The sequence below is a fragment of the Dasypus novemcinctus genome, chromosome X, assembly GCF_030445035.2.
Source record: "Dasypus novemcinctus isolate mDasNov1 chromosome X, mDasNov1.1.hap2, whole genome shotgun sequence".
Classification (NCBI taxonomy): Eukaryota; Metazoa; Chordata; class Mammalia; order Cingulata; family Dasypodidae; genus Dasypus; species Dasypus novemcinctus.
The window spans coordinates 23,835,434-23,957,329 of record NC_080704.1 but is presented as its reverse complement, the minus strand read 5'-3'; the positions used below and the strand labels follow the sequence as shown (position 1 = coordinate 23,957,329).

At 37.6% G+C, this 121,896-nt stretch overlaps 1 pseudogene; it reads right to left on the bottom strand.

Annotated features, from left to right (window-relative positions):
• Nucleotides 1–4,315: 4,315 nt before the first annotated feature.
• LOC101414302 (large ribosomal subunit protein eL15-like) lies at nt 4,316–104,793 on the bottom strand (annotated as a pseudogene).
• Between the last annotated feature and the right edge of the window lie 17,103 nt (nt 104,794–121,896).

The following is a 121,896-nucleotide window of genomic DNA, read 5'->3' as shown; positions in this document are numbered from 1 at the left end:
TCAGGGTGAGGCCAGGATGATATAAAATATTTTATTACTTAGTTTTCTGTTGTTGTTGTTGTTGCTGCTGCTGCTGTTGTTACAATACTAGTATATAAGACTAACAAAAATCTACTGGTAAAGTCCCAGAACTTAGGAATCCATCAAATTTCTTTATTATTTAACCATCAAACCTAGAACTAAACAATTTAATAATTTTTCTTTCAAAATAAATAAAACAAGCTTAATTCATATAAAAAGAACACGTGTATTAGGATCTCAGAGACATGAAAATAACTTGTGCTCTGTTGCTGACTTTGTTAATCATTTCAATTTTCTAGGCTTTAGTCTCTTCTTTCTTTATATATATATATATGTTCACTATGGTATCTTCCATTTTAATATTTTGTGATTTTATAATATGGATCAAGTACTAATATGTGGACCATGATCTTTACTTTTAAACATTTCTTCCTTGAAACTGAATTTTGGAATGAGACATTATGATGTCAGAATGCAGAATGGAGCTGAGTATTTATTTTAAAATGTAGAGATCATATTGCATGCATATTCTTCATAATGCTTGGCACCAATTATTTGGATGCTATAAATGAATCAGACCCAAGTTATGGCTTATTTAACTATATTGGATAAATAGATTACCCCCCACCACACATTTATAATATGTAACTAAAATCAGGTCATAACATTTCATTTATTGGAATGAGAACTAAATGGCCACTGGAGATGGCTGGGTTTGATCCTTGGGGAGAAGGTTTTTTTCTTTCTTCCTTTGCTATTCAAAAGGAGGTGTCTCATTTTAGTACTGGTTTTGTCACTACCTACATTTATATCACTAAAATATAATCAAATGTTATTTCCTACTTTGAACACAGCAAGCATTTTCATTCACATTCACCTGCTACATACCATGTGTCACAGAGAAATCAACCAGCATGTGAGAAATGAGTCATAGATACAAAGAAAATGCTGCCTGCTAAGACCCATTCTTTTTAAAAATATATGCTTTATTAAATTAGCTGTGAATTTACAAAATGATCATGTACATGTATGGATTCCCATTCAACACCCCTCCACTAACAAACTACATTGTTGTGGAACATTTGTTATGATTATGAGATAATATTCTCGGACTATTATCACTAACTATGAAGATCCATTTTTTTTTTAACTTAATTCATCTTAGCCTGAAAGTTCAACTATAGTGATTGGTGGGATGTTTTACTCAGGCAATATATGCAGCTGAATCTTATTTTTAATCCCCTATATAATTAATAGTCATTTTAATCAAGAAGTACCACAAGAATCCTATGGGTGGGTGAAGGTTGCAATTAATAGTATAAGAATGTGCTTCCTTTACAAAGTGTTAAGTACGTGTTGATACATGGGAACATTACAGCTAATATAACTTGTGGATGATAGTTAACAGTAATATTGTAATATTTTTGCAACAATGGCAAATTTAATTAATAATGCCTACAAAACATCAGTATTCCAGTTTTAAAAATCTTAATATGTTTAACTTCATTAATATAAAAATGTACAAAAATTTTGCCATATCCATGAACCAGCATCATCTCATGATAAAAAAATAAGCAAAGGTTTAGGCTTAACTAAGTATTTATGGTGGCTAAAATAATTCATTTTTCAGTATTCTGATTTCTAATTGTTCCTACAAATGAATTTTGACAGAACATGAAAAAAATTGCCAACCAAGAATACTGTATCAGGTGGTAGACTTGGCCCAGTGGTTAGGGCGTCCGTCTACCACATGGGAGGTCCGCGGTTCAAACCCCGGGCCTCCTTGACCCGTGTGAAGCTGGCCCATGCGCAGTGCTGATGCGCGCAAGGAGTGCTGTGCCACACAGGGGTGTCCCCTGCATATGGGAGCCCCACGTGCAAGAAGTGCACCCCGTAAGGAGAGCTGCCCAGAGCGAAAGAAAGTGCAGCCTGCCCAAGAATGGTGCCGCACACACGGAGAACTGACACAACAAGATGACGCAACAAAAAGAAACACAGATTCCCGTGCTGCTGACAACAACAGAAGCGGACAAAGAAGATGCAGCAAATAGACCCAGAGAACAAGACAATGGGGGGGGGGGTGGGCGGGGGAAGGGGAGAGAAATTAAAAAAAAGAATACTGAATCAGGAAAAACTGATATAATATCTTCTTTGCCATTGCTGCAAAAATATTACAATAGTATTGTTAGCTATCATGCATAAGTTATATTAGTTGTAATTTCCCCATGTATCATCATATATTCTTAACACTTTGTGAAAGAAGAACATTCATAATTTTTACTGTTAACCAAAATCTTGATCCACCACTGAAATCACTATATTATACATGCCCTAGATTATTCTCTAGCTTCCTTTCAATTGACATTTACATCAATGGCAAAGAAGATATTATATCAATTATAAGGGATAAAAATAGGGAGTTTTAAGACAGTATGGGTTTTTTTTGTGTGTGTTTTTTTTAAAGACTAAATTTTACACATTTTATTTTTCCTCAAATTATATCAACTGTTTTTGCCATCAAGATTTGACACCTTTTTGGAAGTTATGGTACTTGGTTTGCTTTACATTAGCACTAGAAGATGCCAAGAAACAAACCCTATTTGTCTTAGCTTTATTCCTTCAGTTGAACCCACACACACATCAGAACGTGGTTTATTGAAAAAACATTTTCTTAGTAATAAAGAGTTTAGGACTCAATGTTTTATTTATGAAGCCTGCTAAGCAATGCTTTCTGGAAATCATTTAAGATTTTCGGGACCTCAGAAGTACAAAAATTGGCTCCAGGAAACCAGCAACCAGACTAAAATCAAACTATCCATTCTTAATTCAGCAACTTCAGAATTTTGAAGAACTGGGGCGATTCCTCCTCAGTATTTCTTAAAAACACTCAAATACACCCTAGGAAAGAGGCCTGGCCTAGTGTTAGACATGATGTGAACCAGGGCAACAGAATGTGGCGGTGTGCTCGAGTGAGTACAGTTGATGGCCCATGTTTGCAAACTATTTTGAAGGTAGGTTGACAAGAGATGAGTAAACACTTCAGCCAAGACTGGAAACCGTGAACCTACACCAAGAACATTTCTCAGCAGCCTTATAGAAATGGGTAACTTGCGGGTATTGGTTCTTCTGAGGGCTACAGAGACCCACAGGTTCTATGGTCATGGCAGATGGAGTTCAGTGCCATGTCAGTTGGCCCTTTTTTGGAGTTTGTGTTTCTGTGTGATGGAGCTGGACTCAGATGTGATCTTTTTTCACAAGCCTTTCCTGTTACTTTTACCAGAACTGTAGTTGATGCTGGGGTTTAAAATATACCCAGGGGATCTGAATCTCTGGACTGACCATATGATAGCCAGGCCCTGAGCCTCAACAGACTTCAGCTCCTACACTCTGGTTTATTGGACTTACCTCACTCAGCTAACATGGAGTTGAAGAAGGTCAACCACACACCATGGAGTCAAGAGTGCCTACAACTGAAAGCAGGAGGATTGCATCCAGCATCCATGTGGAATCTAAGCCCCCTCTGGATATAGATGTGGAGTGGGCACAACCATTCCAAGGTCTACAGGATGCAGGAATAGAATATGGATTAGAATGGCCTTACTGATATTCTATTCATGAACTATTGTGATTAGTAATCTAAGAAAATGTGACATTGGTGTGGAGAAAGTGGCCATGGTGGCTGCTGGGTGTGGGGATTGGGAGGAAGAGATGAGATGTGTAGGCATTTTCAGGACTTGGAGTTGTTCTGGGTGATGCTTCAGGGACAGTTACCAGACATTGTATGTCCTCCCATGGCCTACTGAATGGGAAGTGGTTGAGTGTGGGCTATGATGTGGACCTTTGACCATGAGGTGCAGTAGTGCTCAGAGATGTATTCACCAAATGCAATGAATGTCTCATGATGATGGAGGAGATTGCTCCTATGGGGGGATGGAGTGGGCTGAGGGAGTGGGGGGTATACGGGGACCTCATATTTTTTTAATGTAACATTAAAAAAATAAAGACAAAAAAATAAACCATTGCTGTATGATTAAAAAAAAAAAGAAATGGGTAACTTGGGTTGATATAAGATCATCTGTAAGGTTGGACTGTAACAAGCAATGATATACTTTTATAACCAATTCTTTTTCCCTTAGTAAGGCTAGAGGCCTCTTAATAGTCACAAGTTACTAATACAGATAAAGCAAAATCTTGATCATAACACCTTTTAATTTTCTCTCCTCACAAATTTGAAAGGTACTATCTAATGGCCACTGGCTTCCCCAAACTACCATTTATTACTAGCTTACAAACCTTAAGGTTAATAATTCACTTGTCTCATTTATTAATGCTCAATTACCATCAGTTCCAATATATACCAGTATCAATACCACTGACTAGTGAAAATTTTTTCCTAATTTTTCCTTCTAGTCAAACTTCAAAAAAAAAAAAACAGCCACTGAACAGTAAACCAGGAGAGCACTGCATCACCCCAATAAGGATGCAGGTTTTTCATGCACCAAACAAATCTACATAAAAAAGCTAGTTTCAGTGCTCCTCTTAAAGTATTTATTTTACACCTATTATACCACATAGCATGGCATTTTTAAGCATGACATAGAACTCCCTAATAAGATAAAGCAAAAACAAAATTGTTTATCTTATTAGAAACACGATACATGATCACTTTATATTCTTCAAACAATATTGTACTTTAACTTTCATAATTTGATAATATATCCATGAAACAATCTGCAGACAACTACTGTTTTAACAAAGAACACTTTTAAGTAGACAGGACTGTCCTAAATTGTTTATTAGGTATGAATTTTACAAACGTTACTTACAGATTAGCGGTAACGGTGGAGCTGGAGAGTATTGCGCCTTCTCCAGACTGCACGCCGAGAACCACCAATAGTGTGGTGGAACTTGTGGCCCTTTCCAAGGCCGCGACTCTTGCGGCCTGCAGATGTCAGCCCACGCATCTCCCTGTGCTTGTGAACTGGCTTGGTGATCCACTGGGTGTCAAGATTTCTTCTGATAGCTTTATGGAATGGATCAATGAGAATAACCTCAAAGAATTTGTATGTGGAATCTTCTCCAACCCAGTAAGAATTCAGGACTCTCAGCGCCACACAGTGCCGTCCAGCTTGCTCCTCAGCAACAGACTGAAGGCTTCAAGCAAACTTCAGCTGGTTAACACCATGATGCACAGGCTTGCCATAGGTTGCACCCTTGGGAATGGGGCGTTTGCGGCCACCTCGGCGCACTTGAATCCTGTAGATGACATAACCTTGCTTAGCCTTGTATCCCAGTCGGTGCGCTTTATCGGGCCTGGTGGGACGGGGGGGCCCTGTGGAGCGCAGAGAGCTGGCGGTACTGCCAGCAGCGGACTCTCAAAAGAAAGCGCATCACGTCGGACTGCTTCTTCCTCCACAGCTCCTGGATGTATTTGGAGGCACCTATCTTGGCTCACCCTGATGGCTGCCGCCAGACGGAAAGGAAAGTCGACAGTATGGGTTTTTTCCTTTAAGAGTAATGGAAACATTCTAAAATTGACTAAGATGATGACAGGCACAACTCTGGGATGAAAATGAGAGCCACTGATTGTACATTTTGAATAGATTGTACAAGGGATGGAACAGTGTAACAGGGAATTCTGTAGTGGAAGAGGGACTGTGGTTAACAGAATAAATATGGGAATGTTCTTTCATGAACTATAACAAATATATAATATTAATAAAAGGGTGTTAATAATCAAGTAGTTTGGGAAAAAATACACCAAATGTAAGATATGGGTTATAGTTAGTACTAATATTTTGATAATGCTCTTTCATAGTCTGTAACAAATGTTTCACAACAATGCAAGGTGTTGGTGTTGGGCTGATATATGGGAGCCCTGTATGATATGTATGTTTGTTTTGTAGGTTCATAACAATTGCTATACACTTATTGTTTATATTTGTTCATGTTTGGATGGTATATTTCAATAAAATAAAAGACTTTCATGGGCCTTGGGCACTTTTGCCTTTGTGGACCCCTTACACATTAAAAATATTCTTCAACAACACTGACGTAAAGACAAATAATAAAAAAAGAATTAATAAGAATGAATATTCATTCAATTTCTACTTTCATTTATTAATTTAATCAATAATGCCTACAAGAAATCAGTATTCCAATTTAAAAAATCTTAATATGTTTGCCTTCATTAATATAAAAAATGCAGACAAATTTTGCCTTATCTATTAACCAGCATCATCTCATGATAAAAAATAAGAAAAGATTTTTTGCATCAATAACATTTATGTTGGCTAAAATAATTCATTTTTCAGTATTTTGATTTCTAATTGTTCCTACAAATAAATTTTGGCCAAATGTGAAAAAAATTTCCAACCAAGAATACTATGTCAGGCAAAGCTCTCTTCCGACATTGAGGGAGAGGCTAAGACATTCCTAGATAAACAAAGGTTGAAGGAGTTCATTACCACTAGACCAGACCAACAAGAATGCTAAAGGGAGTTCTTTGGGTTGAAAAGAAAGGACATTAGACATTTGCATGAAGAATTAAAGATCTTCTGAGGGTAATGACATGGGTAAGTATAAAAGCCAGTACTATTTTATTTTTTATTTGTGTCTCCATGTTACCTCCTATGGGATCTAAAATGTGAATGAATAAAAAGTAATGATAAATCAATGGTTTTGTACGTATAATGTATAAATATGTAATTAGTGACAAGAACTCCATAAAGGTGGGGGTATGGAAGTATATGCAAATATAGTGTATGTATGCTATTGAAGTTATGTTGGTATCAAGCCAAAGGAGATTGTTATAAATTTGTGATGTTAAATTTAAGCCCCATGGTATCCCCAAACAAAATATTGGAAAAATATGTGCAGAAAGAAATGAGAAGGGATTCAAAAGGATTCACTACAAAACTCAGCAAAGGACTTGGATAGATATTTCTTCAAAGAAGACATACAAATGGCCAATAAGCACATGATAAGATGCTCAATGTCATTAGCTATTATGGGAATGCAAATCAAAACCACAATGAGATAATTAGATACCACCTCATACCCACCAGAATGGCTATTATTTTAAAAAATGAAAAGGAACAAATGCTGGTGAAGATGCAGAGAAATGGGAACCTTAGCACATTGTTGGTGGGAATGTAAAATGGTGCAGCTGCTGTGGAACACAGTTTGGAAGTTCCTAAAAAAGTTAAACATAGAATCACCCAATGACCCAGCAATTTCACTTTCAGGTATATATCTAAAAGAATGAAAGCAGGGCATCAGACATATATTTGTACACTAATGTTCGTAATACCACTATTCACAGTTCCTAAAAGGTAAAAACAACTCAGTGGTCCATCAGCAGATGAACAGATAGACAAAATGTGATATATGCATATAATGGAATATTTATTAAGCCCTAAAACGTAGTGAAGTTCTGATACATGCTATTACATGGATGAACCTTGAAGACATCATATAAGTATGATTCCACTTATATGAAATAGTTAGAATATGGAAATTCATAGAGACAGAGAGTACACGTTACTGGGGTGGGAGAGGAAGGAAAACTAGGATTAATGCATAATAAGGACAGATTTTCTGTTTGGGATGATGGGGAAGTTCTGGTAATGGATGGTGGTGAAATTAGCACAACATTGTAAGTTTGAGTAATTACACTAAATTGCATGCTTGGGAGTGGTTGAGATGGGAAAGTTAAGGTATACACGTTTCCACAAATAAAGGTAAAAGAGAGAGTGACATCATTAGTATCATTAAATGAGACACGCCTTGGAAAAGTCTCCCCAAGGAATCAACAAATGAAAGGAAAAGTCCCACTTGCTTTGAACTCGGGAGGATGATAGAAAATGAAGAAGTATTCTACAAATGCTGAGTCAAAGAAAAAGAAAAATAATCACCCAAATCAGGTAGGAGACTTTCTTTCTGGACCCTCTAGGCTAGACTCCAGTCCCTCAATCCATCCTGTGCAATTTAGGAGTTGTATAGAGGGAGCATGGCCTGATACCTCCTGCCACAGATGCAGATTGTAAAGCCATTCACAGTAGTGAGTTAGAAACCCACACATATCCAGGCACAGGGAAACAAGTCTGCAGAGATGCAGGGGTTAACACAAACAACTGAAGAGTGCCACATATGAAAGTGCCCCAAGGGACAGGGGAAAGAGAGACTATAGCAGAACTTTTGGAAAGAGTTGAGCACAATCAAACCAGGTTCTGTTTCCTACACCACATAAGTGCAAAATGGGCCTTTCTGGATAGACCCACCATTCCAGATTGACCTCATCTTGGTCCCCAGGGTGGGATACATAATGGGAAAGAAACTGGAGGCAGAAAAGCCTCACAGAAAAAAAGGGGAGGAGAGAACTGAACTACTGTAAGCCAGGATGGGTCCTAGAACTGAAAAGTATAAGGAAAAGGGGTTACTGAGTGAGGATGAGAATTTAAAGAAATCATAGGAGCTGGGGAGAAAAAATTCTGCACAAACAAACAAAACAGTTCAAGATTCCTGGAAGGTGAAACAATTGCCCCCCAAAAAGTGCAATTTTATGAATTGTAACACATATCCAAAGCAAGAAACAGATGAAGATCTGAGAAAATATGAACAAACATGAGCTACTCTAACAATACAGACCAAGTTGGATCAAGCATCAAAGAAGAGTCTTAATACAAGACAATAAAAAAATAAAACCTTAGACAAGAGGGAGAAAGTGACCTTCAGAGTTATCATGTCAATATAATCAGATGCCCAGACATCAGCAAAAAATTACAAGCCATACTAAGAAACAGGATGATATGACTTAGTTAAGTAAACAAATTAAAAGCCAAACTCAGCATGTAAATGCATTACATTCCCCCAAGTGTGGGACATGACTCCTGGAGATGAGCCTTCCTGGCACCAAGGGATTACTACCAAGCACCAGCTGATGATGTAACTAGAAAAAGACCTTGAATAAAAGGGTCAACACAGACCAGCAGAATATCTCAGCCTACATGAAATATCAGGTGTTAAAAATAGCTTTTTTACCTTGAATAAAAGGGGGAAATGGAATGGACAAATGAGTTTATATGGCTATGAGTCTCCAAAAAAGAGTCGGGAGGTCATCAGAGGGGTCATGCTTATGCATGCCTGAACAGGGTCCCAGAGACAGCCAAAGTAGATACAAGCCCAGACTGGTTCTCCTGAGGGCTACAGAGACCCACAGGTTCTATGGTCATGGTGGATGGCTCTGGAGTTCAGTGCCATGTCAATTGGCCCTCTTTGGAATTTGTGTTCCTGAGTGTGATGGAGTTGGACTCAGATGTGACCTTTTTACACATACCTCTTCTGTCACTTTCACTGGACCTGTGGTTGGCACTGGGGTTGGTATATACTCAGGAAACCTGAATCTCTGGACTGTCCATGTAACAGCTAGGCCCTGAGCCTCAGCAGACTTGCAATTCCTACCCTCTGGTTTATTGGACTTACCCCAGCCAGCTAACAGGGAGGTGAAGTAGGTCAACCACCACATCAAGGAGCCAAGAGTGCCTACAACTACAAGTAGGAGAATTGCATCCATCACCCATGTGGGATCTAAGCCCTCTCTTGATATAGAGGTGGAGTGGACATAAACATCCCAGGGTTCACAGGGTGGAGGAATAGAGTATGGATTAGAGTGGACTTACTGATATTCTACTATGGAACTATTGTGATTAGTACTGGAAGAAATTGTAGCATTGATATGGAGAGAGTGGCCATGGTTCCTGCTGAGGGTAAGGAGAGGGAAGAAGAGATATGATGGGGGGGTATTTTCAGGACTTGGAGTTGTCCTGGGTGGTACTGTAGGGACAGATGCTGGACATTGTATGTCCTTCCATGGCCCACTGGGGGAGAGTGTAAACTACAACGTAGACCACTGTCCTTGTGGTGCCGCAGTGCTCCAAAATGTAGTCACCAAATGCAATGAATGTCCCATGATGATGAAAGAGTTTGTTGATGTGGGAGGAGTGGGGTGAGGGGTATGAAGGGTATATGGGGACCTCTTATATTTTTTTAATATAACATTTTTAAAAAATTAAAGAGAGAAAAAATAAAATAAAGCTTCAGAGGAGACAAAGGATTTGGAACAACTAATCAAAGAATTCAAACAAGTCTATATCAATTTAAGGAGATGAAGGGATATATGGATATATAGCTATAAGGTATTAAGAAGACAATGTGTGAACATAAAGAAAAATTTGAAAGTTTTAAAAGAAACAACAGAAATTATGTGGATGAAAGGGCACAATAATGGAGATTTAAAATATGCTTGAGACATATTACAACAGATTGAACAGGCAGAAGAAAGAATCAGCAAACTAGAAGATAGGAAGATAGGACAATCAAAATCATACTGTCAGAAGAATGGATTCAGAAAAGAATAGAAAAATTAGAGCCATGTCTTGGGGATTTGAGTGACAGGATGAAGCATGCAATCGTACTCATCATGGGTGTCCCAGAAGAAGAAGAGAAGGGAAAAGGGGCAAAAAGAATATTCGAGGAAATAATGGTTGAAAAATTCCCAACTCTTATAAAGGACATAAATATACATATACGTGTACATAAATATACAAAAAGTACAACATACTCCAAACACTATAAACACTAATAGGCCTACTCTGATACACATACTAATCAGAATGTCAAATGCTAAAAATATTCTATCTTGATAAAAATAGAATTCTAAAAGCAGCTAAAGAACCGTGATTCATCACATACAAGGGATCCTCAATAAGACCTAAGTTCCAATTTCTCATCAGGTGAGAAGGCAGTGGTATATTCAAGGCACTCAAAGAGAAAAACTTCCCAGCAAAAATTCTTTATCCAGCAAAACTATCCCTCAGAAATGTGGAAGAGTTTAAAATATTCACAGATAAACAGAAACTGAGAGGGTTCATCAAAAAAAGACCTGCCTTATGGAATTACTAAAGGGAGATCTACCAGAAATGTGGAAGAGTTTAAAATATTCACAGATAAACAGAAACTGAGAGGGTTCATCAAAAAAAGACCTGCCTTATGGAATTACTAAAGGGAGATCTACCAGTTGAAAGGGAAGGACAGGAGAGAATGCTTGGAGTAGTGTGAGGAAATGAAGATCTTCAATAAAGGTAATTAAAAGGGAAAATACAAAACCCAATAGTACTGTATCCTCAATATACAACTCTCCTCTTTAATTCCTCAAAGAGTCAAAATACAATTGAACAAATAAAGGGCATATTTCCTGATAATGAAGATGCAAAATATAAAGAGGTCATGTGGGGCAAAAACAACATAAAGAGGGGAAACGGAAGGATATGGACCAGAGGATGTGTATGCTGTTGCAGCTAAGTTGGTGTTTTAGTTTGCCAAAGGGCTGCCAATGCAAAGTACCAGAAATGGTCTGGCTTTTATACAGGGGATTTATTTGGGGTAAAAGCTTACTGTCCCGAGGCTCTGAGAAGCCCAACTCAAGGCACCATAAGAGGTGCTTTTTCACCAAAGTCAGCTGCCACATATGGAAACAAGATGGTCACCAAGCTCTGCCAAGGTTTCTGTCTTTCTACAGCTGTAGGCAAGCCTGGCATAGGGTTTGTCTCTTACCAGTCCTCCTCTCTCGGTCTCAGCAGCTCTGCTTTCTCCCCAAGTTCAGCTGTAAGCTATCAGGGATATGGTTCATTTCTCCCTGGGCCTCAGCTCTTTGAGCCTTGCATGGGCTTCTCTCCTTGCAGCTCAGCTGTGGGCAAAACTGGACGGTCTTTCTCTCACACAGCATGATCAAATATGGTGGCTTCCATTATTTGTGTCTGTGTCTCCTGTGTGTCTCTTTTTATATCAGACCCAGCCAGGGGGCAAAGACCTAAGCTGGCTCAAGCCTCACTGATGTAATCCAATCAAAAGCCCTAAAACAATTTTATCAAGTAATATGATCAAAAGACCCTTAATCAAATTTAATGCTATCAAAGGGCATCACACCCATAAGAATAGATTAGTTTATAAACATAACCTTTATCTTTTTGAAATTCACCAAATTCAAACTGTCACAGATGGTATCTTTCCAAATTAGTAGGTTATAAATGTAGGTTGTGTAATACAAACCCCAGGGTAACCACAAAGAAATGTTTTAAAAATATACAGAAACAGAAATGAGAAACGGATCAGTCAGATACACTACAATAGATCAACTATACAGAAAAGAGATTGCAATACAGGTAAACAGAGAAAAAAAGGACATATACAAACCAAAGGACAAATTGTCTTAAGTAAGTGCTGCCTTTACAATGATAACACTGACTGTTACTGTATTAAACTCCCCAGTCAAAAGATACAGCTTGGCAGAATGGATAAAAAAATATGATCCAACTATATATTATTTATAAGAGACTCACCTTAGATCCAAAGACACAAATAGGTTGAAACTGTAAGGATGGAAAAAAATATTCCATGCAAATAGTAACCAAAAAAGATCTGGGGTAGCTATACTAACATAGGACAAAAAAGACTTTAAGTCAAAAGCTGTTACAAAAGACAAAGAAGGACACTATATATTAATAAAAGGATCAACCATTAAGAAGAAATAATATCATAAATATTTATACACGTAACCTTGGTGCCCCAAAATACAGATGCAACCACTGGCAAAATAGAAAGAAGACATAGACACCTCCACACTAAGAGTTGGAAACTTCAATACAATACTCTCACCAATAGATAGAACATCAAGACAGAAGATTAAGAAACGGAGAATTTGAATATTATGATAAGTGAACTAGACCTAGCAGACATATACACAACATTGCACCACAAAACAGCAGGATATAATTCTTCTCAAGTGCACATGGATTGTTCTCCAGGATAGACCACATGTTAGGCCACCAAACAAGACTTAATATATTAAAAAAGATTGAAATTATACACAGCTTCTTCTCTGGCCATAATTGAATGCAGTTGGAAATCAATGCCAGGTGGAGAACTGGAAAATTCACAAATATATGAAAGTTAACCAACACGCTCTTCAACAATCAGTGGGTCACAGAAGATATTGCAAGAGAAATAAGTAAATATCTCAAAAAGAATGAAAACAGAAACACAACATATCAAAATATATGGGATGCAGTAAATGCTGTGCTGAGAGGGAAATTTGCATCCCCAAATGCTTACATTAAAAAAGAAGAAAGAGCTAAAATCCAAGACTTAACTGAACACCTGGAGTGACAAGAAAAAAAAATCAAACTAATCCCAAAACAAGCAGAAGGAAAAAAAATAACAAATATTAGAGAAGAAATAAATGAAATTGAGAATAAAATAAAACAGAATTAACGAAACCAAAAGTTGGTTCTTTGAGAAAACCAATAAAATTGACAAACCCTTAGCTAGAATGACAAAGAAAAAATAGAGACAATGCAAATAAATAATATCAGAAATGGGAAGGGGTACATTACTACTGACCTTAAAGAAATGAAAAGGATCATATGAGAATACTAAGAACAACTGTACGGCAACAAATTAGACAACTTGGTTGAAATGGACAAATTCGTAGAAACACATGAATAACCTACACTACTCTAGAAGAAATAGAAGTCCTTAACAGACCAATTACAAAAGATTGAATCAGTCATCAAAAACCTCCCAACAAGGAAAAACCCCAGACCAGAGAGCTTCATAGGTGAATTCTATCAATCATTCCCAGAAGAATAAATACCAAATCCTGCTCAAACTCTTCCAAAGAGAGAACAGGAGGGAACATTACCTATCTCATTCAGTGAGGTCAAATCACTTTAATTTCAAAGCCAGATTAAGATACTACAAGAAAAAAAAATTATAGACGAAGGTCTCTTATGAATATAGATGCCAAAAACTTCAACAAAATACTAGCAAATCTAATCCAACAACACATAAAAGAATTATACACCCTGATCAAGTTGGTTCAGTTAATGTGAACATTAACAAAACAATGGGAAAAATATATGATCATCTCAATTGATGTAGACTAGGCATTTGACAAAATCCAGCATCCTTTCTTGATAAATACACTTAGAAAAGTAAGAATAGAAGGAAACTTCCTCAAAATGCTAACGGGCATATATATAAAATCCACGGGAAACGGACTTGGCCCAGTGGTTAGGGCGTCCATCTACCACATGGGAGGTCCGCGGTTCAAACCCTGGGCCTCCTTGACCCGTGTGGAGCTGGTCCATGCACAGTGCTGATGTGCGCAAGGAGTCGTGCCACGCAGAGGTGTCCCCCGCATAGGGGAGCCCCACGCGCAAGGAATGCACTCTGTAAGGAGAGCCGCCCAGTGCGAACGTAAGTGCAGCCTCCCCAAGAATGGTGCCGCACACACGGAGAGCTGACACAACAAGATGATGCAACAAAAAGAGACACGGATTCCCATGCCGCTGACAACAACAGAAGCGGACAAAGAAGAAGACATAGCAAATAGACACAGAGAACAGACAACCATTTGGGGGCAGGGGGAGGGGAGATAAATAAATAAATAAATAAATAAATAAATAAATCTTTTTAAAAATCCATAGCTAATATCATAGTCAATGGTGAAGGACTGAAAGTGTTCCCTCTAACATCTGGAACAAGATAACAGTGCCCACTGTCACCACTGTTATTCAAAATTTTACTGGAAGTTTTAGCCAGAGCAGGTAGGTGAGAAAAAGAAATAAAAGACATTCAAATGGAAGCAGCTGTGGCTCGATCAATTTGGCTCCTGTCTACCATATGGGAGGCCCTGGGTTCACATCCTAGGGCCTCCTTGTGAAGACAAACTGGCCAGTGTGCCACAGAGAGCTGATGGCCCGCATGCCATGGAGAGCTGATGCAGCAAGATAATGCTAAAAAAGGAGACAAGCAGACACAGAAGAAAAAAAAAAAAGCACAGTGAATGGACACAGAGAACAGACAGCAAAAAACAAAAAAAATTTAAAAAAACAAGTCACAAAGTGGAGGGGGGGATAAATAAAGTAAAACTTTCACGATTTGCAGATGACACGTTTCTATAAGGAGAAAGTCCTGAAAAATCTACAATAAAGCTGCTAGAGCTAATAAAATTCAGCAAATTGGCAGGTACAAAATCAATATGCAAAAATAGTAGTGTTTCTATACACTAATAAAAAGCAATCCGAGGAGAAAATCAAGGGGAAAAATCCATTTACAAAGCAACTAAAAGAATCAAATGTCTAGGAATAAATTTAACCAATGATGTAAAGGACTTATACATGGAAAACTACAAAGCCTTCCTAAAAGAAACCAGAGACGATCTAAATAAATGGAGGGTCTTCACATGTTCATGGAATGGAAGATGTAAATTCAACCCAAAATTATGCACAGATTCAATGCAATCCCAATGAATATTCCAACAGCCTACTTTGCAGAAATGGAAAAGCCAATTATCAAATTTAATCTGAAAAGCAATACCATTTTGAAAAAGAACGAAGTTGGAGTACTAACACTCCTCACTTGAAAGCTCGTTGCAAAGCTTCAGTGGTCAAAACAACATGATATTTGCACAATGATAGATATATAGACGAATGGAATAGAATTGAGTGTTCAGAATAGAACCTCACATCTATGACCCACTGGTTTTTGACCAGATTGTCAAATTCACTCAACTGACAATGAATAATCTCTTCAACAAATGATGCTAAGCAAAACTGGATATACATATGCATAAGAATGAAGGACAACCCTATCTTACACCATATACAAAGATTAATTTAAAATGGATCAAAGACCTAAATATAATAACCAGGACTATAAATATCCTAGAAGAAAATGTAGGGAAGCATCTTTAGGATCTTGTGTTAGGAAATGATTTCTTATACTACACTGAAAGCACAAGCAACAAATGAAAAAGAGATAAATCAGACCTCACCAAAATAAAAATCTTTTTTGCATCAAGGGAGCTTATTACAAAAGTGAAAAGGCAAGCTACCTTATGGGAGAAAAATATTTGAAAGTTGCATATCCAATAGGGGTTTAATATCCAGAATATTTAAGAAATGCTTTAACTCAACAATAAAATTACAACAAAATTTAAAAATGGTCAGAAGACTTGAATAGACATTTCTCCAAAGAGAATGTACAAATGGTTAAAAAGCACGTGAAAAGATGTTCAACATCATTAGCTACAAGGCAAATACAATGGTGGCAGCTGGGTTTGGGGAATGGGAGGAAGAGATGAGATGTGGAGGCATTTTCGGGACGAGGAGATGTCCTGGGTGGTGCTTCACGGACAATTACGGGACATTGTAGATCCCCCCAGGGCCCACTGGATGGAACATGGGAAAGTGTGGGCTATGATGTGGACCATTGACTAGGGGTGCAGTGATGCTCAGAGATGTACTTACCAGGTGCAATGGATGTGTCACAATGATGGGAGAGAGTGTTGCTGTGGGGGGAGTGGGGGGTGGGGGCGGGGGGGTTGAATGGGACCTCATATTATTTTAATGTAACTTTAAAAAAATAAATAAATAATTTAAATTTTTTAAAAAACCCACAATACAATAGCATTTCATGCCACTAGAATGGCTACTGTTAACAGAAGAGGAACACTCGTTCATTATTGGTGAGAATGTAAAATGATGTAGCCACTGTGGAAGAGAGTCTGGCAGTTCCTCACAAAGTATAGAATTGCTGTATGACCTGGCAATCCCTTTACTAGGTATGTAACAAAAAGAATTGAAAGCAGGTAATCAAACAGATATTTCCACAGATGGTCATAGCGGCGTTATTCCCAATTGCCAAAAGATAGAAGGAACACAAATGTCAATCAAATGATGAATGGATAAATAAAATGTTGTATATATATACAATGGCATATTATTCAGCATTAAAAAGGAATGAAGTTCTGTATCATGCAACAACATAAATGAATCTTGAAGACATTATGCTGAGTGAAATGACAGGCACAAAGGACAATTATTGTATGATCTCACTGACATGAAATAATTAGAATAAGCAAATTCATACAGTTAGAATCTAGAATCTAGGTTACCAGATGCTGGGTTGGGAATATGGAATGGGAAGTTAATGTTTAAATTGTACAGAATTCCTATTTCGGTTGATTGTTAAGTTTTGGAATGGGTCGTGGTGACGGTATCACAATATCATGAATGGGGGAAATGGACTTTGGCCCAGTGGTTAGGGCGTCCGTCTACCACATGGGAGGTCCGCGGTTCAAGCCCCGGGCCTCCTTGACCCGTGTGGAGCTGGCCCATGCGCAGTGCTGATGCGCGCAAGGAGTGCCGTGCCACGCAGGGGTGTCCCCCGCGTAGGGGAGCCCCACGCGCAAGGAGTGCACCCATAAGGAGAGCCGCCCAGCGAGAAGGAGGGAGCAGCCTGCCGAGGAATGGCGCCGCCCACGCTTCCCGTGCCGCTGATGACAACAGAAGCGGACAAAAGAAAACAAGACGCAACAAAAAGACACAGAAAACAGACAACCAGGGGAGGGGAGGGGAATTAAATAAATAAAAATAAATCTTTAAAAACAAACAAACAAACAAAAAAACAATATCATGAATGTAATTAACAGCACTGAATTATATATGTGTAATTGGTTAAAAGGGGATATTTTAGGTCATATATATGTTACTAGAATAAAAATCAAAAGATAAAACAGGACTATACAACACAGTGAACACTATTTTAAGTGATGGACTATAGTTAATAGTAAAATTATAGAAATGTTCTTTTATGAATTATAACAAAAGCACCACACTACTAATGCAAGGTTTGAATTATAGGATGGCATATGGGAAAAATACTCTCTAATGTAAACTATGGACTATAGCTAATAGCACAATTATAATATTTTCCCCTCAATTGTAACAAAGGTATCACACTAATGTAAAGTGTTGATAATGGGATGAGGTATATGGGAACACTGTGTTTTCTACATGATTTTTTTCTGTAAACCCACAATTTCTCTAAAAAATTTTTAAAAAGAGAAAAAGATTGAACAACTTAAGGCAATATATGATCCTGGACTGGACTTAATAATGGAGGAGAATATTTCTGAAACTACGTTAATGGTATATATGAAAAAATTGTAGTATACACTGTAAACTTCACATCAATGCTAAATTTCTTGAACTTGATAACTGTACTTAAGGTGGTTACATAAGTGAATATCTTTATTCTTAGGAAATATACATGGAAGTATTAAGTGTTCAGATATAATGATGTATACAATCTACTCTCAAATGTTTATAAAATAGCTAGCTAGCTAGATTGACAGAAAGAATCATACAGCAAATATGGCAAAATTTTCTAAATTGTAGAACTCGATATCTGAGTGGGAAGTATGTTGGAGTTCTCTGCATGGGGTTTTTATTATATTTTGCTACTGTCCTGTAAGTTTGCCATTATTTCAAAGGAAAATATTTATTTTAAAAGAACATTGCAAATTTTGAATTCCTTTGTGTTATGCCTGAGTTGGACATCATATTCACCACTTGCTTATTCACAGTATGGAGAACCATGCCAGGGTAGCCTTTTGAAGACAGAGGTTAAAAAATAATCCCTAAACTACAAAGAGGAAGCAATTGCTAGAGAAGAGACTCCAAATGAGCCCCATAATTAAAGCAGTCCTAAGGGTATAGATATATTTATATATCTATATATATGACATTTATACAGTGATTTGCACATTTTAAAGTTATTTCAGATTCATTCTGTCATTTGAATTTCATGAGTTGGTGAGCTAGCAGAGCAGAGCAGGCATTGTGATTATTTTTTAGGGATGAAACAAATGTCTTGGTTTCCATAGACTCTCGATAAGTATATAGTAAAAGTAAGGGCACACGTCCCTTGGGCATTTGCTGACATATAATTAAAAAGATCTTCACTAATGTATTTTCTGTATGCCTGCGTGGAAGGATGCTCACCACAAACAAATACATTTTGACACTGACTGAATTGCTAGGACTTTGAATATAAGACTGCTCTTTTGGTATTCGATTGACAATACATAATGTTAGAAGTTTTGAGTTGGCTGTACAAAATGCTTTATTGTAAGAATGCAAGATAGCCTCATGAATGTTGTCTAATATTATATTTTATTGTTTTTCAAGTTTTGATTTGACACATATCCATTCATCTTGACTTAAAAGTTTACATTTTATTTTGTTTTCAACTCATACCCAATTACATTTAAAATGAATGCAAGCATATTATGGGGAATATGTTAGTTAAAAGCAAACTATACGTCCGTGGAGTGATGGTCGTGGGATTTGTGGCAACTGTCAGTTCAGTGAGATGGTGCCCTCATATTATCTTTGAAATTGTTCCATTTTTGTAAGTTCACACTTCCATTTTCCATACCTATTCCAGTGTACTAGCTGCTATTCTCTTCCACAATAAAGAGCACAATTTTCAACTTCCTCTTCTTTCAGCTGCCACACTTTCTTGGAAGAGAATTTATGAACAAATATGATCAATACCTATTAGTGTAGTGAAATCAATTCTCTGATTTCTTTGTATAAAGTTAATTGGGGCCAATTCTTTATAATCTGATAATTAAAACTCACTTTTTTTCATTCAAGAGAGATGTTAACACATTCCTTTTATCAACCTTTAGCAGATTTCTGGCATAATAATTATATTTTAAATTGAATGAAACTCTCATAGGGTAATAAAACACTTAGATTTGTTATAATTTCTTATATTTTAATGAAACAGTGACAATGACAGTCTTCCACATTTCTTTATTCAAAGAATAAATTCATTATGTCGCTTTGACCTTACAGTGTATAAAGAAATAATTATCATCAAAACATCTCAACATAAAAAGCATTCTAATTCAAATTTAATCAAACCAATATTGAGGAGAATGTTAAGGGAATGTAATGTATCCCTTTTGTGACAACATTAAAAACTTCTTTGCTGTGGCCAGGAATGATCCATCCAGATATGGTCCAAGAGATTCAAGAGAAGACTCAAGAAAACATATGATCTTAGCAGTTTAATGAAAGAGCAGAACCTTTACTTAAGGAACTATAATTACATAGACCTATAATCATTCTGCTAAATCAGGATGGGGAATTTTCAGCACTTCACAGCAATTATCTGAGGGTATGAAAGAACCAAAAACACCTGGAGACTCGGAGAAGGTACATGACCTGAAGCAGGGTCAGTTTCATGGACATCCTGTCTTTGTAGTTGTACAGGCCCTCAGGCTCAGAAGTGTTCTATGCTTGGTTTAATGCTCTGGAGTCACTTTTTTGAAATTCTTAATAATTTTTTTGACAAGGGACCCTACTAATATGTAGCCAGTACTGAGTGTAGGTCACCTGAGAGAGAAGTGCTTTGATAAGGTAGTTTGTTAGTGAGAAAGACCCACACTGGCAGCTTTGCTGGTACAATAAACTACAGAGCAAACTACAAAGCAGAAATTAGTGCAGACTGGGCCCTTCAAGGAGGGGCATATTGATTTGGAGAATAATGAATATTCCCAGAAGACTTAATGTGAGGAAGAAAGGGAACTGATGGAGAAAGACTTTGGACTATGATCACTAAAGTTAAGTAGTCTTGACTGTCCATCATTATTGGTACTTCTTCCCTTTTTATACTTTGTGTCCTACATTATTTTAAATGGGTTTCCCAAATGATTTTCTGGGTCACTCTTCTCAAAATAGTTTTAATTGCCCACTCCTATCAAAATATGTAATCACATATCCTCTCAATACAGATTTGTTTGTTTATTGCAGTAGAACTGTATTATATATTAGCATTATCCAATAGAAATATAGTGCGAGCCACAAACAAGAGCCACATATATAATTTTAAATTTTCTAATAGTCAAATTAGAAAAACTATAAAGAAACAAGTAGAATTAATTTAATGCTTTATTTAAACCAATATATTAAAAATATTATCATTGCAACATGACATCAAGATAAAAATTATTAAGGAGATATTTTATACATTTTATACTAATTTTTTGAAGTTCAGTGTGTATTTAAACTCTCAGTATCTTGTTCAGACTAACCACATTTCAAAGGCTCAATAGCCATGTGTAGCTAGTAGCTACCATATTCTACAGCACAGTTCCATGTATTTTAAAACATATGAAGTATAAATTAAAGATGTATGAAAATTAAAACCAAATATAAAAGGAAGTTCCAAATTTTAACATTTTCTGTCCTATATGCTGGAGGATGACCTTGAAGATCCCCTGGGGTGGGTGAATCCCACATTGAAAACTAGTGGTGGAGAACCATGACTGGATTTACCAAATTTCTAGGTATGATAGTTCTCAGTTTTTTATGCCATGGTTTGTCAGCTTCACATATAAGAAGAGTGTGTGGGATGGGATATATTTTGGTGACCATCTTAGGAAAACACAGTCTGCCATAATTACTTAACCACTGTGTAAAGTGGAAGTCCTAGGAAACTGCACTATACTAATCTCTTTGGCACATTGCTCCATACCATTGGGCACATGCATATTCCTATCTGGGAAGCACAGAAAGATATGTGAGAAACTGGAGAGAGAGCTAGGATCCATCATGTTATGGAGGACTTTTTGTAACACCCCAAGGAACTTGAACATTATCTCACTGGTGATTTTTCATCAGAGGGACAGTATAGTCTGAATTGTGTTCCTCTGATTGCAGTGGGAAGATGAATTTAAGAGGCCAAGACAGGGCCTAGAGCAAGTAGAAAGCAAACTAGTGTATTACAGCAGTGGTCTCAGCTTGCTCACCAAATCTCATCAGATACATGTCCTTGTTTAAGATGTTCTGTGTGGAGTAGTTGTTAAGTGAAGTTCCAAAAATAGAAAAAATTAAAAAGAAGCAATTAAAAGGCTTATAACAAAAATGTGTTTGACTCATAATGACTTTGAGCCTGTTTAACAGTGTCCACTTCTATTTCCTTCTCCACACTGCCTGTCTGTTTCCCCACAAATCCAAATACAATTCAATTTATCTTAGACTGAAGAGAAATTGTAAGTGAAAATACCTCTAGCTATCTCTATGAGATTCACGAACCCCAAAGAAGTCAAAAGCCTTGTGAGTAGGTATGGGATGGTTGATATCAGATCTATATTAGAACAATGGACCTGATACTGCTCAAAAATATCAGTATTATGAAAGACAAAGAAAGATCAAGAAATTGTTCTATATTAAAGTAGATAAAAAAGATATGATAATGAAATACAGTTCTGAATTGGATCCTGGATAGAAAAACATGCTATAAAGAGCATCATTAAGACCATTGGAAAAACTTAAATGTGGGTTATTTATTAGCCAGTAGTATTGCATCAATGTTAAATTTCCTGAATTTGATCATGTAATATGGTTATGTGAAGAATATCTGTCTTCATTTCCCAGCTTCTATGATAAATACCACACAATGGATTCACTTAAAAGTAGGAATTTACTGGCTCATAGTTTCAGGGACTAGAAGGCTTGCTTCCTCCGGGGGTCAGTAGCATTCTGACTGGCTGGCAATTTTTGAGTTTCTTGGCTTTCCCATGACAAGATGATGTCCTCTTTCCTTTCTTTTCTGCGTTTGTTGACTTCCAGCTTCCCACTACTCCCCTGGCTTTCTATTTTTGTAAGACCTCTGGTAGTTGGATTAAGACCCATCTTGATTCAGATGGCCACACCTTAACTAAAAATAACATCTTTAAAAGGTCCCGTTTAAAATGGATTCACACCCATGGGCATGGAGTTAAGTTCAAAACCATGTTTGCTTGTTTTTCCTTAGGGAACACAATTCACCGTACCACAATATCCTTATTCTTAAGTGCTACCTTCTAGAATATTTCAGGGTGAAAGGATATGATATCTGCAACCTAAACTTACTCTTACATGATTCAGCAAAAAAAATTGGAATATACCTGCATTTACATTTACATGTAAAAGATATATGGAAAAAGATAAATTGAATATGGCAAAAATGTTAGCAGTGGGTAATTATGGGAAAGAAGGACAGGTATACATTGTACTATTGTCAAAAATTTTCTGAAGATTTGAATTTTTCAAAAAACTTTTTTAGAGATACACAACTAAATAGTTACAAATGATACAATGTCTGATATTTGCTTCAAAACAATGGTGGATAGAGAGTGAAAGTGGGTAGAAATATAGATGAAACAATTATCAAGAGTTATACGGTAGTTGAAACTGGGCAATGGGTGCATGGCAGTTCATTATACTGTTCTCTCTACTTTGGTATCTGCTTGAAAAATTTATATAGCAAAATATTAAAAATTAAGACAACAATTAGAGGCCCTAAACAATGAAAGGAGTATGGAGCGCCACCCTTATAAGTAGTTAAAACAAGAAAAAGAAACAATGTTAATATCAAAGGAAGGAATTCCATCAAAACTGTAACTTTGTCAATTCTACTTTACTGCTTTGGGGAACTGGATCTCAAATATCACACTCTTTTAGAAACAGGTTTTGGATGCCACTGTTTGGATGACAACAGGTATTTGTATCTGAGCATATACTTAATTTCCCTATTGGGCAATCAAGCATTGGTTGAGGTAGGAGAGGAATTGAAAAGAAATGTGGGGAATTGCATAAATAAACTTATTTTGGTTGACAAATTACATTATAAAAAGAGAAATTCGCAGGAGGAACTCCTTATTTTCAGACCCTTGATTGTACAAGTGTTGATCTGTAAGACTATAAAGTGCATTGCTGAAAGTCTAAATACTTCTATGTTTTACCAGTGGTTTAGAGACTTAAGAGTTTTCTAGCACAGATGTTTTTTCTTTCATGACCTCTCTTAGCCCACACATAAATTTTCATCTTCCAAACATTTGTTAGAAACAGTTCATATAAAACTCAAATTCTTGATGAGATGCAAGCCCTCATTTCACACTTGTGCTGTTTTTCAAAATTCCTTAGGAGATACATCCCCAAAACACAGGTCTACAGAAAAATGGAAATAAATTTGCCCAAATACAAGTTATGAGGTCCTTTGTACAGTACACAAAACCACAGAATACTTTATGTTACCTTATGCATTATAAAGGGATTAACACTGGACAAAGACTTTAGTAGGAGTGAAATGTGAGTGAAGAGGTAAGTCTCTTGTTCATTCTGTTGCTTAAGCGAAGATTTACACCCACTTTCAAAAGTGAAGTACCTACCCAGAATTACACATTCTCTATAATTACAAATCCTGAACACTGTGGAGACTGTTGGTATTAGAATAAGATACTTTTAGGCCATGCGGCTTAGGCCTTACCTATAATACACAAAACATCCACTAAGTTCAAGGATGATTTGGAAAAGACTTGTTTTCAGCAATAAGTAGTTAAGGAACTAAATATATAAAGTATACATAAACTCAGCTTAATCTTTACAAGATGTTATTTTACAGATATTCTTTCAATAATTTTAATATTGGAGTGTTAACATCATTAATGGAAATTAAAATCTCCTCAGAAATACAGAACGTGGATTTTTAATCTCATCAGACATCTAAACCCACATTCATAACCATCAGGTAGTATATTTTCACCATACAGATGATATTATGCATTATGAAATTTCTTTCATTATTCAAGCATAAACTTAGAATTCGTTAAATTTTCCATTGTCATTGTTAATTATGAATACAGAGGTACTTGTAAAAAATATAGGGAAATATATAAGCTGTTTTATGTTTCTTAAGAAAGGGGAAATTTCATAAGCATATTGATATAAATACCATTTTTAGATAGAGTTGAATTAATAGATTAGAAGGCATTATACTATTTCACTAAACCTATACAATTATAATAAATATCCATCTAATATAGTAATTCAAGTGAATATGTAACATTTTATTAAAATAATTATGATGTGACCTATATATATCGAAAGAAAGCAGTTGTAAACAACGAAAATAAACAATTCCAGATACTTTGTTATTTCTAATGAAGATTCTTTCAAATTAATCTATTCTTTTTTTTAAAAATCACTTTAGCAAACTCTTGTTTTAGAGAGTTTTCTTTTTAGCAAACTCTTGTTTTAGAGAGATTTCTTTTTCCCCTTTCTTTTGTATTCCACATACCAAAGATATGATGGCTTAATCAATGTATAGCTAAAATATAATGATATATTGATTGGCAAAATGAAAATATCCCAAACGTTCTCAACTGAAGTGTCAGCTGTTCTCAGCTATAACTTCAACCATTTGGGCTCCCCCCCACCACCCAGCACTGCCTCAGCAAAGTGGATTCTTTATAATAAAATGGGGGGAGGGGGGAGAATCCCAGTAAGTTGATGTGGAACAAGTTGCTACAACAATGCATCATGGGCACACAGGTTCAGGGCACAACAAAAACTTTCAGCAAATGATACTGTTATTATTTGCACAGGATAGAGTCCAGAAAGGGCAAATAATCTTCTTGCTACTTATACTGCACAAAGAGTCAAAAGAGTGGGGGAAGAAGATCTATCACAGCATTCTACTGCAGTGGCCAAAAACTGTTCTGGTGTGGGATGAATATATGGCAGCTCTGTACACCCCACTTTGAGTTGAAGAGAGACACATCTATCCTGAATGAGTGGTTCTTATCTACCTCAGAGGGAGAAGGCCCTGCCACTGAGAATTCCTGTTCTGATAAGCATCTGGGACTCCTTATTCCAGATTTTAGTTTTGGGTTTAAGGTATGGCCAGGCCTTTTTATTTGACTCAACATCTCCCCCAGGTTGTGGAATGGCACACAATAGAAAAGGAGGTGGGGGTAGTAGAAAATCAGAGAATGGCCACTTAGTCCGTGCTTATGAATTCCCCAGAGAAGAAAGTGAGATTATGTCTGGTGATGGCCACGTAACAGGTGTCAGTGATTTCCCTAACAGTTGAAGGCTTTTAAAAAATTTTCCCTACTGCATTTCCCATTGTGCATTATTATATGCAACAATATTCTAGGATTTGGGGTATATTTCAATATATAAATAAAATTACACATGCTTACAGTATGAGTTTTGGTAAATTGTTTTTGATCAATCAAAGCAGCATTTGTGACTATACATAAATACAAATTTTAGAACTGTATAGGACCTTGGAATTTGTGAAAAGTACAAATCCTCATTTTGCAGTTGAAGAAAATGAAGCCGGGAAACGGACTTGGCCCAGTGGTTAGGGCGTCCGCCTACCACATGGGAGGTCCGCGGTTCAAACCCTGGGCCTCCTTGACCCGTGTGGAGCTGGCCCACGTGCAGTGCTGATGCGCGCAAGGAGTGCCCTGCCACACGCAAGGAGTGCGCCTATAAGGAGAGCCGCCCAGCGCGAAAGAAAGAGCAGCCTGCCCAGGAATGGCGCCGCCCACACTTCCCGTGCCGCTGACGACAACAGAAGCGGACAAAGAAACAAGACGCAGCAAATAGACACAGAGAACAGACAACGGGGGGTGGGGGATTAAATAAATAAACATATCTTTAAAAAAATAAAAAATAAAAAAAAAAGAAAATGAAGCCTCCAGAAGGACTTGGAGATGCAAATCTGAGGTACATTCTACATGACCCCTGGTAGGGTCCCCACTGGATCAAGTTCTAGTTATCTACAATAGTAACTAGTTCAATAAGGTGCTCTTTTTTAATGCATAAAATACAGGATTCCCATATGCCACCTAATTATTAACACCTTGCATTGGTGTGGAACATTTGTTACATTTGATGAAAGCACATTTTTATAACTATTATAAACCATAGTCCAATGGTTTAACTTTGGTTTCACTGTTTGTGTTGTACAGTCAGTAAGGCACTCTTCCTTTCCCTCCTTCCATATTCCAGTCTTTCCATAGTTGCCAATCCTATCTCTATGTAAGCCCTTGTCTTAGACTACTCTTTTGTGTAATCCAAGCCAAACTAAGGCATATGTGGCAGTTTGAGATGATTTCATGAATAAAAAAAGATTTTATTTTTAAACTAATCTATTCCTCTGGATGTGATACCCTTCGATTTCATTAAATTCAGTTGAGGGCCTTTGATTAGATTACCTGTTAAGATTGCTTTAGGGCTTTTGATTTGACTATATCAGTAAGGTGCAACTCAGGTTGAGTCCCTACTGCCTTGCTGGGTGTGACACAGGAAGAGAGAGCTCTGTCATTTTTGATCCTGCCAAGTTGAGGCAGGCTAGTTTAGGGAATGAGAAGACGAATCTAAAAGGTTTTTTTTAAAGATTTATTTATTTATTTATTTCTCTCCCCTCCCCCCCACCCCCACCCCGGTTGTCTGTTCTCTGTGTCTGTTTGCTGCGTCTTGTTTCTTTGTCCGCTTCTGTTGTTGTGAGCGGCACAGAACTCTGTGTCTCTTTTTGTTGCGTCATCTTGTTGTGTCAGCTCTCCGTGTGGGTGGCGCCATTCTTAGGCAGGCTGCACTTTCTTTCACGCTGGGCGGTTCTCCTTACGGGGCGCACTCCTTGTGCATGGGGCTCCCCTATGCGGGGGACACCCCTGCGTGGCATGGCACTCCTTGCGTGCATCAGCACTGCGCATGGGCCAGCTCCACACGGGTCAAGGAGGCCTGGGGTTTGAACTGCGGACCTCCCATGTGGTAGAAGGATGCCCTAACCACTGGGCCAAGTCCGTTTCCCAAGAATCTAAAACTTGGCAGAAAAACATGGCCATGAAACACATGGCTATGGAATTCTACCTGGAACATCCCTGATGGAAAGACCCTATAAGAAGGCTGTTGGAAGAACCCCACGAGAATCCTCCATTTGGAATGAGATTTCGTCCAAGATCAAGGAAAAGTCCCAGATATTCTCAAGGGGCCTTATTATTGCTAACCCCCCTGGGGGGTGGGAATGGAAGGGTGGGGTAATCAATCAAAACAGAAAACAACTGGGGCCCCTCCCCTGAACATTAGCAAGGGGGGGGGGGATTATTAATGGTTTAAAATGTAACCACACAAGCAGAAATCTCTCTGTCCTTTATCTGACTGGACCAGCCTGCAAGTACACCTGGCAACCCATAATCTGTTAATTTTTCCCCCATTTCTATTCTCTCATTTCCTTAATAAACTACCCACCTAAATAAACCAGCATGTTCTTAAATTCTTTTATGTAATATAGCCAAGAACCTAGAGGAAATCTGGCAACAATGTGACAGAAAGGAGACTGCTCAAACAGCTGAGGCTCTGGGGAGAGATGAGCCATTTGCCTGATAGCTTACTGCTGACCTTGGGAAGAGAGCCAAGACAGACATAGGAAGCCTTAAGAGACAAGCCCTATGCCAGCTTGCAGCTGAAATTGGGAAGAAACAGGAGCCGCTGAGCATGAGAGAGGAATCCCTGTAGGGAAGGAGAAACCTGGGCAGAGATCAGTAGCCATCTTACTTCACCACTTGGCAACTCGCCAGGATCTACAGCTGCTGATTTTAGTAAGAAAGTGTTACAGTAAGCATGGCTATTTCAAATAGAAAGGCCCCCTCGATTTGGCATTACAAAGGGGAAACATGTCTCTTGGTGAGAAGGTGACTTATTGCAAGTACACAAGCCAGGAACTGGGGGAATCCCTAAAATAAGTTCAAAGTGAGAATGGGAGCTAGGGTTTTTATAGGCTATGGAGAGGGGTAGGGGTAGAGAAGGGTAAGTACAATTTCTCAGTTCCATGTTGTCCCAAGCACATGAAATATGCCTTGATTTCAACAGCTAATTAACCCCAGTTTAACAAGGTTTTCATGACTCCTTTCTCAGCTAACCGCTCAAGGATATCAAGTTCTTTGTCTCTGAGAAAAGATACAGATTTACTGGGTCATAAGAAGCTCCTGACACCATTCTGTCTGATTTTGCTTTGAGATGTTACCTTATTCCTGTAAGCAAAACTGAGAATGTCTGGTTAATATCCTTCAGGGGACTAAATGCAAAGAGTAAACTTCTAAAATTAGATTACTAGAAAACTAGTTCAATTAGTGTATTAGAATTTTCAGAGCTCCTTGAGTGAAGAATTTTTTAGTAAGCACATTTTCTAGCTAGAAAACTAGTTCAATTAGTGTATTAGAATTTTCAGAGCTGCTTAAATGAAGAATTTTATAGTAAGCACATATTCTAGCTATCAAAAGCATCTCTGATGGTGCCTCAGTTTTGACTTTTAATGACCTTGAAACTGTAAACTTTACCCCAAATAAATCTCCTTCATAAAAGCTAACAGATTTCTGATACTTTGCATTGGCATCACTTTAGCAATGAATGCAGCATATATCATCACTATTGAAAAATTTCAAAGTATCACTAATATAAATAAAGTTTGGGATATAATATTATACAAAATGAATTTGAAAAGGAAAATACCTCCTAAATTTTTAAAAAGAGATTGCATTTATTTAACTGAACCTTATTTCCTATGAAAAGAAACAATGAAGAATCCAAGGGAAGCGATTCTCTATTCTGTCCTTTGGAGTTTCCTTCTCTGGAAAAACTTCTGAGACCATGTGTATGTAACACCAAATAATTGTAAATTGTCATGCCACTAATTTGGAGTTATGTTGATAAGAAAACAATACCAACTAGGAGTTTTCTGCCTATAAGTAGCAGAAAAACCCAACTCAAACTGCCTTAAACAATTAGGACATTCATTACCCCACATAATCAGAAGTGTGGAGATGAGATCTTTTCTGGGACAGTTAAATTCAGTGACTCTATGATTTCACGTTTCTGGCGTGGTTTCCCTGAGATTTTCTTGGCCTTCCTTCCATGAAGGTAGGATGGTTGATGCAGTTTTTTTGATCAGTCTGATTTCATGTACATAATCATGTATATACATTATAGTATTTACAGTGTATATAATGCATATATAGGTACAGTATACAATCTTTCATGGACAGCTTTGCAGTTAGTCAATATATGTAGCCATACCTCACTCTTTTAATGGTGGCACAATGTTCTATCATATACGTGATTCATAAATTATTTACCCCTTCCTATTAATGGACATTTAGGTTCTTTATAATTTATCACTATTACAACAATACTCCAATATGTATTAAATACATATTTTTGTGCACTTGCATGGGTTCTATAGAATAAATTTCTGAAAGTGAAATTACTGGATCATAAGCTATATATATTTTACAGTTTAATTGAAAATTCTGAATTACCATCCAAATGCTTGTTCCAATTTAAACTTCTAACAGTGTCTGAGAGTGCCCAGTTTTCCACACCCTTATTATCACTGGGTATTATTATACATCTTAATCATGGTTATTCTGGAATATGAAAGCAAACTCTCATTTTAATTTAGTTTGTTCTTTTATTATTAATGAGGTTTTATCGACCACATTAGATTTTTCTCTGGTGAGTTACTTGTTCATTTCTTTCATGCAATTTATTATTGGCTATCATTCCTGTTTTCTTATTTGTTTACTGAAGCTCTTTGTGTTTGTTTTATTTTGTTTATTTGTTTATTTCTCCTCACCCCCTTGTTGTTTGCACTTGCTGTGTCTGTTCACCTTGTTTCCTTAGGAGGTACTGGGAACCGAACCTGGGACCTCCCATGTAGGAGAGAGGTGCTTAATTGCTTGAGCCACAACAACTCCGTGCTTTTCTGTGTCGCTCATGTTTTTCTTTTTGTGTCTCTTGTTGCATCATCTTGTTGCATCAGCTCCCCATCTCACCAATTTGCTGTCTTCTTTAGGAGGCTCTGGGAACTGAACCAGGAACCTCCCATGTGATAGGTGAGAACCCAATCACTTGAGCCACATTCTCTTCCCTCTTTGAGTTTTTATATATTACAAATATTTTTCTCCATTTCTTGTTTCTCTTGTAAACCTGTAGTCACACTTTAATGTAGTTACATATCAATGTTTTTAATTGCTTCTGGCTCTTAAGCCATGCTAGCAGCTCCCCAAGATTAGAAAACTCTTCTACATTTTCTTCTAGTATTTTTATATTTTATATTTTATATCTAAATATTTTATCCATGTTGAATTTAATTCAATGTAGCTATTTTTAACATGTATTCTTTTCTATTTGGCTAGCAAGTTCCAATTCCATTTATTGAACAAGTTATGTTTTCCTCATAGACATCAAATTCTACCCTTGCTTGGGTGGAATGTACTATATTCTAATAAATGTTAAGTCAAATTGCTTTATTCGTTTTATTCCTTGGTCTATTCCAAAGTCATTAAAATGCTATTTTTATTTTTATAAAATTCATTGCTATTTTCACAAGTTTATTTTTATAAAAATAGTTTATATTTTTAATGTAATATGTAAGTACATTATAATTATTTGGGAATTTGGATTGGTTAAGTGGCTAAATTTACATGGCCAGAATTAATATCTTTTAATTATTGAGCCTCCCTACCCAGGAAAAAAATGCAACTCTCCAATTATTGATTCTTTTCATGTCTCTCTATAGTTTCATAGTTTTGTTATGTAGGTCCAATTCTTTATCAAATTTATTTCTAAATAACTCAGGAGATTTTTAAAAACATACTTTTATTAGGGAGAGGGAAGTAGAGATGTGATGTGGGGCATTTTGGGGACTTTGAGTTGTTCTAAATGATATTTCAGGGTCAGATGCTGAACTTTATATATCCTGCCATAACCCACTGAATGTACTGGGGGAGAGTGTGAACTACAGGTAAACTATTATCTATGTGTGCAGCAGTGCCCCAAAATGTGTTCACCAAGTGTGATGAGTGTGCCACAATGATGGGGGAGGTTGTTGGTGTGGGAGGAGTGGGGTAGAGAGGTGGGGGATATACGGGAACCTCTTATATTTTTTAATGTAACTTTTTAAATGATGTATATATCTTCAAAAAAATACAATTTACAAAAATGATGAGGTGGGGGGTGGGGAGTGGGTTATATGGGAACCTCTTATGTTTTTTGTGTTTTTTTATGTTTTTTAATGTAACATTCCTTGTGCTCTATTAACTTTAATTAAAAATAACATAGAAAATAAAAACCTATTCTAATAAAGAATTCATACAATGTATATATAACTTCTAAAGGATTACAGTAAAAATAGTAAAAAGATTACCAGTGTACTGACCTCCCAACTTAAGAAACATCATTACTATTATTTTGAAGCCATCTCTGTGCCCTTCTCTGAACACAATGCTCATTCTTCCCACCACCCACACTAGAGGTAACTACCATCAGGAATTTTGAGTTTATAACTAAATCCTCTACTTTTCTTTATAGTTTTACCACATGTATATGAACCTATGAATAATATATTTTTAGTTTGACTGGTTTTAGGACTGTGAATGAATAATAACTTACTTCATGTGTCCTTTTGCATCTTGCTTTTCTTCAGTTTTTTTTAGATTCACCATGTTTATGTGGTAGTCATTCATTGAACTATAGTTTTTTTTAATAGCATTCCATTGTATAAATATACCACAATCTGTTCTTCATTTTACTGTAAAAATGTTTGGATTTTCTATCACAAACAATGTTGTTAAGAATTTTGTTATACATATTTCCTCACACAAATTTATAAGAATTAAATATACCTAGGAGTGGAATTGTTGGGTTAAGGAGCATATGTACCTTCCACTTTACCAGATAAAGTCAATTTATCTTTCAAAGTGATTACACTAATTTGTATTTCAACTTGTAGAGTATAAACAACACTGTCTTTCTACCATATAACTTGGCAATCACACTTCTAAGTATATTCCTGAAATAATTAAAATAAGGGGCTTGAACAGATATTTTACATCAGTGTTTATAGCAGCATTATTCACAATAACCAAGAAGTGGAAATAACCTAGTGTCCAACGATAGATGAATGGATGTGGTATAGCCATACAATGGAATACTATTCAGGCGTAAAAAGGAACAAAGTTTTGATACATGCAACAACACGTATAAATCTTGATGGCATCATGCCGATTGAAATAAGCCAAATACAAAATGACAAATATTGTATGATTTCACTTATATGAAATACTTAGTATGAGAAAATTCATAGAGACAGAAAGTAGATTACAGAGAACCAGGGACTGGGAGTGGGGGGATGGAAAGTTATTGCAGACTTCCTGTTTGAGGTGATGAGGAAATTTGGGTAATCGATGTAAGGGATGGTAGCACAGTATTGTGGATACAATTAATGCCACTGAATTGTACACTTGAAAGTGGTTTAAATGAGACATTTTGGGTTGTACAGATGTTACTACAATACAAAGTTAACCCTTTCCCTCCAAAAAACTGTCTTTTCTCAATTTTTCTTACTAACATTGTTATTGCCAGACATTTTAATATTTGCCAATCTGTTGGATATGAAATAGTATCCTTGTGGCTTATATTTGTATTTCCCTGAGGAGGAGCTGTTTTTCATATTTATTCTTCTGGTGAAACGTTTCTTTACAACTTTTGCCTATTTTCTGTTGGGTTATTGATTATTTTCTTACTCATATTTAAGGATTATTTTTATATTCTTTACATTAATACTTTGTCAGTTATATAAGTTGCAATTATCTTTTTTCAGTTTGTATTTTGAGTTTCAATTTCACTATATTAATATTTTTATTAGAAATATTTTCATGTAATAAAATTTATCAATTTTTACTTTATGGTTTATTATTTTTCCTTAGTTGTTTAACAAATTCTTCCTCAACACAAGATTGTATAATAACAGTATGCCTCCATATTTCTAATTAAAATTTAAACATTTTTCTTTCCCATTTAAATATGCACTCTGCCTGGAATTGTTTTTTGAGTATTAGAAATCTAACCTCATTTTTAAGAATATGAGTAACTAATTACTTCAACATCATTAACTGAGGAACCCCTTCCTTTTCCCAACAATCTGTTATTAATCTAATATCAGGTTTCTGTGTAGGTGAGAGTCTGTTTTATTCCATTCGTCTATTTATCTGTCTCTGAACCAAAGTCACAATATTTAAATTAGTGTAGCATCATAAGAGTATTGATGATATTTGGTAGGGAAAATCTCCAAACTTGTCCTTTTTCAGGAGCTTTTTGCTTGATTGTTTTAGGGATGTTGTTAGACTTTTCCTCTTTCATATAAAATTTAGAATAAACTTGTCATGTTCTCCAAAAAACAACCACATTATTTTTATGGACTTTTATTGGTCATCAATTTAAAGAGAAGTAACATTTTTATTTTGAGTTATCTGATCCATGAGCATTGATTGTATGTCTCAATTTAGTCTCATTATAATTTTTGTTAAAATCTTCCACAATGTTTATATTTACTCCTAGATACCTTGTATACATGTTTCATTGCTTTTACTTTTTATTTGTTGATCTTATAGGCATTATCTCATTTACTAATTCCTATAATTTATAGATCATTTTTTTGTTTTTCTAAAATATGCCATTTGCAAATATTATTAGTTCTTTTCCAGTACTTATGATATTTATTTTCCTTGTTTCCTGTGCTGACTATGCTCTCTAGTACAATGCAAAATAGAAGCAACAATAGCAGGCGTCTTTGTCTTGTTCTTGATATTATAGGAAGTGACATACTATTTTACCATTTATTATGATGTTGGCTATAGTGTTTTATTTTAAAATCACATTAAATTCCCTTCTAGTTTAGGATTCTTAACCCTTGGCTTAGAGATTTCACCCTGAATGTATATTGAATGTTAATATGCACATTTTCTACAGCTATATATATATGTATATCTATTGAGATGTAAATATATATTTTTAAATCACTCAATCACTTAATTGGTATTGTAATATTAAGCCAATCTTGCATTCCTGGGATAAATTCATTTATCCATGATTTATTAACTTTCTGTAGAGTGTTGATTTGTATTAATAATATGGTTATCATTATCTAATGGTTCTAGTTTTATTTTCAATTTCTTTCCTTAACACTACCAACTTTGTGGTGGTTAGAAGCTATGTACCCCAGAAAGAACATGCTCTTAAATCTAATCTATTCCTGTGGGTAAAAATCATTGTAAGTAGGATCTTTTGATGAGGCTACTTCAGTTAAAGTGTGTCCCACCTCATTCAGGATGGGACTTAATCCTATCATGGGGTCCTTAATAAATGGCATGAACAGAGAGAGAGAAAGCCATGGAAGCAAGACACTGAAAGCGATAAAACCCAGAAGAGAAGGGAGGGACCAGGAGACACCACCATGTGCCTTGCCATGTGGCAGAGGAGCCAAGGATCGCCAGCGGCCTGTCTTCAGGAAGAAATCATCGTTTTGATGATGTCCTGATTTGGACATTTTCTCAGCCTCAAACTATAAGCTAATAAATTCCCATTGTTTAAGCCAACACATTTCATGGTATCTGATTTAAGCAGCCTAGGAAAGTAAAACAGGTTGTGGTACCAGGAGAGTGGTGTGCTGCTAATTGCAAATACCAAAAATGTGGAATGGCTTTGGAATTGGGTATCATGTAGAGGATGGAAGAATTATTAAGTGTTTGATAGAAAAGGTCTAGATTGCTTTGAAGAGAATGTTCATAGAAATATGGATGATAAAAGTGCTTCCAATGCGGTCTCAGACAGAAATGATGAATGTGTCTTTGGAAACTCGAAGAAAGATGATTATTACTTTAAAGTTATAAAGAACCTGGCAAAATTGAGTTTTGATGTCAGATGGAAGGCAGAATTTGAATTGATTAGCTTGGATATTTAGCTGAGGAGTTTTCCAAGCTAAGTATCTAAAAAGCAGCCTGGTTTCTCCTTGCAGCCTATAGTAAAATGTGAGAGGAAAGGGATAAGCTGATTACTGAACTCCTAGTTACAAAGAAACAAGACATTGATGGTTTGGAAAATTCCAAGCTTCTGGAAAGCAAGTCCCCAAATCATAGTGCTCCGTATGAGGGTTTAACTGAACATGGATACAGTCAGCCAATTCAGTGAAAGTGAGGAATAGAAATGCAGTTATCTAGAAAGAATCTGTGGAAAGTTCTTTTAGTTCTTTTGTCTGATGATTTGGACCCCTGTATACTACATGCAAATCCAACAAGATTTTTGCAAGAGCTTTATGAATGGAATCACTGCCAGCCTGGACTAAAAGGGAGAGAAAAGGGACATATTGAAGGAAAAATCACTTCAGGGGCAGAACCATGGAAGCTGAGGTCTGGAATGAAGACATTATCACAGGCTAAGAGAGCAGGCCCACCCATGTATGTGAAAAAGCTGAGCCTTGGTACTTGGAGAGGGTGGGCCTTCTACCCTGTTGTTCAGGAAGAGTGCTGCTGCCCCACTCTTCAGAGAAGGTGGAGCATATTCCTTGGGGATTGTGAAATGTCTGGCACCCACCTGGATACTTGAATTGGATGGAACCTTTACCTTCAGTGTTCAGGGAGAGCATAGCTGCTGCACAAGCACTTGGAAAGGATGGGGCTGCAGCTCCCTCAGGCCCTGTAACAGTTTGATATAGTTATGAATTCCAAAAATAGATATTGGATTATGTTTGCAAACTGGTCTATGACCTGGGCATGATTAAATTATGATTAGGGTTTTGATCAGGCCACATCAGGAGGATATTGAGTCCCCTATCCTTGGTGGGTGGGGACTCACAGATAAAAGACATGGGAAAGGATAGAGTTGAGGGTTTTTAATATTGGAGTTTGATGCTGAAGTCTTAAGCTGGAGCCCCGGGAAGTAAGCACACAGAGGAAAGAGAAGCAAGACCTGGGAAGAGAGGAACCCAGGAAGCCTGAACCATCAGCAGCCATCTTGCTCCAACACGTGGAAATAGACTTTGGTGAGGGAAGTAACTTATGCTTTATGGCCTGGTATCTGTAAGCTCCCACCCCAAATATATACCCTTTATAAAAGCCAACAGGCTTCTGGTATTTTGCATCAGCACCCTTTTGGCTGACTAATACAGAGTTTGGTACCGAGGAGTGGGGAAGTGCTTTTGCAATTACCAAAATGCTGGAATGATTTTATAAATTAGTAAGGGGTATTTTTTGGAAGAATTGTGAAATGCTTAATGGAAGAGACCTAGATCACTTTGAAAAGACTGTTGGTAGCAATGTGGAAGCTAAAGAGAGTTTTTATGATGTCTTAGAAGTAAATGATGAAACTATTATTAGAAAATGGAGGAAAGGCAATCTGTGTTTTAAAGTTGCAGAGAACTTAGCAAGATTAACAAGATTAACTCTCGATGTTTTATGGAAGCAAAAATTTGAAAATGGTGAGCCTGGCCATTTAGCTGAAGAACTTTCCAAGGTAAACCTGGAGAACGTGGCTTGACTTCTTACAACTTATCATAAAATGCTAGATGAGAGAAATACACTGAGGACTGAACTGTTGGCACAAAGAAAAAAGAAACTGATTCTGGAAATTCCAAGCCTCTGGAAATCAAGTCGTTAGAAGAAAGTGCTGCACTTGAGGACTTAACTAAATTTGGAACTTGTAAATCAGGAGTGAAGAGGCAGTTATGTTGGAAAGACTTGTGGGAAATCTTACCCTCTGTTGGCTTGGATCCCCGCTTCTTGCATTCTAAACCAACAAAGTTTTTGAGAGAGCTGTATGAACAAAACCACTATCAGCTTGGACTAAAAGGGACATGGAAAGGAGAGATTGAAGGAGAAAGAACTTTAAATTGAAAACCATGGAAGTTGAGATCTGGAATTAAGACATTGCCTTGGGCCAAGAGAAGAACCTCACCCATGTGTACAGAGAGGGTGATTTTGCACTAGCAGTTGAAGAGAGTAGATGTTCCCACCCAATGTTCAGGGAGAGTTTTGCCACCCCAGGGTACAGAGAAAGTGGAGCACATTCCCCAAGGATTAGGGCAGTTAATGTCAGCACCCCTTAGGTCTGAGAGGGGTGCGCCTGTCCCCCATGGATTAGGGAAGGCCAGGTGGTCCACCTCATTGCTCTGAAAGAGTTGAAGCTGTATGCCAAATGTTAGGGTGGATGTTGCCTTCTCACTGTACTAGGGGGGTTAAGTCTCTAATCCAAAGATTGGGTAAGGTGTGGCAATCACCCCAATGCTCTTTGAGAGTGAGGTCTGGAACTTGGTTGACACCCAGATGCTTGATGAGGGTGGAACCAAGGAAATGGCTCTTGGGCAAGCCGATGGAAAGGGTGGGTTCCCATAAGGCTCCAAGGAGAAGATACCATCATCTTAAGAATGACTCTCAGACTTTGAAATTGAATTGAGGATGCCCTACAGGTTTACTGAACAGTAGAGTACCCATGACTCATGTTTCCCTTCCAGTTTCTCCTTATTGTAATGAAAATATTTATCCTTTTTCTGTCCATTTGTGTATTGAAAGGAGATGAATTGTTTTGTAAGTTTCAGAGGTCTATAGCAGACAGGACTTTGCCCCAAGACAAACTATTTCTTTAAATTGATTGTGATATGATTTAGTACTTGCATTGTTACTGATTTAAGTTTTTTAAAAATACCATAATGTCTTTTTGGAATTCAGAGGGTGAAGTGTAATGGTTTGATATAGTTATGAATTCCAAAAATAGATATTGGATTATGTTTTTAAACTTGTCTGTGCCTGGGCTTGGTTAAATTATGATTAGGGCTTTAACTGGGCCACATCAGTAGGGTGTTAAGTCCCCACCCACCAAGGGATAAAAGACATGGCAAAGGACAGAGCTGAGGGTGTTTAATGTTGGAGTTTTGATGTTGGAGTTTGATGCTGAAGTCTTAAGCTGGAGCCCTGGGAAGTAAGCACACAGAGGAAAGAGAAGTAAGTCCCAGGAAGAGAGGAATCTTGAGCCTCGAAAGAAGGAAGCCCTGGAAGGAGAGGTACCCAGGAAACCTGAACCCTGGCAGACATCAGCAGCCATCTTGCTCTAACATATGGAAATAGACTTTGGTGAGGGAAGTAACCTTTGCTTTTTGTCCTGGTATCTGTAAGCTCCTACCCCAAATAAATACCCTGTATAAAATCCAGCAGGGTTTTGGTATTTTGCATCAGCACCCCTTTGGCTGACTAATACAGGCCCAGAGGACAAAACATCATTCCATAGATGACTCTCAAACCTTGAAATCTAATGGAGTATGCTCTGCAGGGTTTCCAAATTGTTTAGGTTCTATGACTCTTGTTTTCCTTCTAATTTCTTCCTATGGGAATGGGTATGTTTATCCTATGCCTGCCCTCCTTTGTATATTGGAAGCAGATAACTTGTTCTCTAGGTTTCACAGGTCCACAGACAGAGGAGAATTATGCCCCAGGACAGACCACACCTATAACAAGTTTTGAGGAGACATTGCACTAAGAATTTTTTCTGAAATGATTTAAGGCTTCTGGGATATTGTGATGGAATGAATGTATTTGAATATGGAAATAATATGTCTTTTTAGGGTCCAAAGAATAGAATGTACTGGTTTGAAGGTGTATGTACCCCAACAAAATAGGTTCTTTAATCCATTCCTCTGTGTGTAATCCCATTGTAAGTGTGATATTTTAATGAGGCTATTCAGTTAACATGTGACTCAACTTATTCAGGATGGGACTTAATCCTATTACTGCAGTTCTTAATAAGTGGAAGGAACACAGAGGAATAAATACATGGAAGCAAGAAGCTGAAAGCAATGAAACCTGGGAGAGAGGTGAGGGACCATCAGATGCTGCTATGTGCTTTGCCATGTGGCAGAGGAGCCAAGGATCACTGGCAGCCAGTTTTTGGGAAGAAAGCATCATCTTGAAGATGTCTCGATTTGACATTTTCTCAGTCTCAACCTGTAAGCTAATAAATCCCCATTGTTTGGGGAGCAGATGTGGCTTAAACTGTTGAGCGCCTGCTTCCCACATGGGAGGTCCTGGGTTTGGTTCCTTGTTCCTCCCTAAAAACAAAAACAAACAATAAGCAAACAAATGAGAAAAACAACCCAAGAGAGCCAATGTGGCTCAGTGGTTGAGAACTGACATGCAAGTTCCTGGGCTCAATCCTGGCCACAGTACCTCAAAAAAGAAAACAATAAATAAATTCCCATTTTAAAAAACAAACCATTCATGGTGTAGCAGTTTGATATAATTGATGAATTTCAAAAAGAAATATTGGATTATGTTTGTAATCTGACCTGGGCATGATTGAGTTATCATTAGGGTGTGGAGTCCTCACCCAGTCCCCACCCGTTGGTGGGTGGAGACTCACAGATAAAAGGCATGGCAAAGGACAGAGTTGGATGCAGTTTTGATGCAGGGATTTCTGATGTTAGAGTCTGAAGACCTGGGAAGTCAGCACCAGGAAGGAAGGAACCTTGAACCCAAAGAAAAGCAAGCCCCAGGAACATAGGAAACCAGGAAGCCTGAACCCCCCTAGATGTTGGCAGCCATCTTGCTCCAAATAGACTTTGGTGAGGAAAGTAAGTTATGCTTTATGGCCTGGTATCTGTAAACTCCTACCCCAAATAAATACCCTTTATAACGCCCAGCAGATTTCTGGTATTTTGCATCAGCACCCCTTTGGCTGACAAATACACATGGCTGCTTTAAGCAGCCTAGGAAACTAAAACAAGCTTATTATAAAAATCTACTTCATTGTCTTAATATATTAATTATTGAATTCTTTTTATGGATTACTTCCCTCAGAGAATTCATTTTTAAAATTTCCATAACTGTGAAAACTAGTTTTGTCTATTTTTTCTGTAGCCTTGATTAATTCTTACAGTAATAGGTGTAAAGGTGTCCTTTGTAGTATTTTTGCAAACGTTTTGCAGAATTGGAATTAAGTCTTCTTGGAATGTTGGTAGAATTTCCCTGTGAAGCCATCTGGTCCTGGGTTTTTCTTATTTTGGAGGTTTTTGATTACTGATTCAATATCTTTACTAGTAATTGGTTAGGTGAGATCTTCTATTTCTTCTTGAGTCAATGTAGGTAGTTTGTGTGCTTCTAATTTATTGGCATAGAGTTTTTCATAATATCCTCCTTAGGCCTTTTTATTTCAGCAGTATGGCTAGTAATGTTCCCCTTTTTATTTCTGATTTTATTTATTTGTATCCTTTATTTTTTCTTTGTGACCTAGCTAAAAGTTTGTCAATTTTATTGAACTTTAAAAAAAAAACATCTTTTGGTTTTGTTGATCCTATTGTTATTTTTTTGTTTTCTATTTCATTTATCTCCATTTTAATCTTTATTATTTCCTTCCTTCTGCTCACTTGGGTTTAGTTTGCTCTTTTGTTCCCTAGGTTTTACAGTTTTGAGGTTGATGCTTTTCTTATTTTTTAATGTAATTATTTAGAGCTATAAAATTCCCTCTCAGCACTGCCTTTGCTGCATCCCATAAGTTGTTTTTTGTATTAATAAACGTTATTTTTAGGGAAGTTTTAGATTTACAGAAAAATTACACCAAAAGTTTAGGGAATGCCCATATAATGCCCCCCCCACACGCATACATAGTCCCCCCTATTATTAGCATGTAAATTATTGTGGTACATTTTTTACAATTGATGAACTGATATTGAAGCATTGATACTAACCAAAGTCTATAGTTTACATTGTTGTTTGCACTGTGCTATACAGTTTTACAGGCTTTGACAAATGTATAATGTCATGTGTCTGTCATTGTAGTATCATATCAAACAATTTCACTGTCTAAAAATGCCCTGTGTTCCACCTATTTTTAGCTACCCCATCCTTCTGAATGCCTAGTAACCACTATCTTTATATCAATGTTACAGGTTCTTCTGTTAACACAGTATAATAGCTACAATATCAATAAATCTACTTTGGTTCATAGTTATACTCCCCCACTTAGGTTTGTTCATTCCTAAATTGAGGGATTTGGGATGATATCCTCTCTGATTGCTTCAGGCAGAGAGGGGACTTAGATATTATGGGGAAGATAGAAGGAATTATTTTGCTTGCAGTTGTACATACTCCTTGGTTTTTGGGATAGAACTTTCCCATCATCATCATTTTGCTGGCTGTCCAGTTAAAGCCTGAGGAAGTGTAGAGTAGGAGTTGGCCACAGCTCTTCAGGGATTCAGGGTTCAGCTTTTATATGAACAATCCAAAGATTTAAGTTTCTGAAACATATATTTAATGGGTATATTGAGAATTATGGGTTGAAATAAAAGGAATAGAAGAATGATGAATAGGGGAATTATAAATGACAATAGCTATGTTATATTGGGGAAACAGATTATCATATATTCCCAAATAGGACCCTACTAGGGGTGTTGATTTCAAGAGGCTATGTGCCTTTTCTCTGGTGTCCAGACAGCCCTAGAGACCCTCAGGAGTACTTTTGTTTGAGGTTTTGTTTACTGTGTCATTTAGTGACATCTGCCTGAGACCTGCATAAGTGCAGTCTGTGGAATGACCTCCTGACTCATTTTGAAATATCTTAGACATAAAAACTCTTTTTTATTTAATGCTTCCCCCTTTTGGTCTAGGTTTTTTTCCCAAATGCATTGCTGGTTAATGCTTGATAATAATCCTTCAGTACCAGGGAGGCTCATCCCCAGGAGTCTTGTCCCATTGGGAGGAAAATAATGAGTTCATTTGCTGAGTTTGGCTAAGAGAGAGGCCACATTTGACTAACAAGGAGGTTTATAGGAGATAACTCTTATGCATTAATTATAATTAGGCTAGGTTTCATTTTTGCAGGGATAAGGTTCGTAAGTACAAGCATTAAGATCAAGGGCTTGACATATTGGCCTGTTTTTTTTTGTTAGGCATTGTTTATATAATGTTTGTCATTTTATTTGAGAAAGTAGCAAGTCTTCCCCAGGATAGAAGTTTAATATTTTATTACCTACTGTGGGGGCCCCTATCTATCAAGAAAACATACCTATGACAACATGAATACATTCATATCCCATAGAAGTATACTTTAGGCACATATTTCTCATATATCATCCCACTATCAACACCCTGTACTAGTTACATATCTTTTTATATATCCTGAAAGAACATTCTTTTATTTGTATTCTTAACCACAATCCTCAGCCACCCCAGAGTTCACTGAGTTATATGGTCACCTCTTTTATCCTCCAACTTTCATTCTAGCATCATGGATGGCCCAAAACCTCCCCTTTGAACTAGGTTCACACTTACACTTGGGCACTGTTAATTACACTCATACTGCTGTGCCACCATCACCTCCATCAATTTCCAAAGCATTGCAATCAATGTAATTATAAATTCTGCACAGATTAAACATTGGCTCACCAATCTCTACTCCCCTTCTATTGCATAGAAACCTATCTTGCATACTCTACCTCCATAAATCTGCTCATTATCCTTAGTTCATATCAGTGAGATGTGATATCTGTCCTTTTATGTCTGGCTTATTTCACTCAACATAAGGTTCTTGAGGTTCCTCAATGTTGTCTCATGTGTCAATACTTCATTTCTTTTCACACCTGAATAATATTCCACCCTATATTTATATCTATATCAATATCATCTATATCTATATCTATATCATCTATGTCTATATCTGTATCTATATATCAGTATCACATCTTGTTTATCCGTTCACCTGGGTTTCTTCTATCTTTGGCCATTGTGAATAATGCTGCTATGAACATTGGTGTACATATATCTCTGAGCCTGCTTTCAATTCTTCTGGGTATATACCTAGTAGTAGGATTGCCAGATCATATGGAAATTCTATACTTAGCTTCCTGAAGAATCTCCAAACAGTTCTCCACAGTGGCTGCACCATTCTGCATTCCAACCAGCAGTGAATGAGTGTTCCTATTTCTCCACATCCTCTCCAACACTTGAAACTTTCTATTTTTAAAACAGATTTATTTATTTATTTCTCTCCCTTTCTCCCCCCACCTTGATGGTCTGTTCTCTGTGTCTATTTGCTGCATCTTCTTCTTTGTCCGCTTCTGTGTTGTCAGCATCTTGGGAATCTGTGTCTCTTTTTGTTGCATCATCTTGTTGTGTCAGCTCTCCGTGTGTGCAGTGCCATTCCTGGGCAGGCTGAACTTTCTTTCGTGCTGGGTGGCTCTCCTTACGGGGCGCACTCCTTGCACATGGGGCTCCCCTACGTGGGGGACAACCCTGCATGGCAGGGCACTCCTTGCGCGCATCAGCACTGCACATGGGCCAGCTCCACATGGGTCAAGGAGGTCCGAGGTTTGAACCGCGGACCTCCCATGTGGTAGACAGACGCCCTAACCCCTGGGCCAAGTCCGCCGCCTCTATTTTTTTTAATAGCAGTCAGTCTAGTAGGTGTGAAATGATATCTCATAGTAGTTTTGATTTGTATTTCTCTAATAGCTATTGATTTTGAGCATCTTTTCATGTGCTTTTTAGCTTTCCATATTTCCTCTTTGGAAAAATGTCTGTTCAAGTCTCTTCCCATTTTTAAAATGAGTTGTCTTGTTATTATTGAGCTGTAGGATTTCTTTATATATGCTAGATATTAGACCCTTATCAGATATGTGGTTTCCAAATAATTTCTCCCATTGAGTGGGCTGCCTTTTCACTTTCTTGACAAACTCCTTTGAAGCACAAGTTTCTAATTTTGAGGAAGTTCCATTTATCTACTTTTTCTTTTGTTGCCCACACTTTGGGTGTAAAGTTCATGAAACCATTGCTAACCACAAGGTCATGTAGATGCTACCCTACATTATCTTCTGTAGGACTTGGCTCATGTATTTAGGTCTTTGAATCATCTTGAGTTAATGCTTTCATAGGGCATGATACAGGGGTCCTCTTTCATTCTTTTGGATATGGATATCCAGTTCTCCTATGACCATTTGGTAAAGAGACTGTTCTGTTCCAGTTGAGAGGACTTGGTAGCCTTGTTGAACATCAGTAGGATGGAGATGTTTGGGTCTATTTCTGAACTCTCAATTCAGTTCCATTGGTCAGTATGTCTATTCTTGTGCCAATACCATGCAGTTTTGACCACTGTAGCTTTGTTGTATACTTTAAGGCATGTAGTATTTGAATACTCCAAATTTATTCTTATTTTTCTGGGCTACTTACACTTCCATATAAATTTGATAATTGACTTTTCCATTTCTGTAAAAATGATGCTGGAATTTTTATTGGGATTGTGTGGAATCTGTAAATCAATTTAGGTAGAGTTGAAATCTTAATAGTGTTTAGTCTTCCAGTCCATGAACAGGAATATCCTTCCATTTATTTAGGTCTTCTTTGATTAATGTGTAGTTTTCTGTGTACAAGTCCTTTACTTCCTTAGTTAAATTTATTATTAGATATTCCATTCTTTTTTAAAAAATATATTTTTATTTATTTTTAAAAGATACATAGATCATACAAAATGTTGTATTAAAAATTATAGAAAGTTCCCATGTGCCCCACTCCCTATACCCCCACTTTTCCCACATTAACAACTTCTTTCATTAGTGTGTTACATTCATTGCAATTGATGAATACATTCTGGAGCACTGCTACACAGCATGGATTATAGTTTGCATTGTAGGTTGTACTCTCTCCAAGTCCATTCCTTGGGTTATAGCAGGATATATAATGTCCTGCATCTGTGCCTGCAATATCATTCAGGACAACTCCAAGTCCCAAAAATACCCCCATATCACACCTGCTTTTTCCTCTCCCTGCCTTCAGCAACTCCCATGGCCACTGTCTCCACATCAATGATATAATTTCTCCATTGCTAGAGTCACAATAATTCTATAGTAGAATACCAGTAAGTTGATACTTGATTCTTTTAGTTGCTATTGTAAACAGAATTTTTTCCTTGATTTCCTCCTCAGATTGCTCATTTTTTAGTGTGAAGAAACACTACTACTGAGTTTTGCTTATGTTCTTATATCCCACCACTTTACTGAACTCTTTTATCAACTCTACTAGCTTTGTTCTAGATTTGTCAGGACTTTCTATATATAGGATCATATCATCTGCAAATCATGAAATTTTGCTTCTTCATTTCCAACTTGGATGCCTTTCACTTCTTTTTCTCCCCTAAGTGCTCTAGCAAGAACTTCTAACACAATGTTGAATAAGAGTCATGACAGTGGGCATCCTGTCTTGTTCCAGATTTTAGAGGGAACACCTTTAGCCTTTGACCATTAAGTATGAAGTTAGTTGCATAATTTTCATATATTCCCCTTATAGTGAGGAAGTGTCCTTCTATTCCTATATTTCCAAGTGTTTTATCAAGAACGGAGGCTGGATTTTGTCGAATATCTTTTCTGCATAGATAGAGATGATCATGTAATTTTTCTCCTTCAATCTGTTAATGAGGTGAATTACATTACGTGATTTTCTTATGTTGAAACATTCTTATGTGCCTGGGATAAAACCCACTTGATCATGGTGTATAATTCCTTTAATATATTGTTGAATTCAATTTGCAAGTATTTTGTTGAGGATATTTACATCTAAGTTCTTTAGAGAGATTGGTCTGTAATTTTTTTTCTTGCAGCCTCTTTATATGGCTTTGGTACTAGCATGATGTTGTAATCATAAAATGAGTTAGGTAATATTCCATCCTCATCAATTTTTTGAAAGAGTATGAACAGGACTGATGTTAGTTCTTTTCAGAATAAGTGGTAGAATTCACCTGTGATGCCATCTGGATCTGAGCTTTTATTGATTGGGAGGTTCTTGATGACTGATTCAATCTCATACTTGTGATCAGTCTATTGAGGTCTTCTACTTCTTCTTTTGTCAGTGTATGTTGCTTATGTGTTTCTAGAAATTCCTTCATTTCATCTAAGTTGGCCAACTTGTTGGCATACAGTTTTTCATAGCATCCTCTTATGATACTCTTTATTTCTATGGGGTCAGGGATGATATCACCTCTCTTGTTTCTGATTTTATTTGCATCTTCTCTCTTTTTTCCTTTGTTAGTCTAGCTACAGGCTTATCAATTTTATTAATCATCTAAAAACAGCTTTTGTTTTCTTAATTCTCTCTATTATTGTCTTTATTCCTAATTTCATTTAATTCTGCTCAAATATTTCTTATTTCTTTCCTTCTGCTTGTTTTTGGTTTAGTTTTTTGTTCTTTTTCTAGTTCCTTCAGAAGTGCAATTAGGTTTTGATTTTAGCTCTTTCTTCTTTTTAAATATAGGTATTTAGGGCTATAAATTTCCATCTCGGGAAACGGACTTGGCCCAGTGGTTAGGGCATCCATCTACCACATTGGAGGTCCGCGGTTCAAACCCTGGGCCTCCTTGACCCGTGTGAAGCTGGCCCATGCGCAGTGCTGATACGCGCAAGGAGTGCCTCGCCATGCAGGGGTGTCCCCCGCGTAAGGGACCCCCACGCACAAGGAGTGCACCCCATAAGGAGAGCCACCCAGCGTGAAAGAAAGTGCAGCCTTCCCAGGAATGGCACCGCCCACACTTCCCGTGCCACTGACGACAACAGAAGCGGACAAAGAAACAAGATGCAGCAAATAGACACAGAGAACAGACAACCAGGGGAGGGGGGGAATTAAATAAATAAATAAATCTTAAAAAAAAAATTTCCATCTCAGCACTGCTTTCGCCACATCCCATAAGTTTTGATATACTGTGTACTCATTTACATTCTCACTGATATTTTACTAATTTCTCTTGCAATTTCCTTCTTGACTGACTGATGGTTTAAGGGTGTGTTGTTTATTTTCCATATACTTGAATTTTCCAGTTCTCTGCACATTATTGATACCCAGATATATTCCATTGTGGTCAGAGATAGTCCTTTCTATAATGTCAGTCTTTCTAAATTCATTAAGACTTGTTCTATGTCCAAACATATGGTCTATCCTGGAGAATGATTCATGAGCACTTGAGAAGAATGTATATCCTGATGTTTTGGGGTGAAATGTTCTGTATATGTCCATTAGGTCCAGTTCCACTGAAGTATTTTTCAAGATCTCTGTTTCTTTTTTGATCCTCTGTCGAGAAGTTATTTTTGTTGTTGGTATTTGTGCATTGAAGTCCCCTACTATGATTGTAGAAGTGTTTATTTCTCCCCTTAGTTTTGTCAGTGTTTGCCTCATATATTTTGGGGCACCCTCGCTAGGTGCATAAATATTTATGATTGTTCTTCTTTTTGGTAGATTGCCCCTTTTATTATTATACAATGTCCTTCTTTGTCCCTTAAAACAGTTTTGCATTTAAAGTCTGTTTTGTCCGGTGTTAGTATAACTTTCCCAGCCTTTGTGGTTACCGTTTGCATGGAAAATAATTTTCCAGCCTTTCAATTGAAACTATCTGTTCACATGTCCTTGGATCTAGGGTGAGTCTCTTGTAGACTGTATATAGATGGGTCATATTTTTTAATCCATTCTGCCAACCTGTGTTTCTTAATTGGTGAGATTAATCCATTAGCATTCAATATTATTACTGTAATTGCAGGGCTTACTTCAGTCTTTTTTTCTTTAGGCTTATCTGTGTCATGTTTTATTTTTGTTTCTTTTAGTTACCCTTGCTATTAGTCTGCCTTTCTACACTTTCCTCCAAACTTCTCTCTCCTGTCTTTTCAACTTGCACAACTTCTTTTAGTATTTCTTGAAGGGCAGGGCTTTGTTGACATATTCTCTCAATTTCTGTTTATCTGTGAATATTTTCATTTCTCCCTCATTTTTGAAAGATAGTTTTGCTGGATACAGAATTCTTGGCTGGCAGTCTTTTTCTTTCAGCACCTTAACTATGTCATACCACTGCCTACTTTCGTCCAAGGTTTCAGATGATAAATCAGCACTTAATCTTATTGTGAAACCCTTATAAGTGATGATCTCTTTTCTCTTGCTGCCTGCTTTCAGGATTCTCTATCTTTGGAATTTGACAATCTGATCAGGATTTGTCTCAAAGTAGGTCTTCTTGGGTTTATCCTGTTTGGAGTATGCTGCATTTCTGGACATGTATATCCATGTCCCTCTTAAGAGCTAGGAAATTTTTGGTCACTATTTCCTCAAACACTCCTTTTGCCCATTTTCCCTTTTCTTTTCCCACTGGAACACCCATAATGAGTATGTTGTGCATTTTGTGCTGTCATTCAATTTCCTGAGACCCTGCTGAATTCCCACCCCATCCCCCCTTTTTTGGTTTATCTGTTCGACTGTCTGGACAACTTTGATGTCCTTTCTTCCACTTCACTAATTCTTTCCTCTGCCTACTCAAATCTGCTGTTGTGTTATTATAGTGTATTTTAAATTTCTTCCATTGCGCCTTTCATTCCCAAGAGATGTTATTTTTTATGTATGTTTACCATTTCTCCTATATGTTCATCCAGCATCTTCTTAATATCCTATATCTCTTCCCTCTTCTAATTGAATTGATTTAGGGTATAATGTATATCCTATTGTTTTGGGGTGCAATGTTCCATATATGTCTATTAAGTTTAGTCCATTTATCATATTACTCAAGATCTCTATTTCTTTATTGATCCTCTGCCAAGATGTTCTATCCAATCCTGAGAGTGGTGTATTGAACTCTCCAACTACTATTGTAGAGTTATCTATTTTTCCCTTCAGTTTTGCCAGTGTTTGCCTCATTTAATTTGGGGCATCTTGTATAAGTAATCATACATTTATGATTATTAATTCTTCCTGGTGAATTGCCCCTTTTATTAATATATAATGTCCTTGTCTCTAATAATATTTTTGCTTTTAAAGTTTATTTCCTCCAATATAAGTATAGCTGCTCCAGCTTTTTTTTTTTTTTGGTTACTGCATGCATGGAATATCTTTTTCCAGCCTTTCACTTTCAATCTATTGTTATTCTTGAGACTAAGGTGACGGTCTTATAGACAGCATATAGATGGCTCATATTTTCTTATCCATTCTGCCAGTCTTTGTCTTTTATAAATTATTTTTTTATTTTTAAAAAAGTTTTAGATTACATAAATGTTACATAAAAATAGAGAGGATTCACATATGCCCCCCCCCCCACTTTCCCATATTAACATCTTTTATTAGTATGGTACATTTGTTACAAATGATGAACACATATTGAAGCATTGCTACTAATGTGGGCTATTGTTTACATTATAGTTTACACTCTGTCCTGCACAATTTTATAGGTTATGACAAAATGTATAATGGCCTGTATCTATCATTGCAAAGTCATGCAGGACATTTCCAATTTCCTCAAAATGCCTCCATATTACACCTATTCTTTTCTCTCAGTCTTTGTGTTTTGATTGGAGAGTTTTATCCATTAACAGTCAATGTTATTACTGTAAAGGCAGTTCTTTCTTCACCCATTTTGATCTTGGGTTTTATCTGTCATATTTTATTTTCCCACTCTTTATACCTTTAGTTACTTTTATTAATATAATCTTTATTTCAAGACTCTCTTCCAAGCCTCTCTCTCCTGTCAACAAATCATTTCATGCAGGCTGAAAGTGCCTCCAGTTGCTCTGAGAGTCTGAGGAAACACCAGCTCCCTCCTGTCCTATAGGGGAGCTGAGGTGACATCCCAGGCACTCCACAAACCAGTTTATGTGTGACAAAGGTGCCTGTAGTTACCTGGAGATTGGGGGACATGAATGGAGCTACAGTTGTCCAACTGTTCCGTCTGTGTTTGCTGAAAGTGCTTGCAGTTGCCCCGAGAAGCTGAAAAAACACCATCCCCCTCCTATCCTATGGGGGTGGGGAACTGGGATGAATCAAAGGTGCTCAACAAACCAGTCCATGCAGGCCAAAATCACCTGCAGTTACCCAGAGTGTCTCCCCTCCAATCCTAATGGGTGGTGGGGATGGAGCCCCAGGTGCCTGACTGTCCAGTCTGTGCTGGCCAAAAGTGCCTGCAGTTGCCCAGAGAGGCTGGTGAAGGTCCCTCCAGCTTCCTCCCTGCTGGATATGGAGCTGGCACCTAGGCTAGAGCTGCAATCTGATGAGTGGAAAGAAGGCAGTCCCTACCGCCACTGTGATTTTCAATCAGCCTTGCTTCCCCTCATGCCAGAGGTGTAATTAAAATGGTGGCTATTGACTTCTTTCCAACTTGGACAGCTTCAAACTTTAGCTGTTCTAAGATTATACTTTACCCAGTTGAATTTACTTATCAGTAGTTGAATTTGGTACCCAGCCATTTCTTCCTCCTCTGATTTTGGGAATTAGATCTTCCAACTCCAACCACAGAATAGCTCCTGAGATGGTTTGCACTGCCAGTGGAGGATGGGCACTAGCCTCTCCTGCATGCAGTGCTCTACTCATGAATCTTCACTGCAAATGGGCAGTCTCTTCCTTTCATTCTTTCAAGGATGTTGCAAGATGCTCTTCTGGTCTTGTAGGGCCCCAAAACAGGTGCTTTAGATAGCACTGGGTGATTACCAACTGCCCTGTAGGATAAGCTGACTCTTGGAGCTCATTACTCTGCTGCCATCTTGCCCCTCTCCTTTTTCCTCATTTGTGAAAGAAGGTCTCACCAGTTATAAAATTCTTGGTTGGCAGTTGTTTTCTTTCAGCAATTTAAGTATGTCAACACACTACCTTCTTGCCTCAATGATTTGTGTTGAGAAATCTGCATTCAAGCCAATTGCGGCTCCTTGCATATAACATATTGCTTTTCTCTTGCAGCTTTCAGAACTCTCTCCTTGTCCTTTGCATTTGATAGTGTGATCAGTATATGACGGGGTGTGTTTTTCTTCATATTTTTCCTGGTTGGTGTTCTCTGGGCTTCTTGAATGTTCATATACAAGGAAGGTGAAGTGAGACAATTTGAAATTATTTTATGAATCCTAAAAAGGGAAAGATTATGTTCATGTGCCGGTCCAGTCCTGTGGGTGTGAAACCTTTTTCAACTGGACTACCTCAGTGAGGTGTGACTCAAGTTGAGTCACCACCCTCTTGCTGGGTCTGATAACAAAATGGAGGCACACAGGAAAAGAGAATCCACCATATCTGATGCTGCCATGTGATGGAAAGGAAATGCTCAAGGAGCATATGCCTGATAGCTTGCAACTAAAATCAGGAAGAAAGTGGAGCAGCTGATCCTGAGAGAGGAGGCCCAGTAAGAGACAAGCCTTATGTCTCGTTGCTGCCAGCTCAGCTCTGGGAGATGGTACAGCATGGAGGGGAAGGCAGAGACCAGACAGAGATCACCCACTATCTTGCTTCAACACATGGCAGCTGGCTTGAGTGAGAAGGCACCTTTTAATGGTGCCTTGAGTTGAACTACTCATGGCCCTGGAATTGTAAGCTTTTCCCCCAGTTAAACACCCTTTAAAAAAGCAAACACACTTCTGGTACTTTTCTTGGCTGCCCTTTGGCAAATTAAAACATTGGTGTTCTCTGGGCTTCTTGGATGTGCACTTTTATGTCTTTTTCTATGTTTGGGAAGTTCTCTGTCATTATTTCTTTGACTATTTCTTCTGCCACTTTCTTCTCCTTCTAGGATTCCAATAATGTGTATATTGGTGCACTTGATGGTGTCCCAGAAATGTCTTAGACTATTTTAGCTTTTAATATTTCTTTTTGCTTCTCAACCTGACTCATTTCAAGTTTCTTGTCTTCAAGTTCACTAATTTTTTCTTCTGCCAACTCCAGCCCTCTTGGGCATTTTTCATTTGGTTATTGTGGTCTTCAACTCCAGTAGCTCTGTTTAATGACTCTTAAAAATGTCTGTCTCTTTATTAAGGCTATCATATTTTTCATTCAGTGTTTTCCTGATATCCTTTAGTTCTTTCTCTGCATTTTCCTTCATCTCTGTGAGCATTTTTAAGATTATTTTTAAAAAGGCTTTGATTGTTATGTCCACATTCTTGTCCTCTTTGTTGGTGTCTTCTGAATTTTTATCCTCTTCCTTTGGATAGGCCATCATTTCTTATTTCTGTGTTTTCTTTATACTCTTTTATTACACACTGTACATTTTAATATTTTTAAATGTTAGCTCTGAGATTTATTCCCTGAGATGTCTGTTTCTTGGATTTGTAACCAGCTGGTGATAAGACAGAGATTTTATTGAGTCTCAGGCCTCCTATCAGAATGGTATTCCCAAGGCTTATGCAATGTGCATGGTTTTACATGTCTTTCTGGGCCTCTGTCTTTTCCTGGGCTTTTGCTTATTATTTGTTTTTGCATTACCCTGTTTACAGTAGTTTGGTTGTCCCTGTGTTTCACAAAAGATAGACCTTCCTCTCCCAGCTGTTTGATGCTGCCATCCTTTAACCCAGACTGTCCATCTCTATTTTTTACACTCCTTTCATTGTCTCAAGCTACTTTTCCTGGAAGGGCTCATTATGGGAGGTGGGCATATCATAAAGGACCTTCCCAGTCAGTATTTTCCAGGCAACACCAGGCCAGGGACCCATGAAAGGGGTGCATACTAGCTCCAATGTGCCCTGGGGCGGGGATTAGGGATGGTACCAAGAGCTTCTCCAATGGATCTCCATAGCTGAGCTTTCCTGGCCTGCCCAGAGGATGTAGTCCTTCAATTAACTGCCCCCCACAGCCCTTAGAAAGCAGTGTTTTTAAGTCTCAACCACCTCCTGTGTTGAAACTGGCTCCCAGTAGAATGCTTCCACTGTAGCTTGCCAACTTTCCCTAGACCTCATCCCCATTTTCAGGGATTTTAGTATTGTCCTTCAACAGTTTTTCCATTATTCCTTTATAACTTCACCCAAAACTTTGTATCAATCTTAAAAGTCCTCCTTTAGTTCAATCCAAATTTTCTTATATATAACATATATTCTTCAAAATCAGTGGTAAGGGGATTTTGAAGTTTTCCATTGCTTTAGTTTGGATGGAATGCCCTTCTCCATTTTCAATTTTTTTAAAAAAATTAATTTCTATGTTTTTCAGAGAGACAAATTATGCAAATGTGCCCTCAGGCCATATTCCCCAGTAACTGAATAGTGTAATTGACCTTTTAAAGATTATATGGTCATTTCTGGTTACTTTTAAAATTTTGGTCATTTCTGGTTACTTTTAAAATTTTAGTCATAGAAACAAATAATATCAATTAAAATCTTTACTTGAGACTAATAAGATCAACGATGCTTGTTTTAAGGATGAACTATAATTTTCTTTCTGAGTAAAGTCTCCGTCAAATACAGTGGAAGCCCTTTATAACCCTGATATCAAGGGACAGACCTCAAGCTATTTTCACCTTTTTATGTGTTGAAGACATAATTAGTTCCAATATATTTAATCTGTATCATCTGCCACATACATAATAAAATAAGTTTCAATGAAATAGAATAGAAAACATTCTTAGTGTGTTAACATTTTGGCCTGATTTCTAGTAAATCTGTTCTCTTTATAAAAATGCAAATGGAAAAAGGAATAAAATTACACTTCCCATCTATATGATTCCCATCCACCTATAACAATGGGATTATGAGGTGAAATTAAATCTGAGAGTAATACTTGATTAAATATAGGTATAGTTTGATGTGGCATTTCATTGCTAGTTTTAGTATTACATCCAATGGAAGAAAAAATTTCCCATTTAAATTACATTACCCTTATGATTACTTTGCTTCCAACTTGGTAAGATCCAATGTTCATCAATTCTATTTCAAATTTCTTGAGAGTCAAAGGGAAATAAATGTAGGGCTTGAAGTATTTGTTTTCTACAAATGTAAGCATCATAGATTAATGAAAAGATCAGCAGTATTAATTTTGTGCCTTCAATTTAAAGGGAAACATCATGAGTGTTGAGAAAGAAACCCACCACTGTTTTTATTTTCTTGTTTCATAAAGTATACTAGTAATCAAATTAAACCTTAAATTACTAAAGTACATATGGACCCGTTATAAAAAATTTGGAGAACCACTAAAATGTCTAAATTATAACACTACTTTTAATGAAAACACATTTCAAATACCACAGAGTTGCTATCTATAGTTGAAATGTTTTACACTAATGATGAAATCTTGCTGGAGCAGAAAAATGAATAGCTGGCAATCTTATAAATCACAAAACAGAAAATGGGTTCAACCACTCCTTTACTAGATTGGTGACAAGTAATAATTGGTGGTAAAAGTACATAAACAATCAGAGAGAACTATATTAATATATTAAACTGATTTTTAAAAATTTTATTTAGTTTAAAGTTTTCATCACTGCTTTCTTTAATTTTTTGGCATCAAGTTATTCTTTGGGCCAAATGCAAGGCCAAGGAGAGTTAATCCCCATCACAGTATTGCCAAGCGTGACCTTAAAGTTGAAGGCCATGATATAAAAAAAATTGTGCCAGAGAAATAATCAAGGAGCTAAAGAAATACTCCTTGGATAGAACTTGTAGTCTTTGCCTTAAAAACAGCATTTCACTAGAGTAGGATGGTAAATATTTTGGGTAGGATTAAGAAGATGCTAGCAAAAATACTGGGTAACAGTACACCCAGAAATTTTAAAAAAACACCTTGTTGAAGAAGTATTCTCCAATTGGTGCTGTTTGCCTGGTTTGGTAAGGGCTCCATATTTATAATTAGAAGTATCCAATAGGATTGACCCATATAGATATTGAGCTATAATTTTGGAGGTGTTTTGTAGTTCAAGACTTCATGGACATAAAAAAGAGTTGTTGAAAATGACCAAACCCTCAGATTTGCATGTGATTTATATATATTTCTTCATAAAATACATTTCAACATAAACAACAAACTATAAAAGATATCTGAGTCTAAAAGGTAGGTTTTGGTAAAAGTTCCTTTTTGCATGGTAAGTGGTAAAAATTATTTGCTAGGGTTGCTAAGGAAATTTGTGTTTTCTGGCCTAGTGTGTGAATTTCTGAAATAGCATACTATCCCTTGCTTTTGAACCTTTGCTCATGCTGCCAGTTTTTTGGAATGCTCTCAATCTTCCATCCTCAACAACTTATACATTTACCTGAATAATTATTTCTCATTCAATTAGACTCCCTTTTCAGTGTTGTGTAATTATTTATCCATACCTGTATATTCCTAAAATTGTAGCTGTTTAAATATCTTATTCATCTTTGTAATTCAATGCTTAGAGATGATGGTATTCAACAATATACTTTAAATGCAGGAGTGAAGCCCCCATTCTATTTGTGGAAAATGTTATATGGTGCTCGATTGCTAGATTGCTTACATATTTAATCATTTAATTTCATGGAAGAACGTTTTGTTAAAAATAATTAATCATCAAGTTATGAAATAAGATTTATTTCTTGCCATTTAAAAACCACTAGAAAAGGTATATGTCTTTTAAAACCAATGAAGACATTGCCTAAGGGACTAGAACGAGCTATCCAATGTGTGAGAACTTTCAATCTGGAATTCTTTTCTTAAAGGTAAGTCAATTCCCACATAACTAATGCCATCCTCCTTTCCCCTTCTCCACTATTAATAATATTTTACATGCAGATGGTACACTTGTTATGATTGACGTACAAATATTGAAGCATTGCTATTAACCACGGTCAATGGCTTAGTTTATGATTAACATTTTGGACTCTACACTTTATAAGTTTTGATGAAGTTTAAAATGGCCTGTATCTGTTATTACAAGATCATGCAGAACAATTCTAATGCCCTAAAAATTCCCTATGTTGCATCTACTCTATTCTTCCCTCTCCCTCCCCTCGGGAACTATGGTAACCACTAAGTTTCACTCTTTGAAGAATAAGATTCATAGTTACTTGCAATAATATTGAAGGTTTGACATACTGTGTTTTCTTTTAATAGGCACTGCCTATGTTCTCGACAGACTCTTGCCCCTCTATCTGAGATCATAGCACGACTGCCCAGGATGGGAGTTTAATATTATCTCATTTATTGTGTGGGTCTCCACCCACTGATATAACATACTTTGACGAGATGAACACTTACATATTCCATAGAAGCCTGCCCCAGGTGCACCCTGTCCTCTATGCCTACCCCCTCATCCAACACCCTACTCCAGTAATCCTCCTCTGCCATATTTACTAAAAGAATATTTCCAACATTGTAGTTTTAACCAGACCTGCAAATCCCGATTTCACCCTATATTTTCTACATAACTTTTCTGTAATCTAAAGCTTCTTTGGAAACAAAATTAAAACTAAAAAAATTAATTAAAAAAAATTAAAAACTATCATTATTATTTCATTTTCTTATTATTTTTATTTGGTTATTTCTTGGCTTCATCTTTGGAGAGGTTTTGGATTACAGAAGGGTCATAACTGTGGCAGGGGAGGATCATTGATGCAATGGTATCAGTGATGGGGGATGCATGATGGGAGGGAGTTCATTTGGGGGATGCCTCTAAGGCATATGAATGTGTTGAAGTGTTCATGGAGTATTGTCACTTTGGGTGGAGATCCACACAATAATTGAAAGAATGTTGAATTTCCATTTGGGGAAGTTCAGCTACATTCTCTAATAAGAAAGCAAGAATCCCCTGAGTGCATGGGCAATCTCTAGTGAAAGAAGATAGACCATTATGCCAGGCCCTTGATATTGATGATTATACTTATGAACATTTTCTTGTGAAATTGAAACTTAGCCTAGTATTATATACTTTCTAAGAGTAACCTGAAAATCTCCTTGTTGCTCAAGAGTGGCCTTTCTCTATGTCAAACTCAGCACTAACTTCCCCCATCACCAGCATGGGACATGACTCCTGGGCATGAGCCTCCCTGGCACCAAGGGATTATTACCAAGCACTGACTAGCAGTGTACCTAGAAATAGACCTTGACCATAAGGGAGAAATGGTAAATACAAATGAGTTTTTATGGCTAAGAGATTTCAAAGTGAGGCATAAGGTCATTCCAGAGGTTATGCTTATGCATGTCTCAGCAGGATTTCACTGACTACCACAATAAAAAGTGCCTCAAATAGTGGGACTCCTGAGATCTCTAGAGATAATCAAACACTATAGGAAGATAGGCAGGGCAGATAGTTCAGGAGTTTGGCACCCTGTCAGTGGGACTTACCTTGGAATTTATGCTCCCCGGTGTGACAGAGTTGGACTCATTTGTGGTTTCCCTACTGAAGCAGTTTGGCATTGTTTATGAATTCCAAAAATAGATACTGGATTGTGTTTGTGGACTGGTCTGTTCCTCTGGGCATATTTGGTTATCATAAATTCAGAGGTTTCACTTTTACTTGATTAAATAATGATTAAGGCTTTGATTGGGCCATGTCAAAGAAAATTACATGGCAGAGGAGTTTTTTAATGCTGGAACCCCAGGAAGTAAATACACAGAGAAGCAGATATGTGAGGAAAGAGAGAAGGCTCTATTAGACGTGGTAGAGGCCCCTGGAAGAGAGACAAATGATTCACCTAATAGTTTACAGCTGGGTTTGTGGAGAGAGTAAAGCAGCTGAGCCCAGAGTGAATCAAGCCCCGGGAGGAGATGAGACTTATCCCAACCTACAGCTGATATTGGAAGAAGCTGGGACCATAGAACCTTAAAAGAAAGAGGAAGCCTGAACCCTTGCAGGTGTCAGAAGCCATCTTGCTCCAACACATGGCAACATACTTTGGTGAGGGAAGTATTAATAACTTACTCTTTATGGCCTGGTAACTGTAAGCTTCTACCCCAAATAAATACCCTTTATAAAAGTCAACAGATTTCTGGTATTTTGCATCAGCACCCCTTTGGCTTACTGATACACCTACACATGGCTCTTCTGCCCCCTTCTATTAGAACTTATAGTTAGTACTATACTTGATAAGTATATATCCAAGAGACTTAAATCTTTGGTCTGTCCATGTGCCAGATCAGCCCTGAATCTCAGCAGAATTGTAACACCTGCCCTCCAATTCACTGGACTCACCCAGGACAAATACCAAGGAAATGATGATGGACAACGCCCATCCCAAGGAACAGAGAGAGTCTTCAACTGAAAGCAAGATATTTCCATCTATCTGCACCATGGGATCTAAGCCCCCTCTCAATTAGAGGCAAAGTGAGCATCACCATCCCAGAATACTCAAGATTGGGAATGAACAATGGACTAAAATAGACTTACTATTATTCCTCTATAGATCTATTGTTATTCTAGCAATGAAAGAACTTTCATCATTGATGTGGAGGCCATGGCCACGGAAGGTTCTGAGGGGAGGGAAAAGGAAAAATAGGTATAATGTGGGGGCTTTTTAGGGACATTGGAATTGTCCTCTATGACATTGCAATGATGGATATAGGCCATTATATATTTTGTCATAACTTATAAGATTACATGGGACAGAGTGTAAACTATAATGTAAACTATAACCCATGATTAGTGGCAATGCCCTAAGATGAGCTCATCGATTGTAACAAATGTATCGCACTAATGAAGGACGTTGTTAATGTGGGAAAGTATGGGAGGGGGAGGGAATGGGCATATGGGAATCCCCTACATTTTTTATGTAACATTTGTGTTATCTAAAGTTTCTTTAAAAAAATTTTTAAAAATGACAATAAAAAGTAAAAGATATTTTATTTCGTTTGAGTTTGGAATGTATGTGTAGGGCTTAGTTTTGTGGCTAAGGGCTTTTGTTGATAATATCTACATCTGACTCTTGAGTTGCTGAATCCAGTATTAGAGAAATTCCAATGTAATTCCACAAGTCTGTTCTCATTATTGTTAAGAATTAAGCTAATTTTCATGAATCTTAAATTTAAAAGTATCTCAAAATGATATTTCTTAAAATGATGCTTCCATGATTTGTTAAGCTGCTTTTGTCTGTTATTTTTTGAAGTTGAAATAAAGTTTATTAATTTTGAAAAAAATATTTAAAATATAATAAGAACTCAAATCTTTCTGCCACATGATGATAGATAATATAAAGATAATTGGTACGTAAGACTTGCAAATATTCTCCTTCTACTCTGCTTTTTAGATTTTTAGGTTTCTTTTCATTTTCAACAATATTCGATTGTTTTGCCATTGTGAAAATGATTAGTGCTTCATCAGGAAGTCTTTGAGAAAAAATGAATCATCACTGATGCTCAAAAGTTATAATAATAAAAAACAAGTCTCTGAAATTTAAGATGACATATATATATATATATGTATATATTAGGTAAAAGAGTTCTCAATTTATGCTTGGGACTTTTCTTACCAAATTTAGGCTATTTCTTCATACATTCACATAAAACGTAAAACTCATGTACTCCTTATGAAAATAGAGATGGTAATTTAAATCCAGGTAGTCAATCACTGTCTGAATTTATGTTACCACCTGCCAAAAATACTTGTGAATCACCTATCTTCTTCATGTTAAGAATAGAAGAAAGGATTTTGGACAAGTTCACAACACACACAGAAACAAAATTGAAGCCTTATATATTAGTTCTGTATTACTGCATAACAAATTACTCCAACAATTGATGGTTTAAAATGACATTTATTATTTCACAATTTTTGTCAGTCAGGAATGTGGGTGTGACTTTGCTGGGTTTCTGGACTCAGGATCTCTCAGGAGGCTGCAATCAAGGTGTTAAGAGTTGCAGCCATCTCAGGACTTGACTGGGGGAGGATCTACTTTCAAATTCACTCAAGTGATTGTTGGCAGGATTCAGTTTCTTTCAGGCTATTGGAATGAGGGCCTCAGTTCTTCACTGCCTGTTGGCCAGAGGTCCTCCACAATTCCTTACCATTCAGGCCTCTCTATAAGGGCTGCTGATAACAAGGCAGCAGTCTTCCTTTAAAGCAAAATAATGAGAGAATGAGGGAAGGAAACAAGATGGAAACCAGAATTCTATGAAACCTTACCTTTGGAAGTAGCATCTCATCACTTTTGCTGAATTCTTTTCATTAGAAGTGAGTCACTCAATTCAGAACCCACTTAAGGGGCAGGGTTCTACAAGAGTGTGCATATGAAGAGACAAGGGTGATCGTGAACCACCTTAGCAGCTGCCTACCACACTTTGCTGTAATGGAAAGGGAAGCGATTTCTTTCATTTAAACTTTTGCCTTAAAACTTGGTGTAAAAGGGGCCCCAAAGCATAATCTTGTATCCTCTACTGAACTTTCCTCTGATAGGGCTTACGAGAGTGGTTCAAAACTATAATTTTAAGATTATACCTGTGGGATTGCAATTGGCAACCTCTTCTACAGAGGTGTGGTTAATTTGGAAAGGCCATATTGTATTACAGCTCCTATAATGTGGTTAGAATTTTTTCTATTATAAGGAATTAAATAAGAATTCTGGAAATGAAGTAATGGCACTAGTCCAGAAAGCATCCTGTGATGGGGCTGTCCTTACTCCTCTAAATCATTAACGCTACCTAGCATTTTGCCTTTAGAGTTAAAAGCTTTGTAATAGATGCTACCCCACCCATATCCTCATTACTGGATTAATGCATCTATTCCCCAGCTCCTGAGAATTTTGGATGCTAAAAGTTCACAGCTGTACCCTTTTTTTTGGATAACAGACCTTGGCAGAGAAGGACAGCCTTGCCTGGGAGGCTAGTACCCCTTCCTGGGGAAGGAGCAGCCTGCAGCCAGTGACTGACTGAAACTGGGGTACCAAAACCTGACAATCTTGTGTCAAGGTGAAATTCATGTTTTGGAACTCCACATGGGATCAAGCTGAAGCTAGTCTCCAGCTGACACCACATCTTCACCAGATCTTCCCCTGCCCTATCTTTTTTTTAATGAAGCAAGTAAAAGGGTTTATTGAGAAATAAGAAAAAGAGTACACACCCAGCACATGGGTGTGGGTGTGGTACAGGGTGAAACTTGCAACATGGGGCCCTGGGGTAAGCTTTTTTAAGGCCTTTCCTCTTCTACCTTTCCCATATTAAGGAGAGATCTCAGCTATTTGTTGTCTTGATCGGTTACCTTTCTACCTTCACCTTCTCCTGTTAGCTTTCAGGGAACCAGTAGGGAGACCTTTCTATTTGGAGTTATCTGGGGCTTCTTTTGAGCCTGGGAGTTTCAAATGGGACCTCACGACCAGGGTCTTGGCAGACTTCTCAGCTGTAGCAGTTACAGCTTTGTTTTCAAGCAGCTGCTTCCCCTTGGGGGGTTTCCAGACTGGGTGTCATGGCCATATACTTTGTGGGGTCCCAGCAGCAGCCTTCCCTCATTTCCTATACTAACCTGCCTCAATTCACTCCTCATAGAGAGTTTACACCCTTATTCTTAAGGGGGAACTGAAGGGCAATTGTCATTGTTCTGTAGCTGCTTCCCATTGGTTAGGGGCAGTAGTCCCTGCCTGATGGAATGCAATATTCTCTGACTATTCTATTTAGGTTGAGGGAAGGTGGGTCTGGCACTGTGATTTGAACTGGATGAAGTCCCCACATGACTAATATCTTATTCTGGAATAAGCTTAGCTAGAATTTTTTTTAATCTTTTTTTAAAAATTTTTAAATTCATTTTGTAAAAATATTACATTCAAAAAATATGAGGTCCCATTCAACCCCACCACCCCCACCCCACCACTCCACCCCCAGCAACACTCTCTCCCATCATCATGACACATCCATTGCATTTGGTAAGTACATCTCTGGGCATCGCTGCACCTCATGGTCAATGGTCCACATCATAGCCCATACTCTCCCACGTTCCATCCAGTGGGCCCTGGGAGGATCTACAATGTCCGGTAATTGTCCCTGAAGCACCACCCAGGACAATTCCAAGTCCCGAAAACGCCTCCACATCTCATCTCTTCCTCCCCTTCCCCGCACCCATCAGCCACCATGGCCACTTTTCCCACACCAATGCCACATTTTCTCTGTGGACCTTGGCTTGGTTGTGTCCTTTCCACATCTATGTCAAGAGGAGGCTTAGATTCCACATGGATACTGGATGCAATCCTCCTGCTTTCAGTTGTAGGCACTGTAGGCTCCATGGTGTGGTGGTTGACATTCTTCAACTCCATGTTAGCTGAGTGGGGTAAGTCCAATAAATCAGAGTGTAGGAGTTGAAGTCTTTTGAGGCTCAGGGACTGGCTATCATATTGTCAGTCCAGATATTCAAATCCCCTAGATATATCTTAAACCCCATTAGCTAGAATTTTGAGATTCATGCTCCTACTAAAAGGATAAAGGTGATGGTGGTAAGCAGCCCCCAAAAGGGTGCTAGCCATGATATACTGGACTATGAGAATGAGAAAGGCCAGAAGCTACATCCTTCCAAAGTTGATGGGCTTAATCTTGTAGGTTTCAAATGCTGTCTAGAACTGTTCCAGAGCAAATTACATAGAAATAACATTCCTTCTGGAGGAACAGGCAGGTTCCTCCCCACTTTTAGCATATTTAGGGCTCCGTGATTTTGCAGCACCATGGCAGCAAGGGAGTCTGTTTGTTGGCTAAGTGCTTCTAAGGTGTGACTAGTTTCTTCTGTGCTGATGGTTAGCTCTAGGAAGAGATTGTGGTAGACCTGCTGGGAAGTTATGCCTAGGACATCTAGGAGGGGGATGAGGAGAGGCACTATCCTAGACATAAATTTACAAACACAATATAGGCAACAACAAGACAAGCATATGGCAAACAAAATACAGTACTTAAGAACATGTTCAATATCCCTCTGCGTATGATCTAGAATAGAAGAGATATTATCACATCATCAGGTATATAGGTACAGCACTTAATAGGCAGATTGACTAATAAAGTTAGTTCCTAGGAGGATCTGTTCTTCTCTAGAGTTAGGATCTACCAGAGGGTATATATGCATTTTATTGCCTCTACAAGCTTTCCTTGAAATAAGGCTGTATTTTCATCCTGCCTCTGAGTCTTCATCACGAGAAAGAATTCAGAGATGTGCCAATTTAATAAGGCAAGTAAAAGGGTTTATTGAGAAATGAAAGGGAGAATACATACCCAAGACATGGGTGTGGGTGTGTGAAAGGGTGAGATATTCCCTCCTGCCCTATCTTGAGTCCTTCATTCAAGGTAGGATCCTTTGGAGAGCATCCCCTCAACAAATCACTGGCACAAGAATTTTCTATCTCAGGCTCTACTTACAGGGAAGACTACACATCCTTTTCTACATAAATATTAGAGAATAACAACTTCTTTTCTTTCCTTTTTTTTGTTTAAGGCACTAATTATCCTTGGAATTACTCCCGTATGTGGAACTTCTTCCTCTCATCTAAAAATATAAGATTAAAAATGTTAAACTCAATCTCGATCTTGCCTGAAAAAAAAAAGTTAAACTTAATATCCTAGCCTGACTTCCTTCCTGTACCCTTCCCTATCCCTTTCCCTTCCTTCTTCCTTCCTTCCCTTTATCCCTCCCTGCCTCCCTCCTTCCTTTCCTTACTTCTTCCCCTTCTTCTTTCTCTTCTTCCCTTTCTTCCTCCCTTCCCTTTCTTCCTTCTCTGGTTTGCACCACAAAGTATTTAAGGTATCTAAATTAAAACATGAAGAAAATGGAATATGGTAACACATGTGCCTGGAATGCCTTTCTGGCAAAGCTCTCTAGACCAATATCCCCTATAGTAGTCAATACTGAATTCCCAATTTATAAGGAACAAAGAAGTGGCTAAACCCCCTTACTGATATTCTTATTTTAAGTTTATTGATGTTTCACAAATTCCCTACCTTTAGTTAATACATGCCAGATACTATCCACAATTTTGTAGAGAAAAGCAAAAGGGAGGTGGTCATTATGGAGGTCCTGATGTTTTGGAGGCCAGAGATTTTGTGCTACTGACTGCAGAGCAATGGGGCCCTAACTATTTTTAAAAATTTTTGTGGTAACAGATATAAAATTTAAATTTTGTATTTTAAATGTATAATTTAGTGGCATTAATTACATTTACAACATTGTGCTACCATCACCACCATCTATTCCATCCAAAGCTTTTTCATCACCCGTTTTAGTTTCCTGGCTACCAAAGTAAATAACATGCATTGGGTTTGCTTAAACAATGGGAATTTATTGGCTTATAATTTTGAGTCTAGGAGAAGGCTAATATCAAGGCATCATCAAGGTGATGCTTTCTCCCAGAAGATTGTGGCATTTGGGGGCTGGCAACCAGTGATCCTTCCTCCTTGGCTTTTCTGTCACATGGCAATGCACATTGTGGTTTCCCTTGGCTTCTCCTGTCTCTTCTGGGTTCTGTTGACTTTCAGCCTGTGGATGCTCCTTTGTGACTCTCTCTTCCTCTGTGGCCTTCCTTTTGAGACCTTCATTAATAGAATTAAGACCCATTCTGATTCAGTTGGGCCATACCTTAACTGAAGTAACCTCATTGAAATGTCCCATTTACACTGGGTTCACACATACAAGAGTGGATTAAATTTAAGAACAAAGGGGTGCTGATGCAAAGTACCAGAAATCTGTTGGCTGTTACAAAGGGTATTTGTTTGGGGTAAAAGCTTACAGTTACAAGGCCCTAAGGAGTACAACTCAAAGCTGCTTTCTCACCCAAGTCAGTTGCCATGTGTTGAAACAAGATGGCAGGCCATCTCTGCCTGGTCGCTCCTTCCTTCTTCCTCTTAAGGCTCCATGGGTCCAGCTTCTTCTGACCTCAGCTGCAGGCTGGCATAGGGCTCATTTCTTTCTGGGCCTTCCCAGTTCTCTCCTCTTTTGTATGTCTTCTTGAGGGAATGTCCGTTTATATCAGCCCACCAAAGGAGTGGGGACTCAACCCTGAGTCATGCCCTACTGATATGGTAGAATCAAAGCCCTAATCTTAACAGGTAATTTAATCAAAGACATCATAGTTTAATTTAATACAATCAAAGGGGATCACACCCAGAGGAACAGATTGTTTATAAACATAATATCTCTTTTTGGGGTTCATAAATAATCTAAAACTGCTACAAACATGTTTTTTTGTGGAGTATATAGATCCAAGTCACAACAACCTCAAATAAGCAACAACTCTCCATTACCTCTCCTCCAGCCCTTGGTAACCTCTAATCTGTTTCTGTCTCTCTGAATTTGCCTGTTCTAGATATTTCATGTAAGTGGAATCATACAATATTTGCCATTATGTGAGTGGGTTATTTCACTTAGCATGATATTTTCGAGGTTCATCTATGTTGTAATATGAACCAGAACTTCATTCCTTTTTATAACTGAACAGTATTCCATTATATGGATATACTACATTTGTTTATCCGTTCATAGGTCTATGGACACCTGGGTTGTTTCCACTTTTAGTTATTGATGCTGCTATGAACATTAGTGAACAGTATCTGTTTCAGTTCTTTTGAGCATATTCAGCACCTAGGAATGGAATTGTTGCATCATATGGTAACTCTATGTTTAACTTTCTGAGGAACTGCTAAACTGTTGCCCACAACAGCTGCACCATTTTACATTCCCACTAGCAATGCAAGAGAGAGTTCCAACTTCTCCACATCCTTGCCAATACTTTCTATCCATTAAAAAAAAATAGCCACCCTAGTGGGTGTGAAGTGGTATCTTATTATGTTTTGATTTTCATTTCCCTAATATCTTATGGTGTTGAGCATCTTTTCAAGTTCTTATTGACCATTTTTACATCTTCTTTGGAAAGACGTCTATTCAAGTCATTTGTCTAGTTTTTTTCTTTCTGAATATGTGATTTAAAAAAACAACTTTGTTTTAGATTAGTGCTTTAGTTTTCTAAGGCTGCTGAAATACAGATACACATAAAATGGGTTGGATTTTACAATGGGAATTTATTAGTATTCAAGCTAACAGTTCTGAGGTCGTGAAAATGTCCAAATCAAGGCACCATTGAAGTGACGCTTTCTTCCCAAAGACTGGTTGCCAGCATTCTTGGATTCCTCTGTAATATGGCATCGCACATGGCAATGTCTTCAGGCCTCTGCCTCCTTTCCCAGGTTTTGTTACTTTCAGCATCCTGCTTATGTCCCTTTCTCTCTTCTCTCTCCATGTTCATCTACTTTATAAAGGATTCCAGTAAGAGGATTGTCGCAGTGTGGGCTCGCCTGGAGGGCCGCTGCAGGGGCGGTGTGGGCTTGGGCGGAGGGCTGCAAAACATGGAGGGGCCTTCCGAGAAGGCGCTCCGGGGCCGGCAAGGTGTGGAGGATGCGCGGTAGGAAGAAGACTACCGAGGAGACCAGGATCTGTGCGCAAGTCTGATTTATTCAGGAAGTACAGCGGTTAATATAGGGCGAAGACGGGGGAGGGGCAGGGGGCGTGGCCGGGGGGCGGCAGACGGCTGATAGGTTCGTGCAAGGGTGCATCACTGGTTGCGGGCAGAAGACGGGTAGCCAGGGTTCTCGGCCGCAGCGAGGCGGGGCTGTCATGGCGCGGCGGTGGCCCTCGGGGGAGAGGCTGGGTTAGGCCACCGAGGGGGAAGCGGGTGCAGCTGGGCAGAGGGGCGGGCAGTACGCCCGAACCCCAAGCGGAGGGCCTTAACGCCCGTTCCCGCCACCCGGGTCCGACTCGCACCGGCGCCTGGAGACGAGCCGACCCTTGCTGTCGCCGCGCTCCCACACGGTGCCACCCTACAGAGGATTAAGACACATTCTGTGTTATACATTAATTGAAGTAACCTAATCAAAAGGTTCTGCTTACAATAGGTTTACACCCACAGGAATGAATTAGCTTTAAGAACTTGATATTTCTGAGGTACATACAGCTTCAATCCATAGGTTTACAGAAAAATTGTTCAGAAAGTAGAGATAACCCTATATGCCTCTACACACACACTGTTTCTCCTATTATTAGCATCTTGTATAGTGTGGTACATTTGTTACAGCTGAGGAACCAATATTGATACATAATTACTAACCAAAGTCCATAGCTTACATTAAGGTCCACTCTTTGTGTAGGGTTCGCTCTCCAGGTTTTGACAAGTGCGTAATGTCACGTATCCACCATTATGATATCATACTGAATAGTTGTACTGCCCTAAAAGTTCACTGTGTTCCATCTATTTAACCCTTCCCCCATTCCACCTCCAACTTATGGCAGCCATTGATTTTTTTTCTGTCTATAGTTTTACCTTTTCCACAATGTTATATAGTTGGAATCATATGGTATTTGCCTTTTCAGACTGGCTTCTTTCACATAGCAATATGTATTTAAGCTTCGTCCATGTTTTTTTCATGGCTTAATAGTTCATTTCTTTTTACTGCTGAGTAATATAACATTGTATGAATGTTCCATAATTTGTTTATCCATTCACCCACGGAAGGTCATCTTGGTTGCTTCCAATTTTTTGGTAATTACAAATACAGCTGCTGTAAACATTTGTGTGCAGGTTTTTGTGTGGACATAAGTTGTTTTTTTTTAAAGATTTTATTTATTTATTTATTTCTCTCCCCTCCCCACCCAACCCCGGTTGTCTGTTCTCTGTGTCTATTTGCTGGGTCTTATTTCTTTGTCCGCTTCTGTTGTTGTCAGTGGCACGGGAATCTGTGTCTCTTTTCTTGTTGCGTCATCTGTCAGCTCTCCGTGTGGGTGGTGCCATTCTTAGGCAGGCTGCACTTTCTTTCCCGCTGGGCGGCTCTCCTTACAGGAGGCACTCCTTTTGCGTGGGGCTCCCCTAAGTGGGGGACACCCCTGCGTGGCAGGGCACTCCTTGCGCACATCAGAACTGCACATGGGCCAGCTGCACACGGGTCAAGGAGGCCCAGGGTTTGAACCGCGGACCTCCCATGCGGTAGACGGACTCCCTAACCACTGGGCCAAGTCCGCCGCCTGGACGTAAATTTTAAAAACTGCTTTGTCTATTTTGTGATTGGGTTGTTTGTCTTTTTGTTTTGCGTTTACAGTAGTTCTTTATATATTCTAGATATGATATTAAGCCTTTATCAGATACATGATTTGCAATTTTTTCCCACTTTCTTAATAATGTCCTTTGTTTCAAAATTCTTAAATTTTGATAAAGTTCATTTTACCTATTTTTTCTTTTGCTGCTCAAGCTTTTGGTGTTATACCAAAAAATCCATTGCCAAATCCAAGGTCATAAAGGTTTTCCATTATGCTATCTTATAAGAGTTTTATGGTTTTAGCTTATATTTTGCTCATTGATCCATTTTTCAACTTTTTATTTTGAAATAATTTCTAACTTACAGGAAAGTTGCAAAAATAAAACAAATCCCAGAGAACTCTAACATACCACCCTCAGGTACTCAGATTCACCAAGGTTAACATTTTGCTGCCTTTGCGATATCATTCTATCACATCACATCACATCACATCACATCACATCACATCACATCACATCACATCACATCACATCACATCACATATCTATCTATCTATCTATCTATCTATCCATCTATCTATCTATCTATCTATCTCTCTGTCTGTCTGTCTATCTACCTACCTACCTATCTGTCTGTCTCATCTGTCTTCTGAACATTTGAGAGCAAGTTGCATACTTCATATTCCTTGAACACATAATACTTCTATATACATCTTCTATGAATAAGGATATTCACTTATGTAATCACCTCAAGTGTGGTTATGAAGTTCAAGATGTTTAATGATATAAAATTTATATTGTATACTCCAATTTTTCCTTTGTCCCAATAATGCACTTTTGACCCTTTTCTCCTCTATTCTTAGATCCCATCCAGTCTCAGGTGTTGCATTTAATTGTCATTATCTCTTTAGTTTTCCCTCCTTCCCTCCGTCCCGTCTTCCTTCCTTCCTTCCAGAAACATTTATACAATGTAAAATTTCTCATCCCAACCACTCCCAAGCATAGCATTGAGTGGGATTTATCATATTCACAGTGTTGCAGAAAGAAAAGAATGGCTGCCGTGGCTCAGAAGCAGAAATCTTCATAAATGTAAAGATACGGGACCCATTGCTAAAGTTACAAAAAGTAATGTTTCCGATATCTTTAGGTAGGAAAATCTCCATTCTGTGTAATTGGTGGTCTACCCATGGAACAGCCTTTGGTTTAGTGCTAGCGGAGAATTCTTTTTCTTATCTCAAATTCAGTGCCCAGAATCCAAGTTCTGAAGACATTAAAACCTTCCCTCATCATTGAACGGATTTTTTGCGAATGTCCAGATCCCACGCTTTGCTTGTTCCCATGTCCACCTCTCAGTAATGGCATCCAGAAGGGAACTGAGAGGAGGCTAGGACACAAATTCCATAGCAAATTTTTCAGCATGCTTTTCACTGTGCTGTTTGTTATGTCCACATCTGATGTGCTCCAGTCATCAGAAATGATGAAGAGGTTGTGGGCTATTAAATTTTTTGAAATAGCTTAAGCAAGATTGCTATTAGATCATCTTGTATAATTGGTGTAATTCACCTGTAAAGCCATCTGGTCCTGGGCTTTTCAATTTTGGGAGGATTTTGATGATAGTTCCAATCTCTTTACTTGTAATTGGTTTGTTGAGGTCTTCTATTTTTTTCTAGGGTCAGTGTAGGTTGTTCATGTGTTTCTAGAATTTGCCAGTTTTGCCTACATTATCCAGTTTGTTGGCATACAATTGTTCATAGTATCCTCCTATGATCTCTCTTATTTCTGCAGGGTCAGTGGTAATGTCAACCCACTCACTTCATATTTTATTTATTTGCATCTTCTATTTTTTTTCTTTGTCAGCCTAGCTAAGGGTTTGTCAATTTTGGCGATTTTCTCAAAGAACCACCTTTTGGTTTTGTTTATTCTCTCTATTGCTTTTTGTTGTTGTTGTTCTCAATTTCATTTATTTCTTCTCTGATCTTTACTATTTCTTTCCTTCAGCTTAGTTTAGGATTAGTTTGCTCTTCTTATTGTAGTTCCTCCTGGTGTGCAGTTAGCTCTTTCTTCTTTTTAAATGTAAACATTGAGAACTATAAATTTCTCTCTCAGCACTGCCTTTTTCTGTATCCCGTAGGTTTTGATATGTTATGTTTCTGCTTTCATTGTCTTGAAATATTTACTGATTTATCTTGCAGTCTCTTCTTTGACCCACTGATTATTTAAGAGTGTATTGTTTGATCTTAATGTATTTGTGAATTTTCCCTTTTTTTGGTCCATTATTTATTTCCGGCACCATTCCCTTATGATTAGAGTAAGTGCTTTGCCTACTTTCAATCTTTTTAAATTTACTGAGACCTGTCCTGTGACCCACCATATGGTCTATCCTGGAAAAGGTCCATGAGTACTTGATAAGCATGTGTATCTTGCAGTTTGGGGATGTAATGCTCTATAAATGTTTATTAAATCTAGTTTGTTTATCAGATTATTCAAGCTCTCTGTTTCCTTGTTGATCCTCTGTCCAGATGGTCTATCCAAGACTGGCAGTGGTGTATTGAAGTCTCCAACTATTATTCTAGAGATGTCTATTTCTCACTTTAATTTTGCCAGTGTTTACCTCATGTATTTGGGGCACACTGGTTAGGTGCATATACATTTATGATTGTTATTTCCTACTGGTGAATTGCCTCCTTTTTTGGTGAATTGTCCCTTTTTAAATATATAATGACCTTTTATATCTCTTATAACAGTTTTGAATTTAAAATCTATTTGTCAGATATTAGTATCACTAGTACAGATCTTTTTTGGTTACTATTTGCACAGAATATCTTTTTCCAACCTTTCATTTTCAACCTTATGTGTCCTTTTGTCTGAGGTGGGTGTCTTGTAGACAGCATATAGATGTCTCATACATTTTATTCATTCTGCCAGTCTATGTCTTTTGATTGGGGGTTCAATCCATTAACATTCAATGTCATTACTATAAAGAGATTACTTACTTTTGTCCATTTGATCCATCGGCTTTCCATTGTTATAGCATACTATTGTTTGTTTACCATTTAAATTACTCTTACTAATAGCCTTCATTTCTACACTCTTCTCCAAGTCTTTTGCCCTTGTCTTTACCTTTGAGGCTGTAGCACTACCTTTAGTTGCTTTTTTAAATCCAGTCTTTGGTAACATACTTGTATTAGTCAGCCAAAGGTGTGCTGATGCAAAATATCAGAAATCGGTTGGTTTTTATAAAGAGTATTTACTTGGGGTAGGAGCTTACAGATACCAGGCCATAAAGCATAAGTTACTTCCCTTACCAAAGTCTATTTCCACGTGTTGGAGCAAGATGGCTGCCGACATTTGCGAGGGTTCAGGCTTCCTGGATTCCTCCCTTCCTTGGGCTTCTTTTTCCTGGGCTCAGGTTCCTCTCTTCCTGGGGCTTGCTTCTGTTTCCTCTCTGAGCTTACTTCCTGGAGCTCCAGCTTAAGGCTTCAGCATCAAACTCCGACATCAAAACTCAAGCATCAAAAACCCTCTTCTCTGTCCTTTGCCATGTCTTTTATCTGTGAGTCCCCACCCACCAAGTGGTGGGGACTCAACGCCCTATTGGCACAAGAGGTTTACCCGATTACTTTAAGTAAACCTCTGAATCCAATATAATCTAATATGCCCAGAGGAAAAGATCAGTTTACAAACATAATCCAATATTTCTTTTTGGAATTCATCAATGAATTCCAAATGAACTACTGCAATACTCCCTAAGTTTTTGTTTGTCTGCAAAGACTTTAAACTCATCCTTATTTTTTAGGACAGTTTTATTGGCTAAAGAATGCTTGGATGGCCATTTTTCTCTTTCAGTGTCTTAAATACATCACTCCATTTTATTCTCACCTCCACATTTTCTGATGAGAAATCGGCACTTAGTCTTATTGAGGATCCCTTGTGTGTTACAAATCACTTTTCTCTTGGTGCTTCAGAATTTTCTCTTTATCTTTGGCATTTCAAAATCTGATAAATATATGTCTCAGATTGGGTCTATTAGGGTTTATTCTGTTTGGAGTGCATTGTGCTTCTCGGACATGTATATTTATGTCTTTCATAAGAGTTGGGAAATTTTCAGCCATTATTTCCTTGCATATTTTTTCTGTGCCTTTTCCCTTCCCTTTTCCTTCTGGGATACCCATGACATATATGTTTGTGAATTTCATATTTTCATTCAATTATCTGAGATCCTGTTCAACTCTTTCTATACTACTTTCTGTCCTTCTGTCTTCAAATTCAGATGTTTTGGCCTCAGTTTCATTTTTTTGTTCTTCTGCTATTTCAAATCTGTTTTTATATGCCTCTAATATATTTTTAATCTCATCCATTGTGTCTTCCATTCTTATAAGATTTGTTACTTTTCTTTATAGTCTTTCAGATTGTTCTTTATGCTCACCTAGTGTCTTCTTAATATCCTTTATCTCTTTAGGTATGTTTTCCTCTAACTCCTTGAATTAATTTAGGAGATTTTGTGTGGTTATCATTGATAGTTGTCTTAAATCTTGTGTCTCATCAGGATTTTCTGGTTTGTTCCTTTGGCTGGGCCATCTCTTCCTGTTTCTTACTATGGCTTGTAATATTTTCTTGATGTCTAGGTATCTGGTTATGTTGGTGAATTTACTCTAACAGTAAATTTCTCTCTCTTGCCTAGTGGATTTGTTTCATGGCTTTTCTTTGACTTTTGGTTTAACTTATTTTGTCTTTAAAATTTCCCAACTTAAGTTATCAAATAGGGGTAGGAACCCACTAATGAGGCACAGATCCAATCCGAGGGGTCTGGAAATGAGAGAAGCCAAAAAACATTTTTTTTCCTTGCAGTATCCTGGCATGTTAGCAGATGGTACTCTTTGGAGAATCTTATCACAGAGGTGCCTCTTTAGTCTCCACTTATCCGTGATTCTGGTCTTGCCAAAGCTGAGATTCAAAGCGACTCTGCTGGTCCAACTCACTGAAGAGAAACCATTCTCAGTCCTCTGCTGTACCTTCCCTCATCCCAGAGGGATGATTGCCATTTCTGACTGCAGGGCCTAGTAACTCATGGTTTTCATTTAGGTTCTTCATCTGTCTGTTTCTCTCCCTCCTGGATGATGTGCAGCCCTCCCTTCATCTGCAGATCACCAGAGCAGCTCCCTCAGACAGCTTTTTGCCTGAGAGAGTTGAGCCCTGTGTACCTACTCCAGTCCCATCTACCCAGAAGTGCTGGCTGCTGGAATTTTGATAGGAATTGCATTTAATATGTAGATGGCTTTGGGTAATATTGACATCTTAAAAATATTAAGTCTTCCAATCCACAACACAGGATGTCTTTCCATTTTTTTAAGTCTTCTTTACTTTGTTTCAGCAATATTTTATAGTTTTCATTGTACACATCTTTCACACTACTGGTTAAAGTTATTCCTAGATATTTTATTTTTCTAGGTACTATTGTAAATGGAATCTTTTCTTGATTTCCTTTTTGAATTGTACATTGCTATACAACTAAATTTTGTTGTTGATGTAGTTGATCTTGCATTCCACCATTTTACTGAATTCATTTATTAGCCCTAGGAGGTTTCTTGTGGATTCTTTGGGATTTTCTATGTATAGGATTATGCCACCTGCAAATAAATATAATTTTACTTCTTCCTTTCCAATTTGGATGCCTTTTATTTCTTTTTCTTGCCTAATTGCCCAGGCAAGAACTTCCGGTATAATGTTGAATGGTTATGGTCAAAGCAGGCACTTAAACAGGTCACTTCATGTTTCTCTCATACAACCACGTGTGCTACATTTACAAACAGCTGACTAGAAAACCACTCAAAACCAAGAGTACAAAATAAAACCATCTGTATGAATCAAACTAGACCCTTTAGGTGAATTTAAAATTGCTGCAAGCAACAGAAAAATGCTTTGTGGGGATGTTTAATGGCATATCAAAGTCCTCTGTGTGAAGAGCTTCTTATGAGCAAGGACTGAGTCTGATGAGTCTTGGAGGGTTCCCCTGTGCTTCACTGTCACTGCTAACAGACAGCCCTTAGGCTTGTTCAAGAGCAAGAGGTATTCATATTCATGCCCTCTAATGACTCGTGAAAAGAAACTTCTACCGCCAATGAACATTCTCAGCTCTTCTCACCCAAACAGCAGCCATGCCATTTTACCAGTTCTCTCACTTCTATACCAGCAACTCCCCTAGGTAGCTACATAACCAAATTGTAATAGCAAGAATAGTTAATCCTGCAACTCATTCTGAAAAATTAGAAAGGCCAGAGTTTTCAAATGGGAAAGAGTAAACTTTAAAAAGGATGCAAAGCAGAATATTTAAAGTAAACTTTAAAAAGGATGCAAAGCAGTGATATGGATACATACAAACAGAATTGCCAGTGATTCCCTTAGGCAAAATTGAAATATTGGCAAAATTTGCCTCCATCTTACTTCTGGATCCCTTTTAATGTCTCTCCTTTGCCATTGGGAATTTGGGTCCTTATGCTTTTCCTGTCTGCATGGAGTCCTTCCATTAACACTATTCTGGCTTACAGCCCTTGGATCAGGCCTCATACCTGATCTTCTTTAATTTCTTTCAGCAATGTTTCTGAAATTCCAGCAATCCCTTCTCTTTTCAAAATTTGCTTGTTTTATGTCCTATGTCTTTCTGTAGCAACATATTTGAATTTATACACTAAAGACTGTAGATGATTTATTATTTTAACCTCTTGGAGTTATTCTTATTTTCACAAGCACTCTGGGGGAAGTAAAAATTTTAACTCAAAGGGAGACTTGCAATTTCAAGTCCTTTAGTATATGAGTGGGAACAGTGATTTGGAGAGTGAGGTCTAAGTAACTTTAAGGTTGTCTAGTTTGTTTATGTATTGAGCTGTTCCTGTACTTACGGTCATTATTTTGGTAAGAAACATGAGATAAATATGTTCAAAATCTGCAACTACACACTATAGGACATTTTCCATTGAAAAGAAAATGTACATCTTTTTTGAAAAAAATTTTCTGTACTATATCTCCTTTCATGAATTATGTTTCCAGTGGGAATGAAAGAAAAATCTCTTACATCTGCCTTTAGTTTCACAAGAGTATCCATTTTATTATCCCTACTCAGCTCTAATCATTACTTTGAAAATCTTAAATTTGTTAACACAAGGTACACTGCTCATCCTGTTGACTCCACAAGTAGCAAATCTATCAGTTCTACCATGTACACTATTTAGTGCTTTATTGATTGTTGCGTGCAAGTAATTTTTTTCCATGTTGGTAGGAATTGGATGATGCAGTTTCATCAAGGGAATGTAGTGGCAGCTTGAAGTTTAAAATATTTTGACATAATAACATAGTGACTCTCTTTGCTTGACTCCAAGACTGTCTGTGCCTTAGAAATGAATTAACTTAGGGTTATAAAATAGTTTTTGAGTTCAGCTGAATGTGCATGCTGTCAATTATTAATGGTTTTTATATCTCTGGCAAAACGCACCTATTGAATGCATGAAAACTTTACAGTTGTATTTAAAGAGAATTGTTAATGGAGGTAAAGCATTGCCGATCAGACTTATCTTTGTCATAATATAGCTAATACTTCTGCCTTGGATTGGTGCTGAGCAAAACTGAATCTGCTGAACATTTTGAAACTGTAACATTTTCTACCTTCTGTATCATTACATTTTTGAAATACTTGCACTAAATCAATATCTATAAAGTATTACAAAAAGCATTTGATATATAAGCCATTAAAATGAGATGATGAGCATAAATAATCTTCCCCAAAATAGGCCTTCAAGCAATGGTGATTATTGATGTTATTGTTATTGTTAGAGCTGAAATCTCAGTTTCATTATCACTGTAGGATAGTAAACAACCTAACCTCCCACAACTAGCTCTTAGTGTACTTGGTAGCTAGAGACTAAGTCAGGGCAGATTCCATCTATGTTGGCATTTTCTCGAACATTTAAAATATATCCAATATCCTGTGAACACAAATGGTGTCTGTATGAAGATATATGTAGGAAAAAATCCAGAATATGTGCTAAACACAATTGTTAAATGCATTTTAAAATAAATGAATGATGAATTGTTAAGTGTATGAATCAATCAATCAATCTCTTTCCCACTCTGGATGCAGCATATTGTAAAAGAACTATGTGAATAGAGGATATCAGTCATTTTACTGAGCCTACATAATTTACTTTTAATTCAAATCTAATACCAGAGCTGATCTTTCCAAATCATTGGGTGAGAATTTTAGTTCCCCACAATAGAAAAAAATCTCATTTTGCTGTTATTCCCAGTCTGAGAAAACAGATAATTATTATTTATATTAGAGATTATGGATAATTTGCACTGTCTCATCTACTTGAATTTTTCCCTATTGAAAAAGCATGGGAGCTGGCAAAACTTCTCTTTTGCTAGAGCTAGACACTTTAAAATTTTTCAAGAAAACTTTTTGTACTCCAATCATACCTAAGTGACACCATTGGTCTTAAACCATTTTCTCCATTGGTCTCATTTTCCTGTTCGCTAAGATTCTACAGGAGATTCTGTCACTGGATACTGAGCACTGAAAGCAAACAACACTGTCTTCTGTATCCTAACATGATGACTAGAAAAGGAGATGTGTCATCTGGAGCAGGGACTCATAGATACAAGCAAAGGAAATTAAACACATGATAAAGGACTCAGGATATCAATCATCTTTGCCAGCACTTTTTATGGAGAAGTGGATTAAAGAATTTTGTCATGTTGGGAAATAAAATGAAGAGTAGATATGTGAACTTTTACTCATTTTATTTTCTTCATCTGAAAACAAATAAAAAATCATGGTGATAGAATGACTAAAATAAGAATTAGTGACCTTTACCGCAGGCGCGCGGTCCCAGCCGGACAAAGAAGCTAAGGAACTGATTAAATTCGTCAAAATAAAGAGATGACCAGAAAGCAACAAAAATCTACAAACCAAACCAATAATCAGGAAAACATGACTGAATCCAATCAACAAACCAATAAGCACGAAGGGGAGCAAAACTTGGCACAAGCAATGAAAGAACTCAGAACATTTATCACCGACAAATTTGATGCAGTAATGAAAGAGGTTAACAACATGAAGACATCACTTGGAGGGGAAATTGCAGACATACGCAAAAACATAACAGATATGATGGGAATGAACACCACAGTTCAAGAAATCAAAAATACACTTGCAGCAAATATCAGCAGACTAGAAGAGACAGAGCAGAGAATTAGTGATGTGGAAGACAGTACATCAGAAATCAAACAGATAGTAGAAGGGGTCAATAAGAAGATAGAAAAAATCCAATTAGGATTTAGGGACCTGAATGACAATGCAAAACGCTCAAACATACGTATTATAGGCATTCCAGTAGGTGAAGAGAAGGGAAAGGGGTCAGAAGGAGTGTTGCAGGAAATAATGGCTGAAAACTTCCCAAATCTACTGAAAGAGACAGATGTATATATCCAAGAAGCACAGCGCACTCCACAAGTCATAAACCCCAACAGGCCCACCCCAAGACATATACTTATCAAATTATCCAAAGCTCAAGACAAAAAGAAAATCCTAAAAGCAGTAAGAGAAAAGAAAACCATCACATACAAGGGAAGCTCAATTAGATTAAGTGCTGATTTCTCTTCTGAAACCATGGAGGCAAGAGGACAGTGGTATGATATAGTCAAGGTACTAAAGGAAAAAAACTTCCAACCAAGAATACTCTATCCAGCTAAACTAGCATTCAAACATGAAGGAGAGTTCAAAATATTCACAGACAAACAGAAACTGAAAGAGTATACCAACAAGAAACCTCCCCTTCAAGAAATTCTAAAGGGAGTTCTGCAGGAAGAAAGGAAAAAACAGGAAAGGCAAAGTTGGAGGAGAGTATAAGACCAACAACAACAACAAAAAAGACAAAAAAATATATACAAACAAAATATGACAAACACAAATCCAATCAAAATATGGCTAACACAAATAATTCCTTGATAGTAATAACACTGAATGTCAATGGATTAAACTCACCTATCAAAAGATTCAGACTGGGACATTGGATAAGGAAATATGACCCATCCATATGCTGTCTACAAGAGACACATCTTAGACCCAGAGACGCATGGAGATTGAAAGCGAATGGCTGGAAAACAATCATACAAGCTAACAATAACCAAAAAAAGGCAGGAGTAGCTATATTAATATCAGACAAAATAGACTTTAAATGTGAAACAATTGTGAGAGACAAAGAAGGATACTACATTTTAGTGAAAGGGAAAATCTGTCAAGAAGATCGAACAATCATAAATATCTATGCCCCTAACAAGGGTGCCTCTAAATACGTCAGGCAAACGCTGGAAAAACTAAGTGAAAGAATAGATACATCTACACTTATAGTGGGGGATTTTAATACACCACTATCAACTCTGGACAGAACATCTCAAAAGAGAATCACCAAAGAAACAAAACATCTGAATAGTATATTAGAGGAGCTCGATCTAATAGACATATATAGATCGCTACACCCAAACACAGCAGGATATACATTTTTCTCAAGCGCACATGGATCATTCTCCAAGATAGATCATATGCTAGGCCACAAAGAAAGGCTGAACGAATTCAGAAAGATTGAAATCATACAAAACATTATCTCTGACCACAGTGGAGTCAAGCTGGAGATTTGCAAGGGACAGAAGCCCAGATTTCACACCACGATTTGGAAATTAAACAGCACACTCTTAGAAAAACAGTGGGTCAAAGAGGAAATCTCAAAAGAAATCAATGACTACCTTGAAACAAATGATAATGAGAACACAACATACCAAAATTTATGGGATGCAGCAAAAGCAGTACTGAGAGGGAAGTTTATAGCCATAAATTCATATATCAAAAAAGAAGAAAGAGCAAAAATTGAAGAACTAACTGCACATTTGAAGGAATAAGAAAAACAACAACAAAGTAGCCCAACAGGAAGAAGAAGGAAGGAAATAACAAAGATAAGAGCAGAACTAAATGAAATAGAAAATAAGAAAGCACTTGAACAGATAAACAAGACCAAGAGCTGGTTTTTTGAGAAGATTAACAAAATTGACAAACCTTTAGCAACACTAACAAAGAAAAAAAGAGAGAAGATGCAAATACACAAAATAAGAAATGAGAAAGGCGATATCACCACTGACCCCACAGAAATAAAGACTATCATAAGAGGATATTTTGAAAAATTATATTCCAACAAAAACGACAATCTAGAGGAAATGGACAAATTCCTAGAAACACATAAACAGCCCATATTGACAAAAGAAGAAATTGATGATCTTAACAAACCAATCACAAGCAGAGAGATAGAATTGGTTATCAAAAATCTCCCAACTAAGAAGAGCCCAGGGCCAGATGGCTTCACAGGTGAATTCTACAAAACATTCCGGAAAGAACTGACACCAATCCTGCTGAAACTATTCCAAAACATTGAAACGAAAGAACATTACCCAATTCCTTCTATGATGCCAACATTACCCTAGTACCAAAGCCAAACAAAGACATCACAAGAAAGGAAAATTACAGACCAATTTCTCTAATGAACCTAGACGCAAAAATACTTAACAAAATACTTGCTAATCGTATTCAACAACACATTAAACGTATTATACACCACGACCAAGTGGGATTCATCCCAGGTATGCAAGGATGGTTCAACATAAGAAAATCAATCAACGTAATACAACATATAAACAGATTGAAGGAAAAAAATCACATGATTATATCTATTGATGCAGAAAAAGCATTTGACAAAATACAGCACCCTTTCCTGATAAAAACACTCCAAAAGATTGGAATACAAGGGAATTTTTTGAACATGATAAAGAGTATATATGAAAAACCGAAAGCCAATATTGTTTACAATGGAGAAATCCTAGACTCCTTCCCTCTAAACTCAGGAACAAGACAAGGATGCCCACTGTCTCCGCTTCTATTTAATATTGTCTTAGAAGTACTTGCACGAGCACTGAGGCAAGAACCAGAAATAAAAGGCATTCAAATTGGAAAGGAAGAAGTCAAAATTTCATTATTTGCAGATGACATGATCCTATACATAGAAAACCCTGAGAGATCTACAACGAAGATTCTAGAACTCATAAATGAGTTTAGTAAAGTCGCAGGATATAAGATCAATGCGCAAAAATCAGTAGCATTTCTGTACACCAATAATGAGCAAGATCAGGAGAAAATCAAGAAACAAATACCATTCACAATAGTAAATAAAAAAATCAAATACTTAGGAATAAATTTAACTAAAGAGGTAAAGAACTTATACAACGAGAATTATACAAGATTGTTCAAGGAAATCAAAGAAGACCTAAATAAATGGAAGACTATTCCTTGTTCATGGATAGGAAGACTGAACATTATTAAGATGTCTATCCTACCAAAACTGATCTACACATTCAATGCAATCCCAATAAAAATCAACGCAGCCTTCTTTAAGGAACTAGAAAAACTAACTATGAAATTTATTTGGAAAGGAAAGAGACCCCGAATAGTCAAAGACATACTGAAAACGAAAAACGAAATTGGAGGAATCACACTACCTGACTTCAAAACATACTATAAAGCTACGGTGGTGAAAACAGCATGGTATTGGCATAAGGAGAGACACATAGACCAATGGAATCGAATTGAAAGCTCTGATATAGAACCTCACATATACAGCCACATAATATTCGATAAAGCCGCCAAACCCTCTCAATTGGGAGACAGTGGCCTATTCAACAAATGGTGTCTGGAGAACTGGATAGCCATATGTAGAAGAATGAAAGAGGATTACCATCTCACACCTTATACAAAGATCAACTCAAGATGGATCAAAGACCTAAATATAAGAGCCAAGACCATTAAAACCTTAGAAAGCAGTGTAGGGAAACATCTACAGGACCTTGTAATAGGAAATGGATTTATGAATATCTCACCAAAAGCACGAGCAGCAAAAGAACTAATAGATAAATGGGACTTCCTCAAAATTAAAGCCTTCTGCACCTCAAAGGAGTTTGTCAAGAAAGTAAAAAGGGAGCCCACACAGTGGGAGAAAATATTTGGCAATCATATATCTGATAAGAAACTTATAACTTGCATATATAAAGAACTCCTATATCTTGAAAATAAAAAGATAAACAACCCATTTAAAAAATGGGAAAAAGACTTAAACAGACACTTCTCCGAAGAAGAAATACAAATGGCAAGAAAGCACATGAAAAAATGTTCCAAATCTCTAGCTATCAGGGAAATGCAAATCAAAACTACAATGAGATACCATCTTACACCCATAAGATTGGCAGCTATGAAAAAAACAGAAGAATACAAGTGCTGGAGAGGATGTGAAGGAAGGGGAACACTCATCCACTGCTGGTGGGAATGCGGAAGGATCCAACCATTCTGGAGGACAGTATGGCGGTTTCTCAAAAAACTAGCCATAGATTTGCCATATGACCCAGCAATACCACTGCTGGGTATATACCCAGCAGAACTGAAAACAAGGACACAAACCGATATATGTACACCAATGTTCATAGCAGCATTGTTCACTATTGCCAAAAGTTGGAATCAACCCAAATGCCCATCAACAGATGAGTGGATCAATAAAATGTGGTATATACACACAATGGAATACTACTCGGCTGTAAGAACAAACACACTACAAACACATGTGATAACATGGATGAATCTTGAGAACCTTATGTTGAGTGAAGCAACCCAGACATTGAAGGACAAATACTACATGACCTCAATGATATGATATAAACAAGCTGCCCTAGATAGCAAGAGACTGAACGATAGGCTTACAGGAAATCGGAGGGTGGAGGAAGGATATGAGCCGATGTCTGCAGGGGTGGAATTTAAGACGAGATGGTGGTAAGTATGAACACAAAGAAGAGATAAAATGGGGGCAAGGGGTTGCCTTTGGTTGGGGCTTTACGGGTTTGAGGGTGGCTGGGGAGGGATGGTTGGGTAACGTTGCCCAAAAGTGGGGGGAGGGAGGGGGAGCATACGAACACAGGAGAGGGTCAGGAGGTGGTGGAGAGTAAAATGCCGAGAAAATCATATCAAAATATAATAAAGAGGGTTACCTGTTTAGAATGCTCGGAGGGGAGGGTCTGATGCAGGACGGGCTCCTGGGGAATGCCTAAATGCTCATTCTGCCACAGTGGGTGACACCATGGGGTAAAATCCCAAGTAGTGAGAGTGGGGGTGGACCCACATCCTGGGGAGGACTAATGCCACCAAATAGAGGGAGCTGTATCCCTCGAGAGAAAGGGTGGCTCCCAGGGCATTGGGGCAGTTGAGCAAGTTAGGCCCTGAACACTATTCCATCTATTTCTGGAAGTGGCTCCTCAGGAAACGAAGGTTGGCTGTCACTGTGGGCACCAAGGTGGAAGGGAAAATGGACGTTAAATGTGTGGAACCAAAGTAAAAGGGGGGCAAGAGAGGAGTTTTTTGAGAGTACACAAGGATGGATATAAAACATGTAATATTACACCATAACATATAGGAGATGACAGACTGATAATGTAAACCATAATGTAAAACATAGGATAACTAAAAATGTAAAGAACTGTGTATCCTAAAGTATGCACCATAATGTAAGCACAGATATTATCTTGTTAGAAAGCTAATATCTCAGACTCTGTACATCACCTTAAGTAAATATGATGTGAATAGGGTGTAAGAGTATCGCTGTGGAAGGAAAAAGGTTTTGTGGTGGATGTATGGGAGTGCTGTATATTATATATATGCATTGCTGTGGTCTAGGACTCCTGTGAAGAAATGCTGAATAATTAGGGGGGGGGGGGGGAAGAAAAAGAAAAAAAGGATAGGATGTGGAATTTTTTCAAGTCAACATTCTTTATCTAAGTTCTTTATCTAACTTTATCCAAGTTCTTTATCCATCCTTTAAACCCATCGCTATATACCATTCCCTAGTAAGGGACCATGAAATTATATTGGGCTTCAAATATCGGGGAGTTCTGGGCCACAGAGTGTTTCAACAATGGCAATGGAGGGATACTGGTATGGGATACCAATGACAGGTGATATATGGCTGACAGGGAGCTGTACAGAACATATGTCCAGGGGGCATGGTAATGATTGGATATACTCATAGTGGCAACAATTAAAAACCACAGCAGGGGGGGTACTGGGTTCCTGGCCAGTGGTGCTCTGCCGCGGTCCCTAGGGGAGCAGCGACAGTCTCCCAGGTACAGCGGCGGGGACCGGGAGGGAGTGAGGGTTCAACAGTGAGCCCCTGATGCTAATGACTATGCTTGAGAGCTGATAAACCTAAAATAAGAACAAGGCCTAGAGCAACATTGTGCCTGGGAATTTCCTCCTGTCAGCCTTCATGTTACTCAAATATGGCCAGTCTCGAAGCCAAACTCAGCATGTAAATGCAATGCCTTCCCTCCAGCGTGGGACATGACACCCGGGGATGAGCCTCCCTGGCAACGAGGGACCACTATCAAATACCAACTGATGATGCAACTGGAAAAGGACCTTATACGGAAGGTTCAATGCGGATCAGCAGAATATCCATGTCTACATAAAATAACATGACTTTAAAATGCTGTTTGACCTAAAGTAAGGGGGAAATGGAAAGGAGAAATGAGTTTATATGGCTACGAGTTTCTAAAAAAGAGTCTGGAGGCTGGCAGAAGGATTGCCCTTATGCACAACTGAGCAGAGTCAGAGAGACAGATAAAGCAGATACAACCCCCAGATATTGGTTCCTTTGAAGGCTAAAGAGACCCATGAGAGTTATGGCCATGGCCGATGGGGTTAACTACAAGGGCAGATGGCCCCTCTTTGGAAATGGTGTTTATGTGTGATGAATCTGGACTCAGATGGGATTTCCCTTCATAAGACTTTCATGCTAATGTGCTGGAGGTGCAGTTAACGTTGGGATTTAAGATATATTTAGGGGATTTGAATCTCTGGACTGACAATGTGATAGCCAGGTCCTGAGCCTCAACAGACTCCAGCACCTACAATCTGATTTATTGGACTTACCACACTCAGCTAAGATGGAGTTGAAGAAGGACAATCACCACACCATGGAGCCTAGAGTGATTACAACTGAAAATGGGAGGATTGCATCCAGCATCCATGTGGAATTTGAGCCTCCTCTTGACATAGAGGTGCAATGGACACAACCAATCCAATGTCCACATAGAAGAGGTGGTATTGGATTGAGAAAAGTGGACATGGTGGACGATGGGTATGGGGAAAGGCAGGAAGAGATGAGAGGTGGAGGTGTCTTTGGGACATGGAGCTGCCCTGGATGGTGCTTCAGAGGCAATCACCGGACATTGTAAATCCTCACAGGGCCCACTGGATGGAATGGAGGAGAGTATGGGCCATGATGTGGACCATTGACTATGAGGTGCAGAGGTGCCCAAAGATGTACTTACCAAATCCAATGGATGTGTCATGATGATGGGAACGAGTGTTGTTGGGGGGGGGGAGAGGGGGGGGTGGGGGAGCGGGGTTGAATGGGACCTCACATATATATTTTTGATGTAATATTATTACAAAGTCAATAAAAAATTAAAATAAAAAAAAATAAAAAATAAAAAATCAAAAAATAAAATAAAATAAGAATTAGTGAATGATGAATATGTACTAGGGCCTTTTGTATTATTTTTTAAAAAATTTATTGAATTTTATCATTCATACATGAACATACATAAATAATAAGTTTATAGTAAAAGTCTTGAACCTACAAAACAAACATGTATATCATCATACAGTGTTTCCATACATCACCTCACCACCAACATCTTGCATTGTTGTGAAACAACTGTTACAAACTATGAAAGAGCATCATCAAAATATTGCTACTCTCTATAGCCAATATCTTACATTTAGTGTATTTCCTTCCCAAACCACCTTATTATTAACACCCTGTAATAGTATTATATACTCATTATAGTTCATGAGAAAACGTTCTCATATTTGTTCTGTTAACCACAGTCAACCTTCCACCATAAGATTCATTGTGTTATATAGTCCCATGTTTTGTACAATCCATTCAAAGTGTACACTCAGTGTCTCATTTTCATCCCAGAGTTGTGCTGTCATCACCTCAGCCAATTTTAGAATATATTTATTACTCCAAAAGGAAAACTCTCATACCCTTATACTTCCCTATTATTGTCCCTTAAAATTGATACATCTTCTTTGCCATTGCTGCAAAAATATTCCACTATTACTGTTAACTATTATCCATAAGTTACATTAGTTGTAATTTTCCCATGTTATCACCATATTCTTAGCACTTTGTAAAAGAACATTCTTATACTATTAACCACAATCTTCAACCACCCTCAAAATCACTGTTATACATTTCTAGATTATTCTCTAGCTTCCTTTCAATTGACACTTATATCCACAGACTATACCTTTCAGCCACAATCTTATTTATAAATGAGCATGTTATTTAAATTCACTATAATGTATTACCATCAAATCTATTCATTTCCACACTTTTACAATAAACCTTATTAAAAATTCTATATGCAATTAAGCATCAGCTCCCATTCTCAAACCACAAAATCTCCTCGAAACCTATATCAAGAGTTTACCTCCATGAGCTTACTCATTATATTTAGTTCATATTAGGAGACACATTCCTTGTGTGTCTGCCTATTTCACTCAACCTAACGTCCTCAGCATTCCTCCATGTTGTCATATGCATCCCAATTTCATTTCTTTTACAGCCGAATAGTATTCTATTGTATGTATATACCACATGTTGCTTATCCACTCACTGGTTGATGGACACGTGGGTTGTTTCCATATTTTAACAATTGTGATTAATGCTGCTATGAACATTGGAGTGCAAATGTCACTTCCTATCCTTGCTTTCAGTTTTTCTGAATATATTCCTAGTAAAGGGATTGCTGGATTATTTGGCAGTTCTATATTTAGTTCCTTGAAGAACTGCCAAACTGTCTTCCACAAAGATTGTACCATTCTATATTCCCATCAACAGTAGAGGAATGTTCTTATTTCTCTGCATTCTCTCCAGCACTTGTAGTTTCCTGTTGTTGTTTTTGTTAATAATGGCCATTATATAAGGTATGGGATGACATCTCATTGTACTTTTGATCTGCAATTCCCTAATAACTAATAATGTTGATCATTTTTTCCTGTGCTCTTTGGCCATTTTTATGTTCTCTTTGGAAAAATGTTTATCAAGTCTTTTGCCCCATTTTTGGGGGCGGTTGCTTTTCTTGTTGTCTCGAATTGTATGATCTATTTATATAACATGGATATCAAGCCCTTTTTGGATATGTGGCTTGCAAATATTTTTGCCATCAAGTAGGCTGTCTTTTTACTTTCTTCACAAAATCTTTTAAGATTTTTAAAATTGTTTAATTTGAAATGGTCCCATTTACCTAACTTTTCTTTCAATGCTTGTGCTTTGAGTGTAAAGTTTAAGGGACTACTGCCTACCATAAGATCTTGAAGAAATTTCCCTACATTTTATTCTAAGAGTTTTATGGTTGTAGCTTTTATATTTACATCATTGATCCATTTTAAGTTAATTTTGGTATAAAATGTGAGATAGGTGTGGGGGGGTGGGGGGTATGTGGGAACCTCTTCTATTTTTAATGTAACATTTCTGTGATCTATGTATCTTTAAAAATACAATAAAAATAAATGCTCATAAAAAATAAAGTGTGAGATAGGGGTTCTCTTCCTTTCTTTTGGATATGCATATCCAATTCTCCCAGTGGCGTTTGTTGAATAACTTGTTCTGGGCCAGCTTTGGGGGCTTGACAGCTTTGTCAAAAATCACTTGGCAATAAGTTTGATGATCTACTTCTGAATTCTCAAATCTATTCTATTGGTCAACATGTCTATCTTAATACCAGTACCATACTGTTTTTACCACTGTAACTGAATAATATGCTTTAAAGTCAGTAAATGAGAATTCTCCAACTTTGTTCTTCCTATTTAATATATTTTTACTATTCAGGACTTCTTTCCCTTCCAAATAAATTTGATAACTGACCTTTACAATTATGAAAACAAAAAAAGACTTTTGCAAATTTTACTGGGATTGTGTTGACTCTGTAGATAAATTTGGGTAGAATTGATATCTTAATGATATTTTATCTTTCAATTCATGAGCATGGAATGCCCCTCCATTTATTTAGGTCTTCTTTGGTTTCTTTTAGTAATGTTTTGTAGTTTTCTGAATACAAGTCCTTTATGTCCTCAGTTATTTCATTCTTAAATATCTGATTCTTTTAGTCTCTGTTGTAAATGGAATTTTCCCCTATTTCTCCTCATTGCTCATTAGTGGTTATATAGAAATGCTACTGATTTTTTGTATATTAGTCTTGTATCCCACCACTTTGGTGAACTCATCTATTAGTGCTAGTAGCTTTTTTGTGGATTTTTTTTTGAATTTTCTAAGTATAGGAACATTTCATCAGTGAATAGTGAAAGTTTTACTTCTTCCTTTCCTATTTGGATGCCTTTTATTTCTTTTTCTACCCTAATTGCTCTAGCTAGAACTTCAAGCACACTATTGAATAATACTGGTGATAGTGGGTATCCTTGTCTTATGTCCTGATCTCAGCAGGAATGTTTTCAGTCTTTCACCATTAAGTACAATGATAGCTGTGGATTTTTCATGTATGTGCTTTATCATGTTGAGAAAGTTTCCCTCTATTCCTATCTTTTGGAGTGCCTTTATTATTATTTTTAAGCAAGAAAGAATATTGGATTTTGTCAAATACTTTTTCCACATCAATCAAGATGATATTATTTTTCTTCCTCAATTTAATAATGTTATGTACTACATGGATTTTCTTGTGTTGAACCACCTTTGCATACCGGGGGTAAAACTTATCATGATATATAATTCTTTTAATATGCTGTTTGATTCAATCAGCAAACATTTTGTTGATGATTTTTGCATCTATGTTCATTAGAGAAATTGGCCTATAATTTTCTTTTTTTCATGGTATCTTTTTCTGGCTTTGGTATTAGGGTGATGTTGGCTTCATAGAATAAGTTTGGAGTGTTCCCTCCTGTTCTATTTTTTGGAAGAGTTTGCGCAAGATTGGTATTAGTTGTTATTTGAATAATTGGTAGAATTCACCTGGGAAGACATCTTATTCTTGCCTTTTCACCTTTGGAAGGTTTCAGATAACTGTTTCAATACATATCCTGCTGTTTTGGGGTGCAGTATTTTATATGTATATGTATCTGTGAAATCTAGTTCATTTATCATATTTTTCAAGTTCTCTGTTTCTTATTAATCCTTTGTCCAGATGTTCTATCCAAACGTGAGTGTGTTGTATTGAAATCTCCATCTATTATTGTAGAGATAGCTATTTCTCCTTTTAGTGTTGCCAGTGTTTGCCTCATATATGTTGGGCCACCCTGGTTAGTTGATAAAATATTTATTATTGTTACTTCTTGGTGAACTGTACCTTTTATTATGAAGAAGGTCATTATATATAATGTCCTTCTTCATCTCTTAAAACAGTTTCACATTTAGAGTCTATTTTGCCCTATATTAGTATCACTACTCTGGCTTATTTTTGACTACTGTTTGCTTGGAATATCTTTTTCCACCGTTTTTCTTTCAGCCTAATATTGTCCTTGCATGTAAGGTGAGTTGTTTAAAGACAGAATACAGATAGCTGGTATTTTTCATCCATTTGGCCAGCCTGTGTCTTTTGATTAGGGAGTTTTATCAATTAACATTTAATGTTAGTACTGTAAAGGCATTACTTACTTCACCCATTATATCTTTTGGCTTTCCGTTGACTTATCTTAATATTACGTGTCTTTTTACTCTTTTTGGTTACCCTTAATCATAATCTTCCTTTCTACACTCTTCTCCAGTTCTCTCTCATCTTTTTCTTACAGGTTGCAGCACTCCCTTTAGTATACTTGTAAATCTGTTCTCTTGGTGCCATACTCTTTGTTTTTGTTTGTCTGTGAAGATTTAAAACTTACCCTCAGTTTTGAAGGACAGCTTTTCTACATAAATAAGTCTTGGCTGGCATTTTTGCTCTTTCAGAACTTTTAATGTATCATACTACTACCTTCTCACCTCCACAGTTTCTGATGAGAAATCAGTACTTGGTCTTCCTTGTATGTGACAAATTGATTTTCTCTTGCTGCTTTCAAAATTCTCTATCTCCAGCATTTGATATTCTGAATATTAGGTGCCTTGGAGGGGGTCTATTTGGATTTATTCTGTTTGTTGTCGTTCTTGGATGTTGATATTTATGTCTTTCACGAGGGTTGGGAAATTTACAGCAGTTACTTCTTCAGATATTTTTTCTGCCCCTTTTCTGGTCTCTTCTCCTTCTGGGACACGTGTAACATGTATGTTTGTGTGTTTCACATTGTCATTCAATTCCCTGAGACCATGTTCATTTTCTCCATTCTTTTCTCTTTCTGTTCTCCTGTCTTTTTAATTCAGATGCTTTGTTTTCCAACTCACTTATTCTGTTCTCAACCACTTCAAACCTGCTATTGTATGCTTCTAATGTATTTTTAATCTCATCCATTGTGTCCTTCATTCACAGAAGGCCTATTACTTGTCTTTGCAAACTTTCAAATTCTTTTTGTGTTCAACCAGTGTCTTCTTTTATTATTCATTGTGAAAACATTTTATTGACATATATCGTTCATATATGAACATACATAAACAATAAGTGTATGTATAAGTTGTGAAGTTACAAAACAAACATGCATAACATCATAGAGGGTTCCCTTACATCATGCCACCACAAATACCTTGCATTTTTGTGAAACATTTGGAACATTATGCAAGAACATCATCAAAGTATTACTAATAACTATAGTCTTATCTTTCACTTGGCATATTTTCCCCCAAACCCATTCTATTATGGTTTTGTTCATAAACCGTGTGATTTATCTAAAGTGTACAATCAATGGCATTTGATATAATCAGCAAATTGTGTATCAATTCAATCAATATTAGAGCATTTTCATTACTCAAAAAAAAAACAAAAAAAAAACCAAACCATTATCATACCCATATATTGGTGCTTCTAATTATAAATCCAATGATGTGCTTTCACCATTTTTGTTCACTTCCAAACATTTACAAACAACTTTTTAACAATTGTGCACAGATTAAACCTCAGCTTTCCATTCTCTAACCACATTCTTTTCTTTGGTGACTTATATTATAGCTATTAACTCCATGAGTTTACTCATTATATTTAGTTCACAAGAGTGAAGTCACACAATATTTGTCCTTTTGTGCCTACCTTGCTGCACTCATCATAATGTCTTCCAGGTTCATTCATGTTGTCCTATGTTTCACAACTTCATTTCTTCTTACAGCTGAATAATATTCTATTGTAGGTATATACCACAATTTGTTTATCCATTCATCAGTTAATGGACACCTGAGCTGTTTCCATCTTTTGGCAATTATGAATAATGTTGCTATGAACATCGATGTGCAGATGTCTGTTCATGTCACTTCTCTCAGTTTTTCTGGGTATATACCTAATAGAATTATTGCTACTAGGTATTCCCAGCACAATTTGTTGAAGACACTCTCATTTTTATTCCATTGATCAATGTGTCTATCTTTATGTCAATACCATGCTATTCTGACCTCTATAGCTTTATAATACACTTCAAGGTCAGGGGGCATGAGTCCTCGGAATTTGCTCTTCTTTTTTTAGGATATTTTTGGCTATTCAGGACCTCTTTCCCTTCCAAATAAATTTGGTAATTGACTTTTCTATTTCTGTACTGTAGGCTGATAGAATTTTGACTGTTATTTCATTGATCTATAAATCAATTTGGGTAGAATTGACACCTTCACAATGTTTAGTCTTCAAGTCCATGAACATGGAATGTCCTTCCATTTGTTTAGGTCTTCTTTGATGTCTTTTAGCAGTGGTTTGTAGTTTTCTGATTAGGTCCTTTAAATTCCTGTTAAATTAATTCCCAGATATTTGAGTCTTTCTGTTGCTGTTGTAAATGGAAATTTTTTCTTGATTTTCTCTTTGGTTTGCTCTTTACTAGTGTATAGAAATGCTACTGATTTTTGTGTATTGGACTTGTATCCTGCTATTTTGCTGGACTCATTTATTAGCTCAAGTCATTTTGTTGTAGATGTCTCAGAATTTTCTAATTATAGGATCATGTCATCTGTGAATAGTGAGAGTTCTACTCCCTTTTTTTCAATTTGGATGCTTTTTATTTCTTTTTTCTTTCCTAATTGCTCTAGCAGGACTTCTTGAACAATGTTGAATAACAGTGGTGGCAGTGGGAATCCTTGTCATGTTCCTGATCTTAGAGGGAATGCTTTCAAGCTCTCCCATTGAGTAGGATATTGGCTGTGGAATTTTCATATATGTCCTTTATTATATTGAGGATCTTTCCTTCTATACATATGTTCTGAAACATTTTTATCAAGAAAGGATGCTAGATTTTGTCAGATGCCTTTTCTGCATCTATTGAGATGATCATGTGTTTTTGTTTCCTTCTATTTGTTAATGTGGTATATTATGTTAATTCATTTTCTCATGTTGAACCACCCTTGCATACTAGGAATAATACTCACTTGTTCGTCATGTATAATTGCTTTTATATGCTGTTGGATTTGATCTGCAAGTATTTTGTTGAAAATTTTTGAATCTACGTTCATTAGAGAGATTGATCTGTAATTCTCTTTTCTTGTAATATCTTTATCTGGCTTTGGTATTAGGGTGATGTTGGCTTTATAAGATGTGTTGGTAATTTTCCCTCCTTTTCAATTTTTTGGAAGAGTTTAAAGAGGACTTTTACTAATTCTTCTCAAATGGTTTGTAGAATTCTCCCATGAAACCATCTGGTCCTGGACCTCTCTTTTTTGGAAGATTTTTGATGACTGATTGAATCTCTTTGCTTGTGATTGGTTTGTTGCATTCCTGTGCTTATTGTAGAGTCATTGTAGGTAGTTTGTGATTTTCTAGGATTTTGTCCATTTCATCTAGGTTGTCTAATTTATTGGCATACAGTTTCTCATAATATCCTTTTATGATCCTTTTTATTTCTGTGGGGTCAGTAGTAATATTCCCCCTTTCATTCTTTGTATAGCTTATAATTTTCTGCTGATGTCTAGGCATCTGATTCTGATGCCAAATTTACTCTTATATTCAGCTTCTCTTGCCTAGGGATTTACTGTTAAGTAGCTGTGTGCTACCACTGTTTTTTGACTCTTGATTCAACTTGTTCTAGATATTTAGGATTGCCACTGTTTAATTGCTCACAACAGGGCTTAGGACCCAGTAATGAAGTGCAGACCAGTTTTCAAGGAACTTGGGAGGGTGGCAGTAAAGGCACCTGCTTGTCTCTTTTATTTATTATTTTTCCCCTTTTTCATGCACTTTTCTGGTCTGGCTAACAGATGGCACTCTTTTGCAGACCTCTTAGCTCAGACCCCAGGTGCTAGTGGGGAATGCATTCAGTAAAACTCCTCAGGCAGGTGGGTGTTGCAGATGCAATGTCCTCAGGGCTGGCCAATTCTCACAAACAAACTTTCTCAGAGGCTGTTCTCCACACTTGGATGAACAGCCTGGGGCAGTGGGGAGGGTGTTTGAGAAGACAAATTATCTTTAGCTCCTGGCCGCTCTTAGGGTAAAGTCAAGGCCCCATTAGGCCTGGAAGTGCACAATCCCTCCAATGCAGCATACCAAGTTCCCTGGCCAAAATATGAATTTGCTGCAGACTGTCTCCCTCCATTTACCCTTTCTTGGGGAAGAGGACTCCTGCAACCCCCTCAGTTCACAACCACTGCAGTCCACAGCTGCTGCAATCTGCAGACTACTATTTGCTCCACAGGTAGGGGATGGGCACCCCTGCTGCTTTTGCAGTTCTACTCATGGGATTTTTCAGTGTCATGAGACTTCTTTCCTTTGCTCCTTCTCTCTTCTGGGTGGTATCTCACTTACAGCTGGGTCCTGAGACCCCGAGCAGCCTTCCAGACAGGTTCTGCCTCTCCTCTATTTCTTCTGGGAGAGACATGATCCCCCTGCCTCTCTAATCTTCCATCTTCCTGGAAGTTCTCTTGTCCAGTGTCCAGTGTCTCCTTAATACCCTTAATCTCTTTAGCCATTTCATTGAATTTATTAAGGAGATTTGTTTGGATATCTATGATTGGTTGTCTCAAATCCTGTCTTTGGTCTGAAGGTTTAATTTGTTCCTTTGGCTGGGCCATATCTTCCTGTTTCTTAGTATGGTTTGTAATTTTTTGCTGGTGTCTTGGCATCTTAATTTTTTGATGTGTTTATTCTGTGCTCAGTTTCTCTCTTTAGCCTATGGCTTTCTTATTGGTTGACTTTTTACTAAAGCTTCCCCTTTCCTCCTGTGGGAATGTTAGTCTGTTCTGTTTTTTATTTGCCTCTGTATATTTTTAGTACTACTTTTGTTTTCTCTCACTGCTATTACCTAGGGGGCTAATTTTGACAGGATTGTCCCCCTGAAGACAACCTTCCCAGCTCCGGTTTCCCAGAAAAAAACAGGCTCAGGGGACCTATGAAAGGAGTGTAGATCACTTCCAATATGCTCTAGAGAGGGGACCCTGAAGGCCTCCAATCTTTTTTGTGAAGTCTCCCCCAATCCATGCTTTCCTAAGGTACCCAGCAGGTAGCCCTCTCTATCCAGTTGTTCCCCACTGCCCTGAGGTTTTCCTGTATCTTAAATTCTCAACTGAATTAGCTCCTGGTGGGGTGTGGTTGAGGCTGAGGTTACCAGTCTGCCCAGGATCAAACTGTTGCACAGCTCCCAGTCCCTGAGATCTGAGTTCTATGATCAACTGCCATCCTCTGGCTGCCCCCCCACCTCAGATGGATGGGGTAACTCTGCCTGCAAAGTCTTGAGAGAGTGATCAGACCATTTTGGGGTTCCTCTCCTTCCAAGGGGCATTGGAACCACCAAGTATGCAGCAACCCTTTAAGGTAGGTGGGGTGCATCTGCCAACAATGAGTACAAGAGAGTGAGTGCTTTCTCTTCTTTCAGGGGGACTTTGGGGCCCAGTATGCAGCAGCCCTTTAAGGAGAATCTGGTGAATCTGCCTGCTTTGCCCCAAGAAAGTGTTCAAACTGCACACAATTGCCACTCCTGCTGGGTTTCAGGGCCTAAGCAGTGGCTCTCCAAACTGGGTGCACTGAATCTGATCCCTACCATCCTGGAGGACCAGTGTACTTTCCAATCACCCCTGCCTCCACTCCTGCTGGGGGTGGAGACAGCACAAATGCTGCTGGCTTCTTGGGGGCTTGGGAAGGTTTGAACCTCAGTTGTGCTCAAGATTGGACTCTAGTTAGCCGAATTTGCAATCAACTACAGTAGTTAGTACCAGACCACTATCCCTCCCCTGCTTTGGGAAAAGGGAAATTCTGCTTCCAGCCAGGGAGTAGATCTGGAGGTAGCCCACTTCGCAAGTGGGGGATGGGCAACTGCCTCTGAGAGGTGAAGGAATCTACTCAGGAATATTCACCACAGATTATCAATCTCCTCTTCCTGCTCTTCCCTAGATTATGCACTGTGGTCTTCTGATCTCTGGAATCTCCCCAGCAGTTGACCCAGACAGATCCTGACTGATTATTAACTGCCCTATGTACAATTTGATTATTAGAGCTTCCTGCTTTGTACCTATCTTGGGTATCCCCTTTGTATTATTTTTACAACAACCCTATGGACTAGAGAAACGAATCTTAGAGAGTTAAATTACTTAACCAAGGTCATACAGGGAGTGGACCTAGTATTCAAACCTAGGTCTGCTGTTACACATACTTACTATTGCCTGAATATTAACCCGTTTATTCAGGTGAATCAGTTTACCAAATGCCGTTTTGCCTAAAGTTAATTCATCAAATGTTTGTTTCACTAAATGACCAATTTGCAAATTTAGCAATTTATCAAAATATATGGTTTGTATTCAATAACTTAGAATATATTTTAAATGATTGTACTCACAAATATATCCTTTATTAATATATATTTGAGAATATATTTTAAAATATTATTTCATATTATTCATAATTATCTTCCTTATAAATACGTTCATAAAAATACGTTCATAAGAAGACTGTGCTTTTGACAAACTGAACATTCTCAGAAGATTATAGTTATTGAATATATTAATTAAATTTATTCAGAAAGACTATACCTTCTACCATGCTTTTGGTAACTTGACAAATTCAGAAAATTTGGCAAGGTGGTCATGCAAATTTTTTAGGTTTGGGTGGCATCTGAGATTCTGCATTTCTGACAAGCTCCCAAGTGATACCAGTGCTCCATGTTTCAAATTACATTATAAATAGCATGGAATTATAGAGAATTGGCTTTCAATGAGTATATGAGGGCTTAAGTGGATTGGAATCACATCCATCACACCTATTTCACTCCTTCAATTGACCTGATCTTTGTTTTAATTAAAACAAAATAGATTTTGCTTATCTATTAACACTACTAAACTTTAACCTAATACAGAGTTATATAATGAAGCAAAACCAAAAAATTACTTTATTATGTTTTTCTTTTTTCTCTTCTTTTAAAGAAGCTTTAGGTTATATAAATGATATATCAAAAATATAGGGGGATTCCCATATACCCTACCCTATCCCCCTCCCACACTTTTCCCACCATCCCAACATCTTTCATTAGTGTGGTACATTTGCTACAATAGATGAGCACTTATTGAAGCATTGCTACCAATCATGGTCAACAGTTTACATTATAGATTACACTTTGCACTGCACATTTTTATAGGTTTTGACAAAATGTATAATGGCCTGTATCCATCATTGCAATGTCATTCAGAACAATTCCAATATCCCAAAAATGCCCCATGTTACTATACCTATTCTTCCCTCTCCCCTCAGAACCTCTGGGGACCACTGCCTTTATATCAATGTTATACATTCTTCCATTGCTAGAATAATAAGCCTACTTATTATCCTTAGATACATTCCCCCTTATGTTTGTTCATTCCTCAATCTTGAGGATTTTGGGGTGGTGATGCCCACTCTGTTTCTGATTGAGAGGGGACTTAGATCCCATGGGGCAGATGAATGGAACTGTCTTGCTTGCAGTTGTAGATACTCTCTGTTTAATTGGGACAGGAATTGTTCATCATCCTCCTTTTGTTAGTCGTCCTGGGTGAGTACAATGAACTGGAGAGTAGGTATTAGCTAAAATTGCTTTATTATTGTCTCAGTAATCTAAGCAGTTTTAGGAAAGCCATGATACCATCTGCTGTCCTGTCTAACCCTGCCTGAGCTCTCAGCATTAAATATATCCATAAAAATTTTAGCAGTTATAACCACGTGTACTTACAGTTATTGCATAATAATGGAACTTTAGCAATTCACTGACAATCTGAAGTACCTGTTTTATTGCATTTAATTAAATATATCCATGTCACATTTTTCCAAACTAGGGTAGAAAGAAATATATTGTATATTGTAGTTCCGTGACTTAAACCATCTTGATAAAATGAGTTATTATTGATAGTCAGGAAGAAATTAAATGTTATCATACTGTGAAGAATATTTTATTATGCTGACAGAATTGCTTTTTGTTTGGAGAAAAGTGTCTTTCAAATAATTTACTTTAAATATTCAGTTAAATGTGATTAGTAATAGAGCTGAGTTCTAGGTTGTATTGAATGCATTAGATCTCAACCTTGGCTGTAACTTGAAATCCCTTGGGAAGCTTTAAAATCTCCCAATACCTAAGCCACTCCACAGATTAGTTCAATATGAGCCACTCGTATATATATATTTAATCTCTCTACATGATTCTACTGTACAGCCAGGATAGTGATGCTTTTATCAACCCCTGGTTTTTTGCTTCCTGAACATGCCATTATATAGGAACCCCAAGTGATAGGCACACTTTCAATTCTTCTTGTACTTTTGGTTATTTACATGTAAGATCATCTGTTAAAAAAGCATAATTCCTACTTATAAATTGTGACTAAGGCATAAATTCCAGGCAAAGACGTAAAAATATTTTATAAAAAATAATTTTGTGAGGCCATCTTTACTACACTGAAATGAAATCATATATACTATAACCTACTTATACGTACAAGTTTTGAAAAAGCTTTTGTCGCTTTATATCCAAATTGTAATATAAAGGAGAACTATAAGGAAATTAATTTGTAATAAATATGTTTCAGCAATGTGTTTTGTAATTTGTAATGTGTTTTGCTCCATATAATAAATTACATATTAATATGTAATTCATAATATGTGCTTCAATATGTGCTTAGGCATGACTTCACTTAAAGACATAATGTCCATTGCTTGCACCCATTCTTATAATCAGTGTGATTGTGGCATTTACAGATGCAGATTGATGCATGTGTGTTGTATTGGTTACTTAAATACATATGCAACATTGCCTTGGAGATATGATTTTCCTGAAAGGTAATTGTCTCTTGACAAAGTTCTAACCAAAATTCATGAAACAAAATAGTCTTTCTTTGACTTATGCACTGCATGCATTTCTAGAAAATTCAGTATAAATTAGCACCTTGCAAAAAAAAAAAAACACCAGTGTGACATGGAGTTAGGTTCTAGGTATAAAAACTTATAAATGGGATTTTCTTCTACATGATTGTCTGGTAAGACATTAGAAACTCATGTGACATATAGAACAGTTGTTTGTTGTATGTCAGTGTCCTGCTCAGTGTAGGATGTCTACCATTCCTGCCCCACCAAATGCCAGTATCACCCCAAATCATTGTGAAAATTAAAATTTCCTCCTTGGATTTTCAAAATAATCCTTATTAGAGGCTCTGATTCTGGTGAGTGTTGTTAGTCAACCCCAGATGTAGGGAATCAGCATTAGACAAAGATTTGTGCTATGTTTAACATTCTCTGTTCTTGGGCAAGTCACTTCATTTAAAAAATCTCAGGGTGAGGGAGAGATGGAGATGGGGAGGGAGAGAGAAAGAGAGAGAGAGAAAGTAATTAGGGGTGCAGAAAGGCTACTTTGAATAATTTCCCATATTATACCTTGGAAGCAACTCTGAGATGCCACCATGGGGTGTTTGATATGAGGTCATTTGGATCTACTCAGGGAGAAAAAGTGAGGTGATCACTGGAACTGAGGGAAGGTTTCCAGGACACAGATTCTCATTCTCCCAACAGGAAGATGAAATAATAAAATGCCTTCAACCAATATTGGGATAGTGCTAGTTGCATTTACTTTTTTCTTTATGAAGTAGTAAGCAGAAGTGATAGATGGTATTATTTGTTTACAATTCTTTCCCTCTCTGCCCTTTTCATGAATACTGCATCTGGTATTTTTTCAACCCTTCATGTTTGTCTTGGGCATGTGATTTGCTTTGGCCAATGAAATGTGTGGACAGAATTGAGACTTCTCCAGTTTTGAGTATAGGCCTTCAAACATAGAAAGTTTCTGCCAGTTTCTTGAAACCTATCCTCTCACATGAGATGATCATGACCTCCTGAACAGTTTCTAGTCCCAGAATGAAGATATGTGAAAAATAAACATGCAGTCAACCATTTTCAGGAACTGCCAGATGAACCCAGCCAAATCCATTTGACTGTCAGCTGACCTACAGACCTGTGAGGTAGAAATAAGTATTTGTGGTTGCAAGCCACTGAAATTCAGGAGCTGTTTGTTAAGCGGCACTATTGTATTAAAACCCTGACTAATACAGCATACTAGCTCCATAGTAGGTAACCCATTACATCATGAAGGAAGACACCACATATGGATTGGTAGTGGGTGGCCAGCTGTGCCCCTTAGGGAAGAGTTTCTGACTAGCAGATTCAGTAGAGTTACTTATTATTTCTGGCAGGGGGTGGGGATCAGGTCAGATGAGGAAGTTTACCTAGTCTTGATTTTCTCAAAGGACTGATTGCTCTAATAAAGAAAAAGTCACATGTATCTAGGGTAACTCATCTTGAGAATATGAGAACTGAGCCCTAGAAGAATATTGGGCAAGAGCCTCCAAAAGTGCTAACAGCTAAGAAGTCTTGAAACTGCTGTATGATTAGATACCCTCCAGTCTCGCCCACTTTAAAATTCATTTTAAAGAAGAGGATTTCCAAAGGAAAGAGAATCTAAGCCCCCTCTTGATATAGATGTGGAGTGGACACAACCATTCCAAGGTCCACAGGATGGAGGAATAGAGTATGGATTAGAGTGGACTTACTGATATTCTATTCATGAACTATTGTGATTAATAATCAAAGAAAATGTGGCATTGATATGGAGAAAGTGGCCATGGTGGCTGCTGGGTGTGGGGAATGGGAGGAAGAGATGAGATGTGGAGGCGTTTTCAGGACTTGGAGTTGTCCTGGGTGGTGCTGCAGTGACAGTTACCGGACATTATATGTCCTCTCATGGCCCACTGGATGGAACATGGGAGAGTGTGGGCTATGATGTGGACCATTGACCATGAGGTGCAGCGTTGCTCAGAGATGTATTCACCAAATGCAATGAATGTCTCATGGTGATGGAGGAGATTGTTGCTATGGGGGGAGGAGTGGGGTGAAGGAGGTGGGGACCTAATATTATTTTAATGTAATATTAAAAAAATAAATAGACAAAACAAAAAACCAAACCAAAACAAAACAAAAAGGAATAGCAGAAAAAAATGACACTCCATGTGTCTGAAAAAGTTTTTAAGGAGAAAATCTGAAGTAGACAGATGCAGTTCTATATGAGTTGTAATGGAGCCCATATTGGAGAACTGCTTCAAGTTAATTAGCAATTAGAGACTGGATAATGAAACCTGAAGAGTCATGCTGGAATGAGGGGCATCATTTACACAGCTGAAGGGAATGCTTGGATTGTCAATTGAAGTCACAGTGGAAAACCTTATTAAATTAAGTCTAATGAAGGAATGGGATGAAACATTATCAACTATACCTTTATCAACATTTTAAATTTCTTAAAATCATAAAAATATTTTCAAGCTGGAAGGGACCTTACAGTTTGATCTAATGTCTTCATTTTTTCCGGGATATTAAGGTGTGAAATGTTGAATAGTTGTGCCCAAGTTCGCACAGATAGTATCAAACTGAGAACTAGATTTCAGAATCCAGAGTCTACTGCCTCTTTTCTTCTTTTGTTCTTTATCTTTCTTTTCCTAAATTTTAACCACCAACTCAAATTATATTAGAAAAAAAGAGAAATAAAAAGAAAAAATTCTCTTAGAACTGCTACATAATATTTTGTTCCTTGAAAGTTCAATGTTTTGCTAAGAGAATATGGGCCATTGACTTAGATCCTTAACTTCTTTACTTTCTACTCTGGAAAGCAGCTGTGTTCGCCACTGTATTACCAACATGATTCTTTACTTTTTGCTCTGAAAAGATACTTGAAAATATTTCTCTTTCTGATGTTACTACTTGGAGATTGTAGTACTTCAAAGATTAAATCTTTCAGAGCCTTACGTACAGTTCACTTCATAGAAAAGGTGCTGGGAAAACACAAGTGGTAACATGAGACACTTTTAAAGTGTTAGAGATTTATACTGACAAAAATACAGGTCTCTGAGTCAGGATAAACCAATGCCTAATTACTTCCTGCTTGTTCTCAATGAGTTCTGTGCAGACATTTTAAATTGAAATTTTTATTGAGATAAATATAAATTGACATGCAATTATAAGAATATTATAGAGCTATCCTTTACCCAGTTTCCCCAAATGGTAACATTTTGCCAAACTATATAGTACAATATCACAACCAGGATATTGACATACAACCCACCAATCTGATTCACTTTTCCCATTTTATCTATATTCTTGTGTGTGTGTGTGTGTGTGTGTGTAGTTCTCTAAAACTTCCTCACATATGTTCCTGTATCTACTACAACAGTCAAAATACAGAACAATTCCATCACTACAAAGATCCCTCTTTTTGCCCATCTCTTCCCAACCCCCCACCCCTCACCTTTGGTAACCATTAATCTGTTTTCTACTTCTTTAATTTTGTCATTTTAAAATGTTATATAAATGGAATCATACCATATATGACCTTTGGGGACTGGCTTCTTTCACTTGGCATAATTATCTAGAAATTCATCCAAGTTGTTTTGTGTATCAATATTGCTTTCCTTTATATAGGAACAAACAAAACTGTAATTTAGTTAACCATTTACCTTTTGAGTGACATGTAGGTTGTTTCAAATTGTTGGCCATTATAATAAATCTGTTATGAATGTTTGTGTACAGTTTTTGCATGAATGTAAGTTTTCATTTCTCTGAGAGAAATGCCCACAAATTCAATTGCTGGGTTGCATAGTAACTGCATATTTACTTTTTAGAGAAATTGCCAAAATGTCTTCCAGAGTGGCTGTACCATTTTACATTCTCACCAGGAATGTATGAGTAATCCAGTTTCTCTACATTTTCACCAGCATTTTGGTGTCATTATTTTTTATTTTAGTCGGTCTGATAGGTATGTATAGTAACATCTCATTATAGTCTTAACTTTCATTTACCTGATAGTTAATAATGTTGAACATCTTTTTATGTGCTTGGTGTGATGTGATAATGTCCAGTTTTTCAAGTTTCTTGTTTTATGAATTGTGCTTTTGGTGCCAAGTCTAAAATCCCTTTGACTTGCCCATGATCTAGAAAATTTTCTCCCATGTTTTTTTCCTAAAAGTTTTATAACGTCATATTTTACATTTTAAGTCCATTATCCATTTTGAGTTAATTTTTCTATAAGGTGTGAGGATTAGGTCTACATGTTCTTTGTGCTTTCCATTTTCTGTCCAGTTGCTCCAGCACCATTTTTTGAAAAGTCTATCCTTTCTCCTCAAATTGCTTTTCTTTTGCACCTTTGTCAAAAATCAGTTGAACATACTGATGTAGGTCTATTTCTAGGTTTTCTATTCTATTCCATTGATCTATGTGTCTATCCCTCTGCCTATACCACACCATCTTGTGTTGCTGAACAATAGAAAATTCATTGACAATGAAAGATTAACTTTTTTTGGACAAAAGACATGCCAAACTATGTGATTAAACTATGAAACTATTTAAAATGAAAATTTTCAACTAGCTAGAATTGCCACATGGCTCTTCTTTGGAAAGACTTAGTTAGAACTGAGTAAAGACCATCTCTCATTTCTGTTAAGAATGTACTATTATCTTCCTTAAATAATATCTAAAAAGTAGAGGGAGAGAAAGAGAAGGTATTATTTAGTCTTGATTTAATGAAAAGCTTTTGATTGGAAAATTCATTTTAGCCTTGCTGTTATGCCTTTAGGTTTATTTTTATAATGTGGAATAATTGGCTAATCTTGGCAATATCCTTGTGAGTGGCAACAGCTATTAGCCACATTGCATAGTGAAGCAAGGTATTTAAGCACACATGAGAATTTTTAGTAATGCAAGGAATACTTTGAAAGGAAAGACTTGATGCTTTGCCATAAGATTAGAAAAGACAGAAGGCCATATAAGTTTTCCTAGAAAACTGTCAGTGGACACTTGCTTTCCACTGTATTTTTGTTATGACAGGACTTAATTTCCTACTGACAGTTTTTTCAGGAACAGTTCTGGGTCACTTCAGGAGCAGAGGATTATAATTTGGTGGGTGGCTGCAGAGGTCTTTAAATTGCAGTGAAAGAGAAAAAGGGTAATAGGAAGTCAGAACATACTAATAAAGGGTTTAGGAAAAAACAAGAGATACAAAAGTTCGAGAGCAAATCTTTTTTCACCATCTCTCTTTTCCATGCACTCTATGACCTCCATATTTACTGTATTCTCTGAAATATAGTGCTGTATGTGTAATTAAGAGCGGGTTCTACGTGTGCTCTGTACTTACAAACATGTGGTTGCTACCATGGCAACAGCAAAAGAACCAACAGAAGAGGCACTCTCTGATTAATGTAATTATACAGGAAACTGTATAATACACTTAAACACTATTTCTGCATGAAGAAGACATTAAAATGGGTATTATGTTCAGTAAGTTAGCATCCTAAAATTCTTTAGAAGCACATGATTTTTATGTTACGATTAAGATAATGTATATCATATTCATTCAAGATCATAGCCTAGGAAAAGCCTTGTTGTGTTTTAGTTCTATTTAATTCCTCAGAATAATTGTTGAGTGCTAACTGTGGGCCAGGAGCTATTTAGGCCTGCAAATCTTACAGCCATATGTATGACATTATCTCTGCTCTTGAAGTCCTTACAGTCTAATAGATCATTACCCAGCAAATATGATTTTTAAAGCATGGAATATTACAGTAGACTGGGAAAAAAACACTATTAATCCTTGTGAGTTATCAAGGTATGTTGTTTCAGTCAGGATCCATGCTGAAACATATGGCACACTCGAATTGGATAATCTGAAAAGATTTTAATGAAAGTACTATTTACAATACATAAGCAAGGTACAGGGAAATCACAGGGTTCATGGAGTACCCAAGAGCTCGTCACAGCAAGGTGCTATCATCACTGAAGGGTCAAAGGGAGAGAGCAGTAACTGGAACCTAGAGAGAAAGATGGACTGAATAATAGAAACTGTGATTTTCAGTTAAGGATGTGGTCAACCCATTGTGACCCCCAACAAGGGGATTTGGAGGAATAAACACCCTACCCTCTCTTTTCCTGCCCCTTTATTTCCAACTGGTTCTCCTACCATTGTCTGAACCAAACAGGAAGCCAGAGGGTGAGGAAACCCATTAATACAGTTTATTCTGTTCATTCTCCCAGAACAGAGAGCAGGTAGAGAAGAATGAAGATTGAATCTTGTGTGTGGGGGGGTACAAATGGAGCATACCCAGCACACATATACACATGTATGCATATTCACTATAGAATCACTATAGATACATACACACACACGTACACACACATATACATATCCCAGACACATAGGCAAACTTCTATATCCTGCATATAGTATCTACATCCTTTTTTCCTTTTATTGAGCATGTCTCTGGACATTTTTATATTGTATAAGATCCATGAGATCTGAGACTTTCTGTCTGCACCATATAGTAGGGGCTGAATTAATGTTTTATAGCTTTGGAATTCTAATAAATATGACCACATGCATCATTTTTCTCTTCAAAGTGGCATATGGACTCCCTTATTTACAGATTGTGTGGTCATCACCAAACATTTCTAGACCACATCCCCTTGAGAGTAAGAAACCTGAAATGGGAATTAAAAGATAATCATTGAACAAACAATTTTGAATAAGTACTGAGTTAACTAGTTCCTGAGTTTGCTTCTAGGTGATTCAGCTAATGGGAAGCACCAGCATGAGATCACAAGCCATGAGAGAGAGAGAGATCTCTTCCCTGTTCTACCCTCCTTCATGCTTTGGTTCTGGTTGTGGTTGAGTCTCTCCATAACTACAGCTTCTACTGGTGTCCCCTCCTCCATAGTTCCAGCTCTTACTGGTTTCTGTAACATTATTTCCACCCCTTGCTGCTTCAGTCCTAGTAATGGTAATGTCTTATGACTGTGAATCATCTCTGGGTGCCTCAAATTTCCATGTTGTTTCCCTTAACCCTACCCATGTATCTATAAGTAGCCCTTTATTAAAATATCTTCATTAAATCATAAGGGAACAATTCTGTTTCTGGCTGGAACCCTAGCTGGTACACATCCCACCAGAAATTGCTAAAAACTATCCTGCATTTGAAAAGTAGACAAGAGTGACTGTATTCCTCAGATAGGGAATGAAGCATCTTTCCTGTCCATGGTCCTGGTCTTAGTACCAGGACAAAAGTTTTTCCTTCTCTGTAAAATTTATTGTAGAGAGCCACTTGCTGTGAAACCTAACCACAGTCCTCTGCAACATGGCGGAGTTCACAAATCTGCTCTGTCATTTCCTTATTCTTCTTCCTCCCTGCTTCTTTGTTCTCCGCTTCCTGCAACAGCCCAGGCAAATACAGCTGTGCGCAGGCACAAGGCGCGAAACTCTGCATACCAGACGAGAACTTTCTGCCAATCCCCTCTTTAGGCATTCACCTTCCTCCCTAGCAACTGTAGCAACCAATCCCAAGTCACCACTTGTCTTTGCTCACCACCCCTCCTCCTCCCTAGAGTATATATGCCCGACCCCTTCAATAAAATTTTGCAGCTTGATCAGAACACTGTCTTGCTGTCATTCTTCGTGTCTCTTGTCCCACCATTCCTCCCTGGCAGGTACTCGAGCCCTCGTTAGTGTCCTGCGGGCCGGGACAGACTGGCCCAATGTGGGGCCACGAGTGACCATGCCAGGACAGGAACGCCACTTCGCCAACAGAGGAGAGTGCTCTCGACACCTCGGCCGAAGCAAAGGCCACACTTCAGCAGCAGAAAAGGGGAACAGTCCGACCCGTGGCAGCGGGAAACCACCAGTTGAACGTCTAACTGAAAACATCGAAACCGCTCATCCAACAATCAAAAAAGGGACTCCTGCCACCACTGTAATCCACATCAAGAAGATATTTCATCATCTCAACCAAGCGTGCCTGGCCCAGCCCTCCCGACTCTGCCTTGAGAAGATACTTTATCTCAACCGAACAGCTTCCAACAACACCTCTGCCTTAAGTATCTGCCCTTCAAATGAGTCACCATTTTTTCCTTATAACTATTGCTTTATTAGCAATACTCTTTGCTATCGGCCTAGCCACCATTGCCCCAAAAGATTGGAACCTCGGGCAACGACTCTTCCTCGCTGCTGCTTTCCTATCTATTGTTGCCATATATACTACACTCATCCACTTTAGCTCATAATGACCTCTCCAAACCTATCCCCGTTTAAAATTATCTCCCTCTTTGTCCTCTTCCCCTCCCCCACACTCACCAATCCAAGCCACCAACCTTTCAATTGGACATTAAGCCTCTGGCAACAAGAAATTATCCTTCGTTACAACGTCACTTCAGGCGCCCCATCCTTCTGTCTGCACGCCTGTTGCCTCTCTGGTATGGGCTTCAACCTATACCGAAAAAATACTCTTTACCCGAGAAATTGCGGCGTCCCAGGCATCGACAACAATGGAACCGACTGTTGGACTTGGGTGTAAGGGAGTAGTGATCCTTCCGACCCACATATCACTAATGCAAAAAACAACCTCATATCAGGCTACTACATCTGCTCTTCTTCATCAGATTCCTCCTCACGTTCCTGCCACAATCCCGCACACTATTACTGTCCCCATTGGGGGTGCGAGTCTATGGCATTTGGATGGACCGGGGCCCCTAACAATGACCCTCACCTTTCCATAGTCAATCCCCGATGGCCTAACATCACCCTACTGGTAAGAAATCCCAATGACGTTCAATGGCTTCATGGCTGCACATGGGGAATACGACTCTACATGTCTGGTTATGACTATGGCTCCTTTTTCATTATAAAGAAAAACCAAGCCTCCTCCTCGCCGTCCTCAATTCCAGTTGGCCCCAACTCGGTTCTCAATCCCCTCTTGGCTGCCCTTACGCCCCTGCCACCAAATAGCTCACATTCCAATGTTTCTCATTCTAATGCCTCCTCCAATGCTTCCTCCCCCAACACATCCTCACTGCAACTGCGCAACCCACTCTTAGCCCTCCTTAACGCCACATTCCTCTCTTTAAACTCTTCCATTCCCAACCTTACCCAAAATTGCTGGTTGTGTTTCTCCTCCGCATTACCCTACTATGAGGCTATAGCCACCAACGCCCCTTACAACACCTCTACAGACAACAATCCCGCCTCCTGTAATTGGAACCAAACGAAGATTGGACTCACAGTCCAGCTTGTCTCCCAGAGCGGGCTTTGTATCACTAAGATCGGAGGCTCTATTGCCCCATACATGCACACCCTTTGCAATATTACTGCCAACCCTCAGCCAAACGAAAAATTTCTAATACCCCCTAATAGTACAAAATGGCTGTGTTCCTCCACCGGACTCACCCCCTGTCTTAGCGTCCAAACCCTTAACGCCACCCGCGAAAACTGTGTGCTTGCTATTATACTCCCCCGCATTTATTTTCATAATGATAACCAATTCTTTAACTCCTGGCAGCGCCATCTTCTACCAGCCTATGTACAAAAAAGAGAAATCATCACTGCCATCACAATCGCTTCACTTCTAGGTCTCGCCGGAGCCGGCACCGGAATAGCAGCCCTCACCACACAACAAACATCCTTTTCCTCTATCAGGCGAGCCGTTGATGAAGATATAGCCCTCATCGAAACCTCCATTTCCCATCTAGAAAAATCCCTAAATTCACTATCCGAAGTTGTCCTCCAAAACTGCAGAGGACTAGACCTCCTCTTCCTTAAGGAGGGAGGAATTTGTGCCGCATTAGGAGAGGAGTGTTGCTTTTACGCTAATCATTCTGGCCTTATTAGAGACAATATGGCCCAGCTCCGAGAAGGACTACCAAAGCATAAGAGAGAAAGGGAGACCCAAGGAAACCTTTCCTGGGGATTTAACGGAATCCTTCCTTATATCCTTCCCATTCTAGGCCCCTTAGTAACTATACTCCTTATAATATCCTTTGCACCTTGGGCCATAAAAAGCAGTATATAACTAGTAAAAAACCAAATTGATTCCATTCTTAGTAAGCCTATTCAAGTGCACTGTCACCGACTTCACCTTGCTGATCAAGGTATAGCTTTAGACTAACTAAAACGGCAACTCACCCTCACGAATGAAAAGCCCCCCAATCTGAAATAATGCTGTAAGCAACCTCTAACCTCAAAGAATATATGTTTTTTTGAGATGAAACTATATTGTAAACAAACTTGTAACCTTTAAAAATGTGAATTCTTATGTTGTCTTGTTTCTTATCTGGTATCCTCGTGATAACTCTTTTTCCTATCTAGTATCCTAGTAATAACTCTCTACATAATGCAAGGACCAAATTGACTTCACTCTGAGCAGGCCCATTCAAGTGCATTACCATCAACTCCAACTCAGGACAGCACCTGCCTTCAGCAATACCAGGGAGGAAAAATGGCTGCCAGAGCTAATGCAATAATGGTCTAAACCTCCTCTTATTATGGCTTAACCTTCTCTGTTTGAACCTATATCACTGAACAACTCCGGCAAAAATCCAGCAGCTCGAACGAACAACAGGCACTCTGACCCAACAAAACCAGAGCGGGTGTAGCCACATCCACCAATCTCAGTGTAACACGCTTGTCATACGCGGTCTATGAGGGCTTCCCATTACTGCTTGCCATAATTGCAAGCCATCTGTCGCTGAGGTGCTGGACTGGTTAGCCAATGACGGGCAACTGGACTAACCCATCAGTCAACCTAAGACAGGGACGTGGCCTTTCGCTGCCATGACTCCCAATGACGGGTAAGACTGATCGCATATCGGGTAAGATAAATTGCTTACCGGGTGTAGTCCCGACCTAAGACAGGCACAGCCCCCCTTTCAGCACGGGAGCACCTTTTCTGCCATATACCATCACTGAGAACGCCCTGCGCTACCACGAGCCATTACCAGCTGTTCCTTCTTTTAATTTTTATAAAACAAAAAAAGGGGGAATTATGTAGAGAGCCACTTGCTGTGAAACCTAACCACAGCCCTCCGCAACATGGCGGAGTTCACAAATCTGCTCTGTCACTTCCTTATTCTTCTTCCTCCCTGCTTCTTTGTTCTCTACTTCCTGCCACAGCCCAGGCAAATACAGCTGTGCGCAGGCGCAAGGCACAAAACTCTGCATACCAGACGAGAACTTTCTGCCAATCCCCTCTTTAGGCATTCGCCTTCCTCCCTAGCAACTGTAGCAACCAATCCCAAGTCACCACTTGTCTTTGCTCACCACCCCTCCTCCTCCCTAGAGTATATATGCCCGACCCCTTCAATAAAATTTTGCAGCTTGATCAGAACACTGTCTTGCTGTCATTCTTCGTGTCTCTTGTCCCACCATTCCTCCCTGGCAGGTACTCGAGCCCTCGTTAGTGTCCCGCGGGCCGGGACAATTTATGATGATAAAACGAACACAGTTCACTCTCTTGGTTCTTGGGATATCAAGAACTCTGTAATCTATTTCTGCATACCCTTATACAGACTCAGAATGTGAGCAATATGTGACCAATTGATTTTGCAACTTATGTGCTATTTAGTAACACAATAAGCTAATTTAAAAAAAGAAAATGTTTGTGGTACTAATTTCTAGGTAATATACCAAAATTTCATAGAAGGCAAGAAGAAAGCTATTCTTGGAGGGGGAGTACTTCCTCTCAAAGGAAAATTGATTCTTCTTGAGCGTTAAGCATTAATCCCTTTAATTAAACTTGTTTTTAACTCCATTCTGGTGGTATGTAATTGTACTTTCACTCTTGTTTCCCCAGAGAAGAAATGCTCTAAAAATTGTTGTTCTATGTCAGATACCCAGTGTTAGTAAATGATGTTAGCCTTAATGAAACAGATTTGCTGTCGTAAAGTGACATCAGTGTTGAACTGACCTGATATGGGACTGCTGTCTCTGACAGGGACATCACTATCAACACCTCCTCATACTCTTGCCTAAGAGAAGGATTTCAGTCCCAGAACGATGGTTATACAGCTCATTAGTAGATGAGCTAGGGCAATAACTCAGCCTCGTGACTACTACCTCAGCATCCGTAGAACCTATACAGAAACCAGACTTTTAGAACCCTTTAATGTCAATCATTCACACACACACACACACACACACACCCTGCCCCCAATTTCATTCTATTGTTTGTCTAATCTTTTTTAGACTGCTTCATGAAGTATGCAATTCACTTCTCTTGTGAGGCTGTCTATTATATTTCTGGATGGCTCTCCCTTACATTGATGCAAATCTGTCTTCTTGAAGTTTTACCCATTGGTCCAAGTTTTGTCCCTTGGGGTCATAAAGAACAATTCTAATACAGCTTCCACAGGACAACTCTTCAGATATTTTAAGTCAGTTATCAAATGTACCTCCCTTTCCCACTCATTCTTTTTCAGAGCTTAATAGCCAAGTTCTTCAAAATATTTCCCATGTGGTATGGTTTTAGTTCTATTGACCATTCAGACTCAGTTTGTCTCTATCCTAAAACTCAAAGCATGTCTCCACATGCTCATGAATGGTTTTGTGTTTGATTCAACCTTGGCAGGCAGGCTGCTATTCCGGTCCTTTGTTCGGGGAGGTACTGTTTTGATAGTAAATGGCATTTGTTTCATGCTATAACCTCACAGTGCAAGAAGAAAAGGCACTGGGTGGCACTGAAGAGAAAGGATGAATGAAGGAAGAACTAAAGATCCTAGAAACAAATTGCTAATATGACCCTGTATGTCCTATTTCCAGTGCTGATATTGGGCATATATATCTAGAATAGAAGTCAGGAGTGCCAACACAATAGTTTTGTGTCATCAAAGCCTCTTTCATGAATTATAACACCGTTAGAATAACTGTAAATATGAACCAAATAATAATTTAAAAATCCTCAACTGAGCTAACATCAGCAATGATGATACCACAATGTCTAAAGGTTTCTGAGCACAGTCCTTTAATGAGTTAACAGGAAGAACATGATTGGTAAAGGGCAATAAGATATTTAATCCAAATAAAGTTGTTAATTTTTCAAATGATAGAGATTGTATTACACTAGTGACCTTTTTACCCTCACTTTTATTAAGGGTTTTGCCCACTAGTCATGTTTAGTTTTGCCTGTTTTTGAACTTTAAATAAATGGAATCATCCTGCATGATTTCTTTTGCAATTCAATTCATTGACTCATTATTATGTTTTGGAGATTCATCCATGTTGTGATGTATAACTCTAGTTAGTTCATTTTTACTGCTCTGTGTTATTCCATTGCATAAATTCAAAATTATTTATCCATTTTGCTATTGAAGAAAATTTGTGGGTTTTTTAAAAACTATTTTTTGACTATTATGAGAACAAGTTAACTTCCTGTACATGTCTCCTGATGCATATGTGTGAGAATTTCTCTAGATTAGTCCCTTTATTTTTATCATTTTTAATTTTTTTTGTTTCAAAATTTCAAACCTACAGAAAAATGTCAAGAATAAATTAATCTAGATTCATAATTGTTATTTTTGTGACTCATTTGCAAGGAAACGGTACACATTATGTCTCTTCACTCCTAAATGCCTCAGCATGTGTATCCTAGGAAAAAGACATTTTACATAACCACAATCAATTATCCAATTCAGGATATTTATCATTGATATAATAGTATTATCTAATACACCATCCTCATTCAAATTTCTCTAATTGTCTTATTGATGTTCTTTAGAACATTTTGTTTTCCGCATCCAGAATCACTAGTATTTATTTGTCATGTTTTTTCAGTCTCCTTTGATCTGGAACAGTTCTTCAGACTTTTTTTACTTTTAAGATGTTGATTTTTTTAAAGACTACAACCAGTTGTTTTGTATACTATTCCTCAATTTCAGTTTGCTGATTATTCTCTCACTATAGATTCAAGTTAGCTAGTTTCTTTTTAAATTCTCTCCAAGTTTTTAATTTTATAATGTGAAATGTTTCCATCAAAGAGCCCTCTCCATGCCTTCTTGAGTTAGATAAAATCCAAACCTTGTTGTGGATGTCTAATAAAACATTTCCATGCTAGTTTTGGAGAATGAAGAAGGGCAGAATATTTTTTATTTAAAATTTAGATTTTTTGATGTGCTAAATGATTTCATTTTCTCAGTACCCCTGATTTAGAACTTAGCCCTGCAATGTATAACTCGCAATGATGTTAATGTAGTGGCCACCTCCTAGCAGAAGGGCGAGAAATGAAGGCACACCCAATCATTTCCACGTGCAGCTGCCTCCTTGATTTTTGTCAAGCTCGAAAGTATTTCCTCTCCAGCATTAATAATTACCATGAAACTTGGAATTTACTCACATTGCCTAACTTTAATTGGAATACTCTTTCAAGGAGTTTTGATTTTAACTTGCTGACTTGCTGTATATTGCTATGTAAACTATTCACTACATTTTAACTCGACAGCTATTTATTGACTGTCTACTATGTGGTAGGAATTATGCTATTTACTGAGGACAGAATTATGAGAATTCAGAATCCCTTCTCCTCAGGGATCTATAGTTCAACAGGGGAGTCAGATGTCAAAATAAATGACAGTATTACAAGATAAGCACCTTAACAGCAGTATGAGTGAAATGTGGTAGAAGCACAGAATAGGGAGCAACTAACTGTTCTGAAGAAGCATAAGGGCCAACTTCATAGAGGACGTGACTTTTGAGCTGTATCTTTAAATATAAGCAGGGATTCCCTACAAATAGAAGAGGAGAAAGAGACTAGTAAAGACTAGGCACAGTTCTAAGTATTTGGGAGAAGTCATAATCCAGTGGAAGAAATAGACATAGATGCAAGCTATAATATGAGGCAGCCTGCCTGCCTGCCAGTCTTAATGTTCCAGAACTACAAAGTGATATGAAAGGACTGCATTGTCCTTTCATTAATTCTCACCAGCTAGAGTACACGTGGGGTTGTGTATCTCAACATTCATGACTGCACACAAAATTCCTGTACAAAAATCTCTTTTCATGGGGTCCAGAATATAATATAGGTCGGTAAGTTCCCTCAAAGAAAGCTGACTAGAAAGCAAAATTCTTTTAAATAGGATATTTAAAAGTCCTCAGGAAAAAAAAAGTCCTCAGTTTTACCTTTTGGTATGTGGGCAACACTTAATGAATGTCTCCTTCTGTTAATTGGCTATCCTAAGAATTAGACCAAGGGTTCAGCTAGGAATTTTTATTTATAGTTCACTAAAGCCACAACATGTTATCATGTTCTTATCAGGTTTAACAGAGGCAATTATATGAGTTGCTTATTTTGAAAATCACTCAAGCTCAATAATTATTTCCTATTTATTAAATAAGTCAGATTGCTCAATTCACCCTCAACTTTTCTCAATTTTTCTTTCTTGTAACGGCTTGGTCATAATATGTGCATATTTTTTAAGCTCTAAAAATCTATTTTAACATGAATTTAAGTTTCTGTCCTGAAAGGAATCCTCGTCCAAGCTAATAATGCCTTATTTCTATTACAGGTTGGTAGTCTAGTCAAATCTACTTCACAAAGTTGAATAACTCTATCTGTCTCTCCATTTTTCAACCCATCCCTCTATCCATCTGTGATGGTTAGGCTAATGTGTCAACTTGGCCAGGTAATTGTGCCCAGTTGTTTGGTCAAGCAAGCACTAGGCTAATTGTAGTATGAGGACATTTGTGGACTTTAGTCATCAGTGAGTTTACTGCATAGATGGCTGATTACATCTACGATCAACCAGGGAGATTGCCATCAGCAATGAGTGATGCTTTATCCAATCAGATGAATACCTTAAAAGGGAAAGTGATTTCAGCATTCAGAAAAATTTTCCCAGCTTGTCTTTGGACAGTCATCATCTCTCAGGAACTCATAAAGGACCTTCATTGGACTTTCATCAAAGTCCCTGGTTTGCAACCTGCCTGCGGAATCTGGACTTGTGCATCCCCATGGTCACATGGGAGAATTTTATAAAATCTCATACTATTTACAGATGTCTCCTGTTGATTCTGTTTCCCAGAGAACCCTGACTAATATACCATCTATCATCCATCCTTCCCCTTATCTATCAATTCATTCATATTATCATTAATCTTTGGCAACTACGTATTTACATGGAGAGTTATTACCAGGTTACAGCAAATCTAAAAGAATAACTTGCCCTCTTTTGGGGAAATCCCTCACTTCTCAGGATAACTAAAGGAGGTGGCCTTCCAGGTCAATGTTAAAAAAAAACACCTTCCTGCTCATAAACAAACCATCTTTAATGAACCAGTCTTATCCTCATCAAGACAAAGTAGGCCAAAAACTAGCCGCTCTTTCATACACATTCCTAAAACCACAAGCCAACTTTTTTTTTCAATTTGACTCTTTTATTTATATACATTTGCACTGAAAAATAAATTTCATTTAAGAAAACTGATAAAGAAGTTTGTAAAAAGATGCAGAAGTATGTGACTTTATAGTAAATAGAAAAGCAAGTTATTGCTTTCTTTAATTCCTTAATATGAGCTACAAGTTTTAATTGTAAATGGTCCTTAGTTAGGATAAGAGTTTTCTAAGTCAAATGAAACTATGGTTGATAAAATCAAAGAGAAATTAGCCAACTTAATTCAGCCAGCCTGGCATTTTACAGAAACATTGGAATCAACACAACCACAAAAACCACCAAGATGCTTCCAGACACAAAGAGACAGAGGGCAGACAGAAGGTGCCATGCAGTTCACTGCCAGAAAATGTTTTGGTGAGATGTCAAACCTTGTACAAAGAACAAATTCTATGTGGGGAACAATATTTTTCCTGAATTCACATTTTGTTTGGTAAAACAGTTGAAACACACAAAACACAAATTTGCATGAAACACTTGATTATGGTCATACTCCTTTTTTTTTAAAGAAAAATTTCCATTTCATGATCAATGTAAAACTCTAAATTTTCTATGAATTCAAAGGAGGAAAAATCCTACCTAAACTGTCAACTGGCTTGTCAAAAGTTTGTTAGCTAATGCAGGTGTACTCATTCAATGGACTTCCTACCCCTGCACTGCTTCCCCAACCCCTCACACCCCTTCCCGTGTGGTCCTATTCTAGTTGCAAGGCAATTAGAGAAGTGACTATTGGTAGAAGAGGTACCCTTGGGTTTTTAAAAAATACATTTTGCTCTTAAATACTTTTAAACTTACAGGACAGTTACAAAAATAACACAAACCCCATACAGAGAATGCCAACATACTTCTCCCCCTCCCCATATACTAAGATCCACTAGTTTTAACATTTTGCTTCGTTTGCCATCCATGTCTGTCTGTCTATCTATCTATCTATTTATCTATCTATCTATTTATCCACCTATCTACCTATCCATCCATCCATCCATGTGTACATACATACATATTTCTATCTATCCATCTACCCATCCGTCTGCTATTTATCAACCCATTTTCTGAACACTTGTGTGTAGGTTGTATACATGATGTTCCTTTAACAATACTGCTGTGTACATTTTCTAAGAACAAGGATATTCACTTATGTAATTACCTTAAGTGCCATTATCAAGTTTAAGAAAATTAACATTGGTATAAAGTTTACAGTCTTTTGTTACATTTGGGAAGTTTTCAGTCATCATTTATTGGGATGATCTCTCTGCCAGTTTATCTCCTTCTTCTTCTTCTGGGATTCCCACAATGCATATATTGGCGTACCTGATTGTGTCCCACAGGTTCCTCAGGCTATTCACTTCTTTTAGGTTTTTCTTCTTTCTGCTCTTCTGACTTAATGAGTTCAATTATTTTATCTTCAGGTCCACTGATTCTTTCTTCTGCCAGCTCCAATCTGCTGTTGAACCCTCTAGGGAATTTATAATTTCTGTTACTGTGGTCTTCAGCTCTGATTTCTTTTCATAATTTATTATCTCTCTACTGATATTTTCTTTGTGTTCATCTATCACTTTCCTAATTTCCTTTGTTCTCTGTCCATGTTTTCCTCATGTCTATGATCATATTTAGGACCAGTTTGTCTGGTATATCTCATGTCTGATCCTCTTCACTGATGGTTTCTAATGCTTTAATCTTGTCCTTTGTGCATGCCACCATTTCTTGACATAGTATCTCCTTAATGATTTCTATAAATGGTCATTGTAAACTGATTTCACTTGAATAAAAATGCTTGAGGTGGAGGCACAGGACAGAATTTGCCTTCACACTTCCAACATCCTGAGTGATGTACTCACCTTAATCTATTCTTTCAATAAGCATTTACTGCACACTTATCCCTGGTGATACAGAAAGGAGCAAACTGGTCTCTGCTCTTAAGGACTCCAAAGTCTACTAGGGAGACCCTACTTTGATAGACTTACTGTCAGATGATATTAGGGAAGGACAGAAGAGGAGAGGTTGTGATAGAAGGCTAAGTTTCAAAGAAAGAGTATTTTACCTGAAAGAAGAGTATACAAAACTGAATAGAATAAGTGGTGACATCATTAAAATGGCAATGGAAGACATCTCTTTGAAAAGTCCTCCTTCAGAATCAACTAATAAAAGGGTAAATCCCACTTTCTTAGAACACTGGAGGATGGTGTAGACTGAAGAAGGACTCCACAAATGCTGAATGAAAGAAAAAGAAGAAGAACATTTGAGAGCAGGTAGACTTTTTCCCTGAAGCCACCAGTATAGACCCCTCCCCCACACTCGGTCCTATGAAGCTTGAGAGTCACAGAGGCAGCATGCTTTGGTTCCCTTCTGCTGTGGATGCAGACTATAGAGCCACTTGCAGCAGGGACTTAGAATCCCACACGTATCCAGGCACAGAGACCTAAGTCTGTAGAGGTCTAGGTCAGAGCACAAAATGTTGAGATATGCCACATACAAAAGGGCCTCCAGGAGAAAAAAAAAGAGACAGAGATGGTGGCAGAACTGTTGGCAAAAGGCACACTCACTCAATCCAGTTTCTGTTCACTGAACCACCTAAATGCAAAATATACATTTATGAATTAGCATATGTTTCTTGATTGAGCCCATCTGGGTACCTGGGATAGGATACCCTAAGGGGAAATAATTGGAGGCAGAAAAGCCTCAGGGGAAAAAAGTGAGAAGAGTCTGAACTGCTGTAAGACAGAATAGGTCCCAGAACTGAAAGGTGTAAGGAAAAGGGGGAACTGAGTGAGGAAGGAAGAGAATTTCAACAAATCATAGGAGCTGGGGAGGAAATTCTGTACAAAAACAAAGAGAACAGATTAAGATTTCAGAGAAGGAACAGAAGAAAGGAAAATTTCTCCTGAAAGTCAAACAATTACACAAAAAGTGCAATCTTAAAAATTTTTACCACATATCCAGATGGCAAGAAACAGATGAAGAAGAGCTGAGAAAATCTGAACAGTTAAACATGGGCTACTCTAAATGTCCATAATAGTTTGGACCAAGTGTCAAAGAAGAGTCTTAACACAAAGCCAACCAACAATAAAACCCTAGACAAGAGGGAAAAACTGACCTTCAGAGTTAACACATCACAATAATCAGATCCCCAGACATCAGCAAAAAATTACAAGTTCTACAAAGAAATAGGAAGATATGACTCAGTTGAAGGAACAAAATAAAACCTCAGAGGAGACACAGAATTTGGAAAAATTAATCAAAGAAGTTCAAACAAATCTCCTAAATTCAAAAAAATGAAGGAAAATATAGATATAGAGACAATGTGTGAACATAAAGAAGAACTTAAAAGTTTAAAAAGAAACAACAGAAATTATGGGGATGAAAGGCACAATAATGGAAATGAAAAATAGACTAGGGAAGCGGATTTGGCTCAACAGATAGAGCACCTGCCTACCACACAGGAGGTCCAGGGTTCAAACCCTGGGCCTCCTTAACCATGTGGTGAGCTGGCCCGTGCGCAGTGCTATTGTTCAATAAGATTAAGTGCTAATTTCTCACCAGAAACCATGGAGGGGAAGCAGATGAGGCTTAAGCAATAGGGCTTCTGCCTACCACATGGAAGGTCCATGGTTCGGTTCCTGGTTCCTCCTAAAGAAGACAGAGCTGGCATGACAGGCAGGTATGGCAGGTTGACATAACAAGATGACACAAGAGACACAAGAAGAGAAAAACATAATGAGAAACACAATAAAGTAGGGAACAGAGGTGGCTTAAGCAATTAGGTGCTTCTCTCTCATATCAGAGGTCCTGGGTTTAGTTCCCAGTTCCTCCTAAAGAAACAAAGAGGACAAACAGACACAGCAAGTGCAAACAACGTGGAGCTGGGGAGAGATAAATTAAAAATAAATAAACAAAGGAACCATGCATATGAGAAGGCAGTGTTATGATATTTTTAAGGCACTCAAAAAGAAAAAACTGCCCAGCAAAATTCTTTATCAAAAAAAAACTGTCCTTCAGAAATGAGGGAGAGTTTAAAATGTTCATAGACAAACAGAAACTGAAAGAGTTTATCAAAAAAAGGCCCATCCTACAAGAATTCCTAAAAAGAGTTCTGCAGGTTGAAAGGAAAAGACAAGAGAGAGTGGCTTGGAGTAGTGTGAAGGAAAGAAGGTCTTCAGTAAAGGTAACAAAAAGGAAATGCAAAACCCAATAGTATTGTATCTTTGACATATAATTCTACTCTTTAATTACTATGAATCAGGATACAATTGAATGAGTAAAAGACATATTCTTTATAATGGACATTCAAAATATAAAAATGTAATGTAGGACAAAAGCAACATAAAGAGGGGAAACAGAGATATGGAAGCAGAGAATGTTTATGCTAGTCAAGCTATGTTGGTGTCTTTTCAAATTAATGGCTAATAGATGTAGGTTGTGTACTACAAACCCCAAGGTAACCTCAAAGAAATTATTTAAAAATATATACAGAAACAAAAATAAGAAAGGGATAAGTCAGATACATCACAAAAGATCACCTATAAAGAAAAGGGAGTTGCAGTAAAGGAAAATATAGACAAAAAGTTGTGACATATGAAAACCAAAGGACATTAGAGAATGTGGTAGAGTAATACAGGCACATTTTCAGGACTTGGAATTGTCCTGAGTGACATTGAAATGATAGATATGGCCATAACCTACAGAACTGAATGGGAAAGAGTGTAAACTACAATGTAAACTATAATCCATGCTGTGGCAATGCTCCAAAATGTGTTCATCAATTGCAATGAATGTACCACGCTAATGAAAGAAGTTGTTAATGTGGGGAAAAGTGGGAGGTGTGGCGAGTGGGGAATATGGGAATCCCTTAAATCTTTTTATGTAACATTTTATGTAATCTAAGTATCTTTTAAAAATAAATTAAAAATATGTTTAAAAAATACCGAAGGACAAAATGGTTGAAGTAAATGCTGCCTTTCCAGTACTAACACTGAATATTAATGTATTAAACTTCCCAATCAAAAGACACAGAGTGGCAGAATGGATTTTAAAAAGCCTGATCCAACTATATCTTGTTTATTAAAGAGTCATCTTAGACCCCAAAATGAAATAGATTGAAGGTGAAAGGATGGGAAAAGATATTCCATGTAAATAGTAACCAAAACAGAGCTGGGGGCAGCTATACTAATATCGGACAAAATCAAAAAATCTTTAAATCAAAAGCTATTACAAAAGACCAAGAAAGACATAATCTATTAATAAATGGGTCAATCTACCCAGAAGAAAAAAACAATAATAAATTTTTATGCACCTTGCAGTAAGCAGATGAGTTGCTGAAGGAAAAAAAAATGGTCCCATGTCAGAAACCTAGGGAAACAGCAATGTTTAGAGATTTTAAAGAAAAAGAGAATCCAGCAGAGGAAACAGAGGACAGAGCAATGAAGTCATATCAGAAAAGAAAAAAGGAAAATATGGTGAACCAGAGGCTGAGTAATCGAATTCATCAGCACATTAAAAGAGTTATGTACCATGATCAAGCAGGTTTTATCCAGGTATGTAAGGGTGGTTCAATATAAGAAAACCAATTAATTTAATACACTACATTAACAAAGCAAGGGGAAGAAACCACATGATCATCCCAATTAATGCAGTTAAAGCATTTGACAAAATCCAGCATCCTTCTTGATAAAAACACTTGGAAAAATAGGAGTAGAAGGAAACTTCTTCAACATGATACTTGGCTTTTATGAAAAACCCACGGATAACATCATGTTCAATGGTGAAAGACAAAGCTTTCCCACTAAGACCAGGAACAAGACCAGCATGCCCACTCTCACCACTGTTACCCAACATTTTACTGCAAGTTAGGTAAGAAAAAGAAATAAAAGGCATCCGAATTGGAAAGGAGGAAGTAAAACTTTCACTATTTGTAGATGACATATTTCTATATGTAGAAAGTCTTGAAAAATCTACACTGCTACTAGAGCAAATAAATGAATTCAGCAAAGTGGCAGGGTACAAGATCAACACACAAAAATCAGTAGTGTTTCACAGTGAACCCAGAGGTGGATGAGAATGTGGTTGATGCAAGTGTGTTCTTCTGTGAGCTAGAGCAGATGTATGTCACTATTGCAGGGTGGTGGAAATGTGGAGAAGCATGGGAAAAATACAATTGGTGTGACCAAGTGCCAAATATATGCTATGGACCAGGGTCAGTGGTAATAATCTGATGATATTATCTCATTATCTGTAACAAATATTCCACCATGGTGTGATGTGTTTATAAAAGGGTGTTGTATGGGAATTCTACACATGTGCATGATTGTTTTATAAGTTCACAACCTCTGTAATAAAAGTATATTTTAAAAAATAATAGGATGGGTTGGGGGAAAAATACACCAAATGTAATATATGGGAAAAAATCAGTAGTGTTTCTATACACTAGTAATTAGCAATCTGAGGAGGAAATCCAGGGAAAAAGTCCATTTAAAATAGCAACTAAAAGAATCAAATATCCAGGAATAAATTTAACCAAGGACGTAATGAACTTACACAAAATATAAAACTTTGCTAAAAGAAAGCAAAGAAGATCTAAATATATGGAGGACATTCTATGTTCATGGATTGGAAGACTAAATATTGTTAAGATGTCAAGTTTACCCCAGAGGATTTACAAATGCAACAAAATAACCTTCAAAATTCCAATAGCCTACTTTGCATAAATGGAAAAGCCAGTTATCAAATTTATTTAGAAGGTAAGGGGCTCTGAAGAGTCAAACTATCTTGAAAAAGAACGAAGTTGGAGGACTCACACTTCCTTACTTTAAAGCTTATTACCAGGCTGCAGTGGTCAATATAGCATGGTACTTGCACAAGGGTAGACATATAGACCAATGCAATAGAATTGAGGGTTCAGAAATAGGCCCTCACGTCTATGGCTAATTGAGTTTTGACAAGTCTGCCACATTCACTCAAATGGGAAAGAATAGTCTCTTCAATAAGTGATGCTGAGAGAACTGGATAATACGTATGCAAAAGAATGAAGGAGAACTCCTATCTTACACCACATACAAAATTGAACTCAAAATTGATCAAAGACCTAAATATAAGATCCAGGACTATAAAGCTCCTAGAATAAAATATAGGGAAATACCTTTAGGCTCTCGTATAGACAATGTTTCCTTAGACTTTATATCCAAAATATAAGCTAAAAAAGAAAAAAAAAAGATAAATAAACCCTCATCAAAATTAAAAGCTTTTTTTAATAAAAGAAAAAAAATTAAAAGCTTTCGTGCATCAAAGGACCTTATGAAGAAAGTGAAAAGGCAACCTATTCTATGGGAAAAAATATTTGCAAGCCACATATCCAATAAGGGTTTAGTATCCAGAATATATAAAGAAACCCTTTAACTTAACAATAAAATGACAAAAATGCAATTAAAAAGGGGAAAAAGCAGATAGGGTTTACTGCCATGTCAGATGGCCCTTCTTTGGAGCTGGTGTTTCTGCATGATGAAACTGGACCCAGAGGGGATCTCTTTTCATAAGACTATCATGCTACTTTACTGGAATTGTAGTTGGTATTGGGGTTTAAGATATATTTAGGGGATTGAATCTTTTTACTGACAATATGATAGCTAGGCCCTGAGCCTCAACAGACTCCAGCTCCTACAATCTGATTTATTGGACTCACCTCACTCAGCTAAGATGGAGTTGAAGAAGGACAAC